Source organism: Gopherus flavomarginatus, chromosome 14 (genome assembly GCF_025201925.1).
Source record: "Gopherus flavomarginatus isolate rGopFla2 chromosome 14, rGopFla2.mat.asm, whole genome shotgun sequence".
NCBI classification, from domain to species: Eukaryota; Metazoa; Chordata; order Testudines; family Testudinidae; genus Gopherus; species Gopherus flavomarginatus.
In genome coordinates, this window is record NC_066630.1 from 43744100 (window position 1) to 43886034 (window position 141935).

General features: G+C 53.7%; 2 protein-coding genes across 2 annotated transcripts; one reads left to right on the forward strand and one right to left on the reverse strand.

Annotated features, from left to right (window-relative positions):
• The first annotated feature begins 31071 nt into the window (after window positions 1-31071).
• On the forward strand, window positions 31072-38673 carry LOC127034040 (chymotrypsinogen A-like). Its single transcript, XM_050922464.1, has 7 exons — window positions 31072-31123; window positions 33838-33941; window positions 34669-34751; window positions 35350-35428; window positions 36160-36340; window positions 37349-37482; window positions 38512-38673. Exons 1-7 carry the CDS (start codon window positions 31072-31074, stop codon window positions 38671-38673), a joined length of 795 nt encoding a protein of 264 aa, XP_050778421.1.
• Window positions 38674-42631: 3958 nt separating this feature from the next.
• BCAR1 (BCAR1 scaffold protein, Cas family member) lies at window positions 42632-87712 on the reverse strand. The gene is made up of 7 exons (XM_050922363.1): window positions 87617-87712; window positions 68878-69459; window positions 50290-50451; window positions 49357-49470; window positions 47668-48795; window positions 45232-45321; window positions 42632-44062 (listed from the first exon to the last, which is right to left on the reverse strand). The coding sequence occupies exons 1-7, from the start codon at window positions 87626-87628 to the stop codon at window positions 43547-43549; spliced, it is 2604 nt and encodes an 867-aa protein (XP_050778320.1). The 5' UTR covers window positions 87629-87712; the 3' UTR covers window positions 42632-43546.
• Window positions 87713-141935: the final 54223 nt, after the last annotated feature.

Below are 141935 nucleotides of genomic sequence, written 5' to 3' on the forward strand. Positions count from 1 at the left end.
TTATTACACTCTTGCACTTAAGTTGGCAGTGTTTGTGCTCCTTTCTATTTGCCTCACTAGGATTTTATGCTCCTTTCTATTTGCCTCACTAGCAAAACAAAAGTATCTGGGGTTAGCACAGAGGAGTCCACAAGACATAAAGAAATAAAAAGAGATAAACCTAATCGCGTCTCCCTAGACATTTCCTGATCTACTTACATATCTGGGGTTTTAAATGAGTAGTTTCTAGGTATGATATTGATGATTTTTTCATTCCTGGCCCAAGCTTCTCACAGCATAGCTCTGTCCTGTTCGCCTCTCCCCGGGAGGACAACAGCCAGACAAAAGGGGAGTCTTTGTTTCAATTTAAAAAAGATCTAGCCTTCCCATTGACTCTTTTTGCCAGATTCCCACTCACTTCATAAAATCATAGAATATCAGGGTTGGAAGGGACCGCAGGAGGTATCTAGTCCAACCCCCTGCTCAAAGCAGGACCAATCCCCAACTAAATCATCCCAGCCAGGGCTTTGTCAAGCTGGGTCTTAAAAACCTCTAAGGAAGGAGATTCCACCACTTCCCTAGGTAACCCATTCCAGTGCTTCACCACTCTGAGTGAAAAAGTTTTTCCTAATATCCAACCTAAACCTCCCCCACTGCAACTTGAGACCATTACTCCTTGTTCTGTCATCAGGTACCACTGAGAACAGTCTAGATCCATCCTCTTTGGAACCCCCTTTTAGGTAGATGAAAGCAGCTATCATTACATTAAAACTAAAGCATTGTAGTGGTATGGCTTTTTATTTTGCTACAGTCTTATCCCATCCAGGACAGTATTTGGTCCTGCCATGAGGGCAGGGGACTGGATTCTATACCCTCTTGAGGTCCCTTCCAGTCCTAGAGTCTACGAATCTATGAATCTATGAATCCTGTAATAGAAATACTTTCACTTTAATATAAGTGAAAGTGATTTGCTGTAATATGAACACATTTATTTTGGCATGAATTTTACACCTTAGGGCAGAGGGTTTTTGGGAAACTCACTACTCCATCTGGACCCTAGCCAAAAATGATTATGGTAGTTGGAACAAAAATCTAACCAGATTAAGTACATTATATACATTCCTGTTTCCACTTGTAACTGTCCTTTCTTTATACAGCACTATAGATGTGCATAATAGTTTGGACAGAATGACAGGTTCCTGCTCCAAGGAGTTTACAATCTAAGGACTTGTCTACATGGGGAAATAGCCTGGAACAGCTAATGTACAATACCTATTCTGCATTAGCTGCACATACGGACACTCTTATTCTGCAGTAGGGATGCCTTTGTCCAATTTAGCTTAATCGACTTTAGAAGTGGATTAAACTAAACTGCAAAAAGACACTCTTTTAGGGTATATCTCTACAGTAGTTAGGAGATGTGACTGTAGCTTGGCTCTGGCTGGTCCACTAAAAATAGCAGTGAAACTGCAGTGGAATGGGCTTGTCACCTGAATGCATATCTAGTGCCCCAGAGGGCTTGCACTCCATGGCTAGCCTGTGCTTGTGCTGCCATGGCTTTGATGCTCTTTTTGGCTAGCTAGCTAGATCAAAGCTAGTTTGGGAATGCCTATGCATGCTGCAGTCACATCTCCTGACTGCTGTGCAAAGGGTCCCTAATGTGCAGAGCTAGAGAGGAATAGCTATTGGGATTTCAATTGTCTGGGGGGAGAGGGATAGCTCAGTGGTTTGAGCTTGGACCTACTCAACCCAGCATTGTGAGTTCAATCCTTGAGAGGGCCATTTAGGAATCTGGGGATGGGCCCTGCTTTGGGGGTTGGATTAGATGATCTCCTGAGGTCCCTTCCAACCCTGATATTCTAAATCCCCCCACATTCTTCTCTTCTGCAGACTAAACAATCCCTCAGCCTCTCCTCATAGGTCATGTGCTCCAGCCCCCTAATCTTTTTTGTTGCCTTCTGCTGGACTCTTTCCAATTTTTCCACATCCTTCTTGTAGTGTGGGACCCAAAACTGGACACAGTACTCCAGATGAGGCCTCACCAATGTCGAATAGAAGGGAATGATCACATCCCTCAATCTGCTGGCAATGCCCCTATTTATACAGCCCCAAATGCCATTAGCCTTCTTGGCAACAAGGGCACACTGTTGACTCATATCCAGCTTCTCGTCCACTGTAACCCCTAGGTCCTTTTCTGCAAAACTGCCGCCTAGCCACTCGGTCCCTAGTCTGTACCAGTTCATGGGATTCTTCCATCCTAAGTGCAGGACTCTGCACTTGTCCTTGTTGAACCTCATCAGATTTCTTTTGGCCCAGTCCTCTAATTTGTCTAGGTCCCTCTGTATCCTATTCCTACCCTCCAGCGTAACTACCATTCCTTCCATTTTAGTGTCATCTGCAAACTTGCTGAGAGTGCAGTCCACGCCATCCTCATCATAGACTCATAGACTCATAGACTCTAGGACTGGAAGGGACCTCGAGAGGTCATCGAGTCCAGTCTCCTGCCCTCATGGCAGGACCAAATACTGTCTAAACCATCCCTGATAGACATTTATCTAACCTACTCTTAAATATCTCCAGAGATGGAGATTCCACAACTTCCCTAGGCAATCTATTCCAGTGTTTAACTACCCTGATAGTTAGGAACTTTTTCCTAATGTCCAACCTAAATCTCCCTTGCTGCAGTTTAAGCCCATTGCTTCTTGTTCTATCATTGGGGGCTAAGGTGAACAAGTTTTCTCCCTCCTCCTGATGACACCCTTTTAGATACCTGAAAACTGCTATCATGTCCCCTCTCAGTCTTCTCTTTTCCAAACTAAACAAACCCAATTCCTTCAGCCTTCCTTCATAGGTCATGTTCTCAAGACCTTTAATCATTCTTGTTGCTCTTCTCTGGACCCTCTCCAATTTCTCCACATCTTTCTTGAAATGTGGTGCCCAGAACTGGACACAATACTCCAGTTGAGGCCTAACCAGCGCAGAGTAAAGCGGAAGAATGACTTCTCGTGTCTTGTTTACAACACACCTGTTAATGCATCCCAGAATCACGTTTGCTTTTTTTGCAACAGTATCACACTGTTGACTCATATTAAGCTTGTGGTCCACTATGACCCCTAGATCTCTTTCTGCCATACTCCTTCCTAGACAGTCTTTTCCCATTCTGTATGTGTGAAACTGATTGTTCCTTCCTAAGTGGAGCACTTTGCATTTATCTTTATTGAACTTCATCCTGTTTACCTCAGACCATTTCTCCAACTTGTCCAGATCATTTTGAATTTTGACCCTGTCCTCCAAAGCAGTTGCAATCCCTCTCAGTTTGGTATCGTCCGCAAACTTAATAAGCGTACTTTCTATGCCAACATCTAAATCGTTGATGAAGATATTGAACAGAACCGGTCCCAAAACAGAACCCTGCGGAACCCCACTTGTTATACCTTTCCAGCAGGATTGGGAGCCATTAACAACTACTCTCTGAGTACGGTTATCCAGCCAGTTATGCACCCACCTTATAGTAGCCCCATCTAAATTGTACTTTCCTAGCTTATCTATAAGAATATCATGTGAGACTGTATCAAATGCCTTACTGAAGTCTAGATATATCACATCCACCGCTTCTCCCTTATCCACAAGGCTCGTTATCCTATCAAAGAATGTTATCAGATTAGTTTGACACGATTTGTTCTTTACAAATCCATGCTGGCTATTCCCTATCACCTTACCACCTTCCAAGTGTTTGCAGATGATTTCTTTGATTACCTGCTCCATTTTCTTCCCTGGCACAGAAGTTAAACTAACTGGTCTGTAGTTTCCTGGGTTGTTTTTATTTCCCTTTTTATAGATGGGCACTATATTTGCCCCCTTCCAGTCTTCTGGAATCTCCCCCGTCTCCCATGATTTCCCAAAGATAATAGCTAGAGGCTCAGATACCTCTTCTATTAACTCCTTGAGTATTCTAGGATGCATTTCATCAGGCCCTGGTGACTTGCAGGCATCTAACTTTTCTAAGTGATTTTTTACTTGTTCTTTCCTTATTTTCTCTTCTAAACCTACCCTCTTCCCGTAAGCATTCACTATACTAGACATTCCTTCAGACTTCTCAGTGAAGACCGAAACAAAGAAGTCATTAAGCATCTCTGCCATTTCCAAGTCTCCCGTTACTGTTACCCCCTCCTCATTGAGCAGTGGGCCTACCCTGTCCTTAGTCTTCCTCTTGCTTCTAATGTATTGATAAAAAGTCTTCTTGTTTCCCTTTATTCCCATAGCTAGTTTGAGTTCATTTTGTGCCTTTGCTTTTCTAATCTTGCCTCTGCATTCCTGTGTTATTTGCCTATATTCATCCTTCGTGATCTGACCTAGTTTCCATTTTTTATATGACGCCTTTTTATTTTGTAGGTCACGCAAGATCTCAAGGGTAAGCCAAGGTGGTCTTTTGCCACATTTTCTATCTTTCCTAACCATCGGAATAACTTGCTTTTGGGCCCTTAATAGTGTCCCTTTGAAAAACTGCCAACTTTCCTCAGTTGTTTTTCCCCTCAGTCTTAATTCCCATGGGACCTTGCCTATCAGCTCTCTGAGCTTACCAAAATCCGCCTTCCTGAAATCCATTGTCTCTATTCTGCTGTACTGCCTTCTACCCTTCCTTAGAATTGCAAACTCTATGATTTCATGATCACTTTCACCCAAGCTTCCTTCTACTTTCAAATTCTCAACAAGTTCCTCCCTATTTGTTAAAATCAAGTCTAGAACAGCTTCCCCCCTAGTAGCTTTTTCAACTTTCTGAAATAAAAAGTTGTCTGCAATGCAGTCCAGGAACTTATTGGATAGTCTGTGCCCCGCGGTGTTATTTTCCCAACATATATCTGGATAGTTGAAGTCCCCCATCACCACCAAATCTTGGGCTTTGGATGATTTTGTTAGTTGTTTGAAAAAAGCCTCATCCACCTCTTCCGCTTGATTAGGTGGCCTGTAGTAGACTCCCAGCACGACATCACCTGTGTTTTTTACCCCTTTTAGCCTAACCCAGAGACTCTCCACCCTTCCGTCTCCTATGTCCATCTCCACCTCAGTCCAAGTGCGTACATTTTTAATATATAAGGCAACACCTCCTCCCTTTTTCCCCTGTCTATCCTTCCTGAGCAAACTATACCCATCCACACCAACATTCCAGTCATGTGTATTATCCCACCAAGTTTCAGTAATGCCAATAATGTCATAGTTGTATTTATTTATTAGCACTTCCAGTTCTTCCTGCTTATTACCCATACTTCTCGCATTTGTATAAAGGCATCTAAGATACTGGTTTGATTTTGCCTCCCAGCTTTGCCCTGACCCTCCTTCCTCTCTGCCATTATAGCCCGTGCTCCCTCCTGTTTCCAACCCATCTCCCAGGTCTTGTTCCCCACTTACCTGTGGGCTTTGCTCACCTGTCCCCGTCGAACCTAGTTTAAAGCCCTCCTTACCAGGTTAGCCAGTCTGTGCGCAAATAAGGCCTTTCCCCTCTTCGAAAGGTGAACGCCATCTGTTCCTAGCAGTCCTTCCTCAAGTAGCATCCCGTGGTCGAGGAAACCAAAGCCCTCCTGGCGACACCATCTTCACAGCCAGGCATTCACCTCCACGATGCATCTGTCTCTGCCCAGACCCCTACCTTCAACAGGAAGAATCGAAGAGAATACCACCTGCGCTCCAAACTCTTTAACCCGTACTCCCAGAGCCCTGTAGTCACTCTTGATCTGCTCAGCATCACACCTCGCAGTATCATTTGTGCCCACATGGATGAGTAGCATGGGATAGTAGTCAGAAGGCCGGATAATCCTCGACAAAGCCTCTGTAACATCTCGGATACGGGCCCCTGGCAGGCAGCATACCTCCCGGGATGAACGGTCAGGGTGACAGATGGGTGTCTCCGTCCCCCTCAGCAGAGAGTCTCCAACCACCACTACCCTATGTTTCTTATCAGTGGTGGCAGCAGACCTCCCAGCCTTAGGGGTACGAGGCTTCACCCCCTTAACTGTTGGGGGTGATTTCTTCTCTCCTGTATTTTTTACCACAACAGGAGGGTTCGCAGCAGCGGTGGAGCACTGCCCGCTGCTAGAAGTAACCAGCTGGCTGTGTCCACCCTGAGCCTCCTCCTCCACTGGTGTGTCAGGTACACCCTGAGGCATCTCCTCTTCCACTGGAGTGTCAGTAGTCCTGTCAACTGGGACAGCACCATCAGCTGTCTCCACATGGATACTGTCCAGGAATTGCTCATGGACATGGATGTTCCTCAGCCTGGCCACCTCCTCCTGTAGCTCTCCCACCTGCTGCCTGAGAGATTCCACCAGTAGGCACCTTTCACATTGGATGCCACCCCCAGCCTGGATATCAGTAAGTGGAAATTGCAAATTACAGTCTTTGCAAGCCCACACCAGAATCTGGGTAAAAGCATCCATGCTTTGGTGCTCTGTCTGGCTACAGGCGCAGGTGGAGGAGACAGAAGCAGTGCTGGCACAGGTGTTGCGGGTCCTCCTCACCATTGTAAGCCTCCCTCTGTCAAACTCTCAAATTCCCATCTACAGCTCTCTGTCCGCTCCTCTTTGCTGTAAACAGAAAGGTTTTCGATGTGGCTCAGGTTATGGGTTCAAGGGACCAATGGGTCACAGATGAGACCAACAAGGGACCCCCCCTTCCCTTCCTACTCCCCTTCCAAAACTCCCTTGCAAAACTCCCTGTTAGCAGCTCCCTGGTCGCTTGTGTGCAGCTTTATAAAGCCCTGGCCTGAGTGAATGCCCCGCCCACTGGTTAAGGCTCAGCCAATTACCAGAGGCTTCTAGCTTTCAAACCTTCCTAGTAGCTCCACCTCCAACTGCCAGCTACAGCACACGGTCCTTCAAACAAACAAACCAAACAGACTGACAAACAAAAGCTCAGCACACAGCAAGTAACCCCCAAACACACACACAAACCCAAACACTGCAGACAGTCACTTACCCCACAGATGCTGTATGTGCTCCTCCTTCACCTGGAGAACTCCCTTGCAAAACTCCCTGTTAGCAGCTCCTGTTCGCTAAGCTCCCTGGTCGCTTGTGCGCAGCTTTATAAAGCCCTGGCCTGAGTGAATGCCCCATTAATGCATCATTAATGAATGCATCATTAATGAAGATGCATCATTAATGAAGATATTGAACAAAACCGGCCCCAGAACCAACCCTTGGGGCACTCCGCTTGAAACCGGTTGCCAACTGGACAGGGAGCCATTGATCACTACTGGTTGAGCCAAACAATCTAGCCAGCTTTCTATTCACCTTATAGTCCATTCATCCAGCCCACACTTCTTTAACTTGCTGGCAAGAATACTGTGGGAGACCATATCAAAAGCTTTGCTAAAGTCAAGATATATCACATCCAACGCTTTCCCCTCATCCACAGAGCCTGTTATCTCCCCCTAGAAGGCAATTAGGTAAGTCAGGTATGACTTGTCCTTGGTGAATCCATGTTAACTGTTCCTGATCACTTTCCTCTCCTCTAAGTGCTTCCTTTTACCTATGCACAGCAGTGAGACTTTTTAACCCTTTACAGGTAGAGCAATTATAGAACAGCTACTAAGAGGGATTTTATAGCTACTGGCTGGCTGGGTGTCCATAAAAGGGAGCTCTCCCCCGCCTTCATTTACCACATTACCTATGAAGTGAGTTTAATGAAGACACTCGTTAATACATAGTTGATAACAGTAATAGTTTATGGTGTAAACTTAAGAAGTAGTTCCTGCTAAAGCAACTAACTCTGATTTCCTTGTGATTTGTCCCCATTTAATTGATTTCTGCTTTACCCCACCTGATTGAAAGAACATAATACAGTCTCCAGATTGCCTCTGCCTCTCCTCATTGCTCTGACTCAGAACACCCCTCCTTTCCCGGCCATGCTGGGCAGAGGCTAGGTCCCTCTAAGGCCCATTTTAGCATCAGTTGTGAAGTCCTAGAGCCCCAATGCAGCTGTTATCCGAGGATTCGCAGGGTCATCCCATTGTCCCTTAGCGTCTCTGTGGCAGGGGGCTCAGGACTCTTGGCTCAGTTTCTGGGGTCTGTTTTCTGGACAGTCAATAGCACTCTCAGCTCCTCTGAAATACACCAATTCTCAAGCCAGCTGGGCTGGCCAGAGGGGCTCTCCCATTTTAGCTCAGTTTGCTGCTGTCACGGTGTGTGGGGGAGTCAGGCCCCACTTCCTGCGATACACTGTGACTCTCAGCCAGCCAGTATAACAGAAGGTTTATTAGACAACAGGAACACAGTCCCAAGCAGGGCTGGTAGGTACAACCAGGACCCCCCAGCCAGGTCCCTCGGGGGGGCAAGAATCTTAGACCCCAGACTTGGGGTTTCCTGCCTCTTTTCAGCCAGCCCAAAACTGAATCTAAAAAACCTTTCCAGCAGGATCTCTCCCTTTGTCCAGCTTCCAGGGCAAAGGTGTTGACTCCCGCTCCCCCCTGCCTGGCTCAGGTACTGCCCATCACCTAAAGTCACCCCCTGCTCTCCCATCCCCATGCAGACAGCCCCAGTAAAACTAGACGACATGCCCAGGTCAGTCTGCCCACTCCCTGCTCCGTCACAGCTACCCCCCATCAAAGCCTTGGAAAGAAACTTTTTTTAAAACCAAACATCTCAGTAGGGAGAAGTTCTTCCCAAAAAGTGCAGCAAGGAAGGGGTCTGGGTTTTTCTTTTTTTTGGAGATTAAGTGCCTGAAAAATGGTTTCTTTGCAACTGTTTTGCCAAATAACCAGTGAAATCCCCTGGCACCAAAGTCTATTATACACAAGTGGAGTCTCTTAATGCCAGTGCTGAAAGGCTTGAGCCAGTTGTCCAATGAGGAGGGAAACATTTTGGGGCTGGACTAGTTATTATTGTTCTTTATTATCCAGCCTTTAGTAAAATGCCTCCTCCTGCATCCCTCTGACCTGGGGAATGCACACATAGACTCATAGACTTTAAGGTCAGAAGGGACCATTATGATCATCTAGTCTGACCTCCTGCACAATGCAGGCCACAGAATCTCACCCACTCACTCCTGTAACAAACCCCTAACCTATGTCTGAGTTACTGAAGTCCTCAAATCGTGGTTTGAAGACCTCAAGCTGCAGCGAATCCTCCAGCAAGTGACCCATGCCCCATGCTGCAGAGGAAGGCGAAAAACCTCCTGGGCCTCTGCCAATCTGCCCAGGAGGAAAATTCCTTCCCGACCCCAAATATGGTGATCAGTTAAACCCTGAGCATGTGGGCAAGACTCACCAGCCAGCACCCAGGAAAGAATTGTCTGTAGTAACTCAGCTCCCACCCCATTTAACATCCCATCACAGATCAATGGGCATAATTACCTGCTGATAATCAAAGATCAGTTGCCAAATTAATTGCCAAAATTAGGCTATCCCATCATACCATCCCCTCCATAAACTTATCAAGCTTAATCTTAAAGCCAGATAGGTCTTTTGCCCCCACTATTCCCCTTGGAAGGCTGTTCCAGAACTTCACTCGTCTAATGGTTAGAAACCTTCGTCTAATTTCAAGTCTAAACTTCCTAATGTCCAGTTTATATCCATTTTTTTTGTCTCCACATTGGTACTAAGCTTAAATAATTCCTCTCCCTCCCTAATATTTATCCCTCTGATATATTTATAAAGAGCAATCATATCCCCCCTCAACCTTCTTTTGGTTAGGCTGAACAAGCCAAGCTCTTTGAGTCTCCTTTCACAAGGTTTTCCATTCCTCGGATCATCCTAGTAGCCCGTCTCTGAACCTGTTCCAGTTTGAATTCATCCTTCTTCAACATGGGAGACCAGAACTGCACACAGTATTGCAGATGAGGTGCCACCAGTGCCTTGTATAATGGTACTAACGCCTCCTTATCTTTGCTGGAAATATCTTGCCTGATGCATCCTAAAACTGCATTAGCTTTTTTAACGGCCATATCACATTGGCAGCTCATAGGCATCCTGTGATCAACCAATACTCCGAGGTCCTTCTCCTCCTCTGTTACTTCCAGCTCACGTGTCCCCAATTTATAACTAAAATTCTTGTTATTACTCCCTAAATGCATGACCTTGCACTTTTCACTATTAAATTTCATCCTATTACTATTACTCCACTGTACAAGGTCATCCAGATCTTCCTGTTGGATATCCCGGTCCTTCTCTGTGTTAGCAATACCTCCCAGATTTGTGTCATCTGCAAACTTTATTAGCACATTCCCGCTTTTTGTGCCAAGGTCGGTAATAAAAAGATTAAATAGGATTGGTCCCAAAACTGATCCCTGAGGAACTCCACTAGTAACCTCTTTCCAGCCTGACAGTTCACCCTTCAGTACGACCTGTTGTACTCTCCCCTTTAACCAGATCCTTATCCACCTTTCAATTTTCATATTGATCCCCATCTTTTTCAATTTAACTAATAATTCCCCATGTGGAACCGTATCAAACGCCTTACTGAAACCGAGGTAAATTGGATCCACTGCATTTCCTTTGTCTAAAAAATCTGTTACTTTCTCAAAGAAGGAGATCAGGTTGGTTTGGCATAATCTACCTTTTGTAAAACCATATTGTATTTTGTCACAATTACCATTGACCTCAATGTCCTTAACTACTTTCTTCTTCAAAATTTTTTCCAAGACCTTACATACTACAGATGTCAAACTAACAGACCTATAGTTACTCGGATCACTTTTTTTCCCTTTCTTAAAAATAGGAACTATGTTAGCAATTCTCCAGAGGTACGGTACAACCCCTGAGTTTACTGATTCGTTAAAAATTCTTGCTATGAGGCTTGCAATTTCATGCGCCAGTTCCTTTAATATTCTTGGATGAAGATTATCTGGGCCCTCCGATTTTGTCCCATTGAGCTATTCGAGTTTGGCTTCTACATCGGATGTGGTAATATCTACCTCCATAGCCTCATTCCCATTTGTCATCCTACCATTATCCCCTAAGCTTCTCATTAGCCTCATTAAAGACTGAGGCAAAGTATTTATTTAGATATTGGGCCATGCCTAGATTATCCTTAACTTGCATTCCATCCTTAGTGTTTAGCGGTCCCACTTCTTCTTTCTTTGTTTTCTTCTTATTTATATGGCTATAGAACCTTTTACTATTGGTTTTAATTCCCTTTGCAAGGTCCAACTCTACATGACTTTTGATTTTTCTTACTTTATCCCTACATAATCTGACCTCAATAAGGTAGCTTTCCTTGCTAATCCCTCCCATCTTCCACTCCTTGTAGGCTTTCTGCTTTTTCTTAATCACCTCTCTGAGATGATTGCTCATCCAGCTTGGTCTACAACTCCTGCCTATGATTTTTTCCCTCTTTCTTGGGATGCAGGCTTCTGATAATTTCTGCAACTTTGACTTGAAGTAATTCCAGGAGTCCTCCGCCTTTAGATCCACAAGTTCTTCAGTCCAATCCACTTCCCTAACTAATTTCCTTAATTCTTTAAAATTAGCCCTTTTGAAATAAAAAACCCTAGTCCCAGATCTATTTTTGTTTATCCTTGTCATAAACAGATAGTAAAGGGTTAACAAACAGGGAACCAAAAAAAAAAACAAAAAAAAACCACCTGACCAGAGGACCAATCAGGAAACAAGATACTTTCAAATCTCAGTGGAGGGAAGCCTTTGTTTGTAGTTTTGGGTTTTGCTTTGTTCTCTCTAGGCTCTGAGAGTGACCACAAATACCTACAGGCTCTCTAATCTTCTGTTCCAATTTTGTAAGTACAAAAGTAGAAAGACAGTTTAGTCTTTTTAATTGTTTTTCTGTATTTGCAACTGTGTATCTGGCTGGTAGAGTTTTAAGGTGTATTTGGGTGAAAGTATTTTAAATTGTATTTCTGCTGGAGAAAGCTTTCTTTCTATTGTTTATAAGCTGAAAGACCCCGTAATATTTACCATCTAAATTACAAAGATGACTTGTATTTTTTCCCCCTCTTTTTATTAAAAGTTTTGCTTTTTAAGACCTGTTTGATTTTTTTCCCCAGTTGAGGCTCAAGGGAATTGAGTCTGTACTCACCAGGGAATTGGTGGGGAAAAGGGAAGGATAAATTTTCTCTTTGTGTTAGATCCATGAAGCTTGAATCTGTATTGCTCCTGGGTGAGGGGAAGGAGGAAGGGTGAAGGGGGAATCCCTTTGTTTAGATTCACGGAGCTTGAATCTGTCTATCTCTCCTAGTGTACCCAGGGTGGGAAGAGCTGGTAGGAAGAAAGGAGGGGGAAGGGAAATGGTTTATTCCCCTTTGTTGTGATACTCAGGGAATCTGGGTCTTGGGGTCCCCAGGGAAGGTTTTGGAGGAGACCAGAGTCTATCAGGCGCTCTACCTAAGTCCTGATTGGTGGCAGCATATCAGATCTAAGCTGGTAATTAAGCTTAGGGAAATTCATGCTAGTACCCATATTTTGGACACTAAGGTTCAATCTGGGAATTATACTATGACAATCCTTCCATCTACTTTGAACTGAATTAGCTCATGATCTCTTGAACCAAGGTTGTCCCTAACAACCATTTCTTCTATGAGGTCCTCACTACTCACCAAAACCAAATCTAAAATGGCATCCCCTCTTGTTGGTTCAGCAACTACTTGGTGAAGAAATCCATCAGCTATCACATCCAGAAGAATCTGAGCTCTATTATTATTACTCGCACTTGTTCTCCAGTCTATATCTGGGAAGTTAAAAGTCTCCCATGATCGCACAATCCCCATTAGTGTTTACTTCATTAAAAACATTAAAGAAGTCTCTATCCATATACAAATCAGATCCTGGTGGTCTACAGCACACCTCAAGCACTATCTCAGGGGAGGCTGTAGTAGCTTTCTTTTCCAGTGTGATTTTTGCCCAGATAGACTCTTATCCATTCCATCACTTCTTATTTCTTTACAGTTAACCTCATCATTGATATACAATGCTACTCCACCACCTTTGCCTTTATTTCTGTCTTCCCTAAACAGCACATAGCCTTCAATACCCGTACTCCAGTCATGACTACTATTCCACCATGTTTCTGTTATCCCTATAATATCCGGTTTCACTTCCTGCACCAGTAGCTCTAGTTCCTCCATTTTGTTTCCTAGGCTCCTCGCATGAGTATATAAACATCTTAATTTTTGCTGTTTGGCTTCATGACATTTACCCGATTAGGCACAGACATTCTACCACCAGTATCACCTATTAGACTGGTATCTATACTACCCTTCCTCCTTATGTCCATTCTCCTGCCCACGGCTGTATCCTCTCTTAACTTTGTTTTCTTCCCTCTCATTGTTGAATTCCGGCAGGGAGATAACCTGGACATCTCCCAACCATCTCCCCCAAATTCTAGATTAAAGCTCTCTTAATCAGTTGGGCCAGCCTCCATCCTAGAAGTCTATTTCCCTCCTTACTCAGGTGAAGTCCGTCCCGAGAGAACAGTCCTCTGTCCATGAATGCTTCTCAGTGGCCGTACATCCCAAAGCCCTCCTTATAGCACCACTGCTTGAACCATCTGTTGATCGCCATAATCTTGTCACACCTTTGTTGCTCTTCTCTAGGAACAGGCAGAATCCCATTGAAGATCACCTGAGCCTCGATTTCCTTAAGCGTCTTCCCCAGTCTGGCATAGTCTCCCTTGATACATTCCAGTGAGAATCTAGCTGTATCATTTGTTCCCACATGAAGGACAATCAGCGGATTCTTTCCCGCTCCCGTTAGGATCCTTTTCAGCCTCACGTTCACATCCCATATCTTAGCCCCCAGCAGACAGCACACCCTTCTGTTCTCCGGATCAGCTCTAGTTAAAGGTCTGTCTGTTCTTCTCAGTAAGGAGTCCCCAATCACGTAGACTTGCCTTTTCCTGGTGACAGTGTGATTCTCCGGTCTATCCCCTGTTCTCTGGCTGCAAGTCCTCTCGATTCCTATTGTCCCTTGCAATCCTCCGCAACCCATCCTGTATCCTCCTGGGACTCAAATTTGGTGTTGTCTCCATTGACTCTTCCCCTCTTCCTGTAGGACTAGCTGCTCTTCTCTTCTTCCTTGCCCTCTCACCTTCAGCGACCACCTGCTGTGCCCCTTCTTCATTTTCCAACTCTGCAAACCTGTTCCTGAGCTCTATTTCTCCTTCACTGGCCTGTCTTTTCCTCTGCCTGGTTCTCTTAGTCACATGTTTCCACCGTCCACTCTCCTCCCCCAGCAGTCTCTCCTCAGAATTCTTTGGTCCTGTTTCTATCTGCATGTCTGAGCTTATCCCTTCAGCCTGCTCATGTCTTTGCTCCATCATCCGCTCAAACCCCCTTCTACACTCTACCACAGTTTCCACCTGCATCTCCAGTCCTCGGATCTTTTCTTCCATCAGCTCTATCAGGCGGCACTTCATGCAGACGAAACTCTTTTCAGGTACCGCCTCCAGGATCATGTACATGCCGCAGCTTCCACATCCAGTCATCCTCATTGTGTCTTTCACTGCTGCCTCTGTATCAGTCATGGCCTTCCCACCTAAATCCTGTTAGTCCAGGAAACACAAACCAAAACAAACCCGCAACAGGCACCAGAACACCGGCAGACCACCACCCACTCCCTTCACTGGGCTGTCAGTTCCTCTGCCTAGATCTCTAAGTCTCCCCCGCAAACTCCCCCTGTAAACTCCCCTGTTTACAGCTCTGTTTGCTGGCTCCTGTGCCGCTGCAGCTGTCTATGCCGCTGCCTAACTGGCTGGCTACCTTTATAGGACCCCTAAGCAGACAAGCCCCGCCCCCTAAGCGGGGCTCAGCTTCTCTCCCAGCACACTGCCCCTGGCAGCCTCCACACATGCAAACTACAAAACACAATACACAAACTACAAAAACCTGCTCCTCCAACAGAACTCCCACTGAAACTCCCCTGTTTACAGCTCTGTTTGCTGGCTCCTGTGCTGCTGCAGCTGGGCCATTGTCCAGGAACCGAGAGCCAAGGTGCCCATTGTTAATTTAGAATCTAACTGCCCTGACCAATGCCAGGGACACACTGTACTGGGGCTGAACATGGAGCCCAAGAGGGATAAGAGAGATAGGGTCTCTGTCCTGAAGACTTAACAACCCAAATAGAAACACAAAGAGTATGTGGGGAACAGACCCAGAGAAGGCCAGTGACTGCCCTGCGTCATAGATTCATAGAAAGTTAGGGCTAGGGGGAACCCTGAGAGGTCATTAGTGCCCCTGTGCCAAGGCAGAACCAACCTAGACCAGCCCTGATGGGTTTTTGTCTAACCTGTTCTTAAAAACCTCCAGTGACGGGGATTCCACAACCTCCCTGGGAAGCCTGATCCAGACCTGAACTGCCCCGAGAGTTCGAAAGGTTTCCCTAACATCCAACCTACATAGCCCTGTAACGGTGCTGCCTTTGGTGGAACACTTCTGAGAGTACCAGCTTAGGACAGCTTTCAGAGGAGCAGCCATGTTAGTCTGTATCCGCAAAACGAACAAGAGAACTTGTGGCATCTTACAGACTAACAAATTATGAACAAATAAATTAGTTAGTCTCTAAGGTGCCACAAGTTCTCTTGTTCTTAATTCAGGACAAATTGTTCAGAGCAGGTCAATTACAGCCCAAGGCTGGGGTTCCTTTGCACACCAAGGCAAATCAAACCAGCTAAACAGAGAAGACTTTGGCTTTACCCCACTGGCTAACAATAAGTCACACAAGCAATTCCCTTAGACACTCCAGTTTCCCAGTATCACCACCAGTGCCACTCGTTATGGGGACAAATGATTATGAAAACCACAACCCCAGTAAAAGAAAAAGGGTGCTCCCGATCCCAGATGACCAAACCCCAGACCCAGATCAATATACAGTTGTCAGGAGTCCCTGGGTGATGCTTTGGAACTGCTGTTATACAGACAAAACTACACAGGAACTTTTCGGGGGCAAGACAAAGATACCACACTTATTATGATAACAATTTGACTTATTACCAATAACTAATATCTTAATCCTTATACACACACATTCTTCCTAATACCTATACACACACACATCCATCAGATGTTCTGCAGCTGCTGCATAGTTACCAGTCCTGAATGTAGCTTGAGTTCGTGGCTTGGGTTCATAGCTTGTGGTGGTTAACTGGCCAGGAAAGCCAGGCACAAGGACTAGCTGGGTCTCTGTTGGGCCTGCACCGATATCCTTCCATGCTGGCAGCAGAATGTTACCCTCCAAAGTCTCCCATCTCACCCATTCTTTTTTGTAGGCTTTAGTATGAATCCAGAGTCTATAGGTCTTGCTGTGTCATGCTGCCTCTGGGTTTGGTGATTGATCACCCGTCAATTGCAGGCCTGACTTTCAGCCTCCGACCTGGTTTTGATCGTCCTTCTATGGTACCATTGTTGTTCTCTTTTTAGGGTGGACTCTTCTTACTTTGTTAGGGCTCTTGTCTGCATTTTCAGCCGTTGGAGTTTGAACTCTATTTCATCAGGAAATAGGCTGGTGCGGGAGGTTGATTCCATCATTCATACATACCTTAGTCACACATCTAACCTAAACTAATAAGATTGCAAAAATGAAAGTTGGAGCCAGTTTTTACAAAATGGAGTGAGTGTTTTAAAATGGGGTTTGAATTACACTATGGCAAACAGTGAACAGAAGTTACAGTGTAGAGAAGTGTAATGAATGGTGAACAGAAGTTACTGAAACAGTGCAAGTCTCAGTGATTTAAGCAAGAATTGGATTGACAGTGAAACTTACAAAGGCAGCAGGCTGAACAACTGTGGCTCATAACAAGTATCTTAATTGTTAATTAGCCAGTTAGTGGGGTAACCGGTTTTATGAACGAATGTTGTCTCATTTATACAACTTTAATTATGAAGTTATATTAATAAAGTGAACAATTAAAAACAATTTTCATTCATCAGTTCTACACTGCTCCCCACAAAGCCAGTCAGGACTTTGGGGAGCCTCCTCTCCCTTGGAGCAGACTGTCTTCAGGGCAAGAAGCTCACACGGCTTCACCTTCCTGGGTCTGACCTTGGAGCATTCAGCATCCTCTGCCCCTCAGGGCCGGCGCTACCATTTAGGCAGCCTAGGCAATCGCCTAGGGCACCAGAATAATTGGTGGGCGCCGTTTTGCCGGAGGGGGAGGCAGGCGGCTCCGGTGGAGCTGCAGCAGTGGTGCCTGCGGACGGTCAGCTCCTCGCGCGGCTCCGGTGGACCACCCGCAGGCATGAGTGCGGCAGCTCCATCGGAGCCGCAGAGCACCAGACCCTCCGCAGACACCACTGCGGCAGCTCCACTGGACCAGTGCATGGGGCGGCGAAATTGCCGTGTGCCTAGGGCGCTCAAACCCCTAGGGCCGGTCTTGCTGCCCCTCCATGCATTTCCCACAGCGAGTGCGCCCAGGCGGGGTCCTGGGGAAGCCAGAGGGTCCTGCACATACCCCAACTTCGCAGTCAGATGTGACTCTTAGCCAGCCAGTAAAACAGAGGTTTATTAGATGACAGGAACATGGTCTAAAACAGAGCTTGTAGGTACAGGGAACGGTGTTGTACAGACAAAACTACACAGGATTTTTTCAGGGGGCAAGACAAAGATGCCACATTTATTATGATCTATAACTACTAGCAAATATCTTAATACTTATACATATACACACACACACACACCCATCAGATGTTCTGCAGCTGCTGCATAGTTACCAGTCCTGAATGTAGCTTGAGTTCGTGGCTTGATTTTGCAGCTGGACCTTAGCGTCCAAAATATGGGTGTTAGCATGAAAACCTCCAAGCTTAGTTACCAGCTTGGACCTGGTAAAGCTGCCACCAGCCAGGAATCTATACAGTGCCTGGCGCACTGTGGTCTCCCCAAAACCTTCCCTGAGGGACCCCCAGACTCAGATTCCTTGAGTCTCACAACAAAGGGGAATAAACTATTTCCCTTCCCCCCTCCGGGTGTTCCCTCCCTGGGTTCCTGGAGAGATATACAGAAGCAAGCTCCGTGAATCTAAACAGAGGGACTCCACCCTCCCTGTTTCCAGTCCTGGAAACACAAGTACTTCCCCCCTCACCCAGAGGGTATGCAAAGTCAGGTTAGTAAATCTAACACAAAGAGATTTTCCCCCTGACTTCTTCCTCCCACCAATTCCCTGGTGAGCACAGACTCAATTCCCTGGAGTCCCCACTAAAGAAAAAACTCCAACAAGTCTTAAAAAGAAAGCTTTATATAAAAAAGAAAGAAAAGGACATAAAAATGGTCTCTCTGTATTAAGGTGACAAATACAGGGTCAATTGCTTAAAAGAAAAATGAATAAACAGCCTTATTCAAAAAGAATACAATTCAAAATATTCCAGCAACTACACACATGTAAATACAAAAGAAAACAATAGAAACCTTATTGTCTTACTATTTTTGTACTTACAACTTGGAAACAGAAGATTAGAAAGCCAGGAGACAGAAAGATCACTCTCAGAGCCGAGAGGGTCAGACACAAGACAAAGGACAAAGAACTCACCCCCAAAACTTCCCTCCAACCAGATTTGAAAAAGTCTTGTTTCCTGATTGGTCCTCTGGTCAGGTGTTTCAGGTTACTCCTTTCCAGGTGAAAGAGACATTAACCCTTAGCTATCTGTTTATGACAGGGCAAGACAAAAGATGCCACATTTATTATGATCTATAACTACTAGCAAATATCTTAATACTTATACATATACACACACACACACACACACCCATCAGATGTTCTGCAGCTGCTGCATAGTTACCAGTCCTGAATGTAGCTTGAGTTCGTGGCTTGATTTTGCAGCTTGGATTCGTAGCTTGTGGCGGTAACTGGCCAGGAAAGCCGGGTACAAGGACTAGCTGGGTCTCTGCTGGGCCTGCACCGATGCCCTTCCATGTTGGCAGCAGAATGTTTCCCTCCAAAGTCTCCCATCTCACCCATCCTTTTTGTAGGCTTTACTTTGAATCCAGAGTCTATAGGTCTTGCTGTGTCACGCTGCCTCTGAGTTTGTTGACTGATCACCCGTCAATTGCAGGCGTGACTTTCAGCCTGGGACCTGGCTTTGATCTTCCTTTTATTGTACCTTTTCTTTTCAGGGTGGACTCTTCTTACTACATTAATAAAGTGAACAATTAAAAACAATTTCATTTATCAGTTCTACAATGGGACCCCTCAACTGGGTCCATTCTGGGGCCCAGTGAGCCAGACAACCCTGTCTGCCCTGCCTTCCTGTCCCCAGCCAGCTCCAAACTGAAAAACTCCCTTCAGCCCCTCCTTTCTGGTCTTTGTCTCTTTCCCGGGCCAGGGGTCTGTTTTTAGATACCATTAACTCTGGCTTGAATAGAGACTGGGAATGGCTGAGTCATTACACTACCTGAATCTGTTTCCTTATGATGACTATCCTCACACCTCTTGTCAACTGTCTGTAACTGACCATCTTGATTATCACTCCAAAAGGTTTTTTCCTGCTGATAACAGGTCATCTTAATTAATGAGCCTCTTCGAGCTGGTATGGCATCTTCTCTGTACGTGTATATAGCTACTCTTCTTATATGTTTCAGTCTATGCAGCCGATGAAGTGGGCTGTAGCCCTCGAAAGCTTATGCTCAAATAAATTTGTTAGTCTCTAAGAGCATGGCTACACTTGCAGCTGTACAGCACTGTGAGTTAAACCCGCCTTCGCAGAGCACAGTAGGGAAAGTGCTGCAGTCTGGTCACATTGCCAACTGCCAGCACACTGTCCTGGCCACATTAGTGGCTCTTGCAGCAGCATTGGGAGCGGCGCATTATGGGCAGCTATCCCACAGAGCACCTCTTCCCATTCTGGTGCTGTGGATTGTGGGAAGGGGACGGGAGGTGCAGGGCATTCTGGGTCCTTTCCCAATGCCCCGTGATGCATTGCTCCATGTCCCAGTAATCCCTTTGTTTCTGTCCACATTTGGAGCCATCTTTCAATGGTTTCTGTGCAGCACAATCTGTGTTTCGTTTTGGTCTGTAGGAAATGGAGCCCGAACTGCTGAGGAGTATGCTGACGAGTCTCACCAGCACATCACATTTAGCGGTTGAGCTATTCCTTAAGATCCAAAGTGACAGTAAAGAGTCCGACGATGACAGCGAGTCGCGGAACGCGTACAACACAAAATTGCTTGTTGCATTCACGGACATGCTCAGCACTGTGGAATGCCACTTTTGGGCTCAGGAAACAAGCACTGAGTGGTGGGATCACATCATCATGCAAGTCTGGGATGATGAGCAGTGGCTGCAGAACTTTTGGATGAGAAAAGCCACTGTCATGGGAGTGTGTGAGGAGCTCTCCCCCACCCTGCGGCGCAAGGAAAGTGGAGAAGCAGATGGCTATTGCAATCTGGAAGCTGGCAACCAGTTTGTAGTGGGGAAGTCGACCACTGGAATCCTGTTGATGCAAGTTTGCAGGGCCATTAATCACATCCTGCTAAGAAGAACCGTGACTCTGAGTAACATGCATGAGATTGTGGATGGCTTTGCACAAATGGGTTTCCCTAACTGTGGAGGGGCAATAGATGGGACGCATATTCCTATTCTGGCACCACCCCACCTAGCATCCGAGTACATTAATCGGAAGGAGTATTTCTCTATATTTCTCCAGGGACTTGTGGATCACCGTGGGCGTTTCATTGGTATTTAAGCAGGCTGGCCGGAAAAGGTGCATGATGCACGCATCTTTCAGAACACTGGCCTGTTCAGGAAGCTGCAGGCTGGGACTTTTTTTCCCCAGAGCGGAAGATCACAGTAGGGGACATCAAAATGCCCATTGTGATCCTTGGAAACCGCACTTACCCATCAATGCCATGGCTCATGAAACCCTACACAGGGAGCCTTGACAGCAGCAAGGACCGGTTCAACTACAGGCTGAGCCGGTGCCGAATGACTGTGGAGTGAACTTTTGGCTGTTTAAAGGGCCACTGGCGATCTCTGTATGGGAAGTTGGACCTGGCCGATGACAGCATCCCCACGGTTATATCCACATGCTGTACCTCCATAATATTTGTGAAGGGAAGGGTGAAAGCTTTACTCAGGCATGGACCTCTGAGGTTCAACACCTGCAGGCTGAATTTGCACAGCCGGAGAGCAGGGCTATTAGAGTGGCCCAGCACAGGGCTGCAAGGATTAGGGATGCCTTGAGGGAGCAATTTGAGGCTGAAAACCAGCAGTAATGTTTGGTACCCTGCACGGGAGTGAAGTGCAGTGGTTCCAATGTTAGTAGGAATCTGTTTGCTAAACTGACTTGCAGTGGCTGTTTCTTTCTTGGGCTAAGGTATCTTTTACTTTATGCAATAATAAAGAATGTTTTCAAAGCCAAAAAATCAATTTATTGAAAAGAAACACAACTGCTTGGGAATCAGAAAGGGAAATGGGGTGGGGTGGTGAACGGTACAGTCACAGATTTGCATATGTCCTGTCTGGAGTGCTATGCAATGAGTGCTGCACTTCAGGATGGCTATACTGCACGGTGATGGGGATTGAGTGCAGAGGCTAAGGGTCATAGTTCTCAGGGCTGGTTGGTGAACACACAGGTGTTGGAGGCAGCTGGTGGCAGTAAGAACCCAGATGTTGGGGAAAATAGGTTAGAGGTGACATAGGGACACAAGGGAAAGAGTTTTGGGACAAGGACTGCGGTGGGGGGGGAGAGGGCCTGGGCACAGTAGTGCTCCACCTGCATGGCTACGAGCACCTGGACAGAGTCCGCTTGGCGCTCCATGATGCTTATCAGCTAATCTGTACTTTGCTGCTGGTGTTCCTTGCTTTGCCACCAGAGCGCTGCGTTTTCCTGGCGGATCCTGATTTCGCTCTCTCTCCACTCCTGTGCCTTTTGATTCTCTTTAAGAGATTGATGCATCACTTCTTTCAGCATGTCTCCTTTGCTTTTTCACGGCCTCTTTCTGAGTCTTTGCAGCCTCTCAGCTGGTGATAACATGGACAGCTGAGATCTCAAGGTTGCATCTGTAAAGGCAAAATGCAACACTTAACAGAGGCAGCATTGTTTATACCAGACAGAGTAACGATTCCCCTGCACTTACGGAGGACACACACAGTCTACACAATAGCATAATTTTCCCATCCCAAAGAGAGCGCACATAACCCATGGGAGTCCCGAAATGGTGAGTAAGGGGGACTGATTGTTTCAGGGCTGTACTGTCCTCTGGGTTTCTGTGCCTTGGGGAGAGCCAACAGCTGCAGGGGGCACCTACACTGAACACTGTCCCAACATTTTCCACAGGAGTTTATCCTGGAAGATCTCACTGCTGAGGGTGACCTGGGAAGCAAGTGAGGGTCTTCTACTACAATGCGGCTTCCGCCCTGGCCCCTATGCAGCTTGCCTGTGGCAAGCAATGGTCCCCCCACCCCTCGTGGCACAGTGGCATGGACACCTTAGCCTAACTGGGACAAGGACCATGGTGGTTCTCCCAATAAACCTGCGCAAGCGCATTGCCCACGTTCTGGATGAGACTTTCAAAGGGATTACCGAGGCTGATTACCGCGATGTGAGAGACCACATCAATGGGCTGTTCTGCATCTAGGCATGCATGCAGCCCTAACACTCCTCTCCCAAAGAGTCTGCACTGAAAAAATTCCTTCCCTAAAAAGGGCTGCTTACCAGGCAGGAACCTGCTCTTCTGTTTGTCCTCCACCAAGTACCGGCTGCTGCAGCTGGCTACCTTCCTCCTGGCTCCAGAAGAGCTCCTGGCTGCATGCCTCCAGGGACTCCAGGGTTTCTCCTCCCGCCCCAGCACCCTCACTCTTGCTTTCCTCCTCCTCCTCCCCGCCCCGAAGTGTCCATGGGGATGCTCAGAGTGGAGGTGGAATCACCCCCAAGTATCACATCCAGCTCTTTGTAGAATCGACAGATCACGGGGGGAGCACCCAAGCAGCTGTTTGCCTTGCGGGCTTTGCGATCGGCATTCTGCAGCTCCTTCACTTTAATCCTGCACTGCAGTGCGTCCCAGTCATGGCCTCTTTCCATCATGGCCCTTGATGTCTGCCCGAAGGTATCGTAATTCCTACGGCTGGAATGCAGCTGGGACTGCACAGCTTCCTCCCCGCAGACACTGATGAGGTCCAGCAACTTGCCATTGCTCCATGCTGGGGCTCGCTTGGCATGTGGAGACATGGTCACCTGGAAAGGTTTGCTGATAGCACTCCACACCTGGCTGAGCAAATAGGAAGGGGATTTTTAAATTTCCCGGGGAATATAAAGGGCGGGTCTGATGGTTGGTCAGCGGAGGCCAGGGCAGTAGAGTTCGAATTGATGACCAGAGTGGCTAGAACAGGCATTGTGGGATACTGCCGAATAGTTCTGGAAGCCAATCAGAGCGCATTGGGCGGCCACACTGGCCCCTCAGTGCAGCAGCAGCAGCGCAATACTCTTTATACCTCTTGGGGAGGTTGATCTATTGAGGTCCCTTCCAACCCTAATAATCTATGATTCTATGATTCTCTGAGTACCAGCAGTGCTGTAGCCATGGAGACACAGCGCTGTACGTGCCTTGCCAGTGTGGACAGGGAGTGAGGTACAGCACTGTGGGCAGCTTTATTGCGCTGTAACTCGCAAGTGTAGCCAAGGCCTAAGGTGCCACAAGTACTCCTGTTATTTTTGTGGATACAGACTAACACGGCTGCTACTCTGAAACCTGTCACTATATGGATTGAAGTCTCTCAAACTTGACTGGGCACTTACTGAGAATAGTCCCTTCTCAAGAATCTCACCAAATGCTTCACTGAGGCTACTTAGAATCAAAACCTATTGAGATACAAGTACCAAGCCAATATTCATAACTTCAACTACAAAAATGATACACACATACAGCCAGCATAATCATAACCAGCAAAGCATAACCTTCTTATAGACACATCACACGACAACCGTTGTATAATATTTGCTGCAAATATATAACAGTGGTTGCAACATATATGGTCATAGTTTATGTCAATAACGTCACAAGCCCTTGCTGCAGATCAAGCCCATTACATCTTCTCCTACCTTCCGTGGCCTTGGAGAACCATTGATCACCGTCCACTTTGTAACAGACTGTAACATAGTTGGACTGTTATCTGGTCCCCCACCTTTTCTCCAGACTAAACTTGCCCAGGTTTTTTTACCCTTTCCTCACAGGTCAGTTTTTCTAAACCTTGGATTATTTTTGTTGCTCTTTTCTGGACTCGCTCCAATTTGTTCACATCTTTGCCAAAGTGTGGTGCTCAGAATGGCACCCAGTATCCAGCTGAGGCCTCCCCAGTGCCGAGTGAGACAATGGCCTCCCGTGCCGTACATACAACACTCCTGTTAATACACCCCAAAACCATATTTGCCTTTTTTGCAGATCACACTGCTGACTCCTATGCAATTTGTGATCTGCTAGAACCCCAGAGCCTTTTCGGCAGTACCACCATATAGCCAGTTATTCCCCATTTTGTAGTTGTGCATTTGATTTTTTTTCTTCCTAAGTGTAGCACTTTGCATTTGTTTTTATTGAATTTCATCTTGGTGATTTCACACCAATTCTCCAATTTGTTGAGGTGATTTGAATTCTAAACCTGTCCTCAAGCATGCTTGCGACCGCTCTCCACATGATGTTACCTGCAGATTTTAAAAACATATGCGTCATTCCATTGTCCGAGTTATTAATGAAAAGACTGACTAGTACCAGACCCAGCACTGACTCCTGCAGGACCATTATATACACTGGCCCAGTTCGGCAGCAAACCATTGATAACTACTCTTTGAATACAGCCTTTCAGCCAGCAATTGGTCCATGTTCCCACTTTCTGTAGGATTCCCTTTTTCCTCAGGTCATTAACGAGCTCCGTGGCATCAGACTGGTCTTCCTATCTGTCCTTCGCAGCGAGATAGTTTGCAAGGAAGGAAAAGACTTCGGGCTGGACCATTTATTATTGCTGATACCATTTATTACCTGTATTACGGTAGTGCCTAGGCGCTTAGCCGTGGGCCAGGCATCCGCTGTCCTGGGGGTTGTACGTTACTTATTAGTAAGGCTACGTTTTAATCACGGTACTTTTAGTAAAATTCTACTATATACTCCATCTAAAACTGAGGGGGAGGGGCCGCCCAGGGGAGCTGTGGGTGCTCGGGGAGGGGTGGCCACCCGGCACCCCACTGGTGCTAGCGGAGGGGAGATGTGGCCAGGAAGCTCTGCACGCCGCCTCCACCCAGAATGCCGCGGCAAGGGAGCATGGTGCAGGGAGCTCAGTCCCCAGCGCGAGGGGTCAGCCAAGGGCAATGGAGCATGGCCTGGCAGGAGCAGCCCCGCTCTGCTCAGCCCAGTGCAGGGCACTATTTACAAACTGGCAGTTGTCAGACACACAGTGGGCCGCCCAGCCTGTGCTGCCAGCGTGCCCCTTCCGCGCAGGGGCAGACCTATTGCACGCCACACAGCCGCCTCCCACAACTCCCCATAGGCACCGACTCCATGGGTGCTCTGGGGCTGGAGCACTCACAGAAAAAAAAATAGCGTGTGCTGAACACCCCGGCATGCCTGCTGATCAGCTCCTTCCCCTCGCCCCCAGCACCTCCCGCCCGCTGCTGATCAGCTGTTCTGGGGGGTAGGGGGAGGAGTAAGGGCAGGAACAGGCAGAGTGGGGGGGCGCTCTGGGGAGGGTGCAGAATGGGGCAGGAAGAGGCGGGGTGGGATGGACCGGACATAAGAAGAGGTGGGGCAGGGGTGGGGCCTTGGGAAAGGGTGGAGAGGGGTCGGGACAAGGAGCAGAGGGCAGTCAAGCACCCCTGGGGAAATCAGAAATTCGACACCTCTGCCCCCCGCTTCCTATGGCCAGAGCCCTCCTGACCCACTATGCTCAATGCCCCCCAGACACCCTCAATAATGCCCAGCGCCCTGCACAACATTATCACTGCCCAGCACTACTGTGCCCACAGCTCCACCAGAACTGCCCAGCACGCACCCCCAGAACCCTTACTCTCTAGTGCCCCAACACACACAGACCTTCCCTGCCCCCTCACAGCCCAGCACCTTCCCAGGTCCCCCAGAGACCCACTCCCTCACACCCTGCCTCCCGGCTACACTCACCAAGTCACCAGCCCTGCTGGGAGGCGACTGTGTCTGCCAGGCGGAGCCGGCAACGCAGTCAGGGCTGGTCCAGGGGCGAGGAATCACTCTGGCCTGCCAGGAGTGGTGCAATCAGCCAGGACAGGGCCTGCCCCAGCTGGGCTCCCTCAGGACCCACTTGCCTGGATGGGCCCAGCCAAGCCCCCCACACTGTCCTCCCTGCAACTGACCGAGGCTGGCAGGGCCCCACAGGTGGTGGGAAGGAGAGACTGCCCAGAGGCAGGGGGCAGAGAGGAGCTGGTGGTTGGCACCAGGGGGCAGAAAGGAGTTTTCGGCTGGCCGGCAGGCTGGCTGAGGGGAGCTAGTGGTGAGCTGGAGGGGGGGGAGCAGGCAGGCTGGTGGGGTCTCGGTGAGCAGGGCAAACAGAGCAAGCCGAGGCCCCTCCTGAGCATGGGTCTGGCTCCATTGCGCCACCAGCGCCATTGTTAACCCGGTACTGCCAGAGCCTTCCTCACCCCGTCCCGTGCTGTGCCCAAATCCCCTGCCCCCTCCTACTCCCAAACTCTTGCTGCTGCTGGGGGAGAGGGGCACAGTGGCCCAAGACTGCCCTAGCAGTGGCTAGTGCGACTGACTCCTGCCTGAGCTGCCCCCAGGCCAGGCACACCAGCTGCTGCAGAAGTCATGGAGGTCACGGAAAGTCACAAATTTGCAGCCTCATTTATTAGGTGTATTACAGTAGTGCCTAGGAGCCCAGCCATGGGCTGGGTGCCTGCTGTGCTGGGAGCTGTACATTATTTACGAGGTGTACTGCCTAGGAGCCCAGCCACGGCCCATGGCGCTGTTGCGCTAGGTCCAACACAGAAAAAAATCCAGTCTCTGCCCCAGAAAGCTGCCCGGCTATTTCAGGATAGGAAAAAACCCCACAGCCTTTGGGAAAATGACTCCACCCGCGTCCCCCCAGCCGAAAGGCCTGCATCCAGGGTGGCGGTGAGCCAGGAACAGACTGTGTAAGTGGTGTGCTGTGGTACCTGATAGCATTGTCAGTTAGATTACAGTAGAATCTTGCCCGGACCAAGATGAGGCCCCATTGTGCTGGGTGCAGGCAGGGGTGAAAGTAACTTATAGGACTTATCGGTACTGCCGGAGTCCTGAGGAGGGCATAGCCTCATCTGGAAGAGGTGTGGCCTCAAGCAGAGGAGGTGGGGCCTCTCAAGATTTAAAGGCCCTGGGGAACAAGCTGTGGCTGGGAGACACAGGGCCTTTACATCAACCGTGGGCTCCCAATTGCAGAGGTAGCTGGGAGCCCCCCGGGGCTCAGGGGCAAATTAAAGGGCCCGAGGCTTTGGCCGCCAGGAGCTTTGCTGGGCTGGGGCAGGGATTTAAAGGGCCCAGAGCTCCTGCTGCTGAGGGAAGCCCAGAGCCCTTTAATCCTGGCCCCAGCCCTGTCGCCAGAGCCATGGCCGGGATTCAGAGGGCTCTGGGCTGCCTGTGAGCTTTGAGTCCTTTAAATCCCCGCCCCAGCCCAGCTGCTGGACCCGCGGCCGGGATTTAAAGGGCTCTGGGCTGCTCGCAGCTGCGGGGAGCTCTGGGCCTTTTAAATCTCAGCTGCGGCCAGGATTTAAGACTCTCAGGGCTGCCCACAGCCGCGGGCAGCCCAGAGCCCTTTCAATCCCCGCCATGGAAGTCGATGCGGTCCAGCACGGCGTACTGGCTCTTGCTGGTATGCCGTACCGGACTGGCTTACTTTCACCTCTGACTGTATGTATGTGTATATGTATGAATGTGTCACAAACAATGTAGCTGCAGCCTGCTACCGACCAGCAGTGACCGGCCCCTGTGGGCTGCTGCCTGCAGAGAGCCAGCAGGTGCCGCTGGGCTGCGTCTGCCAAGGAGTAAGTAACCAAGGCAAAAACCACAGCCATCCAGCCAGGGAGGGAACCAGGGGTGGGGGGGAGGAGGAGAGGAAGGGAAAGTCAGGGGTGAATGAAGGACAACTGGAATAGCCTTCATGAGATATACAAGATATTTAGAGAAAGTTTTGTCAATTTCAGCCTCTGCACTCTGCAGGCAGGACAAAACAAAAAGAGATCTGAGACTGCACTTGCTGTCCTAAGGACATTTCAGGTGTTTAAATCAATATAGAAAGAGGGTGGATTGGAATGAAAACTACTATTTCTTTCAAAGGAGGTACAATAATTTTACTGAATATTCAGTTTTCCCCTCCAATCCCTTTGTGGTTTTGTCTATGGGGGCTATTTGCTTTCCCTGTGAATCTTTAGTTGCTTTAGCAAAATTGCTTTGCCCAAAATAAACCCTAATCATCATGACACATCTTTCCACCATATTCTCCATGTTTTTTGTGTTGTTTTTTTTTAAACAGTAACATTTCGAAGAGGATCTGCAAGCAGTTTGGACATCACAACCATGATCCTCTGCTGGGGAGGGAATGGGATAGAGTTGAACTTGGAAATGGCTCCTGATTTTGATTGTGTTTAGGAGATCCCCCATCCCGGGGGCAGAAAAGAACTGCCCCTGCCATGGTCACACACACCCAACAACAACTGGGAGTGAAATTAAAAAGGATGCCAGAAACGGCTCCTAACTCTGGATGTCTCTACGGAAAAGGTTAAATGGACACAAATCAGACATTAGGAATGGCAATATACAAAAACCTGTAGGAGAGCACTTCAACCTCCCTGGCCACACTATAGCAGACCTTAAGGTGGCCATCCTGCAGCAAAAAAACTTCAGGACCAGACTTCAAAGAGAAACTGCTGAGCTTCAGTTCATCTGCAAATTTGACACCATCAGCTCAGGATTGAACAAAGACTGTGAATGGCTTGCCAATTACAGAACCAGTTTCTCCTCTCTTGGTTTTCACACCTCAACTGCTAGAACAGGGCCTCATCCTCCCTGATTGAACTGACCTCGTTATCTCTAGCTTGCTTGCTAGCACACATATATATACCTGCCCCTGGATATTTCCATTACATGCATCTGAGGAAGTGGGTATTCACCCACGAAAGCTCATGCTCCAAAAACGTCTGTTAGTCTATAAGGTGCCACAGGATTCTTTGCTGCTTTTACAGATCCAGAGTAACACGGCTACCCTCTGATACTTAACTCTGGATGCTGAACTGCTCAGGGAACAGCTGAGTTTAAACTGTTCTTTTGCAGGCAGCAGAAGCAGGCATCTCAGCCAGTGTCCCTATTGCAAGCTAGAGCCTAGAGGAGAACCCCTGCTGGTGGTGTGTGGGGCGGGGGGATGCAGAGCCTTGTCTGCAGCCTTGCTGGAGGAGGGGGAGGGAGGAGCCAAGAAACCAATGTGACAGTGAGTTTTCCCCTTCCACCTGCTTTTATTAGCTCTGGATTTAAACTGTGCAGCCAAATGCTTGTATTTGTTGTGTATATTAGTATTGGAGAGATTCTCTCATCCCGGGGGCAGAAAAGAACTACCCATGCCATGGTCAAGCACACCCTCCCCTCGACCCCCTCTCCCCAGCTACTGTGAGTGAAATTAACAAGGAGGCCAGAAACCTAGCCCTGGGGGCTGAACCATCAGCAAACAGGTGAGTTTAAACTATTCTTATGCAGGGAACAGGCTTTTCTCTCTTTCTCTCTCATTCAGTCTCCTTTTCTTACCGGTCCTCCCTCCGTCCTGGCCGGTACCAGCTTACTTTCACCTCTGGGTGCAGGGAAGATGCATGCAAGCCAGAAGCGTTAAGGGTCTCACTAGACAAGGCAAAGGGTGGGAGGGAAAAGGGAGACCCAGCGAGGGGAAGGGACTGCCCCGGGCCATGCAGCAGGTTGGTGCCTGAGCAGGGATAGAGCCCAAGTCTGTGGCGTCTGGGAGGTGCCCACAGCTGCTTGGCCATGTTGCCCCATTGAAGGCTGGGAGGAAGCATGTCTGGGCCAGGGGAAGGCCCAGCCTGAGGGCTGCTGGCTCCATCCAACTGGTGGGGAGCTGTTGCGCCAGGCCTGCTGGGTGTGAGAAACACAGTGCAGAGAGGCAGGTGTTGGTGTGAAGGCCGGGAGCGGTATCTCGTCCCTGCTGCCTGTGGACCACAGGTGTGCGCTGCACACTCAGTAAGGCTGGGATAAGGCTGGGAAAGACAGCTGCTTCTGACAGCAGTGGGGTCAGCACAGGAGAAGAGTTTATCGGCCATGCCCTGGCAGTTTGGTGACCCGGGCACAGGGAGAGGGGGGATGGGGTAACAGAGGTGCAAAAGGAGGAGAGCTCCCCTCCCCTAAATGCCCCCCATCAGGCACGGGCCCAAGCCAAAGTCCTGGGTCACTGGCATCCTGGCCTAGTCCTGCAGAACTGACCTTGCTGGCCGGGGGCAGTGATATCAACCGGCACCATTTCCCTTCCTGGGCGCTATGAAGCCTGGGCAGAGTGCCCCGAAAGGTCCCTGGGGCTGGCCCAGGCTTGCTCCTGTAAGAGGTGGGGGGGGGGGCATACTGCCGGTGGCACCCTGTGCAATGCAGCCTGCTTGAGGGGCAGTGCTGTAAAGAGAATGCAAGGGGGCGTCTCAGCTCCGCCCCCTTCTCTCCAGGCATGGGTTGGGGTGTCTAGTTTCCTGTGGTGAGGACCCTGCCCACCCAGATGAGTCCAGGCCCTGCCTGGGCCCCAGAAGCAGCTGATTGTGATGCTCAGTGGAATGGCATGGGGGAGCAGATCAGGGGAGACTCTGGTGTTCCCTTTGCAATGGGCCGCCAGCAGGGCACATGCAGAGTGTCACACACCAGTGCAGAGGAAAAGCCTGTTTTCCTCCTGGAAACGGGCCATGTTCGGCACCCTTCTGATGGCAGCTAACCCCTCTCTTTGCCACGGGAGCCAGCCTGGAAAGCAAACCAGCTGCCCTGCTTCTAAAAATACATCCACTTCAGAAAAAAAGTGCCCAAGACTCCTGCCAATACAGTAATCAATAGTGGTATCACGGGGTGAGGGGGGGCATGTTTGCCTTGCAGCAGATGTTCCCATGGCCCCCAACCCCCTCACTGGCCCTACTGTGACCCACACTGGCACTAGGGATAAAAGCCCTGCAGCCTTGTCTGCCCTGTCTGCACGCCTCAGCCTCGTTGCTAGCATGGCTGCTCTGTGGCTGCTCTCCTGCCTGGCGCTCCTCGGCGCGGCTCATGGTAAGCCAGGCGGGCCCTTTTCTGCTTGGGCTGCAGAATTCATTAAACGACAGCCTCACCCGGGCTCAGGAGGCACTGTATGGGGACATAGCAGCACATACTGTGCTGGTCAGGCTGGGAGCTAGAGAGACGCCCTGAGCTGGCTGTGTCCAGGAATCGCCTTTAGCTTCATCAGCTGGAAGGCAGTGTGGCACAGGGGACAGGGCACTCTCTTGGGACCTAGGAGATGTGTGTTCTATTCCTGATTGTGCTGCTGGGTGATCCTAGGCATTGCACTTCCCTGCTCTGTGCCTCAGTTTCTCCTCTGATGATCCTGATCTCCTTTGTAAAGGGCTTTGATCTTGCTTGATTAAAAGCCCTTAAGTCCTGAATCTGCTGCTATTGCACTTGTCAGCAGCCAAAATGCTGCACCAGGGTTGTTTAGTCCAGGCCAGTTTGGCTAGTTACCTTGTGCCTCCTTCAGTGCCCCTCTGTGTGCTTAAGAAAGACAATAGTCTTCAGTGTCGTCTCTAAAATGTTGTGGGGGGGGGTGTTGCTGTGGGCTGTTAAGCAGCTGCTATGTTCCACACCAGAGCTGGCTGCATTTCAACAGCAGGCTAAGCAATGGGTAATGTCTGCTGTAACAGCAGCAGTGAGTGCTGTAGATAAGGGTGCCACTCTCACCACCTGCCTGCAGCCTGGTGCAGTAACTCTCTGGAGCTCACTCTGGGCAGCTGGAATAGCCTAGGTTTGGCCTCTGCCTAGTGGTGAACTGTGGGAAAGTGGCTCAGCTGCTTTCAGGCGTGCAGAGTGGGGTATAAATACGAGGTTCTTCCTGTAAACAGCCTTTCTGTGACCAGCACGAATGGCTAGGAGCTGGCAGGTGAAATGTGGCAGTGAAATATTCCCCATTGGCCGTATCTGCACTCGCATTGTGCTTAATACCTGGGCGAGGGTTAAAATGCTATCATCCAGGCTCCCCCAGCGCTGCTATTGCTGGTGACGCAGCAGGGGTGGGAGTGGAGCAGCGGAAATGATTCTAGCGTGGCCGAGAGCACTCAGGCTGGGAATGGGCTTGGCGTGGAGCCAGTCGTGATTGTGTCCTGCTCCCCTTTCATCAGCTGTGTGGCCCTGACACCCCAAATACTATGCTCAAGTGCGTGAATGCAGCTGGGAGGCAGCCACGTGCACAGGGGAGCCTGTGCCGCACATGAGACTGGTGGACACCAGCCTGCACTGAGCGTGTGCCAGAGATCACTTTCCCCTCTGAACTATTAAAAAGTGCTAAGGCAGGAGTGCCTGGGTGTGCTAAGTTGAGCAGGACCTCCCGGGGCCCAGCTACCTGCTGCTTGGCTGTGGCATGGGAGCTGCTGGGCTTTCTCATGGGAGCTGTGCTCTTAGTTACTCTGCAGCCAGGCCAGTCAAGCTCCTTCGGCTGCAAGGAGAGGGACTGCTCTGGCTGATCCCCCACGTGGCACAGGGTGCTCTGGGGCTGCCTAGCTACACCTGGCCAGCCTAGGGCATTGACCAGCAGCTCTTACCCTCCCTGGCCTGGGCCCCCGTGTCATCGAGGAATGCTGCCATTCTGATTAGGTGAGATTTGCCACATGAGAACGGCCATACTGGGTCAGGTCAGACCAGTGGTCAGGCTAGCGCAGTGTCCTGTCTTCGACAGCAGCCGGGCCAGGTGCTTCAGAGGGAATGAACAGAACCAGGCAATTATCAAAGGATCCACCCGCAGTTGGCCAGCCCCCAGCTTCAAGCCAACAGAGCATGCGGTTGCATCCCTGCCCATCCTGGCTAATAGCCATCGATGGACCTATCCTGCATGAACTTATCTAGCTCTTTTTGGAACCCTGTTATGGTCTTATCCTTCACAACAGCCCCCGGAAAAGAGTTCCACAAGTTAGCTTTGCGCTGCGTGAAGGAATATTTCCTTCTGTTTGTTTTAAACCTGCTGCCTGTTCATTTCACCTGGTGACCCCGGTTTGTATGTTAAATGAAGGGGGAAATAACTCTTCCCTCTTCACTGTCTCCGCACCAGTCCTGATTTTATAGCCCTGTAGCATATCCCCCTCACCCAAACCCAGTCATCGGTTTGCCAAGCCTCACCCGGAATGTTCCAGGCCCCTCATCATTTTTGTTGTTCTTCTCTGTATCTCTTCCTATTCTACTGCAGCTTTTCTGAGGTGGGGGGACCACATCTGCACGCAGCATTCAAGGTGTGGACGTACCAGGGATTTATGTATCATTTTCTGTCTCATTAGCTCTCCCTTTCCTAATGACTCTCCACATTCTGGTCACTTTTTTGGCTCCGCTGCACATTGAGTGGATGTTTTCAGCGAACTGTCCACAATGACTCCAAGATCTCTTTCTTGAGGGGACCAGCTAAGTTAGACCCCATCATTGTGTATGTATATACACTAGGTGCACGGATGCCACAGGGGTCAGTGATGCTGCAGGGTGCCAGGCAGGCTGCCCCAGGGCCATGACTCCCAGACAGGGTCTCTGGGTTTTCATTCTGAATAGGAAGGTGTGTGGCCACAATCTCACACTCCTCCGCATAACCCCTTCTGGGCCAGGCTCTGGCAATCGTTCCGCAAGGCACTGCCCATGCTCTCACCAGGCTGCAGGAGGGAGACGGGCTGGAGCTGTCTCTGGTTAGCTGGCGCTGCGGCCCCAAGGTGCCAGTGGGGAAAGGGTGGAGACCCAGGCTGACTCCCTTTCCCTGCCAGGCTGTGGTGTGCAGGAAATCCAGCCCATCATCAGCAGCTACGCCCGCATTGTGAATGGTGAGGAGGCGGTTCCGGGCTCCTGGCCCTGGCAGGTCTCCCTGCAGGTAAGGAGGGTGGGGAAGTCTCTCTGTTGGTGCCGGGTGCCCTGGCTATTCCCTTCACGCCCCCCTCAGGGGTGACCTGAACTCTTTCCTCGCTTGGCTCTGCCCCCATGGCTCTGTCCCATCTTCAAGCCCTGCCCCCATCAGGGCCAGCTCCAGGCACGTGCCTGGGGCGGCACATGCTAAGGGTGGCATTTCCTCCAGTCTTGGGGTGGCACAGTCACCAAGCAGCTTTTTTTTTTTTTTTTTGCTTGGGGCAGCAAAAATGGTAGAGCCAGCCCTGGCCCCCATTTCACAAGCCCATCTTCCCCATTTCAGCTCCCAGCGGCCATGCTCCTGCAGCCCAGATACTGGGGATGAGCTCGTGGGAAGAGTGGCTCCTGGGCTGTCCTACCTCCACCCATGGCACACTCTGGGGGAGTTATGAGCCTGTGGCTGCCCATGACAAGCAGCGGCCCGTGTAGCTCTGGCAGTAGTGGCTCCTGCTCATAGAAGCAGAAGTGCCAGATTCAGTCCCCGCTGCCAGTGACCTTCTGGGAAGGCTGCAGAGAGCTTGTGGCTGAGGCCAAGGGACGGCCCCTCCTAGCTGCCCAGGGCCATGCCTGAGCTGGACACTGCAATTGTTTTCAGTGTGGCTCGACCTTGCTGGCAATATCCGGGGGCATGGGCCCTGGAGCAGGGGGGCATTTCTAGGGTCTTACAGTCTCCTCCTGGTTGGCAATTGCAGCAGTCGGCGACAAACAGCTGGCACTTCTGTGGCGGCTCCCTGGTCAGCCAGCGCTGGGTGGTGACAGCTGCACACTGTGGAGTGACGTGAGTGGGGACCCCCCCCCGAGGATGGGCGGGAGGGGGGCTTAGCAGCCTGTCTGGTGCCTCCTGAAGGGTCGATGGGTCCAATGGGGCAGCTGGGTGCTGCTAGCCCAGAGCCAGGCTCCAGCCCCAGCCATGGAGATGTCATCTCCCCTTGCCCTTAGAGATCACACCTAGCACCCGGACGATTGTTCCAGCCCTCACCCCGTAATGCTGGGCTGCCCCCAGCATGCCAGGCTGCATGGGCTAACCCAGCAAACAGACCAAGGGGAAAACTGTGCCTGGTCCAGACAGGTAGCTGCCTGCATGGAAGGCCCCAGCTGTGTGCAGGGGAAGGCTCCTTCTGCACGGGTGAACAGCCCCGGGTGCACCTGGGCACTAGCCCCAGTCAGGCAGGAACCCCCACTGCATGGCCAAGTGCACCAGCTACAGCTCATGGGCCCAATGGCATGTCAGGGAGTGCCAACAGGATCAGCAGGGAAGGGGCTAGCTTGGCACCACTGGCTGCTACTCCCCATCCCACAGTGCCCCACACATCGTCCTTCGCTGGGGGTGAGCCCAGCTCTCCCTGGACACTAACTGCCCTCTCTTCCGGCCGCAGAAAATCCAACGTGGTGGTGCTCGGGGAACACGACCGCAGCTCCTCCCAAGAGAAAGTGCAGAAACTGGCCATCCAGCAGGTGGGTGAGTGCTTGCTCGGTGCCGACCCACTGCAGGTGGGGGAGCCTGGCACAGATGCTGAGCCTCTGGGTACGACCCCACGGTGGGTGCCATGACCCCCCAGGGTTGCTGTCGGCTCGCTGCCCCTGTGCAGCCCTGGTCTGCAGAGTGAGCTCTCCGGGGGTGAGATGGGGACCAGCTGGGAACTCCCGTGTGAGCGTATCTGCTCCAGGCCTGGGGGCATTGTGCCAGCACCACAGCCAGCTGGGGGAGTCCAGCTGGGGCAGCTGCCCCTGCAGGGGTGCAATGGGGTGTCCCCTCCAAAGCCACACAATTGTGCCAGCCACTGCAGTGTCAGGCTATGGCCCTGTCTCCCCTGCTGAGCACAGCCTGGCCCCCCAAGAGATCTGACTGCTGCTCTGCTCCAGCCATGTGGAGAGTGCCGCTGAGTCCGCACACAGCCTGTGCCCCATGGGCCCCGGTGCCCTCCTGAGAGACTGCAGCTCCCAGCAGCCCTCTCTGGGTACAGCAGGCCCTGGGAGCGGTGGGAGGTTGCCTGCCACATGCTGCCTGCTGGCTCTAAGGAGTGGGCTCAGCGGCTGCCCCAGGCCTGGTGATGCCAGCTGGTCTCAGTGCCCGCTGAATGTACCCTGGCCAGGTGCCATGGCAACAGGGCCCATGTGAGTACCCCCACCGTGCGGGAGGGGTAGCTGCAGGGACCTGTCCTCATGGGCCCATGTCTGTGCTGCAGGTTTTCACCCACCCGCAGTATGACTCCAGCACTGTCAATAATGACATCGCGCTCATCAAGCTGGCCACGGCGGCGGTGCTGGGCAGCACTGTGGCCCCGGTGTGCTTGGCAGCTGCCGGGGAGCAGTACCAGAGCAGACAGCGCTGCGTCACCAGCGGCTGGGGCAAGACCCGCTACAACGGTACGTCCACCTGGCGCCGCGGGGAATGGAGCCCGCATGGCCTTAGGGTTTGGCTGTGACAGCCCCTGGAGCTGGGTCACTCACATGCATGGCGGGGTAGGGCCCAGGGCTGGAAATCACGAGATCAAGGCCGGTTAGTTACCCACCTTATGCCTCAGTTGCCCCACCTGTGGGCAGGGACAGTAATGCTAACGTACCCAGCTGGGTGGCTGTGCACACTGGTGATTGCAACGCACATTCAGAGTGGGGAATGAGAGATGCCCCGCCTCGGCAGTACTGAGCTGTCGGCCCCCTGGGGTTCACACCCTCATTGGTATTGGGGCATGTTGGTGTCCCCGCTCCCCCGTGCGCAGAGCACTCCCTGGGGGGAGGTGTGAGAAACCATTTGGCTCTGTTCCTATCACCAGCCTGGCCTGGCCCGAGCCCCTTCTACGCAGGTGGTGAAACCCAGGACTGTGGCCCTTCTCTAGTGATGTGTCTGGTCTAGCCCCAATGTGCCAGGTGCCCACCAAGAGCCACGCATGGGCGCGGGGTCGGACCTTGAGGCAGTCGTGCATTGGGGCATTGCCAGAGCAGGGCTGGAGCTGGCCGTGGATGGAGCTAACTCCTTGCATTTAAAGCACTGACTGGCCAGCTAGCAGGCCAGCCCGTGAGCCCACCGCAGCCAGGCTGCTGTGGGATGCTGCTTGGGCAGGCCTGGCCAGCTCACCATGTGTGGGTGGGGAATGTGAGCCACAGTAAGTGGGCGATTGTTAGGAGCAGGGGATGCCCAGCCCCACTGGGGAGCCAGTGGTCCACTGGTTGGGAGAAGGGGTCCCTGCCTCGGTAGCAGGACAGGCTGGTCGTGAGGGGCTCCTGTGCAGCTCACCTGTTCCACAGGGCGTGTTCAGCAGTGCACCCAGCTCCCACATGTGGCACATGTGAGCCACACAGGCCGTGCGCCATGTCATGTGGAATGCATGTGGCCACTCCGTGGCATGCAGTCCTGACACTGCCCTCTCTCCGCAGCTTTAAGCACCCCAAGCAAACTGCAGCAGACGGTGCTGCCCCTGCTGACTAACCAGGAGTGTAAAAACTACTGGGATGGCAACATCCTGGACTCAATGATCTGCGCTGGAGCAGCCGGCTCCTCCTCCTGCATGGTACGGCCCCAGGGCTGGGGCTGCCCCGTTGGCCGGGGCTGCCCCGTTGGCCAGCCTCTTTCCACCCCCAGTGCAGGCTCGCGCCCTCTGTGGCCGCCCTGCCCCTCTACTAGTCCTGCGGCCTTGCCACACATGGCTACCTTGCTTGAGCCCTGCCGTGGTCTTCTGCTCCCGTCCAGGGGTGGTGGGGGGGTGGGTGGGGCAGGGCCGCCCAGAGGGTGGGGCAAGTGGGGCAATTTGCCCCAGGCCCTGGGCCTCTCAGGGGCTCCCATGAGAGTTTTTCAGGGCCCCTGGAGCAGGGTCCTTCACTCGCTCCGGGGGCCCCAGAAAACTCTCGCGGGGCCCGGGACCCAGGAGCTTCTTCCGCTCTGGGTCTTCAGCAGCAGGGGTCCTTCCGCCCCGGACCCACCGCCAAGTGCCAGGTCTTTGGTGGTAATTCAGCGGGGGGCCCGGTCTTCAGGGCACTTCAGCGGCAGGCCCAGAGCAGGACCCCCTGCCGCCGAATTACTGCCAAAGCAGGGGCCCCCTGCCGCCAAAGATCCCAGGCCCCCTGAATCCTCTGGGTGGCCCTGGTGGGGGGAAGGGCATAGTGATCCCTTGCGGGGTGCAAGACCCTCATGCCTGTGGCATGGGCCCAGAGAGGCACTGCCCAGAGCACTGACTGGCCCAGTCATTGCTGCCTGGCTAGGATGGTGCCTGTGGCCCAGGGGAAGCAGGGGAGCGTAAGCTCTTGGCCATGGTTCCCCATCTTCGGGGCACCAGGCCGGGGAGAATGTGACAGTCCAGGGCCAGGGTCCTTGTCCCTTGGGGAGCAAAGGCAGGCATTCTGCCATGGGCAGGGGAGGGTCTGGTCTCTCCAGGGCAGCTCCTCCCCAGCGTGGCACAGGAGGGTGAGATCCAGGCTCTCAAGGGTCCCACTTTGGGAGGATTCCTGGCAGGGTGTCTGGGCAAGGCGCTGGCACTGGAGAGCATAGTGCCCAGCTCTCTGAAGCCCTGGCAGCTGAGCCTGCATCTCCATCTGCTTCACAGGGTGACTCTGGTGGCCCCCTTGTTTGCAAGGAGAACGGAGTCTGGAATCTGGTGGGCATCGTGTCCTGGGGTAGCAGCAACTGTGCCACCACCTCGCCAGGTGTCTATGCCCGTGTGAGCCTGCTACGCCCATGGATTAACAGCATCATGGCCAACAACTGAGCCTGTCGGGGGGGGGGGGGCTCCTAGTGGCTAGGCCTCAGCTCAGCCACTGCGGCTCTGAATCCTTCTCTTGAGGCGGGTGACCTAGTTCCACCTGGCTCAGACGCAGCCCTGCAGCCTTCCAATAAAACCCTTCTGCAGCATGGTGCCTCTGAGTTCCTACCTCTTCGGGGCACCAGCACACTGTGTCCACGGGACCGGGCACAGCCTGGGCACATGCCAGCTGCAGCTGACCCAGCAGGAGGCACTCGCACCCACCACGCCTAGGCAGGGTCCACACCAGGTGAAGCCGCCTTTAGGTTCCCTGCCCCTCAACTGAGCTTTGTGCCCACGGCCAGGTGGCCAGCCAGGCTGTGGCCACTGGCATGGAGCTGGGGAAGCTGATCCATGAGGGAAGGGCCCCTCCCCATCCTGGCAGTGTGTGTGGGATAACTGAGGGTCAGGGTGCGCCCATGCTGGCTTCAAGGTCTGCACGGCTCAGCCCGACCCGCTAGCTAGCCCTGGCGTGGGTGCATGGCGCAGAGCCCGGGTCACTGGGTCGGGACATTGGCTGTGTCACGGCTCCCATGTGCCCTCATGATCACAGCGGCACAATCCTGCCTTTTCAGGCCTAGGCCACGCATTGCCAGTGCCATGCTTGCTGGCTGGGCCGCGTTTGGGCACCACCCTAGCGAGCTCCCAGTGCCAGCCTCCACTGCCGGAGCTGAAACCAGCTGGTCAGTTTGGGGGAAGCAGACGCCTCAGCTGTGTACCTGGCAGGGCCAGTAGCGGGTGAGTCACACCTGGCTGTGGAGGCTGTTCAACGCCCCCAGCCACTGCACCTAATGGTGCCCAGAGAAGCCATCGCTGAGTAAAGCCAGCTCCATGGCTACAGTTGCAGCCTCATGACACACTTACCTGGTGCAGCCACTGGAAGGGCACACAGCCACGCTGCACTCGGGTGCGACGGTGCGTCTCCAAGAGCCCTGTGCAGGGGCTGAACTCAGAGCTGGTGCTAGCAGGTGGCCTAGATGGGACTGGGTCTGCATGCCAAAGTGCAGCCCTCACAGCTTGTGCATGGGAGTGGCAGCTTGTGGGCATCTTGCTCAGGATTGTGGCGCTGACCCAGCTTGCCCAGCCACTTAGAGAGGTTCCCCTAGCTCTTAGGGCACTAGCATAGTGGAAGTTGTGTGGTTTGCCCAGCTCTGCAAGCAGCCTGGAGCCCTCTGAAGAAAACCGTGCTCTGTCCTTGTCTGGACCGGCACTTAGCGTTCCTGTCTGCTGTTACCCAGCCAGCACACTCCACACTCGAGGTGGCTGCAATTCAGTGCTGGATGAACAATCCATGTCTAGCGACCGGTGCTCTGGGAGGGACAGCCCTCTAGAAATGCAAGTCCTTGGCTGGCCACTTGTTTCCTCCCTTCCCCAGTGCTGCACCATGTATAATCAATCCAGCTTCTGGTCACCCTGGAGTCACTGTCTCTACCTCCTCCACTGCCCCTTCTCCACCTCTGGTCTGCTGAGCCTACCTGCTTGTCCCAGTAACACCACCCCATGTTGCACTCCCAGACCTATTATTCAACTCCCTGCCCGGGGCGGTTCCCTAGCAGCCTGCACCACTGGGCCCCAGCTTCCCAGCACTACTGGTTTGGGATGGAAAAACGGCTGTTTTGGGAGCATGGGTGGGGTTTCCTGAGAAGGAAAGGACCTTTCTCCTGCCATTCCAACTCCGGTGCTGTGCTGGGCGGCCAGGTGGGCAAACGTTTCCAGGAAATTCAGCGTTTTGACAATTGGCCCCAAAAAATAAACAACAAAAATAAAAGTTTGTTTCATTTTCATGTAATTTTGGGGGGGGATGTTGCAAACAGCCCTGCCCCTGCCTCCGTAAGACCCTGGTGGGCCAACACAGACAGTCGACTCTGCTGCCTCCTTGGTGCTTGCACTGTCTATAAACTGAGCGGGACCGGCCAGGCTACTGGGGAAGGGAGTGGGGCTGTCTAGCCCCAAAGACTGTTAGTTGTAGGGATTTGTATGGGATTAGTGGCCGGAGACCCAGTCAGGATCAAGGCCCCACTGTGCAACACGACAGTGGTGGTCCTACAAAACCCCTATTGTTCAATTGTCTGTGTCCCTTTAGTAATGAGGCCCAGCTCTTCCACAGTGCCTACCGGCAGCGGAGCTCTCAGCACCGTACATCCTCCCCATTTCACAGCTGGGGACACTGAGGCAGAGACTGGGGAAGTGACTTGCTCACAGGCATCCTGCCGGCCAGGGGCAGAGGTGGGAATGAAGCCCGGCTCTGCTGTGTCACAGGCATGTGCACAATACACTAGGCTGCACGGTTTATTGAAAGTGACCTCACAAAAATGGCCACTTGAGGTAGGCTCACACGTTGCTCTACATGGGGCAAAATCCTGGGCCGTCATTAGTAAAGCGCCCCTGACTGTCCCCATGGGGCTTAGACGTCACTGAGCCCTAAAGCCAAGGCCAGAATGGACCAGTGTGATCATCCAGTCTGACTCCCTGCACAGCCCAGGCCAGAGCCCTTCCTACTTTCACGCCTGCCGCAGGTATCTTAGAAAAGCAGCAAATCTCCATTTCAAAATGGTGGATGACGGAGAACTCCCCAGGACCCTTGGTAAATAATGATTCTCATCATTAAAAACTGATACCTTATTTCCAGTCTCAAATTGTCTAGTGTCAACTTCCAGCCATTGGCTTGTGTGAGACCTTTGTCTGCTAGACTGAAGAGCCCATTGTTAAATATTTGTTCCCCACATGACTGGGTCAAGTCCCCCTGAACCTTCTCTTTGTTAAGATAAGCAGACTGAGGTCCTAGGGTCTGTTACTACCAGGCAGGTTTTCTGATCCTTTATTCATTCTCGTGGCTCTTCTCTGACCCTCTCCAATTTATCAACATCCTTCTTGAACTGTGCACACAAACTGGACCCAGAATTCCAGCAGCGGTCGCACCAAGGCCACATGCAGAGATCAAAGAACCTCTCTTCTCCTGCTCGAGATTCCACCATTTCTGCATGAGCCCTTTTGGCCCCAGCACTGCATGGGGAGCTCATTTCAGTGGATTATGCACCACGACCCCCAAATCTTTACCCAGGGTGCCCTGGTCTTTCCCGCTGAGTTTCCTGCTCACCCTCATTTTCCTCAGCTGAGGGCCATGAACAAGCAGGCTGCACTCAGTTCCCCATCAGGCAGCAGCAGCATGCCAATCCTGTGTCCACAGAGCGCCTGTAGGCCAGAGTGACACTGTGTGGGCTAAGGGGATCAGGGCCTACATCCTGATTAACCATGGGCAGGAAAGAACCCAGCTGAGGAGAGTGCTGGGAGCTGAGCAAACCTCAATGAGATGCCCAAGCCGAGTTCTGTGGGCACAGGAGTTAGGGATGGAGAACAACAATTTCACCCCCATAGGGCCACAAAACCCCTGGCAAGCTCTATGCAGCAACCTGCTTTCCTGCTAGTAACATGCAGCCACCTCTGGGGTGGAACCTGGCAGCTGCTTAACAGCCACACCTCAGTGGGCTGAACCTAGAGGCGAGTGGAATGCACCCATCTCTTATTGGGTGAAACAGGAGCTTCAGTGGCCCCTTAGTCAGATCCTCTGTGCTGCATTTCATGAGAGCTGACCCAGCAGTATAGCACCTGCTGGCTGGGGTACGGGCTTGGTACGGACTTCACAGGATGGGCAATCCCTCAGGGACCCATTCATAGTGACCCAGCCCCACACTGCTTAGCTGGTGAGCACCGAGGGACCACAGAAGGCACTGAGATAACGGCCTTATCAGCCAGACAGCTGGGGGCTTTGTGACTCCAGCCCATGCCTTAGGAGCTCCCACTAGGAGAAGATGAGTTCTCACATCTCCATCTGCCATGGGAATGTGGGATCCCATCTCCTCTGCATTCCAGGCAATGCTCACACACCAGCCCCCCCTAACCCCCTAAAACACAACCACAAGGCAGAGGGGTTCTAGGCAAACCTTTATGCTGCCATGCCAGCAGGCTCCATAGCAACGAGTATCCATACAGGCCGTGAGGTACTTCAGAGCTCTGGGAACCCGCACATTTCAAGGCACCAATTTCGTTTCGCATTTCTGCTACAGCTGATCTTAGCAAAACCCAACCGTGACATGCCACGGTGAGGCACACCTCCCTGTGTCCGTCCTGCCGGCTCCGGGGGCTGTCTGTCAGGCCAGACAATGGACACACAGACACTCCTCCAGCTTACAGTCTGACTGTACTTTCCCCCATTGGACTCTGTCAGTTTCCTTTTCGTCTCCACCCAGATACCACTGGATTGATTCGTTCTGCACAATTAAACGGCTGTCAATTAGCAGCGAGAGAGCTCGTTAATTAGATCAGGCCCTAAAGTCAATGGAAATCACACTTGCCCCTAACTGTTGGCTGGCACTACTGGATTTCCCTTTGATTGCTCCCGCCCACTATAATTGCATTGCTCTGATTCAAATTCTAGTTCTTTTTTTAAATATCGCCCATTGGCCTAAAGCACTCTGAATCCATCACCGACAACAATTTGCCTCTGTGGCTTCGTTATGGGGGGCCTGGAGCCCCCTTTTCTTTCCGAGGCCACAGCCTCTGTCCTGGCTCTCCAGCCTTTCACCTCAAAGCACCCTTAAAGAATCGCCAGCGTGGCCTAAAAACTACCTCGTTCTTGGGGGGAAAAGGGGAGGAGCGAACAGGAGCCCAGCGTTGATGCTTGTTTTGTGCCCCGCCTCTACCCCCCCATGGGAGTCTCTTTAAATATTTACAAGCCCATTTACACTCGTCTCGTGCTCTGCTGCGCGTCCACAGAGGCAGTCGTTAATAGTAGACTGATCTCTCCAAGTAGTTCCCAGAGCGGTGTGTGCTGGCGAGGCCGTCACATGGCCGCCAGCTGCCCCAGCACCATCCTGAACTGCTGTGTGCTGCTGGCCAGGTCTTTGACCCGCTCCACCATGTCCTTGGCAGCGGAGGGGGATGGGTAATGGAGGGCTGCAGCCTTGGTGGTCACCACGATCTCCTTGAGCATGTCACACAGCAGGTTGCTGTAGTGGGTGACCTTGTGGCGCACGTCCTGCGCCCGGGCCTGGCGTGACAGGGTGTCGCCGATGAACACCAGCTTGTGGGCGCTGAGGATGACGAACTTGCTGTGGGCCACGAAGATCTTGGGTGGCTGGTTGGTGCCCACGGCGGTAAAGAAGGCGTCCACGGCGTTGGTGAGCGTGGTGAGGTTGGCCTCACATTGCTCCAGGTAGAAGAGGAGCAGCTGGCGGTCGGAGGGGCACAGGGCGCTGCTGCCCCGCACCTGGGCGTAGTGCTGCGGCGGCGTCCAGCTGGAGAGGTCGTTGTCGATGGGGCGTGTGACCTCCTGCTCCAGCCGCTCAAACTGCTTCAGCTGGGGGGAGACGGACAGCACGTTAGGGGCAGGGCGTGGCCAGGCCTAGCCAAGCACAACAAAGGGCCCCTGCCCTCACCCTCCCATGGCTGGCTAGCTCCCGCAACAGCTACTGACTCAGCCAGAGGAGTCAATACCGTGCCTGTGCCACAGCCTGGCACTGTCAATGCTGCCCAAGGAGATTAGGCACCGACTCCCTTGATTCTTGAAAATCTGTTAGTGCTAAAGGCCCCAGGTCCATCCTGGCTGATGGCAGTGGGGTCAGCATGCCCAGGCCTGGCTCTGCTTGCAGACTGGGGCAGACAGACAGACATCCCACTGCAAGCGTGTTCAGAGCCCCAGCCCTAGGCATTGAGGGAAAGGGGAGCAGTGAGGCTCAGTTGAAAGTGTGGCCATGGGGAGGGAGCCAGAGTCTGTCCCTGGGGGCCCTGCGGGGCCTGGCCAGGCCACGGGGAGGGAGCCAGAGTCTGTCCCTGGGGGCCCTGCGGGGCCTGGCCAGGCCACAGGGAAGGGAGCCGGAGTCTGTCCCTGGGGGCCCTGCGGGGCCTGGCCAGGCCACAGGGAAGGGAGCCGGAGTCTGTCCCTGGGGGCCCTGCGAGGCCTGGCCTGACCACTGGGGAGGGAGCCAGAGTCTGTCCCTGGGGGCCCTGCAGGCCTGGCCTGGTCTGGCCACGGGCGAGGGAGCCAGAGTCTGATCTGCCTCACGCATTGTCCACAGCATTAATTCCAGCAAGTCAAGGGAGCGGAGCGGGGAACTGCCGTGTGCACTGGACTCTGGACTTGGCTCGACAGCATCCCTCAGCTCCCCAGGGCCGGATCCCGTTACTGTTTACTATTGTATTACCCAGCCCCTGGAACTGGGCAGCCTCAGGCCCCTCTTGCCTTCAGGAGGACTCCCCCAAAGCCAGAGGATCTCCTTCGGGAGACAGAGCGAGCTGGGGCGGATTCACGAGTGAGCGGTTCTGCCTGACACGGAGGCTGCGCCGTGCATGTCAGGACAGGAGGGGCCTGGGCACACAGCTGGGCCCTGCTTGGGGAGAGCCTTCGACAGCAGAGGATGCTTCCCAGACTCCCCCTACCACTAGCTAAGCCCCTGCCTGTGCTCCCTAGGCTCCTGTCAGAGTGCTGTGGGGGTGGGAGCCCCCCACCCGAGTGCTGGGCCCCAGTACCTGCTGCTGCTCCAGCTGCCCCTTGCCCTGCCGCATGATGTTGCCTCTTTCCAGCAGCTCCTTCTGGGTTTTCTCAAACTCCTCCTTGCCCTGGAAGACGGGAGGCCAGAGGGTGAGTCATGGCCATGGGGGGAGGTCCCTTCATCACAGCCCACTGGGGGATTCCACACCAGGGCAGAGATCCGGGATGCTCTCTCTCCGGCGCGGAGCACAGCGATAAATGGGTCTGGCCTAGCACTGTCACCCCCTCCCAGCCTGGGGAGCCCTCGCCCTGGGAGACAGCTCTTAGCCCCTCTCCTCCAGAACGGGCAGGGGCTGGCTCGCCAGCTGCCAGCCACTCACCCCTGGGGGGGTTGTGAAATTGTTCATAACTAACGTTTTTTGAATGAAACAACATTCATTCATAAACCCGTTACCCCAATAACTGGCTAACTGACAATGAAGATGCTTGTTTAGAGCCATAGCTGTTCAGCCAGCTGCCCTTGTAAGTTTCACTTTCAATCCAATTGCTGCTTAAGTCACTGAAACCTGCTCTTTCAACATTGTAACTTCTGCTCATGGTTTGCCATTCATCATACTTGGCCATATTGTAACTCAAGCTCCATTTTAAAATGCTCACTCCATTTTGTAAAAGCCAGGTGCAACCTTCATTTTGCAAAACCCTAATGTAATCTTATTAGTTTAGTTTAGATGTGTGAATGAGGTATGAATGGATGATGGAATCAACCTCCAGCCCAGCCCGTCACCAGTCACCAACTGCTGAAAATGCAGACAAGAGCCCTAACAAAGTAAGTCCACCCTAAAAAAAGAAAAAAAAAAAAAAGAAAAAAAAAGATCAAAGCCAGGTCGGAGGCTGAAAGTCAGGTCTGCAATTGACGGGTGATCAATCACACCAACTCCAGAGGCAGCGTGACACAGCAAGTCCTATAGACTCTGGATTCAGACTAAAAGCCTATAAAAAAGGTGGGTGAGATGGAAAACTTTGGGTAACGTTCTGCTGCCAACATGGGAGGGCATCAGTGCGCGCCCGACAGAGACCCAGCCCTTCCTCATGCCTGGCTTTCCTGGCCAGTTAGCCACCACGAGCGACGATCCCAAGCTGCAAAATCAAGCCATGAACTCAAGCTACGTTTAGGACAGGTAACTATCCAGCAGTTTCAGAACATTTGATGTGCGTGGTTGCGTGTGTATAAGTATTAGGTATTAGCTAGTGGTTATAGATCAAATTATCATCATAATAAACGTGGCAGCTTTGCCTTGTCCCCTGAAACATTCCCAGCCTGCCTGCCATGAGGGCTCCCAAGAGGGGGCGGATTGCAGCCACCCGCTGTGAGGAACCCGAGAGGCAGCTGCCCCACTGTAGCTCCAGCATGCAGTGCCCCACCCCTTAGTTGGGACCAGCACACCCAGCCCTCCCAGTACATACCCAGCTGGCTTTAGTGCTGCAGGCTGGGTGCAGTACTGCAGGAGGCCAGGCGGTGGCGCTGCATGCTGGTGGCAGTGGCCGGATGGGTGGAATCCTGCCTAGGCTGGCTGAGATGGGTCCCAGATGCCACAAGTTGAGCTCGTCAAACCGCACAGGCTGGCTGGGTGCCCAGCCCCATGGCCTGACCAAGGGGAGATGCCCAGCAGGGGACCCGGCCAGGCGGGAGGGAGGCAGGTTCACCCCCCACGTAACTGGCACTAGAAGCGGCTTGGCTAGCGCCAGGCAGAGGCTGCGTCCACACAGTCCTCCGGGCTTGCTCCCTGGAAGCAGCCATTGCAGAGGAAGTGCAGCCAGTGCATGGGCATCTGGGAGGTGCCCGGGGCTGGTTATGGGGCACATGGAGAGGTTCCCCAAGGATGCAGAAGACTGAAGGACCCCTTCAGCCCCCCAAATAGTGGGAGGGAGCCCCACAAGCATGGGCCTCTGGGCTGTCAAAAAGGGGCAAGGAACCTTACCTCCATCACGGTGTGCAGCATCCTGGCCTTAGGAAACCTGCCCATCCCAGGCTCACCCCTGGCACCCTGCTGCCCCACACCTGGCTTGGCAAGTGGGAACCCCCTGGCCCGGGCAGTGTGCCAGGGAAGGAAGCAAAGGTGCTGGGTGGGTGGCAAGCAGCAGGCACCAGTCCCTACCCCCATGGCCTGCCCAGGAGTCAGTCCCAGCTGGACCCATTGCTTCCCTGCTGGGGCTGGATGCAGGGGCATCGAGCGCGTGAAGCCCAGGCACATTTCAACACACCCTGTCCAGGGGCACCAGCTCTGTGCCTGGGGCAGGGGCCAGTGGGGGCAATGCTGGAGGGAGAAGCAGGAGGAAGAGAGAGGCCTCATGTGAGGGCGAGGGGTGAATGGGGGAGGCCCGTCTCAGTTGGGGGGCAAGCCCAGCCCCCACACTACCCCCTGCTCTACCCAGGAGTGCCCCCTCCATCTCCTCTCTCCTTCCCCGCTGCCCACCTGCAGGTGCACGTAGTCGTAGTCTTCCATCCAGCCGCTCTCGCTGTTCTCGTACGGCCCGTCGGGCGAGTCCTGCGCCAGGAACTTGGGTGGAGAGGGCAGAGGCCGGGACTGGATGCTGCTGGCCTTGTCAGCGGGCGCTGGCGGGGGGTGGCTGGCAAGGAGCAGACTGGAGTCCGGGCCGTCCGACGGCGGCTTATCCCGTCTGAAGAGCAGGGAGGCGTTGCCGTGCAGGAAGGACGCCAGCTGCTTGGTGTCATCAGGGATGCCCCGTGAGTACATCACCAGGCGGTCCAGGTCGTCGGTGCCGCCTGGCTTGCCGGCTGCCAGGGCACCGGGGGCCCAGCCACAGCCATCCAGCGCCTGGCTGTGCCGCAGCAGGGCCTGGTACACGTCCTCCATCTTCTGCAGCTGCTTGCTGAGCTTAGCATGCAGGGCACGGTCAGAGGCCTGGGCCGCATTTCCCACGGCCCCGCGGGCGAACTCCAGCAGGTCCCGCAGTGCCCCCTTGATGCCCTCGGCCGCCGCTCGGAGGCTGGGCGCGTGGAGCTCCAGCTGCTCTGGGCTGCGCCAGCCAGTGCTGATGAAGGACATGAGGTAGGAGACGGAACCGCTGATGTGGTGCTGCAGCCGGGCCAACAGCTCCATGGCCGCGTCCAGGTCCAGGCCTAGCTCCTTGGGTGCATCCTTGCCTGGCCCCACATCCAGCGAGGAGCTGGAGATGTTGCTGCGGGTGCTGCCCGTGCTGGAGGCTGAGAGGCGCTTGGCATCACCTGCCCTGGCCTCCCGGTCCACCTGTGGCGGCACGTCATAGATGTACTCGCCCTCGCTGTCCAGGCTGCCAGCGTGCAGCTCCCGGGGTACATCGTACACATCCTGCGCAGGCCCCGCCGGCTTCCGCAGGCTGGGCAGCACGTCATAGATCTCCTGTGGGAAGGGGGCTTCGGGGGCGCCCTTCCCTGCCGCCGGTGGCACATCGTACACGTCCTCGGGCAGGGTCAGCTCCACTGGGTGCCGGGACAGGTCCAGTGCCTTTGACTTGGCAAAGGCGGGGGGCACATCATAGGTTTCCTCTCGGGAGGGGCCGTCCGGGACATCCTTGCTCACGGATGGGGGTACATCATACACCTGCATGGAGGGACAGCTGCTGTGAGTGCCCAGCCCTGCCCGTGCCTCTTCCTGCATACAATGCCTGGCCCTGCCTGCACCCCTTCCTGCCACCTGTGCCTAGCCCTGCCCACGCCCCTACCTACCGCCCGCGCCCCTTCTTCATGTCAGAGCAGACACTGTGGGAGAGCCCCGAGGGGTCAGAAAACTGCCCAATATTCATTATTTTTCAAAGTCTGGTGGCTTTGAAGCTGCTCTGATGGTTGTGGGGCCCGCTTGGAGCTTCTTGGGGGCTGGGACCTGCCCTCCAGTCCCTGCTGAGCCCCTTGTTCTAGCAACCCCAGGCGCCCGCCCCTGCTTGCCTGTGGCACTGTCTGAGCTTGCCAATGCTGCGCTGACCCCACCTGGGAGCTCGGCTGGAGGAAATCCTGTGCTGCACCTTGCCATGGGGGCTGGCATGGTGCCACTGTGCTGCAGAACCGGGCAAGGCTTAGTGCTGGGGCATGCCAGGGAGCACAGGCTTGGATCCCAGTCCTGGGGCAGGCAAAGGAATTCCCAAGGCCCCCCGCTGGCACCACTCACAGTTTGAGGAGCCTGGTGCAGGGCCTTCTCCACGCTGGGCGGCACGTCGTAGATCTCCTGGCCGGGCTCCCGGCTGGTGGGGCCCTTCACTGCCATTGGGGGCGTGTCGTAGACCTGCGAGCACAGTGAGCAATGGCATTGGTTCCTGCGGCTAGCGGATGCCAAGGCACTTTGCCCGTAGCCATATCGATCCATAGGGACACTGGGACGGCTGGATGGCTCAGCCCCACCACCCTGAGCCCAGCTGACAGTGGCCAGGATGGAAGGTGCATGAACCCTACAATAGAGAGATGGGGTGTGGGGGGGTCATCTGTCCCCCACATCACTCTCATCCTACAGATAGCCTCCAGTTGATGCTAACTGGTTAGTATCCCTTCTGCCTTTGCTAGCACTAACCACAAATCTCTTTGAAGCTTGCTGCTTGCTACAGTCTAGATCATAGAATCTCAGGGCTGGAAGGGACCTCAGGAGGTCATCTAGTCCAACCCCCTGCTCAAAGCAGGACCAATCCCCAGATAGATTTCTGCCCCAAATCCCTAAATGGCCCCCTCAAGGGCTGAACTCACAACCCTGGGTTTAGCAGGTCAATGCTCAAACCACTGACCTATCCCTCCTTCCCTCCCCTGGATATTTCATGTGGTAGGGAGTTCCACAGGCTAATCATACTGGAATCTGCCCTCTTTTCAGCATCATTGGGCATCCCTTGTTCTTGCACTGGAGACTGTCCCTCAGACCAAAGCCGGGAGAAGAGAGCCCCTGTCCTGAACATCACCCGCTGCTGGACAAGCAAGGCAACAAGATCCAGAGAACCCCTGAAGAAGCTCTGCCCCCAGGCCCAGGTGGTCAGGACAGCACCTATGAGGGAGGGGGAAGAGCAGCTAGCTGGTCATGCCAGGCCTCTCAGCCCGCCCACCTGCTGGCGCAGGGCCTCACCTCCTGGCTGTACTGGCTGGCAAGCACACCGCGGACGGGGGGCACGTCGTAGATCTCCTGGGGCCCAGAGGCGAGGAGGTGCCGTGGAATGTCGTACTCATCCTGCTCGCCTTTGGGTGAGTCGTAGATGTAGACCTGCCCCACGCGGGTGGGAACCACCACCTGGAAGAGAGCACAGGGGTAGGTGGGCAGGGCGCTGCCATGCGATACAGGTGCCGCACGGCCCGGGGGGGAGCAGAGTGCTGCCACCTGGCACAGGCACCACGGCCTGGGGGGGAGCAGAGTCTCCCCCGGTATGAGTGGGTGGCAGTTGTGGGGAGCAGAGAAGAGAAATTGTTGGGAGTCTCAGCAGCTCCTGCTTAGACACTGAACGGGGAGACAGTGCCCAGAGTAAGTGCTCCATCCCAGCTACAGACAGATGGGCACCTCCCCCTGAGCGCCAGCTGTTGCCTGTTCACACTGGTGTTCTGCAGCCAGCTCTGCCTCCTGAACCTCTTCCCCTCCCCTCCCCGCCCTGCTCCTGCTCGCAGCACTGTCAGAGCCTGCAGCTGAGCTTCCTGGCCAGGCCGACAGCGGGTGGGAGCTGGGGCTGGGGGGCAGCACTCCTCCAGTGCAGTTGGGCACATGGCAAGTAGCAGCGGGCATCACTGGCCTCACATGAGTGGCCAGGGCCCCAGTTGGCAGCCCAGGGCTGGTGGGAGAGCCCCTTCCCAAGACCTCATGTGCCAGGCTGGCGAAGGGAGGAGCACTGCCCTGTTTTGGGGGGACTGAGGCTCAGAAAGACCACGGGGCATGGCCTGGGTGACACAGAGAGACCATGCTGAAGCCAGGAACCCAGGCGGCCCAAGGGGCATGGCCGCAAGCCCAGCCTCCCTGGAGGCCATGGGTGGGACTCACTATCAGCCCAAGGCAGAGCCAGTCCAGCTTCTCCCGCTATCCACCCCAGCCCCCTGAGCCGGTGGGAGGAGGGAAGGGTGTGAGAGCAAAGGGCTCCATGCCCGTCTGTAGCGGGACAAACACCCGCTCTAGCCCGGAAGGGGTTGGAAAAGCCCTGCAGAGAGCTGGGGCTGGGGAAGAGAGTGAAAACCCAGCTGACTGGGGGAAGTGGCTGCAGCTGGGGCCATGCCCCAAACAGACTAAGGGGGCCTTATAAGAAGGCCAAGGCAGGCAGAAGCTCAGGGCACTCTCCTTCTGCTTGTAGAGAGAAGGGCCTGGCTGCAGGGAGCTAAGCAAGATACCAGGAGTGGAGCAGGGCTGGGGGAAGGCTAGAGGAGCTGGGGAGCACTGGCCTAGGAAACCCCCAGGCTGTGGGCCTAGCTGAGGGCCTAAGACCAGTACTGGGGCAGCCTAGCTATAGAGAGAGGCATCAGGTCCAACCCACCCTTGCCTGTGATGAGTGGCTGGGGCTAGATGGTGATTGGCAGTAACCTATGACTGAGGTAAGGTGCGGTTAGTGAGTGGGGAGGGGAGACTCAAGAGTGTGGGGATACTGCCAGGGAGGCAGCAACCCAGAGCAAGGGGCACTGGTGTCCTGGGAGGGGCTTGGGGGCCAGCAGTAAGGTGGATCACCAGCCTGCAGGGGGTGCTCCAGGACACTGGAAAAGCTAATTCCCATGGATGACCAGCAGGAGGTGCCACAGGGCTTAGTCCACTCCCTTACACCGTCGGTGTCACTCTCCATGGCTGGGCACACACAGGCTCATGTCCCCAGCGGCATGGCAAGGAATGCACCAGCCCAGGGCCTGGATGAAGGCATTTGGGGAGGGGGTTCTGGGTGAACCCAGCTATGCCACACAGCTTGGGCCAGCTGGCTCTATGGGGGGGGGGGTCCGCACATCGTCCACATTTACATGCCAGTGGGGTCTGATCATTGAGCTGCTGATCAGAGCCAGCTGGAGCTAGGGTGGGGCTGCGACATTCCCCATGGAATGGGACAATGTATGGAAGATGGGAGTCAGCTCCTTGGGGAGCCTCTCTGGGTGGGCAGAAGGAAGAGAAGGGGGCTGCATGTGGGAGGAGGGGTGTGTGTGTGAGGGGAAAAATGGGGCTGTGTGGGGGAAGGGAGATGGGGCTATGCATTTGAGAGCACGTAGCTGACATGCCCAGGCCCAGCCCAGCTTGTGAGGAGAGGGCTGCCGGAGAAGGAAGGAGAGCCCAGTGATTAGGCTGAAAACTGGGACTTGGCAGATGCAGGTTCAAACCCTAAATTGACCATAGACATGCCCTGATGCCCCTGGAGATGTGCCTCAGTTTCCCCTACTGCTGAATGGGAGCACTAGCCCTGCCAGGGGCTGTGAGGAGAACTCCACTGAAGAGAACTAGGTGCTCCCCTGCCACAGGGAGTGCGGAACAGTGGGCGCAGCCAAGCCCCAGGCAGGAGCAGCTGGCAAGAGGGCAGTGGCTGAAAGGCAAAGGACCAGCCAAGGCTGCCGTCCCCTGCACACACCGAGGCAGGTGCTGCCAGCATTCTACCAGCCACGCAGGGCGTAAAGCTGGCCTGGCCCTCCCACTCCCCTATAGCCCACCCATGGGAGTTGGGCACCGCAGGGCCCAAGTGACAAGAACATTAACCTGTGGGTAGAGGGGCAGCAGCAGAGCTTGGCCTGGGGCTGGAATAGCAATGGGTCAGTGTTTGCACAGCTGCGTGCTTGACCCCATGCTGGGCAGGCAATGCCCTGGAGTGGCTCCTCGTGCCTGGGGCACCAGGCCTGGAGCTGCCTGCACCCCTTGCCCTGCATTGCTGCATGCTGGCCATAGCCAGTTTGGGCTGAGGGATTGCAGCCCTGTTTCTAGGGCCTGGGCTGTGGGGAGCAAGCCCTACAGCACCCCTGGGCCCGCTTGCAGGTGGAAGAGTGCCTGGTGCAATCCCAGCACTGACAGCACGCTTTGCGTCTCACCAATTTTAAAGCCAGAAGGGCCATCTAGTCTGACATGCACCTCACCTGCTCACTCCTGTAACAGACCCTTGACCTCTGACTGACTTGATTTAAAGACATCAAGTTACAGAGAATCCACCATTTACTCAACCCAGCAAGTGACCCTGCCCAGTCTCGGTCAACCTGACCCAGGGGAAAATTCCTTCCCCATCCAAACACAGTGATCAGTCAGACCCTGAGCATGTGGGCAAGACCCAGACAGTTGGGCAAGAATTCTCTGTAGCGACTCAGAGCCTGCCCTGGTCATTAGGGATATTCGCTCCTTACCCACGTTCGGTTCCCCAATTCATCCCCAACTCCTCCTGTGTGACTAACAGCCCCCCTGGGTCTGTCTGATACCTCACTGGCGATCGACCTGCTGTAAAACTGGGCTGTATTTTATCCCCATTGCCCTTCGCCTTCATGGCCTTACCAGGGCAGCAGAACTGCCCTGCTCCCAGCGTGCACAGCTGGAGTGCCAGGTGGAGCCAGGACTCTCCCTGAGCCACACCCAGAGATGGGTCATGTCTCCTCCCTGGTGCCTGTGCCAAGAGTGCTGCCAGGGCCATCCTGGCAGGGGCTGTTAGCCTGGCACCAGAACCAGCCTCTGTCCCCGAGCTGCCCCCATCCCAGGGAGCTCTGCCACGGACGATCAGCGCACACTGCCACCTGGCACAGTAGCTGCTGCCTTGGTGCACCTGCTCTGGGAAGCATGGGCCACGCTGGCTCCCTGGCAAACCCCAGGGAAGTATGCCCCAGGCTGGGGGGAGGAGGGTTATGCCCATTGTGCCCCTGCCCTTGAGCCTTTGGTCCTGGGGTCAGCATCTCTGTAGCAGCAAGCGTTCCAGGTCACCTGCCGTGTGCCCTGCTATGCGCGTCTGCATGTGTGCCTGGCTGCTTCTGGGCGTGGGCATGTCCGCGGCCATCTGTCTGTGTGTCTGGGTGTGTGCAAGCATCTGCACGTGTGTGCCTGCCTGTGCATACGTGTGTCTGTCTGCACGTGCCTGCCTGCTTCAGGGTTTGGGCACGTCAGCGGGCAGCCATCTGTCTGCGTGTGGCTTATGGGTGCACCAGCACAGCCAGTGAGATGGGTGTCCGGGGCCAGCACAGCCCTGGGTACATGGGGGGGGGGTGCCACTAGCTGTCTCATAGCAGAGAGAGTGTGTAGCATTGTAAACACACTGAATGGCAAAGAGAGGACGCCAGAGCTGGCTGGCTGGGGCCCCTCCCCTGGGGGTCACAGACCTAGCAGACTCCACTCTGCTTTCCCTTGACTCTCCCATCCGCTGGGGGGAGCCTAAGGGATCTGTTAGCGCCTGGGGCTCACAGCAGCCCCTGTGGGCAGGAGTTAGCTGGGGTTCCCCTGAGCGGTGGGGGGCTGGGGGGTTCATGGGGCATGCATGTCTGTGCACATACCTTGCATGGGGGGGAGGGGCAGGTATCTAGGCAAGGTCCCACCCACAGCCCCCCACTATCTCAGCTCTGCCGATGCCCCTCAATCCTGACCCGTAGCCTGCTGCCATCCTAGCCAAGGCTTCCCAGCCGCATCTGCCCCTCGATCCCAACCAGCAGATGTAATATATGCACTCAGGTGAGAGCTGACCCCAGAAATTCAAGGCTTAACAGATCTGGGAGCAGCAGCCTCTGGTCCCAGATTGTACTGGCAAATTTCCCCCATCCCCCACAGCTGCTTCCCCTGCAAGACAAACCCCTGGGGGCAGAGACGCGGAGGGCACCCGCAGCCAGGCCAGTTGTCAGCCTGTGGTTTTGCTCCCTGGCCCCTGTAAAGGCCCAGCCGGGCTGCTCTGATTAGCTGCCCTGGCACCGAGGGACTGATGGGTTTTGCTTCTCTAGGGCATTGCCCTACAGCATTACACGGCCCTGCCCTGCGTACTGAATCCCACAGCACCAGCAGAGAGCCCCAGGCCAGCCTGGGTGGTGCTACCATGTGTGGGCTGCCCTGTGGGGCAGGGGTGGGGGTCCCTTCACTCCAGGGGAGGGTGTGATGAAGTGGGACTGTTAATGTTTCCTCTGAATACTGTGTGGGTGCCAGGTTCCCCTATGCATTTCTTGAGTCTCCAGTGTGTATAAATGGCTGACACTCTGTCCTGGCAACAAATGGTCAGGGCCCTTCCTCCTGCAAGGGAATAGCTAAAGGTGAACAAAGATCAGGTAACCTCTGGGCCTGGGAAAGAGACAAAGGCCAGAAAGGAGAGGCTGGAGGGTGTGGCAGTTTGGAGCTGGCTGGGGACAGGAAGTGAGGACAGATGTGGGGGTCGCTGGGCCCCAGAATGGACGCGGCTGAGGGATCCCATTCTCTGTACCTACAAGCTCTGTTTTAGACCGTGTCCTGTCACCTAATAAACCTCTGTTTTACTGGATGGCTAAGAGTCACATCTGACTGCGAAGTGGGGTTGCAGGACCCTCTGGCTTCCCCAGGACCCCACCTGGGCGGATTTGCTGTGGGAAGCGCACAGAGGGGCAGCGGATGCTGAATGCTCCAAGGAGAGACCCAGGAAGGTGAAGCCGTGTGAGCTTCTTGCCCTGAACAAGTCTGCTCCAAGGGAGAGGAGGCTCCCCAAAGTCCGGACTGGCTTTGTGGGGAGCAGTTCCAGAACGTTGCCTGGGGACTCTGACAGAGGGGCTCGGCCTTTCGGAGCTCAGGGTTCCAGTTCTGCCCCCCCCCCTCACACCCCCAAGGTGACACCTGGAGCAGGGTTTGGCAGCAGCACATCACGCCTATGAAAAGGGCGTGTCCTGCAGCCTGCCCAGCCCAGGGCTGTACAGGGAGGGGATGAACACCAGAACAATGGGGTCAGCCTCGGGGCAGCGCCCACAGAACAGTCCCACATCCCAGCTGCCAGGCCCGCTGGAGGCAGGGGCCTCGGATCCCGGCTGCTTTCAGGGTGGCATGAGAAGCTACTCAGACTCTCTGGTTGGCTCATGCTCTAGCACACTGTACACACCCTCTGTCCCCCTCCAGCCCCACAGACACCCCCCTGTTCCCCTCCGCTGCTGCCCCCCCTCCAGCCTTTTACACACCCCTTCAGCCCCTGAACACACCCCTCTGTCCCCCTCCGCCACCACGCCCCCTGAAGCCCCCGTACACACCCCTCTGTCCCCCTCTGCCCCCTCCAGCACCTGTACACACCCTCTGTCCCCCTCCAGCCCCACAGACATCCCCCTTTCCCCTCCGCTGCTGCCCCCCCTCCAGCCCTGTACACACCCCTCCAGCCCCTGAACACAGCCCTCTGTCCCCCTCCGCTACCACACCCCTCCAGCCCCCATACACACCCCTCTGTCCCCCCCAGCACCTGTACACACCCTCTGTCCCCCTCCAGCCCCACAGACACCCCCCTTTCCCCTCCGCTGCTGCCCCCCCTCCAGCCCTGTACACACCCCTCCAGCCCCTGAACACACCCCTCTGTCCCCCTCCGCCCCCTGAAGCCCCCGTACACACCCGTCCCCCTCTGCCCCCTCCAGCACCTGTACACAACCCTCTGTCCCCCTCCGCCACCACACTCCCTGAAGCCCCCGTACACACCTCTGTCCCCCTCTGCCACCCCACCCCTCCAGCCCCCATACACACCCCTCTGTCCCCCTCTGCACTCCTCCATCCCTGTACACACCCGTCCCCCTCCGCCCCCTCCAGCCCCTGAACACAACCCTCTGTCCTCCTCCACCCCCCGAACACACCCCTCTGTTCCCCTCTGCACTCCTCCAGCCCTGTACACACCTATCCCCGTCTGCTCCCTCCAGCCCCCGTACACAATCCTCTGTCCACCTCTACCACCACACCCCCTGAAACCCCTGTACACACCCCTCTGCCCCCCTCTGCCACCCCAGCCCTCCAGCCCCCATGCACACCCCTGTCCCCCTCCGCCGCCGCACCCCCTCCAGCCCCCGCACACACTCCTCTGTCCCCCTCTGCCACTGCACTCCTCCAGCCCTATACACAGCCCTGAAGCCCCCATACACATCTTTGTCCCCCTCCGGCACCACACCCCCTCCAGACCCCTGTATGCACCCCTTTCCCCTTCCGCCGCCACACCCTCTCCAGCCTCCATACACACCCCTCCGTTCCTCTGCAGCCCCACACCCCTCGAGCCCTGTACACACTCCTCTGCCCCCCTCCGCACCCCCCAGCCCTGTACACACCTGTCCCCCTCTGCCCCCCTCCGCACCCCCCAGCCCTGTACACACCTGTCCCCCTCTGCCCCCTACAGCCCCCGTACACACACCTCTCTCCCCCTCTGCCACCGCACCCCCTGAAGCCCCTGTACACACCCCTTTGTCCCCCTCCACTGCTGCATCCCCTCCAGGCCCCGCACACACCCCTCTGTCCCCCTCCACTGCTGCATCCCCTCCAGGCCCCGCACACACCCCTCTGTCCCCCTCTGCCACCGCACCCCTCCAGTCCTGTACACAGCCCTCTGTCCCCCTCTGCACCCCCTCCAGCCCCCATACACACCCCTTTGTCCCCCTCTGCACCCCCTCCAGCCCCCCGTACACACCTCTGTCCCCTTCCAGCACCCCCCTGTCCCTCTCCGTTGCCGCACCCCCTCCGGCCCCCCCACAATCCTCTGTCCCTCTCCCCCGTACACACCCCTCTGTCCCCCTCCAGCCCCACACCCCCTTCAGCCCTATACATACCCCTCTATCCCTCTCTGCCGCCGTACCCCTCCAGCCCCTATACACAACCCGCCGCACCCCCTCCAGGCCTGTCACTCCTCTATCCCCTTCTGCTGTCGTACTCCCTTCAGCCCCCCATACACACCCCTCCGCACCCCCTCCAGCACCGTCACCCCTCTATCCCCTTCTGCCATTGCATCCCCTCTAGCCTCCCATACACACCTTTCTGTTCCCATCCACCCCCTGTAAACACCCCATGGGCCCCCTCTGCCACCGCACCCCTCCAACCCCCTGTACAACACCCCTCTGTCCCCCTCCACTGCCACACCCCCTCCAGCCCCATAAATACTCTTCTCTTCCCCTCCACCACTGCACACCCGCAGCCCTCCGTACACATACTTCTAGCTACCCAGACACATCACACTATCCCTGCATCCACCCCCCATCCCTCTCTTACCATCCACACCCCTGTACAAACCCCTCCACCCCCAGCCCTCTATCCCCCCATCTATCCATTCTGGGCACCCCAGGAAGCAGAGCACAAGCTGGAACAGCCCTGAATCTGCTCCAACATACCTGGGGGCCGGGCAGGCCCTCGAGCTGGGCAGTGCTGAGAGGTGTCTTCTCTCCCTCCCCCACCCTGCCCCGGGCAGGCATCAGGGACTGAAAATCTCCAAGGGGGGGTGACAGTGCCCCTCACTCCAATAGCCCCCCACCTTTCTGCCCAGTGCTGGCTGTGGTCCAGCCAAGTGGAGCCACCGAGCACAGCCAGGCCTTACGCCAGCTCCCCACCGTGCCCCCCACTGTGGTGTGAGCTGAGGGAAGAGGAGGCCCCTCCGGCTCCCGCTACAGCTGGTGCTTGCCTGCTGAGGCCAGTGGCTGGGAGCAGGCCGGGAAGCTAACAGACTCCGGACTGCGGGCTCAGCTGGCCACAGGCCAAGCAGCAGCACCACGTGCTCAGTCTGGGCAGCTGCCACGTCAGGCCAGCCTCAAGGTCAGGCTGCTGGGGAAGGGCAGGTGGGGGATGGCCTGGGCTCCCACCACAGCTGGGAATCCAGGCCCTGATCCTGCCCATGGCTGAGCCCTTCCCCCTGGCCATGTGGACCCCAGAGCAGTGCAGGATCGGGCCCCCAGGAACGGCTGCGCTGACCCCACTGAGACACCCTCTGCCAGGTGCTGGGGGGGCCCTGGGTATGTAGCCTTGGCACAGAGCCCCCAGGCAAGCAAGTCGGCAGGACAGCCTCTCTTTGGACCTCAGTTTCTCCATCTTACAGATGACAACACTGATCCTGCACTGGAAAGCGCTCTGAGGTCCCCAGCTAGGGATTCGCATTAATGGGGCCCTGCAAAAAGCTTGCTAACTTATGGGCTTTTCCTGCCTGCCCAACCCTGGGGCGTGCTCGCTTGTACAGAAATGGCCAGAGATTTTATGACATGCGTCTACATCCAGCACATAAACCCAGACCAGGGGGCTGGCGCAGCCACTCCCTATTGCAGAGCATGACAGGACAAGTGTCACTGCCTCCACTTGACAGGTGGGGAAACTGAGGTAGGGTGGCAGCTAAAGTCATTAGCAGAGCCTGGAACAGAATCCGGAGCTCCCCACCCCTGGGGCCAGGTGTTCACTGCAGACCCGGCTCAGAGGCGGGGTGCAGCAGGCCAGACCTCGGCTGCCAGCAACCCCAAGATAGCCGTTGCTTGTGACTGCTGGGATGCTGGCTGAGGGCCTTGTCCCAAGCACAGATGTGAGCTGTCCTGCACCCCAACACGGCCAGTGTACGGCAGAGAGGCGCCTAGTTCCCTGACCCACATGAGCTCTCCTGCCTGCTTCCCTCCCCCAGGCCACCTGGGTTGCTTGGTGCCAGCTGTGCTTGGCTAGGCGCTGGGGCACCAGTCGGTTTCCAGAGTGCTGTGGTCAGACCACAGGGCCTGCTTGCCCCCCTGCCCCATCTGGGCTGACATTCCGGATCTGTAACACCCCAACATTAACCTGGCCCCTCTTTAGGGCTTCCCACAAAGCTCCCAACAGACAGGGCTCTGCCCTGCCCGGTACCAAGTGACTCAGTGCCCGTGGGGCTGAATTCCCCAGGGAGCAAAAGACTCGCTGAGCTGTGCCCCTCTGAACCTCCAGCTGGGGCATGGCAGGCCCTTTATCCGGCCACCAGCACTCTGCCCATGGGGCTCAGGAGCCGTGACTCTCACCCTGCGACCTTGTGAGCAAAGGGCATACTGGGCACCTGGCAGCAGTGCTCACCAGGCCTCTGCTGGAAGCAGAGATGCAAGCTTGGGCCCCTGTTTACCACCTCACTCCCTCTGTAGCATGTTGCCCATGAATCCTTCCCTGAGGCTGGCACAACCATCAGAGACAGGCAGGAGGGATCGGCCTAGCCCAGCCAGCGCCTCTCACCACCTACAGCTCCATCCATGGACTGGGTGCCACAGGCATGGGTGGGACTCAAACCCACTTCCGGGACCAGCGGACCCCCAAACACAGACCCTCCTGCTGCCCCAGCGGCTTGGTCTGGACCCTCCGCCTCCTGGAGCTTTCCAGTGCCCGTCCTGTCCCCCCAGCCTCACAGCAGAGGCCACAGGAGACCCACAAGGGACCAGCAGGCCCCCTGCTCTACAGCCGGGGAGAGTGCTGCATGCCCAGGCGGTGATTTCTCTCCCCAGAGCTGCCACGCTGCCCACCCCACTTCCAAAGAGACCTGGAGCCAGCCCCCCGGCTGCACCCCCAGGGGGTGCTGGGCAGGAAGAGAGCCTGGAAAACAGCCCAAGGAAACACTGTGTCAGGGCCCCTGTGCCCAGGTGTGCCAGCCCCTGCCAGCAGCATCTGAGATCTGCCCAGCTGCTGGGCATCCTGTGGTAAATGACCCCTGCTAGATAACACTGGGCAAGGAGGTGCCCCCTGGTGGGTGCTGGTGGTGCTACGGGCAGAGGGGCTTGGCGGGGGCACACATGTCCCTGTCCAGCTCATTAGTGGGTCTAACAAAGTTAGGTGGCATCAGAGCACGGCCCCGCACCCATCATGGCCCGGTGCTGGGATCCAGCACAGCCCGGTGCTCCGTTAGCCCAGCCATACCACGCCGCACTCCTCGTCCCCAGCTCTAACCGCCAGAGGGCACCGCCAGGCCCCTGCACCACGGTGTGTCTGTCCAGGGACAGTGCCCCGTGGGGTGGAGATGTACCCCCAAGCAGGGCTGGCCTTACCATGAGGCGAACTGAGGCAGCTGCCTTAGGTGCCAGACTGTGGTGGGGCCACCACTAGGACCCAGGGGGTCGAAAATTGTCGCTGCTGCTAGTGCATATGTATTCTTTCTGCTCTGGATGCACAGAGATGGTGGAGTGCTGTGCTGGAGGAAGGAGGGCACAAGAGAAATAACAGAAAAGGTGAGAGGGAATAACAGAAAGCAGCAGGAGCTGCAGGGAGAGAGAGGAGGAGGAGCCTCTTCTGTACCTCTCGAGCACCCCCAAGAGCCTGGACTAATTAACACCAGCTTGTCAGGGAGCTTCCTGTCTCCTGTTGCTTCTCTGAAACACACTTGAGAAGAACAGGAGTCAACTGAAGCAGTAGGAGCCAGTTAGGCCCTTAAGATGCTGATATCTGCTCTACTCAGGCCCTGCTACCAGCCTGCTTATTTGTGCCCTTCAACTGAGTGTTGAGAGCCACTCTAGCTGGCAGAGAACAGCAGTCATGAGTGAAAGAGGAAAATGCCCCCCTGGGGCAGCATTCAGAAAAAGAAAGAGAGCAAAGGAGGCTTTTCTATCTAAGCAGGAAGGAGCTCTCCTGAGATACACAGAGACAAATGTTCACACTGAGCCTTCCAGCCCCAGTGAGGATGGGAGCGGTGAGGAGATGCCTGATCAATGAAACAAGAATATTAGGGTTGGAAGGGACCTCAGGAGGTATCTAGTCCAACCCCTTGCTCAAAGCAGGGCCAATCCCCAGATGGATTTTTACCCCAGTTCCCTAAATGGCCCCCTCAAGGATTGAACTCACAGCTAGTCAGAGTGCAGGTGATCTGGCAGCTAAAGCAGCATCCATATCTCCATCTCAAATGGATGTAACTGTGACGAACTAGGAATGTTCTTAATGTTTTCTCTGAATACTGTGTTGGTGCCTCAGTGTCCCCATGGCAGTTTTTAAGTATCTAGCAGAGGAAAGGGCCAGTGCACCTAAATGCCTGACCCTCTGTCTCCTAGCAACTGATGGCCTGGGCCTCTCCTCTGCAAAGGTGCCAACTGAAGGTGTTGGAGACAAAGAGATGAGGTGGCCTCCTGACCTGGGAAAGAGACAAAGGCCAGAAAGAAGAGGCTGGAGGGGGTTTTCAGTCTGGAGCTGGCTGGGGATGAGGAGTGAAGTGCAGAAGTTGGGGTCTGGCTCACTGCCCCTCAGAATGGACCCAGCCAAGGGGTCCGGTTCTCTGTACCTACAAGCTCTGTTTTGGACTGTGTTCCTGTCATCAAATAAACCTCTGTTTTACTGGCTGGCTGAGAGTCACGTCTGATTGCGAAGTGGGGGTGCAGGACGCGGTGGCTTCCCCAGGACCCCGCCTGGGCGGACTCGCTGTGGGAAGTGTACGGAGGGGCATATGCTGAATGCTCCTAGGAGAGACCCAGGAGGTGAAGCTGTGTGAGATTCTTGCCCTGAAGACAATCTGCTCCAAGGGAGAGGAGGCTCCCCAAAGTCCTGCCTGGCTTTGCGGGGAGCAGTTCCAGAGCATCGCCCGGGGACTCCGTGACAACTGGCGGCAAAGGTGGGATCTACTGCACCCTGTGGACAGTGCTTCCTGCAGTAAGAGACTGGGGAGCAGTAAAACGAAGGGGGATTGAGGGGGACCAGGTGTGCTGAAGATTCAGAGAGAGATGGTTTCGGGGGGTAATTAACCCCTGGGAGTGTGTGACCAGAGAGAAGGACTTTTGCAGTAACAAGGTCCCCCGGGGGATTGCAGCAAGCAGTCCCAGGGGTGGAGGAGTCTGCCACTTGACCCTGGCAGAGAAGAGGTGACCTCAAGAAAGGCTGACACACTAGGGATCTTCCTGGAAACTGTGGGGAGCAGCAAGCACCCAGGCCTGCGAGTGGCCAGCAGGAAGATGTATGCCAAGCGGCTTAAGAGCGACCTGGTGGAGCTGTGCAAGCAGAGGGGGCTGCACAGAGGGAGGCTCACCAAAGACCAGCTGATTGCCCAGCTGGAGGAGGGAGATCACTTGAATGAACTGATCCCTGTCTCTGAGGGAAGCAGCCTGATAGATGCAGTGCAGGCACCAATGTCTGTCCCCGCTGGGAGTGGTCAGCCGGCTGCTGAGAACTTCCCAAGACCTCTTCTTCCTGTGCCTAGAGGAAAGGAGCCCAGCGAATACCAAGGGCACCATGGCCCCCCCAGCCAGCAGGGGATCCTCCCGGCGAAGCTTGCCGGCCAGCAGGGGATCCCTCCGGCAACACTCAGCATCCGTGGAGCAGAAGCGGCTAAAACGGGGGAGAGAGCTAAAAATGAGAGAGATGGAGGACCCTGAGAAACAGAGGCAGCACGAAGAGAGACAAAGGCAGTGGAAGCTGGAGGAGAAAGAAGGACAGAGGCAGCATGAAGAGTGACAGCGTCAGCATGAACTGGAGCTGGTGAGGCTGAGGAGCAGCGGGTCCCTGACTGCGGTGAGTGGGGAGGGGGCACCCAGGACTGTGTGGAGCTTTGATAAGTGCATCCTGTCCCAGCGCAAGGAGGGGGAGGACATGGATGACTTCCTGGATGCCTTGGAGACGGTCTGCGAGCTGCACCAGGTAGCTCCGGCAGACAGGCTCTGGGTTCTCACCCCCTTACTGGACCACAAGGCCGTGGCATTGTACTGCCAGCTGGGAAAGGAGGAGAAAGGGGACTACGAACTATTCAAGCAGGCCCTGCTGCGCGAGTTTGGGCTGACTCCTGAGATGTACCGGGAGAGGTTCTGGAGTCAGCATAAAACCCCTGAGGTCTCATATCTGCAACTAGCCGTCCGCATGGAGAGATAGGCCAGCAAGTGGGCAGATGGAGCCCAGATGAAGGGGGACCTGGTTAAACTGCTGGTACTGGAGCATTTGTACGAGCGGTGCCCATCCAACCTGAGGCTGTGGTTGAGGGACCAAAAGCCAGAGAGCCCATGACATGCAGGGCGGCTGGCTGATGAGTTTGTGAACAGCCGGTCAGGGGGTGGCAGGGAGGAGTCCCAAAGGAACAGGCCCGCCGCGATGCAGAGAGGGAGTGATCCTGGGACCTCCTATAAGGAAAACATGGAGAACCCCCTCCCAAGGGGGACATCCGGTGTCAGGGCCAACCGACCAGCTCAAAGGGACCAATGGACATGGACTGCTATTACTGTAGCCAGAGGCCACATACGGACCCAGTGCCCCAGGCTCAGGTACAGACCGAGCAGACTGGACCCACAGAGGGTTAACTGAGTAAAGGCCCAGCTGGACGAGGGGCAGGCTTTCCAGGCAAGGGGAGCTGGCAGCTTATCAACTGTTCAGGAGAGAGAAAGGCCCCAAGCCAACAACTCCGCAGAGCTGGATGCTCCGGACATCAGGTTTTCCGTTTACAGGGTGAGCGCAGGGCTGTCCCTGTGGAGCGAGTGCCTTGTTCCCCTGGAGGTGGATGGGAGGAAAGTCAATGGATACTGGGACACGGGCGCTGAGGTGACACTGGCCCGGTCCGAGGTGGTAGCTCCAGACCAGGTGATGCCCAACACCTATCTGACCCTGATGGGTTGGGCAGGACCCCATTCAAGGTGTCCATGGTGAGGGTAGACTTGAAATGGAGGGACAAGGAGGGCCCCAAAGAAGTGGGGGTGCACCCACATTTACCCACTGAGTTGTTAATGGGAGGAGACATGGAGAACTGGCCAAGCAACCCTCAGGGGGCCCTGGTCATGACCTGTAGCCCAAGCCTGCAGGGGGACACTGTGCCCTGACCTCGGGAAGTGGACCTTGCCTGAAGAGCAGGACCTTACCCTGGCGGGGAAGGAACTCCCAGAGACACAGCTCAAGGAGGCTGCGGCTTCAGACCCAGTCGGTGAGAGAGAGCAGATCTGCATCCCTGTCCCAGTTGCTGAGTTCCAGGCCGAGTTGCAGAAAGATCCCTCCTTGCGAAAGATAAGGGACTTGGCTGACCTCAGTGTGGTACAGACCCTGGGGGGAGGTTGCCAGAAAAGGTTCCTGTACCGAGAATGGGATCCCCCAGAGAACATGGAGTCGGGGGCTGGGGGGGGGATCAGGAGGCAGCTGGTGGTACCCCGGAAGTATCGCCGCCAGCTGCTGTGCCAGGCCCATGACAGTAACCATGCACATGGCTGAAGAAAAGTGTAGATCAGAGAAGAGTGTGGTGGAGGCGCAAGAAATGGCTCCTGCTGAGTTTAGTTCCTTAAGTCTAGATGATTCAGGACTGTGGACCCACTTGAGCAGTAGACTGAGGGACTTCCTTGTGCTGCCTTGGCCACAGCAAGTGAAAAACTTCACGTTCCCCAAAGACAATGAAAATAGAAGTTTCCATCCAACACTTTACTGGCGTGAAATCCCCTATGGTGACAAAGTGGAGAGGCCATAGCTTACGTACTCAAAAACCCAGAATGCTGCATACTGTTTTTGTTGCAAACTCTTCCAGTCTAATGTTCCAGCCACATTGGGTTCTACAGGAACAAAGGACTGGAAAAATCTGGCTAGAAATCTGGCATGCCATGAGAAGGCAGCAAATCACCAGAGAGCATTCCATAGGGGGAAGGAGCTTGAGATGAGACTAAGGTTAAAAGCCACCACAGATGATCAGCATCAAGAGAAGATTGCACCAGAGTCTTTTTACTGGCAAAATGTTCTGAAAAGCCTCATTGCCACTGTGAGAATGCTTGCTACCCAAAACCTAGCACTGCATGACACTGCAGATCAGCTGTATGTGCCAAACAATGAAAACTTCCTTAAAACTGTGGAGCTGATGGCTGAGTTTGAAGCTGTACTCCAGGAGCATCTAAAAGAGTCACCATTCAAGAAATGTCCACACACCACTACCTTGGAAAAACAATTCAAAATGAGATCATACAGTTACTGGCAGCAAAAGTCAAACAGAAGATTGTGGCAGATCTGAAGTCAGCAAGATATTATTCTGTTATTCTGGACTGCACACCTGACATCAGCCATTCGGAAGAAATGACTTTAATGGTGCGTTTTGTAACAACAGAACCTAGTGAAAATGTCCCTGAAATGGTGACTATCAGAGAGCATTTTCTAGAATTTATTGACATTGATGATACTACAGGAGCTGATGTGACAAATGTGCTTCTTAAAAAGCTGGAAGATACAGGAATTGTGATAGCTGACATGAGAGGTCAGGGCTACGATAATGGTGCCAACATGAGAGGAAAGAACAGAGGAGTCCAGACACGGATCTGAGAGTTACACCCTCAAGCTTTTTTTTGTCCCATGCAGTTCTCATTCATTGAACTTGGTGGTCAGTGATGCAGCATCAGCTTCTAGTGAGGCTGCTGAATCTTCTAACGTAATTCAAAACATTTATGTATTTGTCTCTGCATCAACTCATCAAAGGGAAATCTGGGAACATCCTCTCCGACACTGAAACCACTGAGTGCCACACGATGGGAAAGTCGAGTGGAGGTGATAAAGCCTATCAAACACCAAATTGGGAAGATAGATGATGCCATAGTTGCATTATGGAGGCTAATCCTATGACAGGAACAGTTCGTAGGAAAACAGAGGCAGAGGGAATGGAAAGCTGGCTAGATCGTCGGGCTCAGTGGGTAGTGATAAATGGCTCCATGTCTAGTTGGTATCAAGCGGAGTGCCCCAAGGGTCGGTCCTGGGGCTGGTTTTGTTCAATATCTTCATTAATGATCTGGAGGATGGCATGGACTGCACCCTCAGCAAGTTTGCAGATGACACTAAACTGAGAGGAATGGTAGATATGCTGGAGGGTAGGGATAGGATACAGAGGGGACCTAGACAAATTAGAGGATTGGGCCAAAAGAAATCTGATGAGGTTCAACAAGGACAAGTGCAGAGTCCTGCACTTAGAACGGAAGAATCCCATGCACAGCTACAGACTAGGGACTGAATGGCTAGACAGCAGTTCTGCAGAAAAGAACCTAGGGGTTACAGTGGACGAGAAGCTGGATAAGAGTCAACAGTGTGCCCTTGTTGCCAAGAAGGCTAATGGCATTTTGGGCTGTATAAGTAGGGGCACTGCCAGCAGATCGAGGGATGTGATCATTCCCCTCTATTTGACATTGGCGAGGCCTCATCTGGAGTACTGTTTCCAGTTTTGGGCCCCATACTACAAGAAGGATGTGGAAAAATTGGAAAGAGTCCAGCGGAAGTTTAGGTTGGATATTAGGAAAAACTTTTTCATTACGAGGGTGGTGAAGCACTGAAATGGGTCACCTAGGGAGATGGTGGAATCTCCATCCTTAGAGGTTTTTAAGGTCAGACTTGACAAAGCACTGGCTGGGCTGATTTAGTTGGGGATTGGTCCTCCTGAGGTCCCTTCTGACCCTGATATTCTATGATGAATCACCAGAAACATACATAACTTCAAATTTATGTGTGGCTTAGTGTTGTGGCTCGACACACTGTTTGAAATAAATGTTGTAAGCAAAAGACCTTGATATATCTGGAGCAATGGAACAACTGGACAAAGCAAAGTGATACCTATAGTCTTACCGGTCAGATGAGGGACTTCAAAATGTTCTGAAGAGCGCACAGAAGTTGGCAGAAGAAATTCACACTGAAGTTATTTTCCCACCCATTCAAGAATACAAGAGTCACTGAAGCAGACAACATTTGATTACGAGGCACAGGATAATCCCTTAAAAGACCTCAAACAACAATTCAAAGTTGAATTCTTTAACCAGGTGCTAGATTGTGCAATATAGTCATTGAAGAACATTTCATACAGCTCAAGGAACACAGCAGTATATTTGGGATGTTGTAGGATATTCCAAAACTCCTTACTATACCTGAAGATGACCTACACCAGCAATGCTGGGCACTAGAGACAGTGTTGACACATGATGACACATGAGATATTGATGTGAGTGATTTACATGATAACTGAAACCGTTTCAAGATACATTTCAGCAGGATCAACTCAAAAGGCTGTTCTGGAATATATGTGCATAAAAAAGATCTTTCCAAATGCTTTTGTTGCTCTGCACATACTTCTAACACTTCTTGTAATAGTTGCCAGTGGAGAAAGCAGATTCTCCAAGCCAAAGTTAATAAAAACACATCTATGCTCCACAATGACACAGGAGAGGCTGGTCAGCCTTGCAACCATCTCAATAGAGCACGAGCTGGCCCAGACTGTGGACCCTCAAGTAGAACAGGAAGATGGCAGAATTGAGACCTTTCAAAGTTTTGGCCCAAGAAAGGAGGCATGGGGGCATCATTTGAGCTCCTGCCTAAGGTGCCAAAATGTTGTGGGCCGGCCCTGCCCCTGAAAGCCCGCAGTGTCAGGGAGCTGGCACACTGCCCCTACCGCTGGCACAGGGGGCATGCAGGGGGGTTCCCAGAGCATCCTGCGCTATTCTGTGCCCTCGGGGGCCACGGAATAAGCCCAAAGGAGGGCAGCTCGCAGGCTGCTGCAACGTGCATGGAGGCCAGGTGGGCGGCAGGGCGTTAATGCCCACTTTGGCCCCCTCCCCTCTGGGCCCCAGGCACAGGTGAACACAGATTTGTGCTCTCCCATGCCGGGAGCCAAGATGCCCTGGTGAGGGGCATGGCGCTCAAACCCAGCCTGAACGGGGCGGGGTCCTGGTTGTGCGGACGTTTCCCCGAGTGCCCTGCAGCAGCCCCAAGAAGGGAAGGATTGCCCCCAAACTCTCCAGAAAGCGAAGGCCGGGGAGCTCCCCCACAACCCAGGGGTACCCAGAATAGAAACATCCCCTGCCCATCATGCCTGCCTCCAGCTCCTGCCCCAGCACTGGGAGAGCTGCCTGGATCCCCCTGCGGGGACCCTGGGCAATTCTCAGGGCAGAGCTGGGCCCTGGACCATGTGGGGATGCGTCCTACCTTTCCCTGTGGCTTCGGCCCTTCCCAGCTCCTCATGTCCAAGGACGGTGGCACCTGGTAGATATCCTGGCCCAGCCCCGCAGCTGGGGGCACCTGGTAGATCTCCTGTGGGGGGCTGGTGGAGATGTCCGGGGCATGGCTCAGCGACGGAGGCACCTGGTAGATGTCCTGGCAGGCGTGGGGCGGCGGCTGCTTTGGATACGTCAGCGGCTGCTTGGCTGGAGGTGAGGGGAAGGGGGCCCCTGGTGCAGAGCCCGGGTAGAGGCCCAGCTGCCCCTTGCTTGGGGCTGGGATCAGGTAGATGCTGTCCCCTGGCGGCCGGATGGTGGGATGCAGCGGGTGCTGGTGGGAGGGTGGCTGCCCTTGGCCAGGCCCTGCCTGCTGCTTCTTGTCATACATGCCCACCAGGATCTTCAGGCGGTTTCCGGGCACAATGCCCTGGCGCCCGTGCAGCGAGCAGAGCCACCAGCCATCCAGGCCCTGCGTGTTGCGCTCTAGCACTGTCATGATGTCACCCTTGCGGAAGGAGAGCTCGTCCGGGGACTCGGACACGTTGTCATACAGAGCCTTGGCCAGCACGTTCTGGGGGGGGACAGACGAGGGAGGGTGAGTCAGCCGCACGGGGACCCTGCCTTCCTGCTCCTTGGCCACCCATGCCACCTGCATCGCTCAAGGCCATCGTTGGGGGCAGGGCACCGAGACCTTGGCCTTCTCTCCCCTAGAGTCTTATGGACTGGGCCTTCCCCTCCCAAAGCATTGAGCTCCCCAACCCAGTGCTTGCAAAGCAGCCACAGGTGCTCACTGCTGCCAGGCTCCCCTGAGAGCTGGAAGGTCCCCAGGGTGATTCCCGCCCTGAGTGATATCCTTGGAGCCCATACGGCCGGCAAAAGGCCTTTGTGGTAGCCCTTCACAAGAGGACCCCGCTTGGTGACACCGGGTGGCCTGAGAGAACTGCAGGGTCAGCCCACAGCCAGCAGCCCTGATCCAGAAGCCCCTGTGCACACAATCCAGCCACGCCCCAGCAGGACAGAGACAGGCTAGTGCTCGGGCTGCAGGGCTGCCCCTGTGGATGAGTGACCCTGGTCAGAAACCACTGGCTGGGCTCCGCCAGCATCTCCCAGGGCCTGCCTGCATCCCCCCACCCTGCCCTGCGCTCTGCTGAACCCCCACTGGGCATGATGCAGCGGGTGCCAGAGATCTGCTGGGAAACAAGCAAGGCGCGTATCACACCTGCCCCTTAACGGGGCACTGCCAGCTGGCAAACCACGGTGGTTGGACACCCAGGTCTCATTGAAGGCAACCGGAGCTGGGCACCCAGATGCCGTGTCCTCCCCAACCCAGCCCCACCAACTTAGAGCCCCTCCTCCAGGGGAATTGGACATTAAGGCTTTGCGAGAGGCATAGAATCACAGAATCATAGAATATCAGGGTTGGAAGGGACCTCAGGAGGTCATCTAGTCCAACCCCCTGCTCAAAGCAGGACCAATCCCCAACTAAATCATCCCAGCCAGGGCTTTGTCAAGCCTGACCTTAAAAACCTCTAAGGAAGGAGATTCCACCATCTCCCTAGGTAACCCATTCCAGTGCTTCACCACCCTCCAGTGAAAAAGTTTTTCTAATATACAACCTAAACCTCCCCCACTGCAACTTGAGACCATTACTCCTTGTTCTATCATCTGCCACCACTGAAAACAGTATAGAGCCATCCTCTTTGGATCCCCCTTTCAGGTAGTTGAAAGCAGCTATCAAATCTCCCCTCATTCTTCTCTTCTGCAGACTAAACAATCCCAGTTCCCTCAGCCTCTCCTCATAAGTCATGTGCTCCAGACCCCTAATCATTTTTGTTGCCCTCCGCTGGACTCTTTCCAATTTTTCCACATCCTTCTTGTAGAGTGGAGCCCAAAACTGGACACAGTACTCCAGATGAGGCCTCACCAATGCTGAATAAAGGGGAATGATCACATCCCTCGATCTGCTGGCAATGCCCCTACTTATACAGCCCAAAATGCCGTTAGCCTTCTTGGCAACAAGGGCACACTGTTGACATATATCCAGCTTCTTGTCCACTGTAACCCCTAGGTCCTTTTCTGCAGAACTGCTGCCTAGCCACTCGGTCCCTAGTCTGTAACAGTGCACGGGATTCTTCCATCCTAACTGCAGGACTCTGCACTTGTCCTTGTTGAACCTTATCAGGTTTCTTTTGGCCCAGTCCTCTAATTTGTCTAGGTCCCTCTGTATCCTATCCCTACCCTCCAGCATATCTACCACTCCTCCAAGTTTAGAGTCACGTGGTGGTGGAGATGGGGATGCTTGGCTGCCCTGTGCCAGGGCTCCTGCAGGGCTGGGAGTTCCCCAGATCGGGCCCCAGGCACAGAGAGCCACCGTTTCCTGCTCCCTCCCTGGTCCAGGGGCGCTGATAGTCAATATTCACCAGCGCTCCTCAGGACCATGACACATTGGTCATGCTTCCAAATATAACCCAGCCTGGCCCAGGGGCTGAGCGATGGAAAGAACCTTCAGTGCTCGGCCACGCACAGTCACTCTGCTCCCAGCCGTTTGCAGGCAGAGACGCTGGCTGGGGATTAGTCATCCCCACACCGCACTGCTCTGCTTCCTGGCCAGCCCCTGCTTGCTGCTGCTACAAACAGCACCTGGCCTGAGGCTGGGATCCAGGTGGGAAGAGGAATGCAAGGCACTGAGCCCATATGCAGCTCTCTCCACATGGCCCCCTGGGGGCACAGCTACACCTGTCACACAGCCCCTCCACTGCCCCAAGATACAAAGGACTCCCCCCACCCAGACCCAGCTGCCTACAGACCTCATGGGGTAAAGCCAGAACGACCCGACTGGCTCAAATGGGGGCACGTCCCATCTGCCCATCTCACGAAGGGCCACACCTTCATCTGGGATTCTGCAAAGCGGACTGTTCCAAGTGGGACTGGGGGGCACCAGCAAAGCTGGGGGCAGGAGCAGAGAGGAGTCTAGGGCTGGGATAGCTGGGCTGTGGGGCGATATTGAGGGGCACTGGCAGAACTGGGGGGGGGGGGAAGCCCAGGGCTGGGAGACCAGAGGGCTGTGGGGCACTGGCAGAGTGGGAGAGAGCCCAAGGCTGGGACACCAGGGGGTCAGGGTTGAGGGGCACTGGCAGAGCTGTTTGCGGGGAGCAGGCCCAGCTCCTGTCTGCCCTGTCCAGGCTGGAAGCAGGTGGTTTCCCTGCCCTCTCCTGAGAGCCCAGCTGCTCTCCAGCTCTATTTCCTACCTGCCCCAGACAGAGGGGGGTTCCTAGCAGCCGGGGGCTCCCCCACAAAGCAAGGGTGATGGGGCTCAGCCATGCTGGGAACCAGGGACCGGTGGGCAACCAGTCCCAGAGGAAGCCGGACGCTGGGGGTCAGCCATTCCTCCCACACCCCTGCTCCAGCACCTCCTGCTGTGACGGCCCCTCTGGGGGGCAGGGAGGGGCCCAGGTGCGCAGCGGAGGAAGCAGCAAGGACAGCGCCCGGCTGAGGCCAGCGACCTCCTGCAGCATGGCTAGCTCACAGCATTTGAAGCGAGCCAAGAAAAGGCCCCTTCACTCCAGGGCTGTCCAAAGAGAGGTCCAATCCTGCTCTCATTCCTCGCAAGGCGCTGAGCCCATCCCTGGTACCATGAATGGCTGGGCGGACGTTGAGTGTGGTGAGCTATAGGCCCCATCCCCACCTGGGAGCGGCTAGCGCCAGATCAGAAATGACACCGGACCAAGGGTCCTACCCTGCTGAGTGCCTCCCCCAGCGGCTGAGTACCTAGCGGGACGGGTTTGTCAGGTGTGACCTCACTGGAACGACACTGGTGTAAAGCCAATGGGAACTGACAACTGAAGCAAAGCCGGAAGCTGGGACATCCCACTCCCACGGGCTTCAAATCCACCCCCAGAGCCAGGCGCAGCGGGCCCTGAGGAGGGAGAGCAAAGGCAGGTGGGCCTGGCTCTCACACATTTAGCATCAGTTCGGGGTACAAGTGCCCAAGCCCCGGCTCCGGGAGTCCTGTGACAATGACAGGATCTCAGCTCTGGTTTATTTCCAGCCGGTCTCTAGCCCGCGTCACAGCAGAGAAAAGCTTGGAAACACGACTCACACGCACCCGGGCTTCAAAACCAGATGCTTAACCACAAAAAGCCCCAAACAACAAACCAACTGAAATTCCCCATTGGAAAGCCCATCTCGTGATCCCCAGGAGGCTCCGAGCCCAGGGCTGCCAATGCTGCCTTAGGTTGGGCGGACCGTATGGAGACAGAGCAGAGCTCGAGTCGCTCGTTTGCCCCGGGGCGAAGGTGTAAACCTTGATCCCAGCCTGCTGGGTAGAGCAGAGCCATTACAGCGCTGCTGAGCCCCCCCACCCCCAGTGGCTGCTGTGGGAGCCAGGGGCCTGGCTCAGGGGAGTGGGCCAGGACGGAGCTTTCCCTAATATGGCCTTTTGCCTGCTTTTCCTGCTCGGAAGAGCTCACATCCTGTCCAGATCCGCCTGCTGGGAAGGGAGCTGGGGAGGGGAGGGGGCTGGGCCCCTTGCATCACGCTCCCACCCAGCTTGTGCTTCCATTTCAGGTGCTTGGCTCCCCCTGCCCCTGCCCGCTGGACAGGAAGTGCCAGCGCCGTGAGAATCCCCAGCTCCAGCCCAGCCAGCGAGCTGACCCCAGAGAACACAGCCTGCTCGCATCAAGCCTCATGGGGACAGGCTCTGGTCACCCCATTCGGCACCCGTTGGCTGCCATCTGCCCATGATGCCAGGAGGGGTACGGTGGGGGGGGCAATGCCTCAGCCTCCTGAGGGTAGATCAAACGTGGTCAAAGGCTGGGGCTCGCAGCACATGCACTGGGCCTGGTCCTTTGAGAACTGGGGCTCGATTTCCACTACCTTGCCCCTTGGGTTGGCAGCCTGGGCACAGCCCATGGGGGCGGGGGAAGTAGGAGGCTCCAACCCCATTTGATGCCCCAGACCCGAGGCTGCCTGGGTCGTGCCAGCCTCCTGAAGGCTGCTGAGAATGACACCAGCTGCCAGCAGCCCTGGGGATTGCTGAAACACCCTGCCAGCTCCCCCTTTCCCCCAGCAATGCCATCCCCAGGGCGGGGGGAGGGGGGCACAAAGACTACTTGCTGGGAGTAGCCCCTGTGCCAGGCTGTACATCACCCGAGCCACCTGGGGGGGGGGCAGACAGCATTGGGGATGGTGGCAGCTTTGGGGAAGCTGCAGACTCACAGAGCCATGAAGCAGCCTCCCCTGCTGGGGGCAGAAAGCAGCCCCTTGCCATGGGAACAGGGCACAGGCAGGAGGAGTGGGGGCTGGGGCGGGTCATGGATGTGAGGGGCCACTGGCAACACTGACCTCTCGATCCCCCCCAAACAGGAAGCACTTGAGAAAGCCAGGCCAGGATCATCCTTCCTCCACTACAGATGGGGAAACTGAGGCACCAGGGGGTGCTTAAGCCCCAGAATCACAGAGCCCCAGAATCCTGACTCCCAGTCCCAAAGACTTCCTGTTGCAAGGGCCCAATTCTGGTATTGGTCTCACTGAGTCTCTAGGGCACTGTGCCCATGTGATTGAGAGCAGAACAAGGGCCCTAGCTGATGGACCCTAGCTGGCCCCTGGCTGCTTGCCCCTGTCCTGTGCCCTTTGGGAGGGGAGGGGTCTCCAATATTTTCCCCAGTAATTCTCTAAGGGTGACTGCACTGTATTCACTAGCAGTGCACAGCGCCAGGCACTGGTGTCTAATGGTTAGAGCAGAGAACAAGGGGCTGGGATTCCTGGGCTCTGCTGCCAACTCTGGGGGACCCTGGGCAGGACACTGCCTCATTCTGCACCTTAGTTTCCCTGTCTATAGATTGCACAGACACAGGGGCTTCCTCTTGCTGGCAAAGCGCCTTGGGAACTTCCTGGCCAGGTGGCCTGCACAAGTGCCAAGCGCTTCCCCCACGGACAGCACGGCATGGCACGGCGGGAAGGGCAGCCGGAAAGCTGGGCAGCCGAGATGGCAGCGTGGTGGGCGAGGGGCCAAGTGGGAGCAGCGCTTGGGGTACTGGAGTCTCCCAGAACTAGCCCAGCTTGGGCGTGAGGCCCTGGCTTGTGATGGCAGCCCAGGAACCTGAGCGGGTGTGGAGGCCAGCGTTCGTCCCCACACGGAAACACTTTTCAACCCTGGGGTCAGTATATGACCAACCAAAATCCACGAATTGGCCCCCGCAAACCAGGCATACAAATTGTTCCATTTTAGACTGTAAGAAATGCCGGGTTCTTTTCATTTGTCCTGTCTCAGAGCCTTCACAGCTCCCACTCTCTCTGCCACCAGGAAGACAGGACAGTTAATGGTCTTTCTGAATGAAAGCCGAGTCTCTCGGAATCACATGCTCCCGTGAGCTGAGGCTTTAAGGCCCCGCCGCCCCCAAAGATCGGCAGCACAGTATGGCTCAATATCAGCCCTGATTGCTGGAAAACCCAGCGACAGCTGGGCTAGAACCTCTCTGGAGAACGGCAGGCATGAGACAGAAAACTGGGAAGAGACAGCTGCGAAGGAACCTGCCAGAAGCCCCGCCTGTCCCCAACTCGGATTTTCATGTGAGCGGCACTTACAACCAAGGCCAGATTTTTACCCCTGGCCTTCCGCGGGCATTTCGCAATGAGCATGCCACTCACCAGGAAGGGCATCCGCGCCTCGCCAGCTCACCCCTCCTCCACCACTGCTCAGCCTGACTTCCCAGCAGCTCGCCTGCCAGAGCCGTAGCTAGGAGCCGCAGAAGGCTCCATGCCAGCTGGTGGTCACCAGCAGCAGCAGCTTGCCCTGGGTGCATCCTGGTATCAAAACAGATGGAAACAGAAATCCACGTCCACCTGGATGACCCGATGCTCTGCTAAGGAGATGATGGGAAAGGGATGACCCCCACTTATCTCAAAGCACCACTCAGCCATCACTGAGTCCAGCCTCACATTCCCTGCTAGGCCCCAGGGAAGAGTCATTACCTCTATGTAACAGATGGAGAAACTGAGGCACAGTAAGGGAAAGTGACTTGGCTGAGTTCACAGAGGACAACGGCTTCCCAGTGGAATAGGACTTCCCATGGCTGCCCAGAGGAGTCTTCAGGTCCCACATGGGGGAATCTCATCCTCCCCCTCACAGCTGTCCGAAGCATGTCCCCCTCCATTCCCCACGGCCACCGCACCCCTGACCAATTCTGCTGGTGTCCCACACGGCAAAGCAACCATTCCTAAAAGCTGCTGGAATGCAGCACGCTAGCCAAACCCCTGGATTAGTGCCGGGGTTACCGTACTGGGAAGACTCCCCACACTGACCTTTGCGGTGGAGGCTGCTGGCACAACACCAGCCTCAGCAATGGTGCCCCCAACCTGCCACCCCTGACCATTCGCAGGTCCCTTGGAAAGGAAAAAATCCAGCCCAGGATTCATTGAGGGCATTTTGCTGGCACAAGGCCCGAGCCCGGGTGGGGAGACCCTCCTGCTCACAGCCCCATGGAACAATGCCTGTTTGTGCCGGGGATCAGCTCCGAGACTGTTCCCCGGAGCCGGCAGTGCGGTCGCCACGCGGAGCAGCACTGCTGGCATTAGAGCCCTGTGGAGACTGACACCACCGGCACACCCCTAATACCAGCCCTGGTGCTGCCAATCCCGGGGTCACGCTGGAGCTCCCCTCTCCCAATCGCACCCCACTCCCATCATGTTCCCCAGACGCCTTTGCAGAGACCTCCAGGTGCAGGATCTGTGTTTGTTGTTAATGCTCCCACCTCACAGCTTCTCTAGGGCCCCCCTGCCTGGCGGCAAGCCAGCTACCCCCATACGCCAGGCACAGCAGGGTACAAGGCTGGGCCCGTTGCCTCCCTGCAGCGTGAGCCCCACAGAGGGGAGCACACGTCTGCTCCTCAACAGCAATTGGAGTGAGTGAGGCCTGACCCACAGGGCACCTTGGAGGGGCGCCTGCTGCTGTCCAAAGGAAGTGGGAGGGGACATGGGCAAGTGAACGCCTTCCTGCAGCTCGGGCCCAACTGGCGGCTCTTTACATCCAGAATCCCAATTCTGCAAGTCAGTCTGCCCCAGAGGGATGGCTAGTTCTTACAGGGATGGTCCTACCTGGCCCAGAGACAGCACCCAGCTCCACGTGGGGTAATGCCAGATGTTCACTATGCAGCTCAACTCCCCAGCCCTTGGGCAGTCCGACAGCGAGCAGACCCAGCAACCCGCCTGCGTCAGCCAGCTGGCCTGTTTGTGCCACAGGGATTGTCCGGTAGCTCTCAGGAGAAGAGCATCAGCAGCCCTGCAGGGAAATGCCCCACCCCTTCCTCCTTGCTCGGAGGTGCCTTCATTCCCTGGCACAGTGCAAGCCTGGGGTGCGGAACGCCGCTGGGCTGAAGCTCAGGTCTCAGAGAAGCTCCAAGCTCTGCCGGATCGCTGCATCCGGTGAGCCTCACAGGGCTGTTTGCTAAGCAGTTTTGATGATTCCCCCTCTGCTGCCAACCCAAACCCAACTGGTGTCGCTCTCAGACATAGCCGGGCCGAAGGCAGCCAGCAGGCAGACTCTTGGAGTTATTGCAGGGAGTTGAGGCCAGGGGCAGGGCTGAATTAACTTTCTGTGGACCCCCATAGGGGCAGTAGGGCATGGCACAGCACGGCAAGAGGGCTCGGTCCCCAGAGTGAGGCAATGAGGCAGGTCATCGCATGGCAGGAGCAGCCCCTCTCCACTCAGCCCAGTATGAGGGAACCATTTACATACCTACAGCCAGACATACACTAGCCCGCCCGGCCCTGTGCTGCCAGCGTGCCCCCCTGCCCAGTGCCCTGCCCTTATGCCCAGCAGCCTCTCGCCCAGAGACCTCCACCACAGATCCCTATGACCAGCACACCCTCACTGAGACCTTCCCCACTGGCCTCTGACCACAACTGCACAGCGCTCAGCACCCCCCGCACTGCCCAACACCCCCCCTCACAGCTGCACAGCACCCCATGAGGGAATTCTGCATCAAAAAAATTAAAAATTCTGCACTTAATATGTTAAAATTCCGCAATTTTTTTGCCAATAAATGTGGAAGCTACAGCCTGGCAATAGGGAGCACAGGCCACTGGCTGCATGGAGGTGGGAGATCACTCTACAGGGACTCAGCAGTGAGGCTGCACCTGACCCTGACACAGCAAAAGGGCCAGGCCTGCCCCAAAAACACCCTGGAGCCCTGCCCCTCTGCACTAGGTGCACCAGATATGGACAGACATGCTCAGCCCGGCATCAGGATCCAAGTGCAGAGGGACTTAGTGTGGGAAAATCCAGGTGGGGGTAAGAGGTTTCTGTGTGGGGCAATCTGGGTGTGGGCAGCTCAGTGGGGGATCTGGATGCATAGGGGCTCGTTGGGGGGTTCCAGGTGCAGGGGCAGTGAGACTCATGCCAGGCTCCCACTTCCCCTACCCTCTGCCTCTTCCCCACTTCTAAATCCCTTCCCCAACCCATCATCTTCCTTCCCCACTGCTCCAGAAGGTAGGCTCCAGCTACAAAGTCAGCGGAGCTGAGCACTCTTTTTTTTCAGCTGGGCAGCTCTGCGCTCACAGAAAGGGGGGGCACTGGCATGTGACCCTGTGTGTCCCCCACACCTCGTCTCTGTTTGGGGGCAATGTCCATGGGCATTCCCAGCTGCACCCCACAGCTGCTTCCCTTTTCTTCTCCCTCACTTTCTAAAGGGACGCAAAGAAATCTGCAAGGGGACCTTGTTTCCATTCCTCCAGGAGTACCCCTCCTCCAGACCTCCCAGTGCCCAAAGTCCCAACATGCACAGACACCTCCACCCAAAGATCCCCCAGAGACCCACTCCCCCGCATCCTGCCTGCCCCCTGCTAGGAAGTGACCATGTCTATGGGTGAGCTGAGACAGCAGCTCAGCTGGGGCTGGTAAGCAGTGTAATCAGTCAGGACAGAGCGGGGCCTGCCTGCCTGGGCTGGGCTCTCTCAGGACCCACTTGCCTGGAGTGGCCCAGCTAAGCCCCATGCACTGCCCAAGACGGCCTTGCACATGCCTGAGACATGCCCTGGTCCCAGGCAGCTCAGCCCAGGGACATGGGCGAGGCCCCACAGGTGGCAGGCAGCAGAGACTGCCCAAGCCAGAGTCATGCTGGGGAGTGGGGCAGACTCCTGGGATGTGAGCCCCGAGAGCCAGCCAACCCAGCCACGTTACTGGCCCCATGCCCAGGGGCCAGAGGATGGGGAGGCGGGTGAAGAGGAGTCAACATTAGGTGGGGCCTTGGAGTGGGGAGGGGAGTTAGGGCCACGGTCCTGACACCTAGTCCCCTTCTGAGTCTGGGCCCAGCACCATGGAGCCACTGGTGCCATGGTAAACCTGGTACTGGCCAGGTGTACCCCTTCCCTGAGACATCAACAATGGGGAAACACAAGAAGGGGGAAGGCAGCCTTGCCTAATGGACAGAGCAGTAGACTGGGTCTTGAAAAACCTGGGCTCTATTCTCAACTCTGCTGGGTGAGCTCAGGCAAGTCACGTCCCTGCTCTGTGCCTCAGTTTCCCCAGCTATTAAATGGAGATAACCCTGTCCCCCTCAGCAAAGTGCGCGGAGATTAATGCAGGGATGGCTACAGAGCCGTTTTCTGTTCCCTAGATGCATGGTGCTGGATCCACCCCAATTCTCAGAGATCCCAGCACTAACAGATACAGAACAAAGCCCTTCACCCTCACAGCCAATGCTCAGCAGGTACAACACCATGCCCCTCCCTGGGACAGAGCCACACAGAAGGTCAGTGTTGGCAAGGCCCAGTTCCCGTGCTCAGAGACTTGCTCAAGGCCACAGGTGAGTCAATGGCAGAGCTGAGGCCGGGAAGCCTCATTCCTGACCTCCTTTGCCCCAGAGGAGCCAGCGCATTGCATCCTGGGCTCCTGGCTGGCTGGGCCACATGGCCACCCAAACACTGCTGGCTGTCTCAGAGCAGGGACAAATGTCACAGGCTGTAAATCCTCCATCTGCTAAGCCAGCCAGCCCCTCTGCTGGGGGACCCCCCTACACACCTCCGAGCTCAAGCAACCCCCCTGGGCTGGTCCCAACCCCTTCATCCGGGGCCTCTCTCATCCTCTTCCCTGCACAGGACAGGGCTGCAGACCCTGAACATAGCAGCTGTATGGCAGGACATGGAGCTTCCCAGGAAACACTGCCGTGCTCAGGGTAACGGGGGGGAGGAACCCATGGGAAAGACCTGAGCCTCCACTGGGTTTGGTATCGTACCAATTCCCCCACTGCAAGGACTTCACGGCGCTGCCCACTTCAGCCACTCAAGACACGCCGGGGCAGCAGAGAGAGAAGCCAGATGCTCCTGCATAGGATTCTGCTGCCTGAGCTACAGGAGACTCTCCACTAGCCATTAGCAGCACAGGACCTATGGCATATTGCCAAACAGGCCCGATTCCAGCCACTAGAGGGCAGTAGTACACACAATCCAGTAGCAGCTTGGGGCTCAGCCCAGTGCTATGACCCGGGGGAGGTCTGCTCCCTTCCCAAGGGCATCCTCCACCCGCTCTATCACTCCCACAGCCGGTTTCTAGCCCTTCCTTCGGGCACTGAGCGGAAGAGAATCCCTTTGCTGACCACGCCCAGGTGATGCCCCTGCCCCCTCAGGCTGCTCACAGCGTGCAGGGACTGCCGGGTGGGGACGAAGGACTGAAGAGCCTGTTGTGCTATCTAGGGGCGGCAGCAAAGGCTCTGGGTCCATCTCACAGGCAGGCTTGAGCGGAGGGAAACTCAGAGAAACGGTGTCTGGGGCTGCGCTTAGCTCGCCCAGCCCCCACACGTGTGCTGAAGGACCCCAGAGGGGTGCATGTGTGGGGCATCCGTGGGCAGGTGGGTTCACGCTCGTCTTGCTCTGCAATGATGACAAGTGAGGCCCAAATCATTCCAAACCCTGGGGACTGATCTGCCCCCTTCAGGAACTGGTGTTCAGGGGGTCCCCGCTGCAAGGGGCCAGGCCTCACTACTCCTGTGAACACCCACTGGTGCCCTGGCCTGCTCACAGTGGGGATACACAAGGGCCTAACCACATCCTGGTGACCAGGCTGGCCCAGTGCTGGTGACGTGGCCAGGTCTCGTCTACACTAGTGTTTCCCTGTGTTATAAGCTGCTCCCCTGACTCAGCCCTAGGGATAGGATCTAACAACGCGCTGGGTCTGATCATGGGTTTCTCCGAGCCCTGATTGTCTCCCCAGGGGCAGCTGAAGGACAAGTACTCCCCAGACACCAGGCTGGCTCGAGCTGCCAGTCCACTGGGAGATCCACAGTCACGATGCCACCTCCTGCTGCAAGGCAGCCTCCATGTCTCACCCAGTGGGATCCAGGAGCAGCCTGCGAGCCAGCCGCACAGCTCAAGGCAGCGGCGTATTATCGCCTAGGCCTAGGGTGGCAAATTCCCAGCAGTGGCAAATTTATAATAGTAGCATTTTTGTAATTGCAGCATCAGAGATGCCGCAATTCTACCAATCATAGCGCATACTGAAACCACCAATGACGGCGTGACACCATTTAGTAAACACACTCGTGAGAATCCTAAACGCCAATAATATGACGGGAAGGAAGAAATTAAGCAGGTCTCAGTTTCGGATCGATGCGCGGTCCCGGCCCATTAGTGACATCACGCTATACAGACGTGCATTCAAGCAAGGGTCCGCCGTACTTGTAATTTTATTTATAATAAAACTTGTAACTGTTCAATTATTTTAATTATATTTAGATTCATTTTAGTTCAAACAAATTTGTAAAAAAACTAAAACAAGTTCCTACGCGGCTGGGGGTGGCAATTATTTCAGGGCCTGGGGCGGCAAAATCCTTAATCTGCCACTGGCTCAGGGGCTCACTGGCTAACACAGCCCCCCCGGGTAGACAGGCCCCAGCAGCACCCCACGGTGCTGATCACAGCAGCCAAGCCACATGCTCTTCCCAGGGCAGCTAGGGAACCATCCCCGCCCCATGCAGGGCCCTCGCCTCTGCACAGCAGCCGGGCTGAGGCCAAAGTTTGGATGCCTTGCTCCCAGAACCGCCTGGGCCACGCTCTCTACATAGACACAGCGCTGTATTCACCCTTCCCCAGCCCTTTGTACATCTGATCGGCGGCAGGGGTCCAGCAGAACAGCTGCTGCTGCAGATTTATTGTCCTTCCCCCTTCGGCTGCCATCAAACCCGCCTCCTTCATGCACACAAACACCTGCCACCAGAGCTACCTGCATAGGCCCCCCCACCCCGAACATCTGCATGGCTGGGATTCCCGCGCAAGAGTGCCATCCAGTGGGCACTGCAGGCTGAGCTTGCCCAGCTCCAGGTGCGCCCAGCTGACGCGAGCGGGGAGGCAGCCGGATGGGAGCGCCGCCCCCCACCCCCTCCAGCAGCCTGTCCTGCCCAGACACGACTCTGGAGCTCGGTGCACCAGCTGCAGCAGGAGCCGTTCCTACAGACAGGCCCTGCCCTGCCCCTGCAGGCTAGAAGCACGTGGAGCCTGAGCAGCCGGGTCCCAGTGCCCACCATGGGCTCGGTGTAGTCCAGCACCAGGTGGGAAGGGCCTCGGAAGCTCCTGCTCTGGGATCCCCCTGGACTCTCTGCTCCCTTGTGGCTGCAGTTTGGCTGTGGCGGGTCAGCCAGGGGCGTCTTGCTCAGGTACCATTCGCCCCCACTCAGCAGCACCTAGTCCCAGCTGCCGCACACAGAGATAGGGGGAGCCAATGCTCTGATCACCCATTGCTGGGGGTGTCCTGGCATGAGTGGGCTCACACCCATGGCCACATTCACTGCCTGGGGCTGAACCCTCCAGGAGCCCCGGGCGTTGTTCAGACACTGCTGCCCTAGGGCAGGACACTTGTTTAGGAAAGGCTGCTCCTCGTTTCCCCCGCCAGGGTTGTCTGGAGTCTGCTCTCCCCCACGCCATCAGCGTACGTTCCTCTTGGGGATGGGAGCAGGCAGCCGCCAGGCACCTAGCCACCCGCTGTATGCATGGGGCACAGTGCCCTCCCCCAGAACTAGGCATGTTGCCATCAAACTGGGGCTTGCCAGTTCAGCAGCACCTACAAGCAGGCTGCAGTGGGGGTCTTGCACAAAGAGGCTTGTGAGCTGAGTGGGCTGCCTCCTCCTCTCCCTCTCCCTGCCCCTGACAATGGAGCAGTCCCAGGGGCTGCTCTGCCCCTTGCTCCATAGCAGTGCAAGCTCCTGTCACCTCTCCAGCTCTCAGGCCTTGGTATCTGGGTCTCTTCACCCTCTTCCCCCAGCACTGGGTCCATTAGGGCCCATCTCACACTAGCCTGGGTGTCCCATCCCGCCCCATGGCAGACACTGAGCTCCGCCTCCCCACACCTGCCCTTCAGCCATTGCCCGTCCCCCCCCAGACCAAGGCAGAGCCTGCCCTGATCAGGTGACCTCCTGCCTTATGAGACTGGCCCAAAGTACCCCCCATATGGCCTCAGCTCAGCTCTACCACCTCTGGTAAGTGGCTGGGTGAGGGTACAACACAGCGCATAAACTTATGCTCACTTATCTATGGTATTTATCTGGTCCCTCCTACCCATATTTAATCTCCCAAAGCCCTGGGAGGCAGGGCCATGCCACTACTCTGATTGTCCATATGGGGAAACCGAGGCATAGAACAGCTAAGTGACTTGACCAGGGTCATCCAGGTAGTCTGTAGCAGAGCAGAGATTTCAACCCGGGTCTTCCAAGTCCCAGTCTGGGGCCCTAAGTCACCATGCCGTTCTTCCTCACCAACACTGGATCTCTCTGGCCATCTGGTGAAGACAAGCCACACTGGTTGCCTTCTCTGAGGGGTCTGCCATGAGCCCTGCCCAGGGATTGGAAGCAAGCCCCACGGGGAGCTGCGCAGGGTAACCACTGCGACCAAGTGTGTGCTTTTCAGCCTCCAGTCAGGAACTGCCCAGGGCCCCACGCCAGCAATTTTAGGCTCTTGTGCAGCAGCTGGACCTTCAAGGCAAACAAACGGCAGGTCCCTCCCCAGCCTGCACTGTGGTTCAGCCCCATGCCCAGCACTCACCTCGCCCTCCCTTGGGGCAGCCAGGAGAGCCAGGTCCTGGGAGTGACACCTTCCCAGAAAAGTGAAAGATAAAGAGACACATAAGCTCAACTTCGCACACTCACCATGCCCTGTTCCTGGAACTAGCCCACATGCCACCTGCTTTTAGAGCCCCACTTCACACGCGGCTGCCAGCAGCTGGAGGGGCCAGTACAGCACAGAGGATGGGTCAAGCAATGGCTATTAGCCAAGATGGTCATCTGACATGAAAGGAGTTGCTCCCATCCCCTGTACTGTACCCCATACTCTGGATGTCTCTAAATCTCTGACTACCAGATGGTGGGACTGAACAACAGATCACTCCATGGCCCTGTTCTGTTCAGTCCTTCTAAAGCACCTGGCACTGGCCACTGTTGGAAGACAGGACACTGAGCTAGGTGGGCCACTGGTGTTTCCCAGTCTGGCCGCTCTTATGTTCTTAGCGGCTAACACATGCCCTCTGACAGGCGCCGATGGTCTCTGCCAAGGCAGGAGGATGGATGCCATTTGGGGGACTGCCATCAACTCAACAGGCCCCAAACTCCCCCTTCATTATTGGTGAATATTATGGTAACAATCGCATTCGGGGCTCGGTCGCACTGGGCGTACCCCTGGTGACAGACAGTCCCAGCCCCACAGAGCCTGCAATCTGAACAAGGTAAAACATGGAAGGAGAAAACGGGCCCAGAGAGAGCACATAGCCACCCAAGGCTGCTGGCAGAGACAGGAGCAGACCCAGGCTCCCGCCCCTTCCACCAGCCCACCCCACCTTTCTACTCACTAGGTGCTACTCGTTTGATCTTTCTCGTTCAAGAAAATCTTGGACAAATCTGGGTGTGAAAGGGTTAAATAGAGAACAGCTAAATAGAGCAAGGGGACCAGCCAGTGTATTAGCCACAAACTCCCAGAGCACAGAATCCCTCTGTGTGGTGAGACCCCCTCAGCGTGCACTGTCACAAGAGCGCGATCAACAAGGGAGTGTACAGACCACCCACCGCCCCGAGGGAAGAGCCCCCTCATGAGCCCTGGCCCCTGTGGGTTTATATGGCTCAGCACCCGCCAGAGGTCCAGGCACTGCCTGAGGGGCATGCTGCCTGAATACCCGGGAGACGCAGGGGCATATCTCCTCTCACGGGTTGCTAGCGCCACATGGGGCATGCTTACAGCTTGCCCTCACACCAGGTCCCTGCTCTGGTTGCCCCACCCAGCACTGCCACTATGCTGAAATCTGACATGAAAGGAGTTGCTCCCCTCCCCCGGCCCTGTACTGTACTCACACAGCCAGATTAGCCAGGCCTGGAGATTGCTGATTATCGCCGGGTGAATCATTAACGAAATGCTCTGGGCCGCTGACGTGCACAGGCAGGGCTCTTACGCTCTCACGCTAACCACCACCCATGCCAGATATTCACCCCCAGCCGGCCTCCTGGCACCATGCAGCCTCCTCCCTCCCTCCTCCTTGAGTTACCAATGACAAACCCAGCCTCGGGAGGGGGGAATCCAGCACGCCTCCTTGACAGGCCTCAGGGCCCTGCTGTCCAGTGCAGTCCCAGACCGCCGATGCGCCCAGGTTTGGATGGTAAAATGCTTCTAGAGGCCAGACTCCCAGCTCAGCTTGCCTGGTTCCAGGCCCACTGGCTCGGCCCCTGAGGGGAGCCAGCCTGGGTGACCCTGTGAGGGTCTGGGTGCTGCTGGGCCTGGGCCCTTGCTCCTGGGGACAGCAACAGAAGGGGTTGCCTGGGACAGCCTCATGGTGCCCACTCCTGGCTGATTATGGGGTGGTGCTGAGCACCAGAGGGCATTCGCAGCCCAATGACAGGGTGCTGACAGTGGTAGGGAGGGCATCAATGGCTCCTCGGGGGGCAGAGAGAAAAGGGGGGCAGGGTTTGAAGGGTGACTCAGGAACATGCCAGCAAGGTGGGAGGAGGGAGCAATGCCCCCTGCTTAGAGTCCCATGCCATCCCAGATGGGGTCGAGTCCAGGAGGGAGCACAGGCCAGTGGTGAGAGCAGGGCCTGGAAGTAAGGCACTCAGTCGGATATTCTGCACAACCTCCGGGCAGATCACTTCCTCTCAGAGCCCCAGTTCCCAACCTGTAAACCAGGGACCCCGATCATGATCCTCCCTATGGGGGAGACGAAGGTACCAAGTGTCACAGGCAAACATGTGCCATGGGCCACCTCACGCAGCTAGCCCTGGAGGTGACCAGTTCGAGCCCTGGCCTGTCAGCCAAGATGGCGGCCATCACCTCATTAAGAGCTTGAGATCCTGGGCTGGCAGGTGCTAGGTGCCGATGTTAGCCTGGAGCAGAGCAATGACCCATGCTGCTGCTGAGGGAGGGGATCCTATGGGGGAAATATGCCCTCCAGCCTCCCAGCTTAGCTCAGCTAATTGCCCACATCACAGCCAGGTCACCTTCTCCTGGGACAGGCACCCAGGCTGTAAACCCACATCCACAGGAGGGGACTGCAATGTTGGGCAGATAGCCCTGGGGCTTCCCTTCCCATGCACACCCCTAGGGCAGGGGCAGCGCCGGGCAAGCCTGCACCCACTGCTGCCACCGTAGCTAGCGCCGAGGACTCTAGCGCACTGCAACAGGTAACTCCAACGTGCCTGCTCTGACACTGGGGGGAGAGGAGCTCACCGCTGCCGCCTCTCCTGCCAACAAAGGGAGCGCCAGGAGTGCTGGTGAGCTCTATAGCAGGCCATGCCAGGCCCTCCAGGAACTGGCCTGAGACCCAACAAACTCGTTACAGGGAGGTCCCTGAGCAGCCACAGGGCTGGCAACAGCCTGTCCCAGGGGATTTGGCCACTGGTTTCTGTTTCAGATCTCCTCCAAAGGACAAAGGCACTGCTCCACACCTTGGAAATACTGTCCCCCATCCGCCCCGGGCTGCTGGGCCAGATCCTGACCCGGGCACAGAAACCAGCCGCTGTCCGTAGCTGTGACAACTGCCCCGCAGCCCTGCCCTCAGAGCTCCCCACCCCGAGAAAGACCCAGCCGCCGCACGCCCGGGCTAGTACCAGCTATAGATGGCTGCCACCCAGGCGCCCGCCCTAGTCCCTGGCTTCACCAGGGAAGCGGCCCGGGGCCAGATCAGGGTCCCCAGGAGCCACGCGGAACGGTTGTGCCACGTCGAGAGCGGCATGATCCCGGGCCGGCAGAGCAGAGCCCGGGAAGGTCCCGGATCGCAGCGGGCAGGGGACATGCGCCTAACCCGGCCGGCCCCGCGGGCACGGGGCGCTCGGCTCCCCGGCCGCAGCCTGGGGACCCCGGCCAGCGGGCGAGCCGGGAGCAGGAAACTCGCCGCGGCCTCGGGCTTCCCAGCGCCGGGAGGGCTCCGCATTGTCTCCGCTGGGGGCGCAGGGGGCGGCGCCCGGCAACTCCCAGGCCCAGGCACGTCCCTGCCAGCTGGGTCCGGCTCCCTGGGGCGGGCGGGGCTGGCAATCCACCGCCGCCCGGCGGCGTCCCCGGCCCGAGCTCCAGCCGCCCGGCTCCGCGGAGCGCCCCCGGGAACGACACCCCTCGGGCCGCCGCGGAGGCAGCGGAGACGGGCCCGGCGGGCAGGCAGAGAGGCCCAGCTCCCCACTCCGGACCCCGCCACCGACCCCCGAGCCAGCTGCAGCCGGGCTCCGGTCTGCTCCCCCCGGCTGCAAAGCGGGGCTCCGGCCGGCCCAGGCACTCACCAGGTAGTTCATCTTCCTCGGGCGGCCCCAGCAGGGCCCCGCCGCGATCCCGGCGCTCGGTGCAGGCTGCCCGCCCCGGCCCCGTCAGCGCATCGTCCTGCGGGCCCAGGCGGCGCGGCGCGGCCCGGCTCGGCAACTCCGCACCCCAGCGCTCCGCCGGCCGACTGGCCGCCAGCCCCGGGCTGGCCAGGGAACAGCCCGCCTCCAGCGCCGCCCACCGCCGGCCGCGGCCGGGACAGCAGGGGGCGGTGCCGAGCCCAGCGCGGGGAGCGGCCTGTGTGTGTGTGTGTGTATGTGTGAGTATGTGTGTGAGTGATGGGTGGGGTATGTGTGTGTGTGTGTGATTGACGTGGGCTGTGTGTGTGTGTATGTGTGTGTGTGAGTGATGGGTGGGGTATGTGTGTGTGTGTGTGATTGACGTGGGCTGTGTGTGTGTGTATGTGTGTGTGTGAGTGATGGGTGGGGTATGTGTGTGTGTGTGTGATTGACGTGGGCTCTGTGTGTGTGTATGTGTGTGTGTGAGTGATGGGTGGGGTATGTGTGTGTGTGTGTGATTGACGTGGGCTGTGTGTGTGTGTGTGTATGTGTGAGTGATGGGTGGGGTATGTGTGTGTGTGTGTGATTGACGTGGGCTGTGTGTGTGTGTGTATGTGTGTGTGTGAGTGATGGGTGGGGTATGTGTGTGTGTGACAGAGAGAGGGACGGGCTGGGTGTGTGTGTGTGTGAGTGATGGGTGGTGTGTGTGTGTGTGTGTGACAGATTGAGGGACGGGCTGGGGGTGTGTGTGTGTGATTGACGTGGGCTGTGTGTGTGTGAGTGATGTGTGGGGTGTGTGTGTGTGAGAGAGAGGGAGGAACGGGCTGGGTGTGTGTGTGTGTGTGTGTGTATGATTGACGTGGGCTGTGTGTGTGTGAGTGATGGGTGGAGTGTGTGCGTGTGTGAGAGAGAGAGAGAGGGACGGGCTGTGTGTGTGTGTGTGTGAGAGAGAGAGAGAGGGAGAAAGAGAGACGGTGTGTGGGTGAGAGAGAGGAGAGAGGGACGGGCTGGGTGTGTGTGTGTGTATGTGTGACGGGGTGGGGTTTGTGTGTGTATATGATTGACATGGGCTGTGTGTGAGTGATGGGTGGTGTGTGTGTGAGAGAGATGGTGTGTGTGTGTGTGTGTGTGGGAGAGAGAGAGATAGGGATGGGCTGGGTGTGTGTGTGATGGGGCAGGATTTGTGTGTGTGTGTGTGTGTGTAATGGGTGGTGGGTGTGTGTGAGAGAGAGAGATGGGCTGTGTGGGGGGGTGATGCGTGGTGTGTATGTGAGTGTGTGACGGGTTGTGTGTCCATGAGAGAGATGGACTCTGTGTGTGTGTGTGTGTGACAGGAATGGGGTGTGTGTGTATGAGAGAGGGGGGGGGACGGGCTGGGTGTGTGTGTATATGATTGACATGGGCTGTGTGTGTGTGTGTGAGTGATAGGTGGTGTGTGAGAGAGAGAGAGACAGAGGAACGGGCAGGGTGTGTGTGTGTGTGTGTGTGTGTATGTGAAAGAGAGAGAGAGAGAGAGAGACGGGCTGTGTGTGTGGAGTGATGCATGGTGTGTATGTGAGTGTGTGACAGATTGTGTGCATGAGAGAGACAGACTGTGTGTGTGTGTGTGACAGGAATGGGGTGCATGTGTATGAGAGGGGGGGGACAGGCTCTGTGTGTGTGTGTGTGTGTATATGATTGACATGGGCTGTCTGTGTGTGAGTGATGGGTGATGTGTGTGAGAGAGAGAGAGACAGAGGGATGGGCTGTGTGTGTGTGTGTGAGTGATGAGTGGTGTGTGTGTGTGTGAGAGAGGGAGAGACGGGCTGTGTGTGTGGAGTGATGTGTGGTGTGTATGTGAGTGTGTGACGGGTTATGTGTGCGTGAGAGAGACGGACTGTGTGTGTGTGTGTGACAGGAGTGGGGTGTGTGTGTGAGAGAGAGAGGGACGAGCTGGGTATGTGAGATAGGCAGGATGTGTGAGTGATTGTGTGTGTGTGTGACAGGGACTGGGTGGTCAAAGCACTCGACTAGGACTGAGGAGATCTGTCTTTGATTCTTGGCTCTGACACACTGCCTGTGTAACCCTGGGCGAGTCATTCTGGTCTGGTTGGTTCACAAAGTTTTACTGCTACAACAATGTCAGAGGTATATGTGAGTTGTTACTGCAATAATAATACTGGTAAAAGCCCTGGGGTGGACCCAGTTTTACCCATATAAGGGGCCTTATACCAGTGTGGTTCATACAGGAATCGCTCACCTGTAGACCAGTCTAATTCTGTCCACATTAGTTGGAGTTAATAAAACTTTCTGGTGCATGTAAGTCCTTTGGGCCAGATTGGCATGTGTGGCTGGATTTTCCAGAGCTCAGCTCTGAAATCAGAGCTGGATTTCCCAAAGTTTCTACTGGGACACTTCTACTGGCACGCTTCTATAGCAGTTTCTACTGGGACACTTAGGGACAGATTTGATGCCTCTTAGGAAACACTGGCCTCTTACTGTGGTGCTCACTAGGAACTGAATGAGGCTGAATGTCTGGCTTCAGTTCAGCAAACCACTTATGCACGGATGTCACTCGAAACATGGGAGTAATCGCCTTGGCTTCAATGTGTGCTTACAGCTACTTCTGGCATCCTTGCCCCATCTGTAAAATGGGGACAATCCATTCTTTCTCCCAGCCTGTGTCTGCCCCGTCTCTTAGGGGCAGGGACTGGCTCTTCCTATTCACATTTTGTGCCCAGCATGATGGGATGAAGACCTAAGTTAGGGCCCTAAGACCATATTGAAAGATGCTTACGAGTGACGATGAGCATGGGGAAGCACGGGGCAGAGGAGAGGGATAAGTGGGCTGTATGCCAGGCTCTTGTTAATTGTATTACAGTCATGTCCACAGCATGCTCGGCGCTGTACAAACATGCGGGAATGCATGGCCCATGCCCTGAAGAGCTTGAAAGGGTCAGAGGAAGGGTACAACAAAGAAAGGGAAGGTTGCCTGGCAGACAGAATAGTGCTCTGGACTGGCATCAGGAGACCTGGCTTCTCTCCTGCTGTGTGACCCTGGGCAAGTTCTTTTCCCGCCTATGCTTTGTCTGTCTCAGCTATTTTGATTGATCTCTTTGGGGCAGGGACTGTCTTATTGCGTGTTCCTACTGCTCCCGGCACACCTGGGCCTTGATTCTAGGTACTAGCAGAATATACATAATGCAGCCCTCTGGGAGTCTTTTTTCTCCATGAAAATTTGTGATGTAAATGAAACTATTTTCACATTTCTCAAAATTATTTGGGTTTTTGTCCCTCCGCCACCCCTAAAAGCTGACTTGGGGGCAGGGAGATTGGCAACTGAAACCGAAAGAAAAAAATGTGTGGTGCTGCTTTTTTTTTTTATAAATAAAAATCTGATTTTTTGTTGTTGTTGATGAAATCAGATTTTTTGTCCACAAACATTGTCAGGGGAGAAGGGGGGAAATGTTCTGATGGAAAACTTTTTTGACCAGCTGTAAGAAATAATACTGGGTGAGACCACTCAACTCTTAACAGTTCTGTTGGTTTTTAATTTATATTAGAATTATATCCAGTCCTCCAGCACTGCCTCCACCTCGCCAAGCTTTGATGGCTAGCTCCTTGTAGGCATCCCAGTGGCTATGGGACCTGAGGAATGGGTCTCAATGCACAGAGGGTGGTGGCTATGTGGGCATTGCAGGAAGGGTGTGCCAAGCGGCAGAGAGGAAAGAGGGCAGAGAAGCAGATGAACAAGTGTCACTAGCAGAGCGGAGAGGATGATGTGGAAAGAAATGAGGACACGTAAGGAGGGACAACACAGCTATGAAGGGCCTTTAAGACAAAGACAGGAAGCTGGAATGGGGTGCAGCACAACAGAAGGAGCCAGCATAAAGATGCAAAGAAGGGTTGACGCAGGCTGCATGAAAGGCAAGGACGCTTATCTTAGCAGCTGCACGTTGCACCAGCTGGCATGGGGCTTTGTGGGCATCAAGGAGGCCAGAATGACTCTGTGACTCACTGTGTGACCCTGGGCAAAGCTGTGTCTCAGGCTCATCTGTAAAATGGGGTGACGATCCTCCTGCGCTCTCCTGCAGTGCTGCGAGATCTCTGGATAAAACACGCCATGGAATTGATTCCTCTGCAAACAGGAGGATGTGTTCAGCCTGGGGCAGGTGTGGGGGAGAGTTGGTGGGTTTTCATTGAATCAAACCACTTCCTTAAGAATGGGGGGCTGTGTTCACAGCTCCCCTGCCCCTTGTGTGGTCATTCACATCCGTGCAATGTGGGCATGAAATGCCACTGGGTCCATGGTAATTTTACAGCCACTTTGCACGGCTGAAAACAATTGCGTGAGAGAATCCAGCTTCTGGGAATGAGAACTAACACTGTAACATTGTCTAGTGATGAGAGAAAGGGCACCTGGGAGTCAGGACTTCTGGGTCCTTTCTATTCACAACCCTGCCACTGGGGGACCTTGGGCAAATCTCTGCACGGCTCATTTTCGACCCATCTGTCCTATGGCTCAAAGAACACTGTAGGGGTGGTGGGAGGCTTAACAGCAGCAACGCACGTCTGTAAAGAATACCAAGATCCTTAGATGAAAGATGTATATGCTGGTGCCCAGATAGCAAGGCGATGGATTGTGAACAGAGGCAGTCCCGGCAGAGGAGAATAACACCCAGCGACATGGCCCAGGTTCCTCGTGCTTGGCCATGACCCCCCCCCCCACCCCCAAGACATAGTCAACAGGCCACGTGCAATAGCTAGTGGTGATCTGCCTGCAGTCTCCCTGGGGCATGCCTGGCCCTATGGCAGCCCCCTGTGAATGAGCAGGCTTGGTTTGGTTGTCTTGCGACAGCCCTGCTAGGTGGAAGCTCCTGGCCTCACCCTCAAGGAGGTCTCTGACTACAGCCACGGACACAGCACTGCGCTCGTGCCACCTCCTGCTTGCAGCAGAACCAGAGCACAGAAAGGAGGAGATCTCGGGAGCCCCTTGAAGATCTGTGGCCCCCAAAGAGGAAATCTCTGAAAGCCCCATGTTTCTCAGCAGGGGGGAGAAGCTCCCCCAGTCTTTTCCTCCACGGGAGTGGGAGAGTGCACTGCAGCCACGGGGCTGCTGTACTGATCATGAGGTCTGCAGCCTGGGGTAGGACAGACCCCCCTCAATCCAACATTCATTTCTCTCTCTCTCTTTTCATCTCTGCAACCCCCTTGTTTGCTAAACGGAGCCAAACCAACCCCTTTGTTTGATCCTCCCCGGGGTGAAATGCCCATGGCAGCCTGTCCCTGGCTAATGCCCTGGGACAGCAGTTTGCTCAAGATTCTTTCCTTCCTGTTGTAAAGACCTACTTGGTGTGTCTGTGTCCTACAGCTCATCTTATGTCATAGACCCTCTACTGCTGGCCATTACTGGAGATTCTTCTATCAATTGCTGAAGTGGCAGAGGCCTTAGCTTTCAGATCAGGAGGAGCTGTGCACCTAGCCTCCACTAGGATGTTCCCCACAGCCCTGGACCTATAAAGTCCTTGGAAAGCAGCAGTCTCCTGTCACTGACACTAGTGGGTATCTCCAGTGATGTTGGTTATGCTGCAGCGAGAGGAGATTCAGGCCCAACCTGTTTAAGGCCTGGTCTATACTACGAGTTTATCTCGAATTTAGCAGCGTTAAACCGAATTAACCCTGCACCCGTCCACACAACAAAGCCCTTTATTTCGATATAAAGGGCTCTTAATATCGATGTCTGTACTCCACCCCAACAAGGGGAGTAGTGCTGAAATCGGTACTGCCATTTCGAATGAGGGTGAGTGAGGCCTCAATTCAATGGTATTGGCCTCCAGGAGCTATCCCACAGTGCACCATTGTGACTGCTCTGGACAGCAATCTGAACTCGGATGCACTGGCCAGGTAGACAAGAAAAGCCCCGTGGACTTTTGAATTTCATTTCCTGTTTGCCCAGCGTGGAGCGCTGATCAGCACAGGTGACCACACAGTCCCAGAATAAAAAACGAGCGCCAGCATGGACCATACGGGAGATACTGGATCTGATCTCTGTATGGGGAGGGGAACCTGTTTTATCAGAACTCCATTCCAATAGACGAAATGCCAAAACATTTGAAAAAATCTCCAAGGCTATGATGGACAGAGGCCACAACAGGGACTCAACACAGTGCTGAAACTTAAGGAGCTGAGACAAGCATACCAGAAAGCCAAAGAATCAAATGGACACTCATGGAGGGAGGGGTGACTGACGACTGTAGCTATCCCACAGTTCCCGCACTCTCCGAAAACCATTTGAATTCTGGACTGAGCTTCCAAAGCCTGAAGGGTCAAACACATTGTTGCGGGTGGTTCAGGGTATATGTCATCAGCCCCTCCCTGCTTCCCCGCCCCCTGTGAAAGCAAAGGGAAAAAAATTGTTTCTTGCCTTTTTTCAATGTCACCGTATGTCTACTGAATGCTGCTGGCAGACGCGGTGCTGCAGCGCTACACAGCAGCATCCCCTTGCCTTGCCTTCCCTTGCCTTGCCTTGCGGAGGGCAGACGGTACAGTGGGACTGGTATCCGTCATCGTCGTCCCGTGAGTGCTCCTGGCTGGCCTCGGTGAGGTCGGCTGGGGGCGCCTGGACAAAATGGGAATGGCTCCCGGTCATCCCCTTCTTTAAGCTTTGTCTAATGGAGATTCAGTCCTGCCTGGAATATCATGGCAGCTGGAGGCTGCGCTCCCCTCCCCGCTTTGATCTCTGCTTGCAGAGGCAATAAAGTCAGTGTTGTTTCTTATTCCTGCATTCTTTATTACTTCAACACACAAATGGGGGGATAACTGCCACGGTAGCCCAGGAGGGATGGGGGAGGAGGGAAGCAACGGGTGGGGTTGTTGCAGGGGCACCCCCTAGAATGGCATGCAGCTCATCATTTCTGTGGGATGTCTGGGGCTCTGACCCGGGGCGGCCATTTGCCTCTTTGGTTCTTTAGTAGGCTTGCCTGATATTCTAGACAGGACTGACTCTCCATTAGACAAAACTTAAAGAAGAGAATGACCTGGGGAGTCATTCCTATTTTTGTCCATGCACCTCTGACCGACCTCACCGAGGCCAGCTAGGAGCACCCATGACAGCAGCAGACGGTACAGTGTGACTGGTAAGCATCATTGTCAACTTGCAAAGCAGCAGACGGTACAGTAGGGCTGGTAACTGTCTCTGCTAACTTGCAAAAGGCCAGGGGATGCTGCTGTGTAGCGCTGCTGTACCGCGCGTCTGTCAGCACCATCCAGTAGACATATGGTGACAGTGAAAATAGGCTGAACGGGCTCCATGGTTGCTGTGTTATGGCATCTGCCTGGGCAATCCAGAGAAAAGGGCGCGAAACGATTGTCTGCCGTTGCTTTCATGGAGGGAGGATTGACTGATGACATTTACCCAGAATCTCCCACGACACTGTTTTTGCCCCATCATGCATTGGGATCTCAACCCAGAATTCCAATGGGTGGGGGAGACAGCAGAAACTATGGGATAGTTATGGGATAGCTATCCACAGTGCAACGCTCCCGAAGTCGACGCTAGCCTCGGTACATGGATGCATACCGCTGAATTAATGTGCTTAGTGTGGCCGTGTGTACTCGACTTTATACAATGTTTCCAAAAAACAGTTTCTGTAAAATCGGAATACTCCTATACTGTAGACATACCCTAAATGTTGGTTACAGTTACAGTCATGTTTGGGGCTGAGAATGTTGGTGGGATGGTTAAAAAGAAGGCCTCAGTGCTGCTAGGGGACGAGGTGAGGCTGAGTGGTGTCTGGGATACCAAGCATGAAGCTAGCCTGCCCCAGTGCAGAACCTCTGCTATCCAGGGCTCCCAGGGCAAGTGGGGCAATTTGCCCCGGGCCCCACAGAGGCCCCCACAAGAGTTTTTCGGGGTCCCTGAAGCAGGCTCCTTCACTTGCTCTGGGGGCCCTGGAGCATCTTCCGCGGCAATTCAGCGGTGGGGGGTCCTTCCGCTCCGGGACCCGCCGCCAAAGTGCCCTAAAGACCCGTGATGGCAGGTCCCTGGGCAGAAGGACCCCCCGCCACAGTGCTGGGTCTTCGGTGTCAATTCGGCGGTGGGGGATTCCCGCCGCCAACGATCCCAGGCCCCCTGAATCCTCTGGACGGCCCTGCCATTATCTATAAATCAGATTCCCAGGGACTTGGTCAGTGATGCCACCATCCCCCTTCAAGGCTGGGGAAAGTGGGAATGAAATCCCAGAGCTGGCTGCAGCAAGCCACACCAACAGCCCTGAGACACAGCGGTTCTGACCTCTGCTGAGAGGTCTGGCTCCCAGCAAAATCCCCCTAAACCTGGTTTTAACAGTCTCCTAAACTCTGCTCTGTACAACAAATGGATCCTGCGAGGGCTGGATGAGAAGGGGGAGCTCAGTCAGGAGGACGCACAGGCTGCCTATAAGAAAGGGTTCTTATCTCTGGAGCTGAGACATGTTCTAACAATACTGCACACTGTTAAGAAACAGCCGGCAAAGGGTTTCAAAAGGGGCCGCTGCTGAGACTGGAATTACAGGGTTTAGAAGAGCTGGCCTTATCTCACAGACAAGGAACATTTTTTTTAAGGTCACTTGTCCAGCAGTTCAAAGATGCGTATCCAACCCAAGAGAACAGGGTCACACACTGTTCTTTCCTAGCCTTCTCCTTTATTATTACAGCGCTCAGAGGCTGCAACCAAAATCAGGGCCCTATTCTGCTAGGTGCTGTATAGAGACAGAGGCGTTGTCTGGGAGCTCTTTATCAGGCTAGAAATACCAGTATACTATACCAGCAAAGCGCTCATGCTGCTGCGTCCAGCAAAGCTGTGTTCGAATCAGAGAATATCAGGGTTGCAAGGGACCTCAGGAGGTATCTAGACCAACCCCCTGCTCAAAGCAGGACCAACACCAACTAAATCATCCCAGCCAGGGCTTTGTCAAGCCTGACCTTAAAAACCTCTAAGGATGGAGGTTGTGCACCCTTGTAATGAACGCGTGCTTCGGGCTTGCGGGGTAGGCCGTCGCTACGCGCAGCTCATGAGACGCCTGATGGTCTCGGACACTATCAGATGGTCCAGAGACATCTACACGGAGCACGTCACCGGTCACCGCCAATACCAGGAGTAAGCGGGCGTGACTCCGTGCACCCGAAGGGGGGAGGAGATCTTCACACACCCCCGTTGGACTCTATCCCCTGAGCCCTGAACCCACCAAACCAAACTCCACTATGTGAGGGTCGCCCTATCCTCATCACCCAGCTCGCTCCTTTATTCCCACGACTATCTGTAACCTGTTTGTATGAGCGATAAGTACCCTCACTGCCTCTCGACTGTATCTTGATCTCACCCAAAGTTCACCCCACATTGGGGACATGACAGACTGTATATGGTATATGCTGCCCAATACCAAAATACTGAACCCCCCCCCCCGTAGTCTGTATGCTATCCCCGATGAAACAATAACTGATGCTTTAAACTCTCTGTATCGTTTATTTTCAAATATGCACTGGGATAGTCAAACCAGCCTCTCTGTTGGTAGAAGTGCAGCCAGTAGAGCTGTCTCTGCCCTAGAGGCATTTGCCGGTGTAGCTCACACCTCATCACAGCCCTGACGGACAGAGCATCAGCAGAAATTCACAGTGTGGATCTGGGCAGAGTACCTAGTATGAATGCTGGGTCCTCACCACAAACCACCCAGTCTCACAGCTTCTGCATTTAGCCACGTGGGTAAAGGCTGAGAAGGAAACGCATGCCAGAGCAGGCCGAGTGGGTAAATCAGCACTGGCTGGTGCTGCGCGGGGGGGTGTTTACAATGGCACCCAAGTGGAAGAAAGTTTCATTTTCTTGTTTCAGAACAGCTCCAGGCAGGATTGCTACATGCGGGCCAGCAAGTCATTAAAATGGACTTGGGCTCATCCCCCAGGCAGCGGGTTCTTCCTGTCCGAGGAACACCTGTGATTAGTAAAGGTGACAGAGTTTTATAGAACACAGCAGGCTCATCCCTCATCCTGGCTTCTGCAGCTCCTTTCCATGCTGGCTACTCTTTGCTGGGACAGTCATGCCTGGCTGGTCATTTTCTTCTTCTGTGTCTAGTCAGTTTCACTTTGCTCTTCTCAGGTGCCAGCACAATTTAGGTTTGCAGAGCTCTGAGTGCAAACCTTTTCCTCTCTTCCACTGGTCTAGCTCCTCGCCAGCCACTGCACTTTCTGTGTGATCACACAGATTCTGGGTCCCAGAGGAAGCGCAGCACCTGAGCATGGCCCTGAGGGGCCACTGGGAGCATAGTTGGTTAATTCCCACCCACAGAGAAAATCCCTGTGCTCAAGAGAAACAGTGTGAGCTGCCCACTGTATTTCACTAGCACAGTGGCAGATCCTGAAGAAATAGGCAAAGGCAGGCAGCAGCATTGGCTGTGTGTGTGAGATCAGGGTGTGTGAGAGAGCTGTCTGTATTTGGTTAGCAGCACTGGCATCCCCATTTCACAGACAAGAGAACTGAGGCATATGGAAGCTGAGTGACTTGCCTAAGGTCAGGCAGCAAATCAATGGCAGAGCCCAGAAGACAATGCAAGGGTCCCAGGCTGTGTCCTACCCATGAGGCCAGACCAGCCTCCCCCGTCTGCATGACTGAGCTCAGCACTTGTCTGATGAAGGTGTTTGACTTTCCCAGCAAACACACAAGGTCTGTGTGCATCACAAAGCCCTCGCTGCCCCAGAGAAATTCCCTTCCTTGGTGCCTAACTCCATCAGCCGTTCCACAGGGTGAAAGCAGGACAGAAACCCTCCAGCCCACACCCAGGAGCAGCATTTGCTCTTAAAGGCTGCAGCACTGTACACTGGTTGGCCCCTCACCTCCCTGCGTGCACAGGAGGGCTTAGACTAGAGGTTAACGCAGTGCTTGCTCCTCTCTAGACAAGGCCTGCCCCGGTCCTGCCAGAACCCACCACCTGTCTGCCCCTGCCGAGCGGCGCCTGTGCCTTGGTGCAGGGTCATTCCCCCCATTGTACATGCTGTCCCCTTAAAACAAAACTACAGTTCCACGGCAGTACTTGGACACCAGAGCATGGCACCCTAGGGGAGTGCTGGGCAGCCAACCCCTGCCACAGGGTTTAGGATGCCAGGTTCACATCTGCCGCTTTGGTATTTTTCACACCACCAGCCAAGCAAACCTGCTCCCTAGCTGAAGGGCAATGCGGATTGTTGGGGGATGAAAGGAGATTGCGACTTTCCTCTCTTACAAACAGCACTTGGCTGTGGCATGCGAGGGGCAGGGGCAGGTCACTGTACCTTAGCAGCCCCTGGTGGCAGGTTTAAGATCAGAAGATGTTGGTACCTGCAGGGGAGAAGGGGTCTGATGCTTCCAAGGGCTCTTTCATCTGGCAGGCCAAGGTAGAAGAGGAGCCAATGGCTGGGAGCTGAAGATAGGAGAACTCAGAGTGAGGAAGAGGCACCTAAGCACAACAGAGCCATGCCTCAGGCCCAGCGCCTGGAGTCCCAGATCACACAGAATCTTCGCTCTCACTGAAAAACAATATGGCTCTAGCCCTCATGGCTGTGAACAAAGCCATGAAAACATGAAGTGGGGCGGGGGGGTCGCTGATGCAGGGACATCTGCCTGCGTCTGCAGAGAGCCTCAGCAATAGCTCTGATGGGGCATTGCCCCATGCATTTCATCAGGTGGTTAACTCTGAAACCTAACAACAGTTCCTCAGACGAGGGATCTGTATGCAGGGAGTCCTTACTGGCAAGCCCTGCATACAGCTTCTGGGTGGATGGGCAGCTCATGCCAATGCTACCCATGGAGGGGCAGGGGCAGGGACAGGGTCATGTGAGTGCATACCTAGGGTTCTGGATTGGCTTGACCCAGTCCTTTGTCTCTGGGTGCATAGTGGAGAACCGTTTGTGTGAGAACTTGTGCATGAAGCAGGGATTCAAACCACCTGTGTGAGCTGTGTGCAAGGCAGATCTGGGTGTGGATGCGCACTCTGGGTGTGTTGTGAGCACTGGGTGCATGTGACGAGCACCGGGAGTCAGACTTAGATCTGGGATTGTAAGAGGTGGGTGTGTGGTGAGTGCTGTGTAATGTGAGAACCAGGCATGTCCATGAGGGTTGCTGGGTGAGATCAGGGCATGTGAGAGAGCTGTCTGTATTTGATTAGCACTAGATGTGTGAGTTGTGTGTGTGATGAGAGCTGTGTGTGTAGGATCCACATGTGACAGTTGTGGTGGAGGGACAGTGAGCACTGAGTGTGTAAGATCCACGTGTGAGCTATATGTATGTGTGATGAATCCTATAAGTGTCCTACACCTGTGGGGAGGGGTAGGATCCGTGGTGTGTAAGCTCTGTGTGTGTGTGAGAGAGACAGTGCACATGTGTGGGAGTAGAGTGTGAAATCAGTGTGTTGTGTGGTTAATGTGTGTGTGTAAGTCATGTGGTGAGTGCAGTGAATGTGAGATCTGCATGTGAGCCTGAGATCCAAGTGTGTTAGATCCATGTGTGAGATTTGTGTGTGTGACTGCTGTGAGGGTGTGTGATCCATGTGTGAGCTCTGTGAGCATGAGAGCTGCATCATGTGTGAATGTGTGTGTAAGAGCCATGTGTGAGCTCGGTGAGCGATGTGTATGCATGAGAACTGTGCTTATGTTAAAGAGCCATTGTGAGATCTGTGTGTGCAAGCTGCATGCATACGAGTGCTGTGAGTGTGTGACAGCAGAAGCACTGGTGCAGGCATCTCAGGAATGTACCCCTTTCCCCCTCATCCTGCAGCAGTGCACTCCTCTGCAATGGCATTTCCTCTCTGGAAATCTCCCCCTTGGGGGTTACCTTTGCTATGTGCCAGCCAGCTGCTTGCGAGAGGCAAAATTGCTAACACATGGTTTCCCCTCCTCTCCCCCCACAGCCAGGCTGACATCACTGCCTCACGCAGGGCCTGACCCGGATCCCGCCCCCTCCTCCTGCATTCAGCTGCCTGGTGGCACAGCTCCAGCTCAATGCAACCATGGGAGGACTTCGCTGGCCGCCCTGCCGGGAACACGCATGTGGACTGAGAGGAAGCCCTTGGCACTGCCGTGATTCCCTGTGCTGCACCACCACCCACTGCCCGCCTTCCCCTTGGCTTGGAGTATTCTTACACTAACTGTCAGAATGCTGCTCCACTGGGAGCACCCTCTCGGGGCAGGCCACAGCATGACAGGCCCATCTGCCTCAGTTTCCCCTCTCAGGTGACCCCATTACTTCACTTCAGGCTTTCCTGTCTCCACACTCCCCCTCCTTGGGGCTGCTGTATTACAACAACCCCGTCCAGAGAGCACCTAACAAAAGTCTGACACACTGTCCATTGCTCAGTCCAGCGGGCACGGTCATTACAACTCAAGACACCTCATGCCTCGCTGCCCCACATACCAATCACCTTTGCCCACACCTGGACTCTGTCAGTCCTCTCCTGTCCTCGTGCCGGGACAGCCACCCCAGCCCTTCCAACCAGGGCACAGCCCTTCCCTGATCCCCTAAGCCTGGCTTCTGGGAGATAGTTTGTACCAGGAATGCACCCCTTGCTCCCCCAGCCTTCACATGGGTCCTCCTGGCCAGCTCCCATCAGCAGGGGAGCTTCTTTGCTGCTCCTCTGCCTTCAGCACTTTCCTGCCCAGAGCCAGCTGACATGGCCCTTTGTCGTTCCTCCAGTCTTCAGCTCCCTGCAGGCCTGGCTCTGGCTCGGGAACGCCAGCCACCAAATCCCTTGTGCTGCTCTCCTGCCTTCTCCCAGGAGCCACCTTCTGCTCCCTCCCTGGGCTCCTCCAGTCTCCCAGGGATGGGGCAGCTCTCCCTTGATCCTGTCAGACCCAGTCTGCTCCAACTCACTGGTCTTGCCTGGCAGGTTCCTGCCCCCGGCCTCTGGCAGTCGCTCCCAGGGACGTCTTGCACCTGGCCAGTCTCCCAGCTCCCCAGATCTGCCCTCTCTGTCCTGTCCTTGGCTCCCGTTCAGGCTCCAGTCACCTGGGCTCCTTCTCACTGGCTCTCCCACCCTTTTCTTTATGGCCTCTAGGTGCTGCCCCACCCTGTTAAATGGCCAAGCTGGGGTGTGCTGAGCAGCTTCTCCCTCGTAAAGGGGAGAAAGACCTGCAGGGGGAACCAAGGATCAATCAGTAGGCAGGGTGACCAAAATAACCTCACCCCAGCGGCTTCCAAACACCCCTGCTTGGCCTCCACAGAGCTCTCTAAGCGCGCAAACGGAAGCACAGGGCCTTGGTTGAGGTGACCTGGCGAGTTCCTGTCCCAGAATAGAACCCACATCCCCTGCTGTGCAGGCCCGTGGTCAAGCTGGTAAACCGCAGCTGCCCCCGAAAAGCCAGGCTGAGTGAGCCACAATTTCCTCTCCAGTCCGAGAGCGTCCGTTGACGAGTTCAAGTGCTTTATCGAAACAGACCTGTGTGGGTCGAGACTGAGATCCCCGGGCCGGAAGAGACTGGTGTGATCCTCTGGTCTGCCCTGGCTGGCACAGGCCAGCCAACCTGGCGCAGTAATTCCTGTGTTGAGCCTGGAACCTCACAAAAGCAGCGAAAGAGATGCCAATCTTGCATTGAATGAGACCACCACCTGGCTCTAACAGAGCATGAGGGGCTCTCAAAGTGCTTTACAAAAGAGGTCGGTGTCATTATTCCCATTACAGGCAGGGAAACTGAGGCACCAGGGAGGGAAGTGACCCATCTGAGGTAACCCAGAGCCACAAATAGAACCCAAGTTCCCTAAGCCCCAGGCGAGTGAGCTAGCAACTAGGCAACACTGCCTCCCCTTAAAGCAGTGGGGAATCATGATCCTAGGTGCGTTGTTCCAGGCGAGCACCTGATTTCTAATCTGAATTTGTCCAGCGCCGGCTTCCATCTCTGCATTCGGGGGGGGGGTGGTTTCTCCCACCCGCCCTCTGGCTGGAAGAGCAGCCTAACCCCACTGCACATTAGTCAGGGACCAGGGAGGGGTGCAGCCAAGTGCATCTTAGCGAGCGTTCCTGCTGCGCCAGCGTCATCAGCGGATGTAGCTGGATCCCCCTCAGGCCGTCACAGGGAGGCCTCTGGGAAGCGAACATCCTTGCCTAGAAGTGGCCCCCTTTGGGCTCGGAGGGTCAATGGAGATGGGCAGTGAGGGACAGGCCGGAGCAGGAAGGGAGGTGGGGTGACAGAACAAGGTTCCCTTCTGGCCTTCCCTCCTCTCCATTCTTGGGCAGATGCAGATGCCCCACTGTCCAGGACGGCATCCCCCCTCTCTGGCTCCCAGCTGCCATTGAATCCAATGTGAACAGTTGGGCACCTCCTCTAAGGTGCAAACCTGGCTGACCGGTATCAGAAATCTGGGCTGGCCCCCTCTCCCAGAGCTATCTGTCTGTCCGCCAGCCTTAGACCACGAGCACCTCGGGGAGGGGCTGGCCCTTTCCACACAGCTGGAACCCCCAGTGTGCTACAGGCGCAAAGAAACCAGCCCCTTACTCGTGCTCATGAAAGAGATCTTGGAGTAATTGTGTGTATTTCCCTGAAAACATCCACTCAATGTGCAGCAGCAGCCAAAAAAGCTAATGGAATGTTGGGCATTATTAGGAAGTGATAGATAATAAAATAGAAAATATCATTTTGCCACTATATAAATCCCTGGTATGCCCACATCTTCATACTGTGTGCAGATGGGGTCGTCCTATCTCAAAAAAGATACATTGGAATTGGAAAAGGTTCAGAAAAGGGCAACAAAAATTATTAGGGATATGGAACGGCTGCCGTATGAGGAGAGATTAATAAGACTGGGATTTCTTAGCTTGGAAGAGAGATGACTAAGGGGGATATGATAGAGGTCTATAAAGTCATGACTGGTGTGAAGAAAGTAAATAAGGAAGTGGTATTTACCCCTTCTCATAACACAAGAACTAGGAGTCACCAAATGAAATTAATAAGCAGCAGGTTTAAAACAAACAAAAGGAAGTATTTTTTTCACACAATGCACAGTCAACCTGTGGAACTCCTTGCCAGAGGATGTTGTGAAGGCCGACTATAACAGGGTTCAGAAAAGAACTAGATAAGTTCATAGAGGACATGGTCTCTGCATTGTGCCTGGCTGCCTGGCAGGAGAGGCATCCGCAGCAATCTGCTCTGCTCCATACAAAGCAGCTGGCCAGCCTCGTACACCTCATTCCTTGGAGTCCTTTGAGCTGGTCCCATGAATACAGGGACAGGAACAGAGCTTGGGCAGGGCCGAGCTGACCCTCTAAGCAGGATGTGTTCATCTGTGCCTTGCCCGTGCTGAGTTCCCCGGAGCTTTCCTTCTGGACAGGATTTAATTTCCCAGGGACCCTGCCCTGCAAAGATGTTCCTTCCTTCTTATCTTATCTTATCCTGGGGGGAGGGATAGCTCAGTGGTTTGAGCATTGGCCTGCTAGACCCAGGTTGTGAATTCAATCCTTGAGGGAGCCATTTGGGGAACTGGGGTAAAAATCTGGGGATTGGTCCTGCTTTGAGCAAGGGGTTGGATTAGATGACCTCCTGAGGTTCCTTCCAAACCTAATATTCTATGATCTTCAGAGGCTAGAGCTCCTCCTGTCATTGGATGCTGCCCATCCCAAACAGATTCCTGTAGGCTGCTCGGCCCTCGGGGCTCTCCTGGAGAGGCAGGCTGTACTGCTGCCAGGTCATAGCTGGGACCTAAGACATTATTCTGAAGGTTCTTACCCACACACCAGTGTTGTGTGTCTTAAAGAGACAGCCTCAAGGAGGTCGGGACCCCAAGTTTGCTCTCTGCTAGGGAACACACTGTAGGGTTTGAAGTTGGATCCTCAGGGCCAGATTTTCATATGCTCTATGCCTGCAGACAGGGCTGCCAGTTCTCTGGGTTTATCATGCATCTTGCAATATTTGAGGAGTTCCTGGAGTCCTCTGAGGATGTGAGACTCTCAGCTTGCCTTTAACATAAAAACAAAGCTTCCCGTCCTTGTGGTTTCAAATAAACGCTTGGAAACGTGACACTTCGAAGCTCCAGAAGCAGAATACAAAGGAAATGACCCCAAGGAGCATTATTTGTGAAATAAAATCTCATCATTTTTTAAGCCAAGCTCCTGATTTTTGAGCCGACTTGTGATGTTTGAATGTTGGGGGAGAAGGTGGTTGGCCCCACTGCCCTAAGAACAATGGGGGCCACTGGGGGCTTTGGGAGATCTGGACCCAGGGTGCTTTCACATCTGTGTTTGCAGTGGAGAACAACAGTGGGAAGCCTGCTGGCAGGGTAGAGGACACCATCCGTTGTGCAGGGAATGCACAGGGACGTCCCAGAGAGAGACTCAAAGGGTCTTGCTGGTTGTCAGCACCTGGGGGCTGCCAAGGGGACAGGAATTTTACACATGGGCAGGCCATGTGGAGTAAATAAATATAGGCAGGATCAAGGCTCCATCAACTTGGCAGCAGCCCCTCCAGCAAAACACACGCAGACAGGACTGTCAGAAATGGGGGAAAGGTTAGTCCTGCCACTTGGTGGGAAAGCGGCCAGCCCTGCACAGCCTCACTGAGAGCAGGGGCCAGGGCATGGGTGTGTCTGAACCCCTCCTTGCTCTGTCCAAGCCCCACTCAGCCCCAGCTCAGCTCACAATGCCCTCCTAATCGGGGCCTTGATGAGCTGGCTTGGCATCTGGCGTAAAGGCCCCCTGTACTTGGGTATCTATGGTGCACAGGGGTCCTCTCGCCTGCCCTTTGGCTCCCAGTGGAGAGTGCATGCTGTGAGTGGGTGAGGGGAGCTCCCGTGGACCAGCTGCCATCCCTTCTGTGCCAGGCACCTTACCTGGTGGTATGGCCTTGTTACCCCCTATGTCACCCTGGTGACTGCTGGGGGAGTAAACAGAGGGTGGAAAAGGCAACTAGGTCATGCGGCACTAGGGTTGCCAACTTTCTAACTGCAGAAAAATGAACACCCCTGCCCCATCCACCCCCTTCCCTGCCCTTGCCCCTTCTCCGAAGCCCCGCCTCTGCTCACTCCATCTGCCCTCCCTCTGTTGCTGGCTCTCCCCCACCCTCACTCACTCATTTTCACCGAGCTGGCGAAGGGGGTTGGGGTGCAGGAGGGGGTTAGGGCTCCAGCTGGGGGTGCGGGATGGGGCTTTGGGCTGGGGTCGAGGGCTTGGGTTGCAGGAGGGAGCTCTGGGTGGAGGCTGAGGGAGTTGGAGTGTGGGAGGGGGTGTGGGCTCTGGGAGGGAGTTTGGGTGCTGGAGGGGGCTCATGGCTGGGACAGGGGGTTGGGACATGGGAGGGGGTGCGGGGTGCAGGCTCTAGGTGACTCTTACATCAGGTGGCTCCCAGGAAGCAGCATCATGTCCCTCCAGCTCCTAGGTGCAGGGGTGACCAGGGGGCTCTGCCTGCTGCCACTGCCTGCAGGCACTGCCCTTGCAGCTCCCGTGGGCCGTGGTTCCCAAATGGGAGCTGCAGAGCTGGCGCTCAAGGCAGGGTGTGTGCGCAGAGCCCCTGTGGCCACCCTTATGCCTAGGAGCTGGAGGGTCATGATGGCTGCTTCCTGGGAGCCACATCAAGCCAGGTAGGGAGCCTGCCAGCCCCTCTGTGCCAGCAGCATCGCCAACCGGACTTTTAATGGCCCGACAGTGCTGACTGGAGCCACTAGGATCCCTTTTCGACTGGGCATTCTGGTCGTAAACTGGACACCTGGCAACCCCACAGGGCCCTACAAAGGCACCTGGGCCTGTGGTTATATGGCATATGATGTCCGTGCACCTTTTCTGTGCAATGGCCCCATCAGCCACTCCAAGAGCTGCAGAGAAACTGTTGTGTGAGGAGTTCAAGCTAGGATCGGGCCTTGCTTTGAGAGGATAGGCTGGGACAACAAGTGCTGCTTCCCTCCTCTGGGTGGAAAGGTAATTTCTACAGGGAAAGGCAGGTGAATGGTGGGCAGGGGGCACTGAACGGAATTGAGCTACTAAGTGGTGCAAAGATCTGGCATGAGGGAGGGGTACCTGCAGCTGTGTAGCCAGGCCAGAGAGGTCACATGAAGAGCAGGTGTGAAGAGCACAGGTCCAATTCAAATACGGTCCCTGTGACAGGCCATTGCCTGGAGCCAAAGATGTCCCCACGGGATCGACTCCAGCAGATCACACCAGTGTCAGCCCAGAGAGGAAATGGGTCAGCTTGGCAACTGTGCTGTAACTTAAACTGGCAGCTCTTTGGGGCAGACATCGTTCCTTTGGTGTGTCTGTGGCACCCAGCAGGCCGGTAATTACAAGCATAAAGGAATACACATCCCTCTGGAGAAGAGAAGACTAGGGATTTCTAGACCTGGCTCCACTTCCCTTTTCAAAAGCCCATTGAAGAGCTGTCCCACCTTTGAAATCCCAGGCTGCAAGGCAGAGATCTCCAAACTAAGCTCAAGCCAGTGCAACCCCCCCAAATGCACGTAATAATGCGGCGATGGACTTCATGAGAACAGCCACAATGGGGCAGACCAAAGGTCCATCACACCCAGTGTCCTGTCTTCCGACAGTGGCCGGGGTCAGATACTTCAGAGGGAATTAGCTGAGCAGGCAATCACTGAGTGATCCAGCCGCTGTCATCCAGTCCACCTGGAGCATGTGTCCCTGCCCACCTGGCTAATAGTCACTGATGGATCTATCCTCCATGAACTTAGCTAATTCTTTTTTGAACCCTGTTATACTTTTGGCCTTCACAGCATGCCCTGGCAACGAGTTTCACAGGTTGACTGTGGCTGTGGGAAGAAATGTTTCCTTATGTTTGTGTTAAACCTGCTGCCTGTAAATTTCATTGGGCGACCCCTAGTTCTTGTGTCAGCGAATATCAAAATCTAGCACCCCTCCAGGGACCAATATACGTCTCTCAACACAATCAAACTTGATGTTCAGCTCCACTGACGTCAGTATCAAGTAAAGTCTCAATAGAAGTCCAGCCCTGACACTAGGCCTCTTGCCCTCCGGACTGAACTGGGACTTGTTTAAATATGTGGTGAGTCTAGCTGAGCAGGCAGCCTTCTGGGGTTGCTTCTTGGTAGTCTATGGAGCTCTGCTGATCTCCTTATTTCATGGCACCCCAAAGCGTGCGGGATTCTCCACAGGAGATACAGAGGAGTGTCATCTGTCAGCTGGGGAGACAGGCTACTACAGACACATCCCTCTATATCCCCAGGTGATCTGGTGGCACTGTCTGATACATACCTCCCTCTCCCAGCTCTACGTCCAGCTGATCTGAGGGCTCTCCATGATACATACGAGACACACCTATGCACAGCTACGCCTCTAATTGTGTGACCAGGAACCTCCTGATGCCAACTGGTAAGGGGGGCGGTGTTACAGGGCTGTCCTGATTCTGGTAAGAACACTCTGGTTCACCAAATATCAGAAGGGTAGCCGTGTTAGTCTGGATCTGTAAAAGCAGCAGAGAATCCTGTGGCACCTTATAGACTAACAGACGTTTTGGAGCATGAGCTTTCGTGGGTGAATACCCACTTCTTCAGATGCATGTGGTGGAAATTTCCAGGGGCAGGTATATATATGCTAGCAAGCAAGCTAGAGATAACGAGGTCAGTTCAATCAGGGAGGATGAGGCCCTGTTCTAGCAGTTGAGGTGTGAAAACCAAGAGAGGAGAAACTGGTTCTGTAGTTGGCAAGCCATTCACAGTCTTTGTTCAATCCTGAGCTGATGGTGTCAAATTTGCAGATGAACTGAAGCTCAGCAGTTTCTCTTTGAAGTCTGGTCCTGAAGTTTTTTTGCTGCAGGATGGCCACCTTAAGGTGACACAAATCAGACATTAGGAATGGCAATATACAAAAACCTGTAGGAGAGCACTTCAACCTCCCTGGCCACACTATAGCAGACCTTCCCCCCTGCAGGGAGATAGCTAAAGGTGTTGGAGAGTACCTTTGGGGAGGGATAGCTCAGCGGTTTGAGCATTGGCTTGCTAAACCCAGGGTTGAGAGTTCAATCCTTAAGGAGACCATTTAGGGATTGCAGCAAAAATATGTCTGGGGATTGGCCCTGCTTTGAGCATGGGGTTGGCCTAGATGACCTTTTGAGGTCCCTTCCACCTCTGATATTCTATGAACAAAGAGATCAGGTGACCTCCTGGCCTGGGAAAGGAACAAAGCCCAGAGAGAAGGGGCTGGATGGGGACAAGGAGTGAAGTGCAGTTGTGGTTGTCTGGCTCACTGCTTCCCAAAATGGACCCAGCTGAGGGGTCCTGTTCTCTGTACCTACAAGCTCTGTGTTCCTGTCATCTAATAAACCTCTGTTTTACTGGCTGGCTAAGAGTCATGTCTGACTGCAAAGTTGGGGTGTGTGCAGGACCTTCTGGCTTCCCCCAGACCCCACTGGGGTGAGCTCGCTGTGGGAAGCGCACGGAGGGGCAGAGGATGCTGAATGCTCCTAGGTCAGACCCAGGAAGGTGAAGCCGTGTGAGCTTCTTGCCCTGAAGACAAACTGCTCCAAGGGAGAGGAGGCTCCCCAAAGTCATGACTGGCTTTGTAGGGAGCAGTTCCAGAGCATTGCCCGGGGACTCCATGACACAGGGGAACGCTTCAAAGGGACTCAGGGAGCAGGGTGCACCCCTTGTTAACCTGCAAGGCAAGGGAGGGGCTAGCACATCTCCGAGGAGAGGGCTGGAGTGGCTGACGGGCTGGTGGTATCAGGGAGCTGCCACCCAGCCAGGCACAAGCAAGGTGCCCCAGGTACCTCGAGAATGGGCGCAAGCTGGTTCTGTCAATGCATGCCCATGTTACAGGCCTCAGGGTTATGGGATTTCTGGACATGCCGCGACCTAGTCTGCTCTTGCTGACATAGTCTAACCTCTACAGAGGGTGGCTTTTGTCCAGACATGGAGTCCCCCCTCTACTTCCTAGCCGGTTTGCTTCCAGCGAAGTCAGTGCAGCAGGGGGAGGAGGGACCTGCTGGTGAGGTGGCTCTGACTCGCTTTCGAAGCAGCCCCTCAGCAGAGACTTGCAGTGCAGTGTTGGACCAGAGCTTTAGGATGGTAAAACCACATTACTTCTGCCCCCATCCTCTGACTGCTGGGTCTCTGCACCCTGAGTGGCTCTGTGCTGAGCTCCTGCAGTGGGCTGTGGACACTGGCCAAGGCAGCCCTGGGGTGGCTTGGCATTGCCCAAGCTCAGCAGCTGATCCGGCCCTGCTGCCCTGCTGCCCTGCACTAGCGGGTTGTGGAAGATGGAGGTGATTGGCGGACATGCCTCAGCAGTATCACTGACTTCAGTTCCCGCCTTGGACTTCTGAGGAGCTTGTGCCCATTTATATCAGCTGGGATCTGGCCCAAAGATCACCGTGACCCCAACAGAACTTGACCTAGCAATGATCAAGGCCCAGACTGCCATAAGTCTGGCCAGGGAGCTGTGCAGACCCAGCACTTGGTTTTGCTGACCAGCCCTGTTCCCCATAATCTGCTGTGTGGAGATCCTTGTATGGAAGCCAGGCTGAACCCACAGGTGAAGCCACTCTCCGATTCTCAGCATTGCAGAGCTATCTCAGGAGCAAGAGAATTCAGATCACTTGTGCATGCTCCACACCCCATAAATTATGAGTCAGTCTCAGCCTCTTTGATCCTAAAAATGGCTTGTAACACACTCCCAGGGAGTGATTATATTTTGGTTATCTTGTCTTTGCCCAATGGGCTTTCAATGAAGCCCAAAATTCCCTTTAAAGCTGAATAGTTTGTCTCATCGTGTGATCTAATCTTAAAATAGTGCAATCCCGACAATCTAATCTGATAACGTACACAACCCTGCACAAGGGGGAGGGATAGCTCAGTGGTTTGAGCATTGGCCTGCTATACCCAGGGTTCTGAGTTCAGTCCTTGAGGGGGCGATTTGGGGATTTAGTTAGGGATGGGCCCTGCTTTGAGCAGGGGGTTGGATTAGATGATCTCCTGAGATTCCTTCCAACCCTGATATTCTATGAAGGCTCAGGTATTCAGAACCAAGAGGACCTGAGCCACCTGGGCAAGGAACAAAAGACACACAGAGGAAAAATTAAACAAATCCAAGCAAGTATCAGAGATCTGCAGAAAGGAAATATCATCCCTGAGCCAATGGACTCCTGGGCACAGCTCATGCTAGCACTGACAGAGAAGATGCAGTTAGACAGAAGCTGACTGTAGGAGTGCATGGCTGTCAATCTCAAAGTGAGACCATGCCCTCTTGCTGGCTTCTTCCTAGAAAGGTAATCTGGTAAAAGGAGAAATTAGCAGTCTTTGATGTCCAGGCCCTCTGAGTTGGGCTGGGCAGTAATCAGTCTTGGGGGTTCAAGCCCCCAGGTATGATGGTAGAGCCCCAAACAGTTTAGGGGACTGTGGCCCTCAGGCAGGACAGGGCACCACACAGTCTAAGGCTCCAGCAGGGCAGAGCATTACAGGGTCTAGTGTCCTAGATCTGGCAGACAGTAGGCTCACAGAGGCCTCCTGGGGCAGGGGGTATGGGAACCCAGCCCACCTGGCTCCACCAGGTCCCTGTGCAGAGCGTCCTGTCAGTGGGGAAACACACTGACCTGGGTTCAGGCAGCAATGCAGACAGACTGGAGTTGGTTGTCCCTGGGCTACTTCCTCCCCTCCTTTTGAGGTGTACCTGCATCCAGAGGTTATCCTCTGTCCCCTGGGATACAATGCCAATGGTAACCCCGGCAGCTCCTCAGTACCTGGCAGCTCAGCAAGGTCTGGCAAGTTCTCAGTGCAGCAGTGGGTAGGGATGCATCTGTCTCCCTTTGCGGCTCCAGCCCAACTGATCTGCAGGGCCCACCTTTTATACTTCCTGTTCCTATCCTGCCCCTCTGCTTCCGATGGGGTGGGCATGGACTTCCTGTCAATCTCCAAGGGAGGCCCCACTTCCTCACTACACTGACTCTAGCCCTTCAAAGATCCTCTTTGCCCCATTGATTCTTCTTCCACTGTGTTTGAATGCAATTAATCAATTCGTTTGTTTATTTAATTTCCTTCCAAGTATCCAGCCAGGCAGCCAGGGGCTTTTACACAATCAGAACCAGCATAATTGTCAGCTAAGGGGCCAATGTTTCCACACCTGAATTTAAGCAGCCAAATCCAGATTTAGACACCATTATGAGCAGCTGGATTGTCAGAGGGTGCTGAGCAAACCCGCAGGTCGCACTGCCTCAGCACCTCTGAAAATCAGCCCACTGCCTGACATGCCTAAGGACAGATTTAGTTGCCTAACTTTAGGCACCTACATTGTAGCTGCATATTCTGTAAGCCCAGGCCAAAACTGCACATGTGAGAATCCCGCCAGGCAGGGGCACGTTCTACCAGGCGTGTGCACTGGGCTTTGCCTCATATAGATCAGGCACAACAGAGCATGTGCAATGTAACATGCACGCTTTGGAGAACGTGGCTTCTGAGTTACATACTGTGTCGAGCCCAGGCACCATTTCCTCCTCAGGGGAAGAAAGTCTTTGTGCCCACACATTTGGCTCTGGGTTGGCTGGCAACTGGAGCAGAGCAGGGAGAGGGCTCAGCAACTGGCCCATCCCCAGCCAACAGCTTCACCCACAGGGGAGCTGGAGGTGAAGGGACAAAACACCCCACTTTATGGTGCTGAGCTCAGGCCACCAGCAGGCTGCCCAGCTTCACGCATCTGTCTAATGAGTGATGAAATGCACCATAAAGAAGCAACTAAGTCCCGGCTCCCGAAGGGCCAGAAGGCACCTGCAGGGGCATCGGATGCTCCCCAGCTAGGGACCATGGCAGCAGGGTGGGTACAACTGACAGCCAGGACACCATCCCTGTTGTCACAGTGGGTGTGGGGGAACGATTGAGATGGGGGGGTCTCAGGACATGTCACTAGGGGAAGTGAGGAGGGAATTGCCAGCTAGGAGAGGATCAATCCAGGTAGGCCTCCTGGGGGATGCTGATTTGGGGAGCCTTGTCCTAGGGGAGTGGTCTCCACTCACTGTTCTCTGAGTTTACAAAGCAGGAGCAGTGTGTCCCAGGCCAGATGCCCTCATGAAGCCAGGATGTTAAGACAAGCAGATTGAGATGATTTACCAGCATAGAAAATTAGACAGGGAGACATTGCTAATGGATTTCCACCCTCCAAGGGTCTTCTGTGAATCCCCCAAAATCCAAGAGCAAGAATGAGCAACTCCAGAAGCTGGGGGGTTGTAACAAGCCTCTGAATCCCGACGCTGACACACTTAGACCACAGAGCCAGAGCTGTGCGAATAATCCATTTTTCAGGTCAGTGACTTAACCCCAAGATGGGGGGAGGCGAAAAAATAATTTTAGGTCGACCTGAATCAAAAGGTTTTGAATTTTTTGACAAAATGAAACGTCAAAAAAATTGTTTTATGCTGATGGAACCATTTTGTTTCCATTTCAAGGGATTTTTTAAACAACATTTTCAAGCTTTTTTTTAAAATCCAAGGGAGGGAAATTCCAAAACAAAACAAGACGTTGAAACATTTTGGTTTGGAAATGTTGCAAGGGTTCAGTTTGGCCATTTTGAACCACCACAACTAGCTGAAGTCTACCCAGATTTGTGAATTGGTTTGACTGACCAGAATTTGCATTTTTTGATGAGAAAAGATAATGCATGTAAATTTCCCCCCAACAGTATTCAAAGATGAACCCAAAAGGCACCAGGAGTAGGCTGGGAAGAGAGTGTCAAGATGCTCTGTAGAAAAAGCTCAGCAGTGGCAAAATCTTCATACAGTGAAGCCATAGAGGAGGCTGGAAATGTTTAAGAAAAACACACAGGTGGCTGTTCTCTCCAGAGAACCCTCTGTTATAGCACGTCCTTTCCAGAGCGCCCCCTTGAGGCATAGTGTGGTGCACCAACCACTCAGCCTCAGTTTCCCAGCCGGTCTTCTGCTGTTCTGCCCAGCCCCCAGTGCCTTCTGGGTTGCAGAGACTTAGCCCTCTGGCTAGGTCCCACAGTTCTATCCCTTGGGGGCACGCAAAATCCAAAATGATACAAATTTATACTCTTCCCTTTCCTCTGGTAGCTCTGCTAAGCACCAGGCTTTCCCAGCCTTCTCTCTCATAGTGGTGGCAGTTCCCGTCTGCTCTCTCTGCCTGCCCCCCTCCATCTGAACTCACACGTCCCTTTATGCCCTCAGAGATCCACCGCCACAGCAGCCGCCTGGCAGAATGGGAAACACTATTCTGCTGTTGATCAGTTGGAGAGGGGTCAGAGAAGAGCCACAAGACTGATTAGAGCTTTAGAAAACTTGCCTGAAAGTGATTGAACTTCTTGAGTCTATCTAGCTTAGCTAACAAAGAGAGGTTTGGGCTGACTTATTTACAGTCTATAAATACCTACGTGGGGAACAAATATGTAACAATGGACTCTTCAGTCTCACAGAGAAAGTTCTAACATGATCCAGCTGAAGCTAGACAAATTCAGACTGGAGAGGAGGTGTCCATGTTTAACAATGAGTGTAATTAACCATTGGAACAACTTACAGTTGTGGTGGATTCTCCATCACTGACAATTTGTCAGTCAAGATGGGCTGTTTCTCTAAAAGCTCTGCTCTAGGAGTTATTTTGGGGCAAGTCTCTGGCTTGTCCAGTCTAGATGATCACAATGGTCCCTTTTGGCCTTGGAGTCTATGAATCATCTAAAGATTCAGGCAGTTGAGGAAACAACTAGGGTGTTGTCTATTTTTGATCAACAGGGATGAATTAGTTGTGAACAAATGTGAAGGTGGTCAGGAACTTGAGAGGAAGTGATCATGCACTGATAGAATTCAAGATCCTATAGAAAGGAGGACATGAGAACAGCAAAAGAAGGACACCGGACTTCAGAAAGGGCGACTCTGACACATAGCAGGCAGAGGTCCAGCAGGCTGTTGGCAGGGGGTGCCAGACAGGAAGAGAGCTGCCATGCCATTCCTCACCACAAGGAGGCACTCCAGCGGGGAGCTCAGCCTTTTACATTCCCATGATACACCACGGTCTCCCTCTATTGACCTGATATTTCAGTTTGGGGGTATTTATTTGCCAGAAAAATAAAATCAGTGTTTCCCATGGGCAGCTGATGCTTTGCGGATATTTATGCCTAGTGGAAACTGCTCCTTTCCATCCACCAAGGAAATCTGCCACCAGCCTTAACAAAAGTGCAACAGACTTTGAGATGGAGGTGCTGCCCCTGAAGACTACAATTCCCACAATGCAATGCTCCTTCTTGAGCCTTAGATGTGGGCTGCTTGGCTGAAGATGAGCCCTGAGTGGGGAGATCTGTGCTGTCCCAGGGCTGCACCCCCACATTCCAGATGAGGGCAGCCAGGGATCAGGGTGTAGATCTCCAGGGGATTGCTGGTTGTATTTTAGGCCTCTCTGCAAAGGCAGTGAGTCCTGTAGTTATGCCCCATAGGTACATTGTTCACCCCCGCCCCCCCCAAAGATTGGATCCCATTGTCACACTGAAACCCATATGGGATTCACACTGCTAACAATTTACAGCTTTCTGGAGACATATTTACGGCACTGGGTTTTAAAGTAGCGAGGAACCCTAGGCCTGGCGAGGCTGGGGAAGCAACTGCACAGATCTGCTGTGACAGCCACAGTCATCACAGCTGATGCAGGACTAAAATCTTCACTGTCATGAGAGAATATCGCCTGCTTGCAACATTGCCAGAAATCTGAGCGTGTGCTGCATGGAGCTGCAGCTCTGTGTGTGTGTTGGGGAGGTTTGCAAGGTGGGAACTGTGCAGGACTGTCTTTACTTCCCATTATTTCATTTTCCTTTCAGCGCATCATAATTCTCCACATCTTGTGATGCTGCAATGAATATAGTGACTAACATAACCAGTGTAAAGTGTATTAATCTCCCTACTGGATATATTCTTGGGGTGGAGGAATAATATTTTCTTTAAGGGAGAAACAAGGCCAGATCCTCAGCTAGGGTCAATCAACATCTCTCCACTGAGTATTTTCTTGCAGGTTTCTAATAGCTGGAAGAAATGGCATTCCTACCCCTCTAGGGTATATATCAATTTTAAAAGATTATATGAGGGATTTATTGTATGCCCTGGGAAATGAAGGTTTGATGCTGTTGTCTACAGCTAGATAGAGAGCCCTGTCCTGAGAGAGCTCATTGAAGTCTTTGAAAAGAATCTGGACTGCACAGGTGTGTGTCATAGGCCTTATATGGCTAGTAGCTGATGGAGAGTACAGCTCTACAAATAGGTGATTTGTTTGGTTCACTGACAGATCCAAAAAATTAGGGGGAAAAATCATATTTTGGGTCGATCTGAAATGACCTTTTTCAGAAATTTTCAGGAAATCAAAAGTAAAAAAAAATTGGGTCAAATGAAATGTTTAATTTCAACTTTGAGCAGTTTTGTAAATGTAAATAAGTTGAAGGGCCCTTTAACTGAATTGAAGAGTCAAAATGTGTTGAAACCAAACACTCTCGCTTTTTCAAAGCAAAAAAAATGTTTGGCACTTTTTTCTCGACACGAATTATTTGGCGAAACCCCCATGAATTCAGGAAACGTTTCTGTGTCGCTGAACCTGCCTTTTTGTTGTTCTGAAAAAAAAACAGCTGAAAAATTTCTCCCTGTAGCTCAAAGGAGATGGGCTCACAGAGCACGGCATCTGGATTCTCTCCTTGCTGTTGCAGTGATGTTTACATGGCCGTGCTGTGCCATGCAGGGACAGCCAGGGGTTAACTGCAATGTGCAATTATCTGATCGTACCCCAGTCTCCTAGTTTGTCAGGCCCATGGTGTGGCAGGCTGCATATAGCACACATTAAGCCTTGCTGGAACCACGAACTTCCCTTCACTCAGAGCAGCGATGGCCATTCCCAGGCCCTGCGACAGCTGCCTGATTCCCCAAATTCTTACCGCCAGCAGGGTCAGAGAGTTTGCACAAAGCGGTTTTCAAAGCAGCAGGCAGCTCTGTCTGATCTCACACGCCCCCAGCTGAGGCCCCTCTGGGCCCTAGGTTTCAGTGCTGATTAAAAGGCAGCTAGGGGAAGGGATAGGTCATTTGCTCTGTACAGGGAAGGAAACCACAATCACTAGCTTGGTTGGCCCCTGGGTGCTGGGATGCAGGCTCTATTGGGAGGGAAGAGGGATGCTGTGCTCCACCGGGGATACAGAGCACTGCCTCGGGATGGGTCCCTGATGTGATCGACCCAGTGGGGTGAAATTTTTCAGCCAAAGTTTGGGGGACGAAAAACGCAGCTTCAGCCCCACTGAAACATTCCATGAGTTTGTGTGTGTTTCGCTGAGTCAAATTGTGTTTGGAGAAGTTGAAAGGTTCAGATTCTTCTACTGAAAGTGACTTTTTTTGCTTCATAATTTCTTTCCATTTTAGTTTTTAAACAAATGTTTTTAAAAAATCCCTCAAACTCAAAATGAATCATGGAAGTGAAATGGTTCAGCCAACCGGAAATGAAATTGGGTTGGATGTTTTGCTTTGCTGACAGTTTTGAACAATTTCATCTTCGGCTCAACATGGAACAAATCTTTGTTTCCGTTTTTTGGAACTACCCAGCTGTAGCAGCATGTCCTGTCTCCCTAGCCGTGCCCACACTGTCTGCTCAGTAATTCTGTTCTGTACTGCAGAGGAGAAGGAGCGGGAAACCAGGGACATATACTGAGAGGGCTTTTTTGGTCCAGATCAACTGCTCACAGGGCCTGAAAATTAAAATTAGAACCCAGCGTGTCCAGCCTGTCACAGCCCCCTCATGATGCTGTGTCCCCTGTTGTGCTGTGATCATGTTCCATGCTGGCTGGTGTGTGCTGGTGGATCAGCCTCTGGAGAGTATTCAGAGATGCGAGCTCTGCCCTGGCTCTGCTACAGCCCTGCTGTGTCACCTTGGGTGAGGCACCTGCTCCTGGCCCTCGGCCCCCAGCTGTGCAAGGGGAATAATGACCCTACCCCTTGTTTGTTCAGCACTGGGAAATAGGGGGGCCCCCTGTGGCAGCACTGAACATTACTGTTCGCACCCTGTGCTCCCTGAAGACGGCAGATTCCTCATGGAACTTGCTGCTAAGCAGATGAGAGGCGACGGCAGGGGTGAAAGTAACTTACAGGACTTACCGGTACTGCCGGAGCCCTGCAGGGGCATGGCCTCAACTGGAAGAGGCGAGGCCTCTCAAGATTTAAAGGCCCTGGTGCACCAGCTATGGCTGGGAGCCCCAAGGCCTTTAAATCAACCCGGGGCTCTCAGCTGCAGAGGTGGCTGGGAGCCCCCGGGGCTCAGGGGCAAGTTAAAGGGCCTGGGGCTCCAGCCGCCACAGAGCTCCGGGCCCTTTAAATCCCCACCACCCTGAGCCTTGCCGGGCTGGGGCTGGGATTTAAAGGGCCTGGAGCTCCTGCTGCTGCGGGGAGCTCTGAGCCTTTTAAATTCGTCCCCAGCCCAGCCACCAGAGCTGCGGATGAGATTCAAAGGGCTCTTGGCTGCCTGCAGCCGCGGGAACTCTGAGCCCTTTAAATCCCAGCCCCACCCTGGCCGCTGGAGCCACGGGCGGGATTCAAAGGGCTCTGGGCTCCCTGCTGTGGCAGGAGCTCTAAGCCCTTTAAATCCAGCCCCAGCCTGGCTGCCGGAGCCGCAGGCGGGATTCAAAGGGCTCTGGGCTGCATGCAGCCGTGGGAGCTCTGAGCCCTTTAAACCCCAGCCCCAGCCCAGCCACCGGAGCTGCAGACGAGATTCAAAGGGCTCTGGACTGCCTGCAGTCTCGGGAGCTCTGAGCCCTTTAAACCCCAGCCCCAGCCCAGCCACCGGAGCTGCGGACGAGATTCAAAGGGCTCTGGGCTGCCCACAGCCATGGGAGCTCTGAGCCCTTTAAATCCCAGCCCCAGCCCCCACCCAGCCTTTTAAATCCCCACCACAGAAGCCGTACCCGCTTACTTTCACCTCAGGCGACGGACTTGATCCACCCCTCCCCAACCCCCCCAAGCAGCAGGAAATGCAGGGAGCAGGGTATGACACCAAGAAGCAGCATGGAAGGAGATTCGGGCAGGTCGATTTGGGTGGGGCATCTCTGGTTTTCAGCATTTCGCCTCCCTTGGCATATTCTGACAGCAGGATCACAAAGACCTGGATGCAGACACGTAGTTTCAGGTGCCTAAGCTAACTTCAGCCCAGAGAAAGTTGAGTCCTGGACAGAGCGCTTAGGGCCCCTGGAGTCTGGGATCAGATGAAAGAGCCACATGGACAATGCCGTGGAGGGTATCATTCAGAGGATGGGGTGAGTTGCTGCTCTGCAAACCTGTGACTCAAGGCTGCAGGCAGTATAAGGTCAAACTGGAATCACAGAAAGCAAGAGGGGCCAGATGTTCATCTGGTGCAAACAGGCACAGCTCCAGCAAATCTAGTTCCGTCCCTGGGCTGCTCTGGCCCATCCTGTTTGCTGGCAGGGGTGTGTACTGTTGCAATATCCACAGCCTGGCAGGCAGGCAGAGCTCACTACCTCCAGCACGTAACTCGGCCCAGTGCCTGCTACATGCTAGGACGAGTTGGGATGGAACCATTATAAAGCAACACACCAACATTTGGGTCAGGACCCATTTCTGGATCACCGTATCCGAGCCCCTCCAGTTGGTGGATGTGGGGTTCAAACACTGAAGGGGTCTATATGAATTCTATGGCTTGGCGACTTCCAATCCAGGAGATGGCTAGAAAGGGCCCCTGGGGAGTTCTGGGAAGGCCTTGGAGGACTAGAGGACCTTGAGCCTTGTATCGTGGCACCAGCCTGTGTCCAGGTCATGTTAGCAGCTGACAAGTTCTGCCCTTTGACCCTGGGCTTTCCACCACTGCACAGGAGTTTTTGTGTGGCAGAGGCCTGGGTCAGCCATCGAGCTACAACATGGAACTGTGGGGAAGACAAGGCCTCAGAAGAACAGAGGGTCTGCATGGGATTGGTGTGAGGGGTGTTCTGAACCTGATGAGCCATCCCTGGTAACGACCTGTGACTCCTAAGGGCCCAGCCTAACTGGGCAACCCCAAGGCAGGTCTACTGGCTCCTCATGAAAGCAGCCACTCCAGCTGGCTCAGCATTATGGCCTTGCTGGGGATCGTCCCAGCTGGCTGGTGCTTTTGATAGGTTGCCCCTGCTCTAGCGCTGGCCCTGTCCTGACAACTGGCCTCCCCCTCTCTTCTGTCCCTGCTCAGGAGTGCACAGCTTGCCCAAAACTGAGCTCCTGTCCCTGCTGTGATTTTCTCCTTGCTCTGAGCTCAGGTGGGCGTGTGTCTGATGGTATCCGTGGAGTGTGGGGGGCGGGGCATTGCTAAGAGGGCAGCTGTGGGCTGGCAGCTTTGCGGTTCTCCTTAGGTGCTCTGGGCAACAGCACCCCATGTTACGGCCAGCTGCTGAGAAGGCTCCATCTGCAGCTCCCTGGTGAGTGCTCTGGCATCCCAAGGGCTGGGTGAGTGCAGGGGCTCTCCGCGGTAGCCCTGCTGCAGCCCGGTTGTGCAGCATAGCCGCAACTCTGTTATGCGCAGGGCAAATTGCAGCTGCATTGTTACCCAGCACAACAGTTCTGCACCTGGCCCCACACATGGCCACCTCCCTGGCTTGTGATCCAGCCTTGAGCAGAGGGGCTGCCGGGCTGGAGATGGCTCTGAGGGAGTGGTGCTGCAACCGGGTGCACAGGGCCACAACATCACTCAGCTTTGGCCCAACCACCTCTCCATCATGATGGAGAGGCAGCCACACCAAGGGAAGGGGCTCTGCTCTTATGCCACCCAGCTCTGGATGGTGGGAGGCCCTGCACTTCCATTACTCATCTCCAGTGCCCGTAGTGCGGAGCTGGAAGCAGAATCCAAATCACCCAGCTCCCGTCCTGTGCTCTAATCGCTAGATTACGCTGCCCCAGTCCACGACCAAGGGAGATTCCAGAGCCAGGGAGCTCAATAGGCCTTCATATTTCCAAGGGCTAGACCGTCTCTAGGCAGGGCATGGCTTATCACTGAGGAAAGGGGCTGGGTCATGACTGTGCTAATGGTGCAGCTGACGCCCTCAATCCCAACCCACAGCTTCCCTTCTATTCCAGCCCTGGGCTCTCCCTGCCCCCAGCTCTGCCAATGCCCCTTGCTCCTAACCTGCAACCCCCACCCCTGCTATCCCAAACCCAGGCTACTCCCCAGCCCCATGGCTTTGCTGATGCCCCTCAGTCCTGACCTGCAGCCCCCTGCTGCTATTCTAGGCCTGGGCCCCCAGCAGGGTGGAGTGATTTAAATCACCTGCTGCTCCAGCTGAACCTGGGCAAATGAACCCCCACCTCCACCCAGTGCTTGGGGCATAGTCCCACTGATACTCTCAAGCCCGACCCATTGCCATGCTCCCAATACTCTAGTCCTGGGGTCCCCACCCCATGCTGGACACACAGGGGCCTCCAAAGCCCCTGAGCTGGGGAGGGGCAAACTGCCTCCCCTCGGTCCCTCTGCCTGAGCCGGGGAGAATCTGTCCCTCACTGTGCAGCTGTGGGCTGAAAACATTACCTATCTCAGCATGCACTGCTCCATCTTTATCCAAGGGCCTTTGCCGCTGGCAGAGGCGATGGTTCCAAGCATGCACTGCTCCATCCTGACAAGAGTGGACCGCACCCAGCATACAAAGACTTTGGCAGCCATGGCTTCATTTTAAGTTTTGGGGTTTGAATCCTTGAGCGGGAGCTGAGAAGCATAATGAGGTCAATATTCCTGCCTCCTCCACTCCCGACAAGCCACAGTGCCAGCCCAGCTAGAAGGGTGAGCCATCGCTAACAATAACAATACCACTGGTCCGTCTCCAGGGGATCTCAAAGCCCTTTCCAAAGAGAACCAGTATCATCTCCCCATTTAGACCGAGAAACTGAGGCACAGAATGGGGAAGTGACTTGCCTGAGGTCACCCAGGGAATAGAACCCATGCCTCAGTGTAGTGCTCTATCCACTATGCCACACTACTAGACCGCTTCCTCTTATTGGAGCAGTTCACCTAGCCAAAATCCTGTGAATGGCAGTTTAGATGAGTGGAAGCTGTAATTAATGTATTAATAATTAACCAGAGCTGGCTGGAAAATGGCATTTCTGTCCTGGTGAGAAATGATTTGACCTTAACAAGGGCACTAGCTAGCCCTGACGCACAGAGAGGCTTGCTCATGGTCACCCAGGTTCCAGTGCCACAGCCTGCCTGGGTGCCTTTGGGCACCACACATGCCCGGTGGGCCATTAACCGTGCAACTCCTGAGCCTGTGAAGCTGGCTTCCAGGGTGGCATGGGACCCCAAAGCCAGGTTGCCGTTCTCCAGCCTGGTGGTGATTTATGATCCTGATAGTGGCTCATGTGTTAGTCGCTGGATGGAGAGCGTGCAGCGCTGTCCAGATACGGTTTCTGCCACTCATTTGGTGACAGGGTGCATCCCATCTTTCCTTGAACAGTGGCAAGCCTGGGGTGTGCTGTACCATGGCGATCAGTTGGTTGGCTGATGTTAGGTGGAGGGATATTGGGTAGGACTGGTAACCTGTGATGGAGTGAGCTCCCCACCCTGGCCCTGCAAGATCTTGATTAGGCCAGGTGGGCCCAATCAGCCAATTAAGCTGCAAACTGAAGAGCTTTAGGCTGGAGAGAGGCAGGAAGAGGCAGGGCCTATATAAACCAGAAGGGGCCATTGCTGGGACAGGGCTGTCACTCACTGTGTGGGCTGGTACACCCAGCAAAAGGTGGGGGAAACTAGGAGTGGTAGGAAGCAGACCAGGGGAGGAGCCATGAGGCCTGGGAGAGAAAAGCCCAGAACTGCTGGGCTGAGGGTCCCTGGGCTAGAACCTGGAGTAGAGGGCGTGTGCCCGGGTTCCCCACCTGCCACTGGGGAAGGGGCACTGGTGACACTGCGTAGCAGACAGATGGCTGAAGAGCAGGGACCTTGATGCACTGCCCCCCAATAAGGGGAACCACACTAGTGACCTGGCCAGAGTGGTGTGTCACAAAGAGGGTGCTGTGGCTCTTGAGAGTAAGGGAAGGGCTGCAGAGGAGGAATGGATGGGGTGTAACTGCTGGAAGGGGTGTCACCTCGTCCCCAGAAGTGTCAGGAGGCAGCACCGTCCAGTGGTGAGTAGAGCACCCCCCATCACATAACCATAGTTCAGTGTTTCCCAAACTGTGTTCCACAGAACACTGGTGTTCCGCATGATGTGAATAGGTGTTCCTTGAATGACACAGTCAGCTGCAGCGGCACAGGAGCCAGCGAACAGAGCTGCTAACAGGGGAGTTTCAGAGGGAGTGCTGTTGGAGGAGCAGGTTTTTGTAGTTTGTGGATTGTATTGTGGAGTTTGTGTGCGAGTGAGTGTGTGTGTAGGCTGCTAGGGGCTGTGTGCTGGGAGCGAGGCTGAGCCCTGAGTTGGGGGTGGGGCTTACCTGATTAGGGGTCCTATATAAGGAGCCAGGCACTCAGGCAGCGGCACAGGAGCCAGCGAACAGAGCTGCTAACAGGGGAGTTTCAGTGGGAATTTCCAGGGGGAGGTCACAGGGGAGACCAAGGCAGAGAAACCAGGAAGTCAGACAAGGGAAGGGGCAGGGGTCTGCCAGCAGCCCAGCGCGTGTTGGTGGCCTGCGATGCAGTGTGAGGCGTGGATTGCCAGGCACAGAGTTGGAAGGGTATGATGGAGGCGGAGGCAGCAGGTACAGACACACTGAGGATGACTGGATGCGGTAGCTGTGGCATGTGCATGGTCCTGGAGGGGGCACCTGACAGGAGTTTCGTCTGCATGAAGTGCCGCCTGATAGAGCTGCTGGAGGAAAAGATAAGAGGACTGGAGATGCAAGTGGAAACTCTGGCTGAGTTCAGAAGGGGATTTGAGCAGATGATGGAACACAGACATGATGAGGCACAAGGGATAAGCTCAGACGAGCGGATAGAAGCAGGACCAAAGAACTCTGAGGAGGGGCTGCTGGGTGAGGAAAGTGGACGGTGGAAGAATGTGACTAGGAGAACCAGGCAGAGGAAAAGACGGGCCAGCGATGGAGAAATAGAACTCAGGAACAGGTTTGCTGAGTTGGAAAATGAAGATGGAGCACAGCAGGCTGCTGAAGGAGAAAGGGCGAGGAAAAAGAGACGAGCAGCTAGTCCTGCAGAAGGAGGGGAGGAGTCAATGGAGGCGACACCAAGTATGAGCCCTAGGAGGATTGTAAGGGCGAATACAAATCGAGAGGAATTGCGGCCAGCTGTTGTGGGGGATAGACCGGAGAATCACACTGTTGCCAGGAAAAGGCAAGTCTACGTGATTGGAGACTCTTTACTGAGAAGAGTAGACAGGCCTTTAACTAGACCTGATCGGGAGAACAGAAGGGTGTGCTGTCTGCCAGGGGCTAAGATACAGGATGTGGACCTGAGGCTGAATACGATCCTAGCGGGAGCGGGAAAGAATCCGTTGATTATCCTTCATGTGGGAACGAATGATACGGCTAGTTACTCGCTGGACTTTATCAAGGAGGACTATGCCAGACTGGGGAAGACGCTCAAAGAAATCGAGGCTCAGGTGATCTTCAGTGGGATTCTGCCGGTTCCTAGAGCAGGGCGACGAAGGAGTGACAAGATTATGGCGATCAACAGATGGCTCAGGCATTGGTGTTATAAGGAGGGCTTTGGGATGTACGGTCATTGGGAAGCGTTTACGGATAGACAACTGTTCGCTCAGGATGGACTTCATCTAAGTAAGGAGGGAAATAGAATTCTAGGATGGAAGCTCGCCGACCTCATCAAGAGAGCTTTAAACTAGAAAGTTGGGGGAGATGGTTGGGAGATGCTCAGGAGATCTCCACGCCGGAATATAACCTGGAGAGGGAAGTAAACAAAGTGAGAGGGGATACCCTTGCGGACCAAAGAATTGATCCAAGGAGGAATAGTGGAGTAGAAACCAGAGTAACGGGTGATGCTGGTGGTAGAAGGTCTGTGCACGACAGGGGAAAGAATGTCACTGACGCCAAACGCCAAAAATTAAAATGTCTGTACACTAATGCGAGGAGCCTAGGTAACAAGATCGAGGAACTGGAGCTACTGGTGCAGGAAGTGAAACTGGATATTATAGGGATAACCGAAACCTGGTGGAATAGTACTCATGACTGGAGCACAGGTATTGAAGGCTATGTGCTGTTTAGAAAAGACAGGAAGAAAGGCAAAGGTGGTGGAGTAGCCTTGTACATCAATGATGAGATTAACTGTACTGAAATAAGAAGCGATGGAATGGATAAGACAGAGTCTGTCTGGGCAAAAATCACACTGGGTAAAAAAGCAACTAGAGCTTCCCCTGAGATAGTGCTTGGGGTGTGCTATAGACCACCGGGATCTGATTTGGATATGGATAGAGACCTCTTTAATGAAGTAAACACAAAGGGGAAATGTGTGATTATGGGAGACTTCAACTTCCCGGATATGGACTGGAGGACGAGTGCTTGCAAGAATAATAGGGGTCAGATTTTTCTGAATGTGATAGCGGATGGATTTCTTCATCAAGTAGTTGAAGTACCTACGAGAGGGGATGCCATTTTAGATTTGGTGTTGGTGAGCAGTGAGGACCTCGTAGAAGAAATGGTGGTAGGGGACAACCTTGGTTCGAGTGATCATGAGCTGATTCAGTTCAAACTAGATGGAAGGATAAACAAATGTAGATCTGGGATTAGGGTTTTCGACTTCTCGAGGGCTAATTTTAAAGAGTTAAGGAAATTAGTTAGGGAAATGGATTGGACGGAGGAACTTGTGGATTTAAATGCGGAGGAGGCCTGGAATTACTTTAAGTTGCAGCTGCGGAAACTGTCGGAAGCCTGCATCCCAAGAAAGGGGAAAAAAACCATGGGCAGGAGTTGTAGGCCAAGCTGGATGAGCAAGCAACTCAGAGAGGGGACTAGAAAAAAGCAGAAAGCTTACAGGGAGTGGAAGAAAGGCAGGATTAGTAAGGGAAGCTACCTTGGTGAGGTCAAAATATGTAGGGATAAAGTGAGGAAGGCTAAAAGCCGCATTGAACTGGACCTTGCAAAGGGAATCAAAACCAATAGTAAAAGGTTCTACAGCCACATAAATAAGAAGAAAACAAAGAAAGAAGAAGTGGGGCCGCTATACACTGAGGATGGAATGGAGGTTAAGGATAACCTAGGCATGGCCCAATATCTAAATAAGTACTTTGCCTCAGTTTTTAATAAGACTAGTGAGGAGTTTAGCGATGATGGAGGGATGATAAACGGGAATGTGGATATGGAAGTGGATATTACCGCAACTGAGGTAGAGGCCATACTTGAACAGCTTAATGGGACAAAATCGGAAGGCCTGGACAATCTCCATCCGAGGATATTAAAGGAACTGGCGCGTGAAATTGCGAGCCCGTTAGCGAGAATTTTTAAGCAATCGATAAACTCGGGGGTTGTGCCGTACGACTGGAGGATTGCTAATGTAGTTCCTATTTTTAAGAAAGGGAATAAAAGTGATCCGGGTAATTATAGGCCTGTTACCTTGACGTCTGTAGTATGTAAGGTCTTGGAAAAAATTTTAAGGGAGAAAGTAGTTAAGGACATAGAGGTCAATGGTAATTGGGACGAATTGCAACATGGATTTACTAAAGGTAGATCGTGCCAAACCAATCTGATCTCCTTCTCTGAGAAGGTGACGGATTACTTAGATAAAGGAAATGCGGTAGATATAATTTACCTAGATTTCAGTAAGGCATTTGACACGGTTCCGCATGGGGAACTGTTAGTTAAATTGGAAAAGATGGGGATGAATATGAAAGTTGTAAGGTGGATAAGGAACTGGTTAAAGGGGAGACTCCAGCGGGTCGTATTGAAGGGTGAACTGTCAGGCTGGAAGGAGGTCACTAGTGGAGTCCCTCAAGGATCGGTTTTGGGACCGATCTTATTTAACCTTTTTATTACTGACCTTGGCACAAAGAGCAGGAATGTGCTAATAAAGTTTGCGGATGACACAAAGCTGGGGGGTATTGCTAACACGGAGAAGGACAGGGATACTATTCAGGAAGATCTGGACCACCTTGTAAACTGGAGCAATAGTAATAGGATGAAATACAATAGTGAAAAGTGCAAGGTCATGCACTTAGGGATTAATCATAAGAATTTTAGATATACGTTGGGGACGGATCAGTTGGAAGCGACAGAGGAGGAGAAGGACCTTGGGGTATTGGTTGATAGCAGGATGACTATGAGTCGTCAATGTGATACGGCTGTTAAAAAAGCAAATGCGATTTTAGGATGCATCAGGAGAGGTATTTCCAGCAAGGATAAGGAGGTGTTAGTACCGTTATATAAGGCGCTGGTGAGACCCCATCTGGAATACTGTGTGCAGTTCTGGTGTCCCATGTTCAAGAAGGATGAATTCAAACTGGAACAGGTTCAGAGATGGGCTACTAGGATGATCCGAGGAATGGAAAACCTGCCTTATGAAAGGAGACTCAAAGAGCTTGGCTTGTTTAGCCTGGCCAAAAGAAGGCTGCGGGGGGATATGCTTGCTCTATATAAATATATCAGGGGGGTTAACGTTAGGGAGGGAGAGGAATTATTTAAGTTTAGTACTAATGTAGGCACGAGGACGAATGGGTATAAACTGGATATTAGGAAGTTTAGACTTGAAATTAGACGAAGGTTTCTAACCATTAGGGGAGTGAAGTTCTGGAACAGCCTTCCGAGGGAAGTAGTGGGGGCAAAAGACTTTTCTGGCTTTAAGACAAAGCTTGATAAGTATATGGAGGGGATGTTATGATAGGATCGTTAATTTGGGCAATTGATCTTGGATTACTACCAGATAGGTCTGCTCAATGGTCTGCGGGGAGATGTTAGATGGGATGGGAACTGAGTTACTGCAGAGAATTCCTTCTTGGGTGCTGGCTGGTAAGTCTTGCCCACATGCTCAGGGTTTAGCTGATCGCCATATTTGGGGTCGGGAAGGAATTTTCCTCCAGGGCAGATTGGCAGGGGCCCTGGAGGTTTTTCGCCTTCCCCTGCAGCGTGGGGCATGGGTCGCTTGCTGGTGGATTCTCTGCAGCTTGAGGTCTTCAAACCAATTTTGAGGATTTCAATAACTCGGTCCTGGGTTAGGGGTTGTTATAAAAGTGGATGGGTAGGGTTCTGTGGCCTGCCTTGTGCAGGAGGTCAGACTAGATGATCATATTGGTCCCTTCTGACCTATGAGTCTATGAACATAAAACTCTTTTTCCAGTTATTGATAGATCTCATATTGAATATCCTCGAGTAAAGAGAAGGCGGCATGCAAGCATGTTGACGTCTACCTCTTTTGGGCACATTTCAGTCATACCCCTTCCACTCGAGGCTGCGCGAACTGCAGCGGTATGCACACACCATTCTCTTTATGGCATGTTGAATGTAACATATTCACTCAACGCGTTCAAACCTGTGGGTCTTTACCGTGTGTGCGATAAGCACAACTAAACTAGCTTCGATCAAAACAATATAAATATTTGTGACGAACAAAATTTAACAAAAATCAGTATTTCTAAGTATTGTTACTAAACCCAATCACCGTGAGTTTGTGGCTAAAAGAAGGAACTTTGAAACGAAAAGCAAGTTCTTCTGGTACTCCAACTGTGGCTGAAATAAACGAGCAAAATATTGTGACACTTTAAAGTGAGGATGAACAATTGCAGTCTTTTGTTGCCAAAAAATCTGCTAGTACTAGTGAGTTATCCAAGGTGAAAGCATTTCCACCGAAGTATATCAAAAAACAAGAAGAAGCAGGTGTTAGAAGACCGGAACAAAAGTATGATGAAAGTTATTTGTCTTTCAATTTTATGTGTGTTGGAAATAAAGATGTTCCTGATGCGCAGTGCGTCATGTGCAACAAAATACTAGCAAACAGTTCATTGGCTCCTGCTAAACTTTGCAGGCATTTGGACACCAAGCATGCTGAATACAAAGACAAAGATATAATTTTTTTCAAGAGGCAGCGTGACTCACGGAAATTGTAAACTTTTCATGATTAAAATTGCTAAAACAGACAACGAAAGTGCAACAGAGGCATCTTATCGAGTAAGTTACCGTAGCGCTTGCCGGAGAAGCTCACACAATTGGAGAAACACTTATCAAGCCTTGCGCGAAAGATACTGTAATGTGCATGCTGAGCGAGCAGTCTGGTAAAAAAATTGATTCTGTACAGTTGTCAAATAATATTGTTGCATGTCATATTAAAAATCTTGCCAATGACAAAGAAAAAGAGCTAGTTTGCCGACTGAAAATTTGCCATGAGTATTCACTGCAGCTAGATGAGTCCACTGACATTTCAGGACTTGCTGTGCTACCAGTATTTGTCCAAAAAAGATTTAATAATATTATTGAAGAGGACCTGCTCTTATGTGAATCTCTGCAAAGCAACATGACTGGAGAAGAAATATTCAACTACATCAACAACTTTATCAGAAAGCATGAAATTGGTTGGGAAAAATGTATTGATGTATGTACTGACAGTGCTTGGGCAATGATCGGGACGATGAAGGGAGCTGTAATGCGAATCATAAGTGTGGCACCAGAAAGCACTAAGAGCCATTGTGTTCTACACAGATGACCACTTGCAGTCAATAAAATACCAGCATGTCTGAAAGTTGTGCTCGATGAAGCAGTACAAATTATCAATTTTGTCAAATCTCGACCACTTCAATCCAGGTTATTTAAAATTTTGTGCGAGGAAATGGATAGTCAGCATGAAACATTTCTTTTACATGCGGAAGTGAGGTGGCTATCCAGAGGAAAAGTGCTTGTGAGACTTTTTGAGCTTCATAGTGAACTACTGGTATTCTTCACTTCAGATAATTCAGGATGAAAATTTAATGACTGACAAATTCCTCGTGGCTAATGAGACTTGCGTATCTTGCAGATATTTTTGCAAAATTAAATGAAATTAATCTGTCGCAGCAAGGAAAGAATGTGACCATTTTTACTACAATGGATAAAATGTTGTTGTTAAAAAACAAACTGGTATTCTGGTCATCTTGTGTAGAACAGAATAACTTTGACTGCTTCCCTACAGTACATGAATTTCTGACTGAAATAAATTCTCCAGTCCATGAAGAAGTTTCTAGCACCATTTTACAGCACTTATGTGACTTGCAGGCCTCTTTATTAGAATATTTTCCTACAACTACTGATGATGATGCTTGGATTCGAAATCCATTTGTAATTACAGCCAAACCATTCGGCTTTACTGCACACAATTTTGAAAGCCTAATTGACTTAATTTCTGACTCTGATTTGAAACAAAAGTTTAAGGATCTTCCGCTGAATAATTTTTGGAGCAGCCTAATAGAAGAGTACTCTAATGTGGCTAAACGTGCAGTTTGAGTGCTCTTTCCTTTTGCTACAACTTATTTGTAAGAGACAGGATTTTTGTATTATACTGCAACAAAAACCAAATATGGAAATAGACGGTGCTGTGCCTGACATGAGGATTCAACTTTCAGCATTATTCCTAATATTAAATGAATTTGTGATAGAAAAATGCCAAAACATCAATCCCATTAAATCCCAATTTGTGTTTCTGTTTATAAAAATAGATTTTCCTAGTAAAAATCTAATTTGTTTGGTGTTTGTGTAAACAGGTTTTTTAAATAGAACACTGGTTTTAATTTTTACTCTTGCACTTGATTTTTGTACTACTTTATACGCACTTTCCAGTTAGAAATTGTTAGTTCAAGTTATTTGAAATTTGTATTTTTGCTTTGCTTTATAAAATAAAATATATTTGAGCATAAATAAAGCAATTTTTTATTTGAAAACCAAAAAAGACTACAAAATAATATTATAAGTGTTCCGTAATAGGCTAAAAAGTGTTCTGTGGCCAAAAAAGTTTGGGAAGCACTGCCATAATTTTGTAGACTTCAGTATGCGTGGGATAATTCTCATGGTATGATTAACAGTATTGCCAACTGCAAATGCTCACAAATCATGCATCCCACTCAACCAAAATCATGAGATTGGCTTTAAAATCATGAGATTATGTATAAATAAAAGATTTGAGGTTCTTTTTATTGCCTTCTGCTTTTTGAACCTTTTGGGTGCACTGGGGTTGCATTTTGAAGCTTTCTCTACAGCCATGAGAGCTAGAAACTTATTTTTTCTTTAAGAATGAAAGCTGAACTCATCACATATCCACTTGACTACAAGAGCTGTGGCTTTAAGGAAAACAATAATTATCATGAGAGTAGGCAACACCGTATTAAGCTGTGTGTCTACTTCTCTAGTGTGGGCAGAGTTTAACCAAACTGGGACATGATATTTGTATTATTTTATATGACATTAAACATTTTGTTAATTTCCCACAAAAATTTCAACACAACTGACCCGTTGCAGTGAAAAGTTTCAACGTTGTCAAATTAGCGTTTTCCGCTGGAGAACTGCTCTGTTGGAAAATATCCAACCAGCTCTCCTCTTAATGCCATTTAACTTCTCGGATGAAGATTCACAGGGCTTTAGAAAGAAGACAAAGGGAGGGGGAAGGGTCCCCTAACCAAGGAGAATATCTTAAAGGCACCATTTTCATCCAAGAAATGACCTGGGTTAAATTGCTCTGGGTTTGGGAATTCCCTTCTGTCATATAGAACTGAAAAGCAAATGAAATCAGATGTGGGAAGCTTCCAGTGAACTGGGAGCTTCAAATTTTTTAAATGTCTTTGTGACACTTTGCACATCTCTGGCTCACAGCACTTGACAAGCTTCATTCAGGCTCCCTTTGCGGCTGGTAGGGGGAACTAAGGCATGGAGCTAGGAAGTGACTTTCCCCAGGTCACCCAGCAGCTGAGAGGCAAAGCTGGATCTAGAATACAGGTCGCCAAAGACCCAATTTGGAGCGTTACTGCGAGCGTCTGGCTCTGGCTAGGTGTGGGGGTGGTCTCTGTGAGGGGTGATCATGGCAATGCTTAGTACTGTGCTAACATCTGGAAATCGTTCCCATGTCATGACTAAACACTGTGGAAATGGCCTTTGCCCCTGGCAGGCACAGAGGGAAACAATTCCTGGCCTCTGGCCAGCTGGGTCCCACCATCAGTGTGTGGGAACCACAAACAATGTGCAGGCAGTGCCCAGGCCCGGGGCTTGGAGTTCGTGCTCCACCTGCATGTGGAAGCTGACCTGGCTAAGGCCCCCCTGGAAATAGGGCTACGCAGGTGCACAGAAAACTCTGTGATGGAGGCAGCCCGGGATTGTCCCCTGGTACCAGGGAACAGCCACAGCTTCAGCTTCCTGGGCTGAGCATGTGGCATGGCTGTGCCAGCTCTGCCAGGGGTGATGTGGTCCCAGCTGTGTGGGCAGATACTGCATGTCACTGCCTAGTGCATACTGTGCCCACAAGTTTCAGACAGCCCATTTGCTGGGCCCCATTTGCTCCAGAGCGTCTCAGCAGGAGGGGCAGTGCTGGAGCGGGGCAGTGCTGGAGCGGGGCAGCGCCAGGGGGATGCAGAGGGGCCCCAACTCCACTGACCGGGGGTGACAGGAATCAAACAGTCACAGACTAAGATAGTCAGGGTGATGTGAGCTGCTGGCAACCAGGGACTGAAGATTTCCAAGTCGAGTTCTCCATCCACAGCGGGCACTGCCCATTCTGCTGCTGGCACCTTCTCTTTACATCCCCCACATTGTGGCACTGGGGGCAGGGACATGCTACCCATGCTAAACAATCTACTACCAATGAAAAGGTCAGTTGGAGGGACAGCAGCATTTGTGCCCAGCGCTGTCAGTGCTGCTGCAGCTGTGCTCCTCTGGAGGGCGGGCACAGGGAGCCAGGGGAGGTGCCATGAGGGAGTGGGAGCCTGGTTCTGGCTGCGGTGCAGCAGCAGTGCTGATGTAGTTCACTGGTGAGTGTGTGTTACAGACACACACACACATACACACCCGTGCCGGTCCATGGAGGATCTGCACTGTTCCAGCCTGGTGTGCCTGCAGCTTGGCTCTCTAGCTGCAGCTGCCTTATGCTATTCGCTGTGGAGATCCCTGTTCGATCCCTGGCATCAGCCAAGAGCGTGACTGGCACTACAGCAGGAGCTGACAGCTGGCTTGCCCTCCTGTGGCACAACTTGGAGCCACATACCCTGGATCTGGGGGAGCGGGGGAAGCTGGGCCATCACCCCAAAGAGGCAGCTCCCTGGGTCCTGTTTTCCCCTGCTCCCGGCATGGCCTGGATAGGCGGAATAGTGTGCAGGGACCATGGCCCCCGGCTCCCAAAGCTGGGTTCCTAAGGAAACCCCTGCTGGCCCGGAGAGCAATGGGCCCAGCCCCAGGGGCAGTGCGCCATGACAGCTGCCATCCGTAGGGCTCTGCGTTTCCCCACACTGGGGAGATGAGCAGGGGGGGTTGGGAAAAAGGGGGCCCAGGGGAACTACCAACCCTGCAGTCCTGGCAGCTGGGGGGCAGGAAATGGGCCAGATCAGCTTGGGCTGCTGGCTCAGGGGCTGTTGTGTGGCGCCAGGCTCCGTGGAGCAGAGAAACTCCATGGCAAGGGGCTGGACTCCTTTGTGCCACATGCCTGCTGGCGAACCGAGCGCATCCGCGGAGCGCTGGAATGCTGCTGGAGTAGCCTTGCAGGCATGAGTGATGAGCCAGGCCCTGGCCTGCCCCCCCAAGCTGCTGTCCCCTTCCCTGCCCCCTACCCTGGGACGCAGTAGCCATTATAGCAAGCTGGCCAGCGGGAGGCCGTGCCTCAGGGACAAACCCATCTGGTTCTACATCTCAGAGCAGCTAATGGCTATATTAAGAAGAGTTAATGTCAAAGCCACTGGGGCGAGGCAGGGAGGGAAGTCCAGCTGTCACCAAGACGGTAGGGTGAACAGATATCCCAATTTTATAGGGGCATTCCTGGTATTTGAGGCTTTGTCTTCTATGGGTGCCTATTACCCCCGCACCTCCGTCCTGATTTTTCACACTTTCTCTCTGGTCACCCTAGTGATGCTGGGACTGGGCTTTGGCCAGACCCACAGGAACCCTGCTTCAGCAGGAGCCTCCTGGAGCCAATGGGGCAAGTCAGGCCAATGGGGCAATGTGTGATAGGGGCCTGCCCTGGCCAGGAAATGGATTAGCTTGGGTCTCCCGGAGCCTGCATGAGAAGGGAATAGTGGGGGGGTTCAGAGACACCCCTCCCGCTGCAGCAAGAGGAGGGAGCCACAGCTCCCCCAGTCCCCAGCACATCCCCTCCTCAGCAGGGCAGTGGCCTGGCACTGCGGGAAAGCCCTGCTCGCTCTGCCCCCTCCCGCCCCTGCCGTTGCGGCTCAGCGGTGAGCCAGCGCTCTGGAATCCGGCATGGTTATTACCAGTGAGGCTGGGCCCAGGGAGGGCTGTTTCCAGAGCAATAGGGCCCAGAGCCCTCTGTACCACTCCGTAAATTACTACCCTGGACCTGGGAACGGCCCAGACGGTCCCTGCTGCCCAGGTGAAGGGGAGCCTGTCGAGAACTGCCTCACCCACTGCCAACTCTGCAGGGGGGTGATTGACATTAGCACCAGATGCCCTCTCCCAGGGCTGTCATGCCACACACCCTCCCCTGCAGCCGCAGCCTGCTCCTTGGCACCCTGGCAGGCACACGCACCCAACCACAGCTGGGCCCTGTTGGGAGCAGCTCCACTGACATCCAGCTGGCCATAAACAAGAGCTTCCCCCTTCCTCAGCATCACAGACCCAACCACATGGCCACAGGGCCCATGTGAAACCAGGAGGCAGGGGTCTAGTGGGTAGAGCAGGTAGGGACAGGGAGTCAGGACTCACAGATTCATAGACTTAAGGTCAGAAGGGACCATTATGGTCATCTGGTCTGACCTCCTGCACAATGCAGACCACAGAATCTCACCCACCCACTCCTGTAACAAACCCCTAACTTATGTCTGAGCTATTGAAGTACTTAAATTGTGGTTTAAAGACCTCAAGGTGCAGAGAATCCTCCAGCAAGTGACCCATGCCCCATGCTGCAGAGGAAGGCAATAAACCTCCAGGGCCTCTGCCAATCTTCTCTGGAGGAAAATTCCTTCCTGACCCCAAATATGGCGATCAGCTAAATCCTGAGCATGTGGGCAAGGCTCACCAGCCAGCACCCAGGAAAGAATTGTCTGTAGTAACTCAGCTCCCACCCCATCTAACATCCCATCACAGACCATTGGGCCTATTTACCTGCTAATAATCAAAGAACAATTAATTGCCAAAATTAGGCTATCCCATCATACCATTCCCTCCATAAACTTATCAAGCTTAGTCTTTAAGCCAGTTATGTCTTTTGCCCCCACTACTCCCCTTGGAAGGTTGTTCCAGAACTTCACTCCTCTAATGGTTAGAAACCTTCATCTAATTTCAAGTCTAAACTTCCTAGTGTCCAGTTTATATCCATTTGTTCTTGTGTCCACATTGGTACTAAGCTTAAGTAATTCCTCTCCCTCCCTGATATTTATCTCTCTAATATATTTATAAAGAGTAATCATATCTCCCCTCAGCCTTCTTTTGGTTAGGCTAAACAAGCCAAGCTCTTTGAGTCTCCTTTCATAGGAGAGGTTTTCCATTCTTCGGATCATCCTAGTAGCCCTTCTCTGTACCTGTTCCAGTTTGAATTCTTCCTTCTTAAATATGGGAGACCAGAACTGCACACAGTATTCCAGATGAGGTCTCACCAGTGCCTTGTATAATGGTACTAACACCTCCTTATCTTTACTGGAAATACCTCGCCTAATGCATCCTAAAACCACATTAGCTTTTTTAATGGCCATATCACATTGGCGGCTCATAGTCATCGTGTGATCAACCAATACTCCAAGGTCCTTGTCGTCCTCCTCTGTTACTTCCAACTGATGTGTTCCCAATTGATAACCAAAATTCTTGTTATTAATCCCTAAATGCATGACCTTGCACTTTTCACTATTAAATTTCATCCTATTACTATTACTCCACTTTACAAGGTCATCCAGATCTTCCTGTATGATATCCCGGTCCTTCTCTGTGTTAGCAATACCTCCCAGCTTTGTGTCATCAGCAAACTTTATTAGCAAATTCCCACTTTTTGTGCCAAGGTCAGTAATAAAAAGATTAAATAAGATTGGTCCCAAAACTGATCCCTGAAGAACTCCACTAGTAACCTCCTTCCAGTCTGACAGTTCACCCTTCAATATGACCCGTTGTAGTTTCCCCTTTAACCAGTTCCTTATCCACCTTTCAATTTTCATATTGATCCCCATCTTTTCCAATTTAACTAATAATTCTCCATGTGGAACCGTGTCAAATACCTTACTGAAATTGAGGTAGATTAGATCCACTGCGTTTCCTTTGTCTAAAAAATCTGTTACCTTCTCAAAGAAGATCAGGTTGGTTTGGCACGATCTACCTTTTGTAAAACCATGTTGTATTTTGTCCCAATTACCATTGACCTCAATGTCCTTAACTACTTTCTCCTTCAAAATTTTTTCCAAGACCTTACATACTACAGATATCAAACTAACAGGCCTAAAGTTACTCGGATCACGTTTTTTCCCTTTCTTAAAAATAGGAACTATGTTAGCAATTCTCCAGTCGTATGGTACAACCCCTGAGTTTACTGATTCATTAAAAATTGTTGCTAATGGGCTTGCAATTTCATGTGCCAGTTCCTTTAATATTCTTGGATGAAGATTATTTGGGCCCTCCGATTTCATCCCATTAAGCTGTTCGAGTTTGGCTTCTACCTCGGATGTTGTAATATCTACCTCCATAGCCTCATTCCCATTTGTCATCCTTCCATTATCCCTAAACTCCGCATTAGCCTCATTAAAGACTGAGGCAAAGTATTTGCTTAGATATTGGGCCATGCTTAGATTTTCTTTAACCTCCACTCCATCCTCAGTGTTTAGTGGTTCCACTTCTTCTCTCTTTGTTTTCTTCTTATTTATATGGCTATAGAACCTTTTACTATTGGTTTTAATTCCTTTTGTAAGGTCCAACTCTACATGGCTTTTGGTCTTTCTCACTTTATCCCTACATGTTCTGACCTCAATAAGATAGCTTTCCTTGCTAATCCCTCCCATCTTCCACTCCTTGTAGGCTTTTTGCTTTTTCTTAATCACCTCTCTGAGATGCTTGCTCATCCAGTTTGGTCTACAACTCCTGTCTATGATTGTTTTCCCCTTTCTTGGGATGCAGGCTTCTGATAGTTTCTGCAACTTTGACTTGAAGTAATTCCAGGCCTCCTCCGCCTTTAGATCCACAAGTTCTTCAGTCTAATCCACTTCCCTAACTAATTTCCTTAATTCTTTAAAGTTAGCCCTTTTGAAATCAAAAACCCTAGTCCCAGATCTATTTTTGTTTATCCTTCCATCTAGTTTGAACTAAATTAGCTCATGATCTACAACCATGTCTTCTATGAGGTCCTCACTACTCACCAAAACCAAATCTAAAATGGCATCCTCTCTTGTTGGTTCTTCAACTACTTGGTGAAGGAATCCATCAGCTATCACATTCAGAAAAATCTGAGCCCTATTATTATTACTAGCACTTGTCCTCCAGTCTGTATCTGGGAAGTTAAAGTCTCCCATGATCACACAATTCCCATTAGTGTTTACTTCATTAAAAACATTAAAGAGGTCTCTATCCATATCCAAATCAGATCATGGCGGTCTGTAGCACACCCCAAGCACTATCTCAGGGGAGGCTCTAGTAGCTTTCTTTCCCAGTGTGATTTTTGCCCAGACTGACTCTGTCTTATCCATTCCATCACTTCTTATTTCTTTACAGTTAACCTCATCATTGATATACAATGCTACTCCACCACCTTTGCCTTTATTTCTGTCTTTCCTAAACAGCACATAGCCTTCAATACCTGTACTCCAGTCACGACTACTATTCCACCATGTTTCTGTTATCCCTATAATATCCGGTTTCATTTCCTGCACCAGTAGCTCTAGTTCCTCCATTTTGTTTCCTAGGCTCCTTGCATTAGTGTACAAACATCTTAATTTTTGCCATTTGGCTTCACTGACATTTACCCAATTAGGCACAGACATTCTACTACCAGTATCACCTATTAGACTGGTATCCCCACTACCCTTCCGCCTTATGTCCATTCTCCTACCCACGACTGTATCCTTAATTTTTGCCGTTTGGTTTCACTGACATTCTTTACCCAGTTAGGCACAGACATTCTACCACCAGTATCACCTATTAGACTGGTATCTATACTACCCTTCCTCCTTATGTCCATTCTCCTGCCCTCGGCTGCATCCTCTCTTAGTTTGTTTTCTTCCCTCTCAATGCTGAGTTCTGGCGTGGAGATTACCTGGACATCTCCCAGCCATCTCCTCCAAATTCCTAGTTTAAAGCTCTCTTAATCAGTTGGGCCAGCCTCCATCCTAGAAGTCTATTTCCCTCCTTACTCAGATGAAGTCCATCCCGAGAGAACAGTCCTCTGTCCATGAATGCTTCTCAGTGGCCATACATCCTAAAGCCCTCCTTATAGCACCACTGCCTGAGCCATCTGTTGATCCCCATAATCTTGTCACACCTTTGTTGCCCTTCTCTAGGAACAGGTAGAATCCCACTGAAGATCACCTGAGCCTCAATTTCCTTAAGCGTCTTCCCCAGTCTGGCATAGTCTCCCTTGATACATTCCAGCGAGAATCTAGCAGCATCATTTGTTCCCACATGAAGGACAATCAGCGGATTCTTTCCCCCTCCCATTAGGATCCTTTTCAGCCTCAGGTCCACATCCCGTATTTTAGCCCCCAGCAGACAGCACACCCTTCTGTTCTCCGGATCAGCTCTAGTTACAGGTCTCTCTGTTCTTCTCAGTAAGGAGTCCCCAGTCATGTAGACCTGCCTTTTCCTGGTGACAGTGTGATTCTCCGGTCTATCCCCTGTTCCCTCTGGCTGCAAGTCCTCTCGATTCCTATTGTCCCTTGCAATCCTCCGCAACCCATCCCGTATCCTCCTGGGGCTCATATTTCATGTTGTCTCCATTGACTCTTCCCCTCTCCCTATAGGACTAGCTGCTCTTCTCTTCTTCCTTGCCTTCTCACCTTCAGTGACCACCTGCTGTGCCTTTTCTTCATTTTCCATCTCTGCAAACCTGTTCCTGAGCTCTATTTCTCCTTCACTGGCTCATCTTTTCCTCTGCCTGGTTCTCTTAGTCACATGTTTCCACAGTCCACTTTCCTCCCCCAGCAGTCTCCCCTCAGAGCTCTTTGGTCCAGTTTCCATCTGCAAGTCGGAGCTTATCCCTTCAGCCTCCTCATGTCTTTGCTCCATCATCCGCTAGAACCCCCTTCTACACTCTACCAGAGTTTCCACCTGCATCTCCAGTCCTCGGATCTTTTCTTCCATCAGCTCTATCAGGCGGCACTTCATGCAGACGAAACCCTTTTCAAGTACCCCTTCAGGATCATGGACATGCCGCAGCTTCCACATCCAGTCATCCTCATTGTGTCTTTCACTGCTGCCTCTGTATCGGGTTCTTGTCCTGGCTTTGGGAGCAAAGTGGTGCCCAGAGATTAATAGGTGGGAGCCCGAGTGACATTGGCTAAGTCACTGGGGAGGATCCGTGCCTCAGTTTCCCACCTGTACACGGAAACTTCTTCCCAGTGGGTATTGGAGAATTCATCAGCTAATGCTGGCTTCTCTGGGTGATACAAGCAAGTTGAAGGCTGCTATCAAATCCCTCCTCACTTTTCTCTTCTGCAGACTCAACAAGCCCAGCTCCCTCAGCCTCTCCACTTAAGTCATGTGCCCCAGTCCCCTAATAATTTTTGTTGTCCTCTGCTGGACTCCCTCCAATTTGTCCACATCCATTCCATAGTGGAGGGCCCAAAACTGGATGCAACACTCCAGATGTGTGTCAAATAGAAGGGAATAATCACTTCCCTCTCTCTGCTGGCAATGCTCCTACTAATGCACCCCAATATGCCATTAGCCTTCTTGGCAACAAGGGCACACTGATGACTCATACCCAGCTTTTTGTCCACTGTAACCCTTAGGTCCTTTTCTGCAGAACTGCTGCTTAGCCAGTCAGTCCCCAGCCTGTAGCAGTGCATGGGATTCTTCTGTCCTAAGTGCAGGACTCTGCACTTGTCCTCGTTGAACCTCATCAGATTTCTTTTGGCCCAATTCTCCAATTTGTCTAGGTCACTCTGGACCCTATCCCTACTCTCCAGTGTACCTACCTCTCCCCACAGTTTAGTGTCATCTGCAAACGTGCTGAGAGTGCAATCCATCCCATCATCCAGATTATTAATAAAGATCTGGATGATCAACTACCTGAAGGGAGGTTCTAAAGAGGATGGAACTCGGCTGTTCTCAGTGGTGGCAGATGACAGAACCAGGAGTAATGGTCTCAAGTTGCAGTGAGGAAGATTTAGCTTGGATATTAGGAAAAACTTTTTAACTAGGAGGGTGGTGAATCACTGGAATGGGTTACCTAGGGAGGTGGTGAACTCTCCATCCTTAGAGGTTTTTAAAGCCTGGCTTGACAAAGCCCTGGCAGGGATGATTTAGTTGGGGTTGGTCCTGCTTTGAGCAGGTGGCTGGACTAGATGACCTCCTGAGGTCCCTTCCAACCCTAATCTATGATTCTATGTTGAACAAAACCAGCCCCAGACCGACCCTTGGGGCACTCTGTTTGATACCAGCTGCCAACTAGACATGGAGCCATTGATCACTACCCACTGAGGCCGACGATCTAGCCAGTTTTCTATCCACCTTATGGTCCATTCATCCAATCCATACTTTTGTAACTTGCTGGCAAGAATACTGTGGGAGACCATATCAAAAGCTTTGCTAAAGTCAAGGAATAACACGTTCACTGCTTTCCCCTCATGCACAGAGTTAGTTATCTCATCACAGAAGGCAATCAGGTTGGTAAGACATGACTTGCCCTTGGTGAATCCATTTTGACCCTTCCTGATCACCTTCCTCTCCTCTAAGTGCTTCAAAATGGTTTCCTTGAGGACCTGCTCCCTGATTTTTCCAGGGAGTGAGGTGAGTCATGCCAGTGATGTCAGCATCACTTGCCCTGTGCCGGGAGCTACACTGACATGGGGATCCCAGTTCACTGTATCATGGCCCCATGCCAGCTTACTGTGGGGTTTCCTGCTGGTCTCACCATTGGTACCAGCTCCCTGCCCTGGCCTGTATCCCCTGCTCATCTCCCTCTCCTGGCTCCCGTCTGCTTCCCATGCCCAGGCCTCTATCCTCTATCCATCCCCCCAGGTACCAGCCCACTGGTCTCTGTAATTTGCTTATGTATCTGCAGCTGCTGTGCCCTCACCCCCCATGCTGCTCTCCCTCTTGGCAGCACCCCTGTTCTGCTCCTTGGAGCCCCACCAGAGCAATGGGTTGAGCTTGGCAATCCCTGCAGGCCTCCCTGTGGAGTGAGCTGGGGCACTGGTTCCAGACACCCTCCCGCGGTGCTATGCCATGGTGCTGGCTGTGTGAAATGTGCCAACCTCCTAGCGGTGCTCTCTGGGGAGCAAGCTGCCTGGCCACAGTGCCGAAGAGCTCCAGCGCTTTCCCTGCAGCAGGACAACTATTTGCAGAGCCATTCCACCAGGCACAGAGCCCTCAGTGCCCAATCCTGGATCCGTTCTCTGGCAGCCTGAGACCTGCCTGGCCTAAGGCAGGTGCATCTCCCAGACCCACGCATAGGGCCCTCACTGGAGCAGACTGTGCGTTGCTCCCACTGTGGAGGTCTGCATGGCCCTCATGTCCCTTGTGTCGGCTGCCACGTTGCCTTTGGACTCGAGGCACTGCTGTGCTCCAGGAGCTGGGCCTTGCCATGGCTGGTGGGGTAATCTGGCTTGTGGTCAGCCATCGGGCAGAGCAGCCTTTGACCATGGCCAAGTGGGATCCCTGGTGAGATGGGATCAACCTGGCCTCAACCTAGTCACTGGAGGGTGGACCACAGTGCCAGTTTGTTGGTGTTAGCGAGCGGTACAGGGAGGCTGGGGGCTGACCCAGGAGATCAGCCTGAGGAGCGTTGTCAGACAGACAGGGCAAAGGCTCACCCAGTACCATCCTGCCCATCCCTTACCACTCCCAGTCCCAGTCCCAGTCCCAGCACTATCTGCCCCAGTGCTGATCTGAGCCAGGAAGAAAATGGAGCCACTGCCAGGGTAGAAACCAGTCAGAGAAGATGCCTGCCACTGTGTGCTTGACACCAGGTACCCATCCACAGATCCAGCCATGCTTCCATATCCTCCCTGCCTGGGACAGGTCAGCCCATGCCCTGCATGGGCCTCCCAGCTCTGGCCCAGCAACTTCCTTGCCGCTGGGAGCCTTTCTGTAGGGAAGGGAGCTGCAGGCTGAGCCCCATTGGGATGGAGACTGGTCTGTTCTGTGCTTTCCTTGGCCATTGTCTGAAGGGCACTGTTAGCTCGGCAAG

Coding starts and splice junctions, on each gene's coding strand:
- BCAR1 (XM_050922363.1), bottom strand. Junction 49,471..50,289: donor CCAGCCAGTACAGCCAGGAG/GTGAGGCCCTGC, acceptor CTGTGCTCGCAG/GTCTACGACACGCCCCCAAT. Junction 45,322..47,667: donor ACGACTACGTGCACCTGCAG/GTGGGCAGCGGG, acceptor CCCGTCTTCCAG/GGCAAGGAGGAGTTTGAGAA.
- LOC127034040 (XM_050922464.1), top strand. CDS start 31,072: ATGGCTGCTCTGTGGCTGCTCTCCTGCCTGGCGCTCCTCGGCGCGGCT. Junction 36,341..37,348: donor GGGCAAGACCCGCTACAACG/GTACGTCCACCT, acceptor CTCTCTCCGCAG/CTTTAAGCACCCCAAGCAAA. Junction 37,483..38,511: donor CCGGCTCCTCCTCCTGCATG/GTACGGCCCCAG, acceptor TCTGCTTCACAG/GGTGACTCTGGTGGCCCCCT.